Below are 107382 nucleotides of genomic sequence, written 5' to 3' on the forward strand. Positions count from 1 at the left end.
TATATTTAATAATTGTCGGAACGTAGTGACGACTAATACTTGACTTCGTGCATTCCTTGTCGGCAGAATAACTCTGGAACGAGTTGTCCGATCTTGATGAAATTTTCTCGGACGACTCACATCACTAAAAAATGAACTGATTAAAATTTCAACTTTCAAAAATGATCCGTTTTTGTAGAACTGGAGATAGGGGTTTTTCATCAGTATGGCATCATTTTTGAGAGTTGAAATTTTAATAATTTTGTTTTTGAGTGATAATGAGTCGTTCTAGAAAATTTCATCAAGATCGGACAACTCATTCTAAAGTTATAATGTTGACAAGGAATGCATGAAGTCAAGTGTTAGTCGCTTCCTGCACGCACGTGTAGAAACGTCATCTAGTAGTCGGAAAATATGACAAGCATTAAAACAGTAATTTTGAAAGGTAAATGTTATCGCTAACTAGATACACAATAAATATAAAGAATCTTTATAGAATAATAAGTTTAAAAAAAGTTTCTTTTTTTCACTTATTATTCTATAACATGGAGCAGCAGTGATCAATATTGATGGCTTTACGATTCATTCTCTCCTTCGTCTTCCTATCGTTAGTACGAAATTTCGATCTCTAAATGGAGAAGCTGCACAGAGATTCCAGATTGAGATGAAGTCGCTCAATTCATCATCATCGATGAAATGTCAATGAGAGGTGCAAAAATGCTTTACATGATCGAGAGAAGATTGAGGGAGATAAACCCCGAGAAAGATGAGCCGTTTGGTGGATTCTTTATCTATTTGTTTGGTGATTTTCGTCAGCTTCCTCCTGTTAAAGATACTCCTCTCTACTCGAGTGTTTTTTACAATGTAATGTCCCAACAAGGTACGGACCCTGTTGGGACATTACATTACATTCGCATTTGATTCTTTTGAGAAGTTTATTGAACTTAGTAATTCTCATAGACAAAATAGCGCAGATAGTTCCTTCACAGATGTCTTACAACATCTAGCTTCCGGTGATTTCTCTGATACAGAGCTGAACATTCTGACGACAGGAAATCGAACCTATTTATCCAGAGATAAACTTGATTAGTTCCAAACGGCAGTAGAGCTATATCCAACAAACGAGCAAGTTAAACAAAGCAACGAAGACTACTTGCAGTCAACTGGATGCCCTCTTGCTTATATAGCATCTGAAAACACTCCAGATATTGCCCCGCCTTCGTCCAACGATGACTCAGCTCTTGGTCACTCCAAGTATTTGTATCTCTCAGTTAATGCCAGAATCATGCTGAGAGTCAACTTATGGGTGCAAGGAGGTCTCGTCAATGGTTCACTAGGAACTATACACTACATTATATATGCTCCTAATGCTCGCCCTCCAGCTCTTCCTCTGTTTATTTTAGTGGAATTCGATAGCTATCGGAGATCTTTCATCTATGGTAATCTGTTTCCAATAATCCTCATAATACGCTCTTCGAACGATGGCAGTATAGATCGTAGCGATCTCGAAGACAGTTTTTCCTTACCTTAGCATACTCGATGACTATACATAAATCACAGGGATTAACTCTTCCAAAAATCAAAATAGATATAGGGAAAAAAGAGACAGCTATCGGTCTTACCTATGTTACATTGAGTGAGTGAAAAAATAACTGACTCAGTATTTTTAAAGAGTTACAATAAAGATCGCTACGAGTCAATCTGTAAGTCCAAGGCCCGTAGTGATAGACAGAATTTCGTGAAACTTTGGCATAGCAATTAATTAATGGCTTATTCTGACCTTATATTTGTACCTTTAAATGATCCAATAGAAATCAAATATATTGTTGAAAACGAATGATTCTTTGTTTCTTTTTTCCCTCATAATCTAGAAAATAAAGGTGCGAGCAGCTTCGTTCCGACTACACGCCGATACAGCGTTACTTAACTAGTTAAATATATTTATCGATTTTCATTTCCTATTATAAAAAGAATCAGAACCGTCTTATATCGCACAGAGTGCAATTCCGGGTCACGAACAATAACTACATACCGAAAATTTAATTAATAATATGGCAGCTTATTATTGTAAAATGGTTTGGCTAAAGATGATGACATAATTATGCTTATTGTTCGGTAAGTACTACAATATATATAGGTACAGAGAAAGAAATTAGACATTTATAATTCAGTCGTAAATTGGGTATCCTTCGAGATGATAACACCGTTGAGTTTGATGCTTCCTGTAAACATTTTACTATTTACTTCGATATTATTCTATAATTCATGCTATCTGATTTAAGTTGCATTTGTTTTAAAGGCATTGCACACGTAAGGAACTGTCTGTAAAAATTGTGGTAAAGTAGGCATCTCGTTAGACGATTCGCGTTATAACGGAAGAGTTGATGCAGTAGCTCATAATTAGCTCATTTGTAAGTGATTTAAACCGTTTCGTTAATTATGGAAACATCCTGAATTTGAGAGGAGAAATTCACTTTCAGACTTGGAAGCATACACGATGGCACGAAGGGCGACAACCCTGACAATCCAGGAGAATCAACGTGCCCTGCAACTGATCATATGTTTATAAATACAGGTATCTCTCGTATAACAGGATAGTCACGTTCCAAAAAAGTGTTGTACTATGCGAATTTTGTGCTAAACGAAAGTAAGAACTATTGCGAAACATGGAGTTAGGTTCCAAATGTTAGCAAAAGTACACAATTCTTTTTCGTTACTAAGAGAAATACGTTATTAAAGCAATCGATAATCTATTTCCGATCAATAATTAACTAACAATCACAATTAAATGTATTGTATGAGGCGTTTTAGTTAAACAAGGGCATTTACTTTTTACGAAGGATCGTCATCTTATGAGGTTTTTTGTCCATCTTGTTCAGAAATATCAGTAATGTCTTCATTCGACTTTCCCGGCTGTTATATATAAGAAGAAAGAGAAAAAGGCACAATGATAGTAATGGCCTCCATAGCGTTTTACATGTTTGAACTGAGGGGACCTTGAAACGTCGAAAATGCAAAATAATTCAGCGGTAATTTCTGTATGAATATTTGTGTGTGTGGCTCCATTTTATTTACCCTCTTTGAAGTTTAATAACTCCCATGCTTTTTGTCGAAAATTTCTGAATTTCTGCAGGGAGGTTTGTGTATTACGGTGATTGATTCTATTAAATTTTGCTTCTTAAAGTTAGAGGGGACGAGAAGATAAAAAACAAAACAAAATATCAAGTGAAAATAAGGATAGTTTGTTTTGACCTTTAATTAAGATCTCCTCTATCTGCTAGTCAGAAACTACACCAATCTAATAAGTCGTAATAATAAACAAGGTCCAAGTGGACAAGGATACACAGCAACATAATAATAATTAAGCAACTATCAACAGCAACTAAATTGTTCAAACATATTAAGGGTAGCAACTTTGATCACATAGATCACTTTCCAAATTTTAATATAGACCAGTATTAGTTAGTAGTCGTTGAGCATCCTCTCTTCCGAGAGGAGATTAACGACTACTTTTGGTCGAATTACTTAAACCCCCTTCCGCAACAATTCCTTCTTTCTATTGGACCAGTAGTATTGTGAAAAGCCGGGAGGGTAGAGCGTCAACTCTAAACCCCTTTGATCCGCGAGATCCGCTCACGTTGTCACTGGATGGTTGAATCAACTAGGAGGGCTAGAAATCGAGAGGGAAGGCGGATTCAGCGTGAATCCGCCGGTAGGGGGACCATTCTCCGAATATAGACAAGTTAACAGGTTAACTAAATAATAAGTTTAATAAAAAAATTAAATAAAGCGTAAGATATAATATACAGTGATACCTCGGTTTCGTTCACTTCGGTTATACACCAGCAAATAAGATGGCAGCCACCATGAGACTGGTAAGGGCTCTATTTTGCGTTAACAATTTTGTGTTTAATTTATTTCTTATTAAATAAACCCTGAATTAATTAATATTCGGTTAGTACGTAAATAGAATATTTGAATACACTGGTATATTTACGTAAGATATCATCTAATATTTTTAGTTGTTAAAGTGTAATCTTAGGATTGATTTAATTATTTAAAACTCCTATGAAATTTCAAAATCTTTATCTCTATTTCTCTTTTCGAAATTTTTATTTTTCATTAAGTTTTTCTAATTAAATAAGTTCAAAAATCATTTAACGTAACGTGGAAGTTCACATCATTCACCATTTTTTTAAATTTTTATTTTGTATTTCTCTGCCGAAATTCCCGGCAGTCAGCTTTGACTTTTCTAGAAAACGCCAGCAGTTGCGTCACTTCCGGCAGCATCTCGCCGAATTGATGCTGAGATTTTGAATACATTGAATTTCATTGCTTTCCTTTCCTTTTTGCTCCATCTTGGGAAATTCTATGTTGGACGTTCATTTATTCTTTACATTACTCCTTTACATTCATTTTATATTAAGTTCTTATAGTTTTTATTCTTAAACACTGTCTATTTTCTGTAAAAATGTGATTTTGGTATGTATTTCTTAACGTCTAGAACAAATTAATTTGATTTACATTGATTCATATGGAAATAATTGCCTCGGTTTTCGTCGGTTTCGGATTTCGCGAATTGTTTTCGGACGGATTATCGACGAAACGCGAGGTATCGTAACTGTACAATCGTAAGATACAATTATAGCGGGATGTGTTCCTAAACCGATATCAAGGGGTCAACGTCCTCTTCTAATTCGACCCAGAGAGAGTTTACATCCATCGGAACATTGTCATACTTCCTTTAGAGTGCTGGCTGCTTTTCGACTGTAGATTATCCGTGGAAGGCCGGAGGAATCAACACTTGCACAAATCACTACAAAAATATAGGTAATTATTTGGGACTATAACTGTGGCGAAAAACGGAATTTGGCATGTATGCTCTTCCGCCCCGATTAATGAGTCTCTGGCCGTTATATTCTCATCTGGTGTGGAAATTTGAACACGTGATCGTTTGTTTAGCAGCGATGACACGTCAACACTGTCATAGCTGGAAAATGAAAATTAAACAAAGTCAATTCAAAGGTTTAGTGTTTCCTTCGATTGTTTTTAGATTTTCCCCGTGGAACTAGTTAAGTGTCAACCTTCTCACACTTTACAATTAATTGTTTTAACATATTTTCGTTATTTTCGCGGGTCGATGTGATAGGGAAAGGAATTGCTGACAGTTAGTTAACCTCTTAACAGTGAGGGACGTAAATAGACGTCCAAGGCGATCGAGTGGCAGTGGTGAGGGACGTCAATAGACGTTAAAAAATTCTTATAAAATACCTGGACCATTTCGTGAAGTCGTAGAATTTTCACGAGTAGTTGGGTTCTCCAACTTTGTTTTGGAATATCCTTTAGTTCTCGAGAAATTACAATAAAAGAAAGAAAATTAAAATAAATATGAAATTTTAGACGGCCATCTATCGACATAAATCGAATTTAAATCTCCCGCCGTCATCTGATTGGTTAAAAAAATTAATATTCCTAATTGGCTCGCGTCAGAAAAAAGTAGGTGTGACTTCTGTAAATGACGCTATCGGGAGTGCACCGATGCAACCGGAAAAAGTAAACAGCCTACGTCATTAGTCTAACGGTCCTTGTCTGACCTACTTTTCGTAGAATCAACATTGGAGTAAGCTGTAGTAAAACGTAGTAGTTTATAGTAAAACGGTCTTCTCTAATATTCATAGTAATTTGTAATGCTCGGATTTCAATTTAATAAGTATTATTTAGTTCAGAAACATTATAAATACATCATTAAGTAGGAGAATAACGAAAAACTTTATTTTTTAGTATAATACAATTTACAAAATCGAAAGTTCGTATATCGTAATATTATAAAAAACTACATCGAAACATACAAAGTCACCTAATTTACTTAAATTCAGTTCATTATACAACTGTAGATACTCTTGCCTTCCTCAGTTTCCTCAAAACAAAATTCGAAAACTTCAATTAATTCTATAAATATTTAAGCGCCATTACTATTCGAATTAACTGTAATTACAAATATAACTGAAAAATATTTTCGACATAAACCCTAGGCAATAATTATCAAAACAAAATTCTTCAAGTATAAATTTTTCTGATCGAGTAATATGTAATAATAGTTTTATCTATTACTCTTGCCATATTCAACTTTCTATGTTCACATCCATTTAGTTTCATCTAATTACACTTTAAATGTAAAAAAATCTACCAACAAATAAGTTTTCTAATAAAGATACTACTTGCTAATTAAAGTTTGTATTCTTCTTTGACGTAGTTCTACGTTTTAGCACTAAATTGGTAGACATGTCTAAATAACACGCTTATAAACACTAAATGCCATAAATGTTTCGAAATTAGAACTAGATAATTATATGCACAAATAAATTTACATGCCTTCATTTACATCCAAACAAAGATCAGTTCTCCCAAATTGTCGAAAAATAAATTATTTTCAACTTTTCTTTCTGAATTTAGAACTAATTCACAGTAAACTTTATGCCTTAAAATATCCATTGCAATCAACGCAAAATGTATGAATCCACGTAATAAAAAATTATCGCAGTGAACTTCGAAAAAACGAGAAACACAGAATTATTAAACCGCACTTTACGAAATCTGGCGCGAACTGTCGTATACAATAAACAAAACGAAAATGCTCTTGTCCAATGTCATCAGGTGACAAAAAGTTTCTAAATAAACGCTAAAAGTTTTAAAGAATTCTTTCACAAAAACCGATGAATTTAATTAATACACAATAACTAAATCTGTTTAATAAAGGTTAATAATTTTCCATTATAATTATGCAAATTAGATATAAAAAAGATCATCGCGCAAATTCTCCCGCGAACCATGGATGACTCTTACGTCATCTGGATTGAAGTTTCCTGCAAAATACTGAAAATTTTTATATAATTATTTTACTAATCCAGTCAAATTTAAATAATATAAAATGTCTAGATCTGTTTAATAAAGATTAGTAATGTACTATCATTAATATGCAAATTAGATATGACAAAGATCACTGTGGGAAAATTCCCGCCAAGATAAAAATAGCTTTCGGTCACGTGATCACCAAGAAATACGAAGAAATATGCCTTAAATTTAATGTTTGTGTACAAATTAATACATTTTAACTAATGTCATCGTTTAAAATTTAATGTTTCTGTAAAAATTAGTAAATTGTAACAAATTTCATCAAAGACAACAGAATAATTTTCAGCTTATAAAAACTCTACAATAAATGATTATTTCTTCGAAAGACGTCGATATGCACGAATAAATAATAAATATGCAATAATGCTTTTATCCATTTTAAGTGGATATTGTAAACATTAAGCTATTTAATTTGTTTGGCTTTTATAATTTAGTTTCCGAATATTTTACTGTGAAATTCCATTTAGTAAACAGAAACAAAGACAAGCTATTAGTTATAAACAGGACAATAGAATAATTTTTACGTAAATTGAGTGAAAATACAGAAAAAAACGAATTATATCAAAGATGGGGACAAACAAGCTTACATCCCTAGAACAGAGCTTATAATTTGTTGTCAATTTCAGCCTGTTCCTACTTTGACTGTTTTATGTTGGTAAAAACTTATTTTTTTAAAATAAAAGTACTTTGTTGTTAGTGAAGAAAGATAAAAGTATCGAAATATAATATTCAGAATTAAAAATATTGATGTATGTCCATATTAGAAATGTATATTTTTTTCCGATATTAGAAATAATATCACGAAAAAAACATTATATAAATGAAATACGGCCATAAACAATTTCTTTCTGTCAAATAAATTACGGATTAAACAGGCTTATCTAGAAAAATTCAATCGCGAATAACTGACTTTAAATATACAGAGGATACAGTATGCTTGTTATGTGATAGTATCTGCGTTTACAAATTAACAGAATTTTCCTTTTTTTTTACACATTATTATGCTATAATCTAGAAAACTATGTTTAATAATAAGACATACTACAGAAAGGGTAAGAAAGGAACGTCAGTCATTGTAACTAATGTATTATTGAAAGTTTCATTCATATAGATAATTAATTTTATCAAGATACATTTCTCCAAAAGAAAATTATCGATATTTATCGTAAATATAAGTAAATTTTATTATAATTTAGATAAAAACTCATTTTTTCCCCACGCATGGCTTCTTTCCCCTCCCTCTTACTCCTATACTTGGAACATTCCATTTCATAATTTGATGTAATAATAACGTTTAAAATGATTCTAAATAAAATATTGACACTTAAAGTAGGTTAATATAGGCCTATATTGTCACGAGTCTCAGGTGTATTCATAAAAATGTAATAATCTATACAATAATACTTTCTCACATGCTCCATGTGTTAAAGTTTGCAGCTGTAATTGAAGGTAATATATAAAGAAACAAAATGTTTATATTATCAATAGTTATAAAAGATATCTTATTTTCACGTAGAAAAACAAAATAAGACAGAAGAAACAGACAATCACACGATATCTCTATCCAGGACATTCTATAATTGATTTCAAATTTCTAATGTCGACATACATGAATATTTTTGTGTGTGTGAATATTATATTTCGATACTTTTATGTTTCTTCACTAAGAACATCTTAAAACATTAACTTTTTACCAACAAAAAACAGTCGAAGTAGAAACAGGCTGAAAATAACAACGAATTATAAGCTCTGTTCTGGGGATGTAAGCTTGTTTGTCCCCATCTTTGATATAATTCGTTTTTTTCTGTATTTTCACTCAATTTACGTAAAAATTATTCTATTGTCCTGTTTATAACTAATAGCTTGTCTTTGTTTCTGTTTACTAAATGGAATTTCACAGTAAAATATTCGGAAACTAAATTATAAAAGCCAAACAAATTAAATAGCTTAATGTTTACAATATCCACTTAAAATGGATAAAAGCATTATTGCATATTTATTATTTATTCGTGCATATCGACGTCTTTCGAAGAAATAATCATTTATTGTAGAGTTTTTATAAGCTGAAAATTATTCTGTTGTCTTTGATGAAATTTGTTACAATTTACTAATTTTTACAGAAACATTAAATTTTAAACGATGACATTAGTTAAAATGTATTAATTTGTACACAAACATTAAATTTAAGGCATATTTCTTCGTATTTCTTGGTGATCACGTGACCGAAAGCTATTTTTATCTTGGCGGGAATTTTTCCACAGTGATCTTTGTCATATCTAATTTGCATATTAATGATAGTACATTACTAATCTTTATTAAACAGATCTAGACATTTTATATTATTTAAATTTGGCTGGATTAGTAAAATAATTATATAAAAATTTTCAGTATTTTGCAGGAAACTTCAATCCAGATGACGTAAGAGTCATCCATGGTTCGCGGGAGAATTTGCGCGATGATCTTTTTTATATCTAATTTGCATAATTATAATGGAAAATTATTAATCTTTATTAAACAGATTTAGTTATTGTGTATTAATTAAATTCATCGGATTTTATGAAAGAATTTTTAAAAACTTTTAGCTTTTATTCAAAAACTTTTCGTCATGTGATGAAATTATTCACAGGTGCATTAAAATATGAATCAGTTCGTGGGAAAATTTTGTACAGTGCAGTCTGGTGTATCTGTGTTTCTGGTTTTTTCGAAGTTCACTGCGATAATTTTTTATTACGTGGATTCGTACATTTTGCGTTGTTTTTAACGGATAAAAGGTGGAAATTTTACTCTGAATATAGAACTTGTTTTTCAGAATATGCTACTTTACAAAAAGAAAAGTTGAAAATAATTTATTTTTCAACAATTTGGGAAAACTGACTTTTGGATATAACATATGGATTTACATGAAAGTATGTATTATTGGGCTACTAATTTATTTATGTTTATGTGTATTGTTGTACTGCTAACTTACTTTGTTTTACTACGTTAGAGAAAGTAGGTCACACATTGGATTTCTGACATAAAACTGTCGGCTTTTTCAGAGTGAAGCGGACCTTCTCAATGAAGTGTGTTTTAGGGAAGTTATGCTTTCTTTTTCTGATGCATGCCAATTGTGAAAATTGTTTTTAAAATTAAATATCGGTCAATGACGATAACATATGTTATAAATGTGAAGATGAATATAAAAATATTTCTACATTTTTTTATTGTTTTGTTGTTTCTTAAAGATTAATTTATTTAAATTTATTATATGTCAAGTAAGTTTATTTACAAAATGCTAATATTTTAATTCGCTTTAATATTTCGGCGTAAATTTGAACAAGGAATTTTAAAATTTTAAATAAACGATATACTGAAATTTTCTTTTATTTACAATGATTACGTCACTTCTACAGAAAGTAGAACACGAGACGACCTTCACCCACATTTCAGTCTGGGGGGAAAGGCCGCCAGTTGTAGTCATAACAACCTTTACGTCTTCTATTGTTGTGGATGAAATTCGTTAACTGTCAATTACATTTTCTTGAATTTGATTCGCAGGTTGGAAAAAATCGTCATTACTTAAATGCCTAAAACTTTAAAAAATTTTATAAAATTGAAAATAAATTCAAAAGTTTTGAAAAAATCGTATCGGATGGAAAATCAAAAAAGAATTTAATATAAATTTGAAAAAAAAATTTTTAGCAAAAAATTACCGCGAAAAAAATTCATATATAAAAAAATTATGTGACAATAAAGAACGATTTTTTCTTTACAAGACGTAACTGTTTAAAAATTTTTTTTCCTAAACGGAAACGAGAAAAACGCGTGGGAAAATTCTTAAAAAAATTCCCACGGTTTATCTCCACAACTAACTGGTAGAGCCGAGTCCGACTGTTCCACTGTTAAGAGGTTAATATTCAAGATTTTTCCGTTTTTAACTCCGTGGGAAACAGACGGTAAAAAAAGTTTTAAACGTATCTTTTCGTTTAAAACAACAGCTGGATTCTCACAGTATAGTGGCAATCAAATAGGAAAATTACATAATACAAAATTTCCGGCGAGTACGAAATAAGTGATTTCGTGATTTTCCAGGGTTTAAGTGATTTTACAGGGTGCCGAGTTTAAGTATTTGGTCCATGTTTCGTGTCATTTGATATGTTGGCAGATTACCATTTGATATTCGGCTGTGAATGGTAGTTTCTTAGAGTTAACATTCAAAAATATGACATCTGAAAATATTTAAGATATATTTCCAATTGGTGTCACTTGATGATAGCGGCATGCATTTATTGCGACAAAATGCAGATGAGGAGGGAGAAGGTGTCAGGAGGGTGTTGATGAATGCTGACATCGGGAAAGGGGAGATCATCTGAGTGTTTTGTACATAAAAAAAATTTATTTATTTTGTAATATTCTGTTGTTAATTAACATTTATTGTACATATGTTTGCGCAAATGGGGAGAGGAGGCAGTGATGTTAAGGAAGGAGGTAGGAGTAAAAATGAAGCAAAATTTGTCGTTGTGATATGTGCACGCCCCCCAATGAAAGTGCGCTATTTCGTACTATCCGAGTATCACAATAAACATGACAACAGTAGGATAAAATAACCAAATTCTTTATATGGTTTTCGTTTTAATGTTTGTTATACTATAGTATCTAATTTGGGTTAATATTACCTATGGTATCGAAGATGGAGACGGGGAAATTTTTTTCCCTAGCGACTCGTCGGCGATGGGGAAATTTCTCCCCTCTCTACTTTCAAGATGGCCGCGTTTCCGGTAATCTCGAATCAGATTCTCGAGTGATAATCTCTACTGGGGGCGTACCCGTACTATCTGTCGCATTATGCAAATTAATACTAATTTTTCGACGAGAGGAAAGTTTCGACGTGCGGTACGTCTATCGAAAACCGAAAATTTATTCGTAAGAGAAGTCTTTTTTTTTTGTGATTTAGGTTTGTATATTTCGAGATAATTCGCATTTTGTGTGATAATATTATTAACGATAGCTTTGTTATTTAATTTGTAGTTTTTTTTTTAACTCAAGATATGAGTGATATAGATATTAATTCCGAAGAATTTTGGGCGGGATGTACTTCCCAGACTTTTTTCCAATTGTTGGAACACGATTATACTGAACTTGGACTTGACTCGCGAATAGACAGAGGGTTTAAATTAGCTGTCAAATTGGGGTTACAGCACACTGTAGACATTTGTTCGAAATGTTCCAAACCGTGCAAAGTAGTATATCGCAACGACAGAAAATCGTGTGCGATGAGATGCCACAAATGTTGGAACTTCAGCTCTGCCTTCGACGGTACGTTTAAAGGTAAATGTGGGAACTTACCGTGGAATTCGATTTTGTCGTTTATATGGCATCACCTTGCGCTCGATTGCTCTACAAATATTTCTGCTAATGCCGCCGGAATATCTAACAAAGCTGCAGTCGATTGGTCGAACCATATCAGATTTGTAATGCTAGTAGCACTACATAATATTCTATCGTTCAAAATAGGAGGACCAAATAAAACTGTCGAAATAGACGAGACCGTTATTTGTAAAAGAAAATACGAAAAAGGTAGAAAGCTTAAACGCACAAAATGGGTCGTCGGAGGCATTTGCCGAGAAGATAAAAGCTGTTTCGTTTGCCAAGTAAACGACAGGTCGGAAAATACTCTCAATTGGATTATATCGAAATTTATTAATTCGGGCACTACTGTATTGACTGACGAATGGAAAGGCTACTACAATATCGACAAATTGGAAGGAATCGAAATATCACACAGGACGGTTAATCACTCTGAAAATTTCGTCGATCCAAAAACGGGAGTCCACACCCAAAATATCGAAAGACTGTGGGGATATTTGAAAAATAAAAAAAAACCTTCCAAAACACTATACAGAAGACCTTTCCGATTCTTACATGTACGCATTTATGTATAGAAAATACCTGAATTGGCCTTCAAAAGAACTAGGAGATCGTTTTTTTACCTTCGTTCGACATTTACGGAATATATATCCCGGACGTGGAAAGGAACCAATATGGAAGGAACCCGCGACAGTCCCAGCAGCCCCTATAGCGGAAAAACGTTCGGAAAAAAAGGAATGCGGGGGGGGCAACTAAGAAGATTGCAGAGAAAAGTACTACTAAAAAGAAACAGAAAAGAACGACGACATCAAGTATTTCCGAGTCTTCAACATCGATTTCAACAAAGCGTCGAAGGACCGCGAAGGACCAACGCTAATGTAAGTTTATTTATACCATCTATATATATATATATGTTTAAAATAGTTTAAAATATCTTTTAACATCTAGTTAAGTATAATTTATTGTCGTCGACGGTCGCCATCTTATTTGCACGTTAGCTTGCGTGCAGACAAGACGGCGACCGGAAACGCGGCCATCTCAAACGTAGGGAAAAAAAATTTCCCCGTCGGCGTCTAGTATCTAGGGGGAAAAATTTCCCCGTCGCCATCTTCGATACCACGGGTAACATTAACCCTAATTTGTATTTTGTAGGTATGCAAATACAAATACATATACAAATCAAAGAATTTTTAAAATGCGTTAGATTGGTCACTTCATATGAAAAACTATTACGCAAGATAACCTTTGTAGTTATATAAATCAAATACTATAATGTAATACAACAGAAGAGTTAGAATTACGAAATACTCTAATAATTTTAATCTTTGTTATTTTTGCACGAGAAATGCCGGGCTCATCTACTAATATAGAATAGTCTATAACATAATAACTACTGAGTATTCGAAACAAATTGATTCACGTTGTGATAATTATATAATTGAAGTTAACGATTAATTAGAGTATTAAAATTCTTCAAGATTGGATTGAATTGATAGAAAAAGGCAACGCAACAAGCGAGTAATCTGCCAAGAAGAGTACCCACCGGCAGGATTTACAAAGGAAAACTGGCTTTCGTTTGGTACATGTACATTTCTGTTACACGCAGACCGGATATTGCGTATAGTGTGTCGTATCTTAATAAATATCTAGACAGACCAACAGATAAGTTTTGGAATAGGAGTAAAAGAATTCTTCGATACTTAACTTGCACGAGATATCTTACACTCTGTTTTAAGAAAGGTTTAGACGGTTTAGTAGGCTCGAGCGATATTGATTGGGGAAGAGATACAAAACTAGGAAAGTGAGCGAAATGATTGGTTTTCATGCTGGAAATACATTGCATGGTACTCCAAAAAACAGAACTGTGTGGCTTTCATCCATGGATGCTGAACGTATTTCAGCTAGCATCGTAGCTCAAGATTTAAAGAATATGAAAGATATTTTATTCGAATTTTATTACTGTAATATTACAATCTTCAAAGTTGACAATATACCTGCGATTTCTAAAATGAAAACGTTTGAGAATTCAAATAATGAAAATATATTGATATAAGGTATTACTACATCAAAGACCTATGCAGAATCAAGGAAATTTCAATTTAACATGTCAGTACAAATAAAAATATTGCTGACATTTCTACGAAAGCTTTGGGAAAACAGAAGTTTGTCAAATTCAGAAGTTCGATGTTATGTGACTGACCGGATATAGCGTAATACGTGTATAAAAGTCCTTACCTATTAAGTACTATTAATGTCTGAAACATAGAACTACATTTCGACATCTCAAGAGACATCGAAATGAGGGGTTGTGTCAAGAAATGTGAAATTCGTACTGTGCTTCGCTCAATTGCCAGAGGTCGTATAATCTTACCACACTCTGCCGCGTTCCGCCACGTTCTGTAGCACAGAGGCTTGTGTTGTTCTGCTGTTCTTTCTGTATTTGTTCGTTTATTAAACGCAGTTTTTAGTTAAAGCAATGTATCAAGACTTTATTAAAAATTTAATATAAAGCACGGCAGCATTAATCATAAAAATTGATATTGCTGCAGCCATACTATATAATATTTAAGCAAGTTTATATGCTATAAGCACAATTTATGTTATAACTAATAGATATTAATTCAAATATGATGAGTATTTTCATTTTCTTTTTTTTTAAAGGTTGCCTAGTGACTGGAATATCATTTTCGTACCAATATTGAGTGAATTTTTTACGATTTCTTTTTAAAAAGTTATTTTTGATATTAGGCATTCGTGTTTTTTAATGCAATTATGAGAATCGAACAAAATAAAAGAAAAGAACCTGAAGACGATCTCATGAGAGGCCGATATATGTCAACTTTCTGACGTGACAGAATGTCAACATCTTTCTGTCGACTTTCATCAAATCTGAAGAATTTGCATCTTTGTCGAAGAACGGCACATTTTATTCTGTCGTCGCTCGTTCTTTCAGTCGTTGAGAATTGTTTGTTCCTTTCTATCCAGTTATGGAATTTGTGTTTGTGTGCTTCATTTGCATTTCTGCTTGAGTGCTTCTAACGTGGGAAATATTTGTAAAGTGTTATTGTAATCCTCAAACCTCTCAAAATGTCGAGTAGTAGGCGTAACCCACTTTGTTCAGTTATTTTCCGAGTGTAATCATATTCGGCGATAAGAAGGCTCTAAGAGACGTAAAAACCTTACAACTGTGTACCAAAAAGGCCGTCCCGGTCGCCACGTAATGCATACTCTTCACTAGAAAAAGCCAGTTAACTATTTTACAATTTTACTGACAAAAAAAAAATCCAGACGACAAATATGACTGCATTTGAATAACTTTATTTGTTTTAAATTATTTTTGAATTAAAAAGAAATTTAATGTAATATTTAATATACACTATTTTCTTTGTCGTTTAAAGCAATATTTCGTTGAAAGTCGAATACATCATTAAATACCAATTAATAAAATCCACAGCTTTCGTATACACAAGTAGCACTGGATAACCTTTAAGAAGAAATTATGTCATTAAAGTATTTATTCCCAAAGTATTCAAATTTAGGTAATTAAAATCATTCTTACGATAATGTATATTTAACGCATTTCTTAGAGCATTCGGAAAATTTAAATTTGTTAACAGCATTCCTTCGATCTCCCATTATATAACCGTCAGTTGATGGGCAATCTGATGCTCCTGGATTTCCAGCAGGCCCTCCCTGACTTTCGCCGTCGTGAAGACTTCCAAGTCTGAAATATTTTTAAATAATTTCTTTCCAAATTTATATTTCAGCATTTGTTGTAATGTTTTAAATCACTTACAGATGAGCTGATTCATGAGCTACTGTATCAACTCTTTCGTTGTACTCTGAATCGTCTTGAGAGATGCCAACTTTGTAACATTGGTAACAAACAGTGCCTACGTATGCAAAGCCTGCAAAAGAAATTTACTTGAAAGTATAGTTTACATAAGGGAATTGTAGAATTAAGAAGTAAATGGAAAAAGGCTTACCCACAGCTGTTGCTTTAAATGTACCATCAGCTTGTAACTCACCCATTTGTCGACTAAATAATATATATTAAAATTAATCAACCTCAATTCTCTACATATCAATATAATAGAATACTTACGTAACAATGAGCATGATTATATCAGCATCTTTAGCTAAACCTGTAGCATTACTACAGTAATATTTTCCCATGTGGGCAAGTAAATCATCAGGATTAAGTTTATTTTCGTGTTTCGGAATTGCACTCTTTACTATATAAGCGGGTTCTGTTTCTTTCTATAGGTGAAAGTAAAGTTAAACGAGCAATTATTTATTATGACATCGTCAAAATGCCGGCTGTAATTTTTATTCATATTTTTTATTTAATTTAAAATATATGCCTCCGGACTCAAATTATTAGTGTCTTGCGTCTGTACATCATACTCTTCCTGGCAACAACAGGTGTCATGCTGGTCATCTTTGAAACTCCGAATAAATTTTTCAATTGAAATCACGTGACTTCCGGCCTTCTCCGGACTTAATCGGGGTTTCCTGTTCTCTAAACTTTTCGTATCTAATCTCCACTTTTATTTACCTCACTCCGTTTTAGAGATTAAGGAAGCAGAGGCAGACAGAAATCAGACGGACAGACAAACTCACAGCAGTGGCAATTTATAGCTCTACAGTTTTTTAAATTGCAGCCCAATACATAAATATAATTAGTGAATTACCGTAAATGCTTCAATCCCAAGCAAACGAACTTGTATTCCCAATTCTAATGTATCAATTAGGTTTTGAACCTAAATTTATAAATGAAAAAATTGCAAAAGTTATAAATTTTCATTCAAAATTAAGCTATTATGAACTATTTTATTCAATTTAAGAACATTTAGAAACTTATGTCCTACCCCAGTGTACATGACAGTTATGTATTCCGTTAGAGCTTTTACAGTTTCGAATCGTTTCGTAAAAGCGCTTTCTGTAACAACCAGACATTCCACAACTATGCACTGATCGTCTCTGGCCATTGTCGCAACTTTTTCCATTTCTTTGTTAACTTCCACATGCGAGACTGAAAACAAATTCAAAACATTATCGATTTTTTTAAAATATCAGCTGCCAACGATTACTAATGTTAAAAGTGTTAAATATATTCACCTCCGTCATTCCCAAAGGACTTTTGGTCGTTTATAACTTCCACAATCTTATGTGGTACTTGCCCATCTTTAACGGTTCTACCCGACTCATACGGTTCGATTCTAAATTTTGAATTTACAATTCCTCGCTAAAAGTATAGAAAAAAGTTTAAGAATCTATGTAATTTTATAGGCTATAAAAGTATGGATTATTATAATAATTACAATTGTGACAGGCCCGTCTTCGTCGATCAAAAGAGCTGCTCCATTAGTGCTGTCTCTGTAAATTCTTCTCTTCAAATCTTCTACGTCGATCTTAAAGCATTTAAATATTTTATATTAACTTACTGTTTTTACCCAAAAAATATAATTCTAATTTTAATAGTTTGTACAGAATATAACCTTAGATAAAATGTGATTAACGCGATTAACACGTTTCATAACTGTTTTAAATGGCTTACTGAGTTTGGTTGTTGATTAACAAGTACGAAGTTTTTCGCCAATATTTCACCAGCAGGCTCTAATTTCAGTTCTATTTCTTCGTTTAGAGCTCGGAATTTGACCGTCTTCACTCCAGATCTGGACGTTTCCACGGATGGAAACACCACGTCTACTCGACCTGTATATCAGAAATTTAAGGAAACGTCTTCAAAGTTTTATTCAAACTGTGTTTTATTTTTGATTTTCATACTAGAAAAACTTACCATTATCTTATTATTAAATTATTAATAATAATATTCTTACCACTTGGAATGGCCGAAGCGATTGCAAAGAGGAAAATGCCTGCAAGATAGATCATGGTTGAATATAGCCATAGCAATAGTCTCGTACTATTTATAAGGATGGAAATCGAGTGTAAAATGCTGATTAGTGTAATTACTCGATTACTCATCCGACGCCGATCGATAGTTCGCACCTGTGTTTAATTTTAACATACTTAATTATCATCTTAGTCATTGAAATGTTATATTTATTTAAATTTATTTACCTTATTTATGAATCTAATTCACAATCTCATAAAATGCATTTCCATTCGCGGCTTATATAAAGAAATTATATAAGATGTAAATGTAATGTCTTCTGCTGAAAGTGACGGAAAAACTTTACACAAAGTCCGAAAGAAGTCTCCACTTTGGTTGCAAGTGTACAGTACTGTACCAATCGTATTGAAGAAAACCAATCTTTCACAATAAAATTCTAAATAAAGTTGAAATTTTTATTCATATTGAGATTTAAAACATGGAATTTTAAATTTTAGTGTTTGAAGTAATTAAAGATTAATATATTAAAATAAAACTTTATTTATATCAATAATAATAGTTGTAATATCCACTATTATATTTTAATCCGAATTGTATTCAATTCCATCAAATCCCGATAAAATAATTTCTATCGTAATCAATGCTTTAAATATCAATTTATTTAAAATATTCTTTTCTTCGTTTCCGCTTTTTTCGGGTAAGAATTAAAACCGGAAACGATAAAATTCCAAATTATTCGTTTTTTGATTGTTTATTACGAAAAATGGACGCAATAAATTTTATAAAATGGTTTATAGTTTTAATTAACTTAATTTCCCTATTTATTAATAAAGTCGTTTATTATTTTACAAATTCAAAACTAAAAAATAATAAAATTGAGAAATTAAAACTCGAAATTCTGCAATTAAATTATCATAAAAGCTTTTAACGTCTTTCGAATTTCGAATCTATAAACTAACTTTATTACTTATGAAAGTAATAATATATTTATTATGAATATAATAAAATAGTTATAACAAATATAATTATATAACGATAAAATTGTGTGAGATTTTAATAAATATACGTATTTATATTGAACATAAACGTACTCAGCAATAAAATACATAAACTCCAATAACCACCACCTTATAAGTTGCCGAGGGAATTTTTAATTAAGAAAACGAACGTTTTCGGTCTATTCAATAGACCATCATCAGGTTAGAACATACGAAAATGGAATACATTACAAATGGAACATCACGTATAAAATTCAAAAATACCAAAAAATCGTTAACATCCGAACCAATCAGAATAAAAATTAAAACGTAAATGGTACATAAGTGTAAAAATAAAATAACATACTACATTGGCTAAACATTAATTAATAACCAATAACATTAATAAAATAATTGATACATTATAAAAGAAACAACAAGTGTAAAATAAGAACTTATTACTCGTACTCATGTACTAAAATTACCTATCCTAACCGGATGGTAACTGTTCCAACTAATTAAAATTAGAATTAAAGGGCAAAAAATACCCAAACGTAAATTAACAAACACATAACAATATTAAACTTATTAGTACACGCTAAAAATCATTTAACAGATAATAAAATATTAAGGATCTCCAAATACGAAACAAATCGCAAATCATGTGCCATTTGTAAGTCTCTTAATTGCAAATTTCCAAGCTGACGGTAATCCCTCAGCGTCCCTGGCGTTAATGCATCTATTCTCGAGTCTACTCTTGTAAATTTCTATTTTTTCCGCCGTCTTTGCTAAAGTTGGAGAATATATTTGTTCGACGATTTCCGCCTCTTCCCATCCAACGACGGATCCTTCGGCCTGGGCCATCTGGGCCAGAACAGTTGCGTTAGAACTTTTCCTTGCATCATATTTATGCTCTTTGATTCTAACACCTAGGTTCCTTGTTGTAACCCCTATATACTCCTGTTTTAGTCCTAATTGCTGATTTTCATAACGGATCCTATAGACCCCAGCTCTATCCTCTTTCTTAATCTTCCCTTTATCAGTTCTCAGAATTTTGTAGAGGTTCGGGGCTCGTTTGAAGATCAATGTTGATTTTTTAATGTCCGCTATCTCCTTCATAATGCCCCGTACATTTTTGTTGAAAGTAAACTTGGTATATCCACTAGGTCTTTGTTTAGAGGTTCTTGTGTCACTCTTTTCAAACTTCCTCACGATACCATTAATTACGCTTCTTCTGTAGCCTAAGCTCTCTGCTATTCGCATGATCCTGTCGATCTCGTTAACCCTGTCCATAACGTTATCGCAATAAGTAAAAGCCCTCCTGACTAAGGTGCGAAAGGCTGCCAATTTATAACGAAATGGATCATTTGACTGTGGCGGGATGTAGAGTGGGCTATGTGTGGGTTTACTATGCGTAACGAAGGACTCAATTTTTACGGATGGGTACATACTCTAGAGTATGTACCCATCCGTAAAAATTGAGTCCTGTTTGAAAGCGCTAATGGAATCTTTATTTAGAAGTAAACCCAGAGTTGTTACACCACAGGGACGATGTCTTGGAGATGGCTAACCTGGTATGCTGTGAATCCTTCTTTGGCTTCGAAGGCCATACTTACAAACAGAATAGGGGAGTTCCTATGGGAAGCCCTATGTCGGGGCTTCTGTGTGAATTAGTGGTTAAGAAAATTGAAGAAAAGGTTCTGCACAACTTCAGAAACAGTATAGTTTACTACAAGAGATATGTTGACGATATCCTTATAATTTGGAGAAGTAATCGAGGAATTAGTACCTTTATAGAAAGAATTAACGATAACGAAGACGGCCTACGTCTGAAACTAGAGCAAAAAAGTTCAGTGGAGGTACACTTCTTAGACATCAATATCACTTTTAAGAGAGGGCATCTATCCACTAAAGTGTATACTAAACCCACACATAGCCCACTCTACATCCCGCCACAGTCAAATGATCCATTTCGTTATAAATTGGCAGCCTTTCGCACCTTAGTCAGGAGGGCTTTTACTTATTGCGATAACGTTATGGACAGGGTTAACGAGATCGACAGGATCATGCGAATAGCAGAGAGCTTGGGCTACAGAAGAAGCGTAATTAATGGTATCGTGAGGAAGTTTGAAAAGAGTGACACAAGAACCTCTAAACAAAGACCTAGTGGATATACCAAGTTTACTTTCAACAAAAATGTACGGGGCATTATGAAGGAGATAGCGGACATTAAAAAATCAACATTGATCTTCAAACGAGCCCCGAACCTCTACAAAATTCTGAGAACTGATAAAGGGAAGATTAAGAAAGAGGATAGAGCTGGGGTCTATAGGATCCCTTATGAAAATCAGCAATTAGGACTAAAACAGGAGTATATAGGGGTTACAACAAGGAACCTAGGTGTTAGAATCAAAGAGCATAAATATGATGTAAGGAAAAGTTCTAACGCAACTGTTCTGGCCCAGATGGCCCAGGCCGAAGGATCCGTCGTTGGATGGGAAGAGGCGGAAATCGTCGAACAAATATATTCTCCAACTTTAGCAAAGACGGCGGAAAAAATAGAAATTTACAAGAGTAGACTCGAGAATAGATGCATTAACGCCAGGGACGCTGAGGGATTACCGTCAGCTTGGAAATTTGCAATTAAGAGACTTACAAATGGCTCATGATTTGCGATGTGTTTCGTATTTGGAGATCCTTAATATTTTATTATCTGTTAAATGATTTTTAGCGTGTACTAATAACTTTAATATTGTTATGTGTTTGTTAATTTACGTTTGGGTATTTTTTGCCCTTTAATTCTAATTTTAATTAGTTGGAACAGTTACCATCCGGTTAGGATAGGTAATTTTAGTACATGAGTACGAGTAATAAGTTCTTATTTTACACTTGTTGTTTCTTTTATAATGTATCAATTATTTTATTAATGTTATTGGTTATTAATTAATGTTTAGCCAATGTAGTATGTTATTTTATTTTTACACTTATGTACCATTTACGTTTTAATTTTTATTCTGATTGGTTCGGATGTTAACGATTTTTTGGTATTTTTGAATTTTATACGTGATGTTCCATTTGTAATGTATTCCATTTTCGTATGTTCTAACCTGATGATGGTCTATTGAATAGACCGAAAACGTTCGTTTTCTTAATTAAAAATTCCCTCGGCAACTTATAAGGTGGTGGTTATTGGAGTTTATACGTATTTATATTTTATTTTCTTTATAAATAATTTATTAATGATAATTTTCAGTTATTTTTGTACAGAATATGTGCCAAATTGTGGTAAACGGAATGAATATATTGTGAATAGGATCCATCTCCACCCTTCGACCTCGAATAGCATCAATCCTCCTAATACAACCCCTTAAGCAAGCCGTATTATATTGCGTTTAAGAAGAAAAACAGGGCAGAAATTCCCTCTACGGTACTTACTGCGGAGGACACTTACACCAAGTCCCTAACAAGTACTATGGAAGAGCTCTTCAACTATCACTTCCCATTTGACGACTCTGATCTTGGTACTGACACCCGGCGAGAATTGCACAGCGACTGCCGTGTGGCATCAAACGAGCAGGACGACAGACCATTCACTTATAATGAAGTATCTCATGGTATTGAACTCATTAAAATTAAAAAGGCTCCAGGCATTGATCGGGTAACTGGAAATGTGATCAGGGAGACGTATGATGTTATTCACACTACATTTGTTACCCTGTACAACCGCTGCCTTTCTCTTGTGTACTTCTCTGCTGACTGGAAGAAAGTGTCTGTTAAATTAGTTCAAAAGAGGTCTAATGATAACCCAAAACACCCGAAAATAAGTTTTATCAGCCTCCTTCCCGTGATGGGGAAAATCCTTAATACGCTGGTGAACAATAAGATTTTAAATTATTTGAGGAAAAATAATATTTTAAGTCTTCATCAGCATAAATTCACTACTGGAAAATCCACTATTACCGCTCTATCAAACATTATCGAGCACATCAATTTTGCCAAAAAAGACGGTAAATACATTCTTCTTTTGTCTATTAACTTTCGTAGAGCGTTCGATAATCTCTGATAGCCGGTGATTCTCTGTTAACTGCGGGCTTATAACTGCCCCGCAACTTACACAATTTGATGAGTAGTTCATAAATGAGAGGCAAGCAGACTGGTACACCAACAACTTTAGATACAGCCATCGTGTTATCAAAGGTTGTCCAAGAGATTCAATTGCCGGCCAGACCCCCTAACAATTCTCAGTGGACCACAAGATCAGCTTTCGTAGGGATATGCAGACAACAAAGTGATTCTTGTTTCGGACAAGAACAGCGGAAAACTGCCTGTCCTCTGAAAAAATTTACTTCAAAATGTTTCCAACTGGAGTAAAAGTGTTAACCTCCCGTTCAACTACGACAAGTGCGGCACGATGTATGTCCCCGGGGCCATAGAGCTTATTCTTTCGTATGCTGCGCTAACCTGGGCAGCGGCCATCCAAACTGTGCACATTTAACGCAAACTCCTAAAGGCGCAAAGAATTGCCGCTCTACGTATTTGTAGAATATACACATACTTTACTCTTGATTGTCATTGCGGGCCTCTTTCCAGTGTATATTATAGCAGGATGGCTATGTTAAACTGGAATATCTGTAACAATATGAACGGCGAAGTTGGAAACTTCGCCATTCATTCCATGTTTTCCTCCTGTTATAAATAACAGAATCGGAAAATTAAATGTGTTTTCTTTATTTTGTGTGAAATTCGTGTTTTCTTTATTTTGTAAATTTATTTATATACTACGTATGTATAAATAATTAATAAATATTCAATTGCATACATTTGTAATATTATCGTTTTCAGTTTTAATGTTTATTACTGAACGAAAATAAAGACGAAAACACTCTGGATGAATTGATATTATGACGTATTAATTACAATAGAAATGATTTTCTCTATAATTAATGAAGCCAGATTTAATTCAAATAGACAAAAATTTGGATTATGTAAAACTGAAATATTTAAACCTGCTAATAAAGAAATAAATATACTCTTATTAAGAAATAATAATAACGAATTGTATTGTACTGTACTGTACGTGGAATAAATTTCTGATGTTTGATTTCGAACCGAATATAAAAAAGAGGCGATGGAGTTTATATTTAATTAAAACAACTATTTTGATTAAAGTTAAATATAAATTTCTGAGAAGAGCTGATAAAATGTCAATAGTTGCTTAATTTACTTGTGCCAACAAAAGGTCTGACACCTGGCGGTATTAGCGTAAATAACATGATGGCTGCTGCTTTAGGTATAAAGTCTGTGGTCGGTACGTGTTCAACATACAATGGTATATAATAAGTATTGCAGTGCATTTGGATGTAAGTCTAAAGGTGCACATTACTCAGTATATATGCACACATTCCCAAAAGATAAATTACTGCGAAAAAGTAGGAACTAAAACTGAGGAAAGCCATCAATGAAATCTATGCACAGTACGTTTGCAGTTTGCATTTTGAGAAAGACGATTACTATTTACTAGGTAATAACAATAGCATTAACTATTATTACATACGATACTTTCGTTTCCATAGGTTTATCATGTGCTTGTGGTTATTTAAAACCTAATTTCTATCCAACTAAAAACAAAGCGGTACGGAAGTTTGATGCAGCTTTAAATATTTTTCGGAACGGAATTTTAAGCTTTCATTTAAGAATTAAGCCTTTAGATAAGGACAACATCGATAAATACGGCAATAGAGCTCATCGTATAATAGAAGTGTTACAAGACCGACGATCTCGTGTAAGGTAAACGTAAATAAACATTATGTAATTTTCAAATACATTTTTTAGTTGACTTTAAATGAAATTCCTCTCGCAGCTGTTACTCCTGACGTAGAGAATAAAACTTACAGTAGAAAATTCGCCAGAATTGCAGAAGATGAATGTGTAGAATTAAATTATATATTCTTAACAGAGAGCCAATTTACAAAAGCTTTCGAAAATGACACTGTAGCATTAGAAGAATATTTGTCAGTTACTTTGATTCAGGTTATTCAGCATTTAAGACATTATTTTACACACGGAAATAATCATTAATTTGCTTTCAGTAAGAAAGTTTTTCATATTTCAGGTTCAAAATTTTATGGATACGCTAGATCTGAGAATTAAAGTCCGTTTAGTTAAGGCAATATTTTTTACTGTAAGTGAATACAGCAACGAGAATTTTTCTGATTTTAATTATTTTTATAAATATTATTTAAATTGGGCTTTAGGAAGAAACTGAGCCGGAATTCATCAAAAATAGTGCTATTAAAGGTCATGAAAACTATCTCAATCCCCATAAATTTGTGAGATCGAGGGAGGTTAGGCAGAAGTCGTACCTCCCTTTCCGGCAACTCACTTGTCAGGATGGCTAAAGTTCGAATTCAGTCCCCCGCGAAGGGACTCTTTTGGTCGGCGAGTGGATAAGAGATGAGATGGTGTCGACGATAAGGCGAAAGCGATATTCGAGGCAAAGTGGACACCATTTAACAATTAAAACAAGATTTATTAGAATTACCAAAGGACACACATACAAAATCTGACTAAATTTCCTAATTCGCGTAGGGTTCGAGAGAGAGCTTACAGGTTTAGTTTATACCTCATTATCAGTTTCTTTTTCTTAGTTAGCACTTGGATATCCACGAAGGGTAGATAAGTATCCGAAAATGGCACAGTTTATAAAGTCGCGACTGAGCACGGAGACGTTAGGACAGTAGGTCCAGAGCAGTGACGACGTGCGATGGCTTTCGTCCGGCAGATGATCAGAGACTTTCCTGAGGGGGGAAAGGAGTGGCTTTTATAGCTTTAGGCTGGGAAAATGAGTCACGTGATCGAGGGTTGATGGCGATCTGGGTCATAGATGTTCCCGGGACTAAAAATGTATGACGAGTTCGGACGTTAACTATAAACTTAGGTTGCAAGACGATCTGAATACAGTTTATGAACAAAGGATTGTTGATAGTTATATGGCTGGGGACGCATATTTTCTTGTCCAGGACCGGTTTTAGACAGGATGTTTATATCCAAAACCGTTTTTAGGCAGGATGTTTTTAATAAGAAAATTCTCAAGTTAATAAAGGGAACGCTTATTAAAAATTGTTACGTTTTTACGAATTTACGTTCAGGGGGATTTTCGGATCTCACAAATTAATTGGAGGTGCACAAGATTACCTTTGCCAGTCGAGAAACTTTACTGATGAAGCTGATATTATTTTCGTTATATCTAAGTAAGTATTGTTGTAAATTATTCGTACAAACCTATATTAATTAATAATTTGTGTTGCAGACGAACATTTGGCGAAATGGTATCTGACGGATCAATTCGTACAGGAATAGCTTGTATGTAAGGTTTTCTCGTTATGATATAAAATCATAAGCATATATTTAGAAAATGTTTTACAGGCATAGCTTATCTAGGAGTAATTTGTGATGACTGTTACAAAACACGAGTTGTGTCAGACGATAGTAATATCTACGAAAGAAGTGACACTATTGCTCACGAAAGTTGTCACTTGTAAGAACATTAACGCTATTATTATTACTGTGTAAGGTGAAAGAGTAGTTAAAATGTACTTTTTTAGATTGGGTAGTCCCCACGACGGAGTAGGACCAGAATCAAGTATTGCTAATAGTCCAGGATGTAAAAACTGTTTTGGTTCTTATGGATATATTATGGATTCTCGTAACGAAGTAAATGGAACGAAGTTTTCTAATTGTACTTGCGATAACATAGCAAATATTCTAAAGTGAGTAATGTTTTATATACGAATTAAACAAACTGAAAACATTTGTATTGTAATGATATGAAATATTCGGTTTTTGCTTTCTTCATTTGATAGGTTTTTTTTTTTAACTCTTTCCGCCCTGTGAGCACTAAGAGGGCCTCTTTTAGTAGGCCCATTATGGGTTCAGCCAGGCCCACAATGGGGCGACCGGGTGGTGAGGGACAGGGCCCGACATATCCAAATGGACCACCCCCCGAAAAATTCCTGGGGATTATTCGACCCGTTCGGATTCGATCCCGGGTCCCCCAGAGCGGTAGGCTGCCACCTTTACCGCTCGGCCATCCTGCCGTCTAATTTGATAGGTTAGGTGGACATGACTGCGTCAAAACAAAGTGTACGGAAGAATAATTTTGTTGATGCACTTTTACCAACACACATTTGTTTAAAAGAAAGAAAGAAAGAAATTTCGAGAGTTAACATGAATTGTAATAGAAATTTTCATATGATGCATTTGTATTCTTAAGAAAAACATTTAAATAAAATGCAAAAATTAATCAATGTTTTCACAGTTCCATAATTAATTACCTCGTGGTGAGCGGCAAATAATGCCATTTCATAAAAACTAAAACAACAGATTGTCAAAGTTTAGTTTTATCCTGCAATGTCTTTAGATTCACAATATTAAATTTTTTTAATATTAAATTAAACCAGAAAATAAAAATTTTGAACTTACCCGAATGAACATAATTCAACGTTTCAAATTAAAAATCAAAATTTATTATAACTTTCTAATGAGATTAGAACAACAATCCATGGTATCTAAGAGAAGAAAGACCAATCCCAATTTCTAAATTGTTGCTTTCTTAAAAAAAAGATCAATTTTCCTTGGAAGAATGTGTGGCTAAAAAGTATCTTTCTTCTTTCAATAACAGTTTTTTTCATTTTCTTATAATGTTTGCATAAATTTTGACGCTTTTTGCTTGACCACAAATTGGTAGATAAACGAGGAGCTTAATTGTTTTATTTGTTCTTGATAAAGAAATGGTCTAAAGAAAACTCCAACGTGATAACTATGCTTTAATTTGCATCTCTTATATATTACAAGATATAAAAATACAATCATTAAAATGTTTTACAGCAAATTAAAGTTTATTCAATTAAAAAAAGTCATTCAGATTAATATTTCAGTCATCGAATCCTTAAAAGAATTGTAATGATTCCGGGTCATCAGTGTCATTATCGGAGTTATCAGCAGGGTTATTAGGAGCTATAGAGATATATAGCCCATATAACTGATGGCTACGCATAAAGTCTTGGATGTAGCTTTTGATAAGAATCTGGTTAGAGTGATCTGCTTTGTAAGTTTCTTTTTTCCTCATAAATTTTCCCACAGCACAGCACGGCAAACGAATAAACTTATACCGCAGGATCAAATAAGTTTATTCGTTTGCCCCTATACTTTTGTCAACCGTTCAAACATTTGAAATTACATATTGTTCCAATATAGTCACGTTCAATTTCGAAAGCTCCTTTACTGTGAACTTCTTTTGTACTTCTGTTCTTTTCTCTTTCAAGTTTTACTTCACTTCCAACTCTGTAGCCCTTCCTTCGATTCTCGGCGCTTCCTCCAGGTGAAACCATGCTCTTTCTTTTCGCCGATATCTTGCACAATAGCCCCTTTCACCGAGTCACTGACTCTACGAAAGAATCTCCTTGAGACTGGGAAACTGAGAAAGGGAATTCCTCTGGAGAGTTGGTCATAAGCCGGAGCAGTCGTAAAACAGGTAGTTCGTTAAGTGAGGAAGGCTCCTCGAATCTTTGCCCATCGTGAAGACTGTCAAGTCTGAACACAATTTTCACAATTTCGTCAGAAACTGAAATATTTCAATGTTTAATTTAATGTTTAAAATCACTTGCATGAACTACTATAAGAAATCAAATAGTCTTGAGCAATGTCAACTTTATCACAATTGTTAAAAACAGTGTCTACGTAAGTAATGCCTGTAAAACAAACTTATTTAAAAGCACATAACAAGATCAAAGGATAAGATAGAAGTAGACATGAAAATATTTATATAGGGAATTGGAAGAAAGAGTATTATCGTCCTATAACACTCCCATTTACTAATACACTGAATATTGAAATTAATTATTGACAGCAGTGGTGGTGTGGGAAACTTTGATCACAAATTTAATTTTCTAATTACAAATTTTTATTAAATTAATTTTATAATTGCGAATTTTAATTAAATTAATTTTATTTTAACAATATTAAAAAGATTTGATAACAAAATTAATTTTTAAACTTTATTTTAACAATATTAAAAAGATTGATAACAAAATTAATTTTTAAACTTTATTTTAATATTATTATAAAATTAAGTTGCACTTATAATTTAATTAAAATTTGTCGAATAAATTAAATTAAAATTACAAATAATTTTTTAAAATAAAAAGTTGTTGAATAAAAACTTGACGAATGGAATTATTTCAACTCACAGAATTTATTTTTCGAGTAAGATTACAAATTATTATTTAATTTAATTAATAAATTTTTACAATTTAAGTACATTTCGAGTTAGTTAAAATCACAAATAATTTTTCAAAATATAATTAATTTTTTAATAAAATTATTTTCAGTTCAAAAATTTGGCAAGTATATTAAGATTACGAATAATTTGTCAAGTAAAAGTTTTATTATCAATACTAAAATTAATTTTCTTGATTTATTTTGGAATACACAAAATAATATAACACTGAAATTATTTTAAAAAGGTTTTTAAATTACAGTTTATTCAAGATTTTTACTGTTTTATTCAGTTTATCTAAAGTAGGTATAGTTCTGCAAATTTTTCTGTTCATTTTTTTAGTTTTCTTATTTGGAAAACTTTTTAGTTCATTTCTTCAGTTTTCTTATTTGGAAAACTTTTTAGTTCATTTTTCAGTTTTCTTATTTGGAAAACTTTGTAGTTCATTTCTTCAGTTTTCTTATTTGGAAAACTTTTTAGTTCATTTTTCAGTTTTTTATTTGGAAAACTTTTTAGTTCATTTATTCAGTTTTCTTATTTGGAAAACTTTTTAGTTCATTTATTCAGTTTTCTTATTTGGAAAACTTTTTAGTTCATTTATTCAGTTTTCTTATTTGGAAAACTTTGTAGTTCATTTCTTCAGTTTTCTTATTTGAAAAATTTTTCAGTTCATTCTTTCAGTTCTTTTATTTGGAAAACTTTTTAGTTCATTTATTCAGTTTTCTTATTTGGAAAACTTTTTAGTTCATTTATTCAGTTTTCTTATTTGGAAAACTTTTTAGTTTATTTATTCAGTTTTCTTATTTGAAAAACTTTGTAGTTCATTTCTTCAGTTTTCTTATTTGAAAAATTTTTCAGTTCATTCTTTCAGTTCTTTTATTTGGAAAACTTTTTAGTTCATTTATTCAGTTTTCTTATTTGGAAAACTTTTTAGTTCATTTATTCAGTTTTCTTATTTGGAAAACTTTTTAGTTCATTTATTCAGTTTTCTTATTTGGAAAACTTTTTAGTTCATTTATTCAGTTTTCTTATTTGGAAAACTTTTTAGTTCATTTATTCAGTTTTCTTATTTGGAAAACTTTTTAGTTCATTTATTCAGTTTTCTTATTTGGAAAACTTTGTAGTTCATTTCTTCAGTTTTCTTATTTGAAAAATTTTTCAGTTCATTCTTTCAGTTCTTTTATTTGGAAAACTTTTTAGTTCATTTATTCAGTTTTCTTATTTGGAAAACTTTTTAGTTCATTTATTCAGTTTTCTTATTTGGAAAACTTTTTAGTTTATTTATTCAGTTTTCTTATTTGAAAAACTTTGTAGTTCATTTCTTCAGTTTTCTTATTTGAAAAATTTTTCAGTTCATTCTTTCAGTTCTTTTATTTGGAAAACTTTTTAGTTCATTTATTCAGTTTTCTTATTTGGAAAACTTTTTAGTTCATTTATTCAGTTTTCTTATTTGGAAAACTTTTTAGTTTATTTATTCAGTTTTCTTATTTGAAAAACTTTGTAGTTCATTTCTTCAGTTTTCTTATTTGAAAAATTTTTCAGTTCATTCTTTCAGTTCTTTTATTTGGAAAACTTTTTAGTTCATTTATTCAGTTTTCTTATTTGGAAAACTTTTTAGTTCATTTATTCAGTTTTCTTATTTGGAAAACTTTTTAGTTCATTTATTCAGTTTTCTTATTTGGAAAACTTTTTAGTTCATTTCTTCAGTTTTCTTATTTGGAAAACTTTTTCAGTTCATTCTTTCAGTTTTCTTATTTGGAAAACTTTTTAGTTCATTTATTCAGTTTTCTTATTTGGAAAACTTTTTAGTTCATTTATTCAGTTTTCTTATTTGGAAAACTTTTTAGTTCATTTATTCAGTTTTCTTATTTGGAAAACTTTTTAGTTCATTTTTCAGTTTTCTTATTTGGAAAACTTTTTAGTTTATTTATTCAGTTTTCTTATTTGGAAAACTTTGTAGTTCATTTCTTCAGTTTTCTTATTTGAAAAATTTTTCAGTTCATTCTTTCAGTTTTTTATTTGGAAAACTTTTTAGTTCATTTATTCAGTTTTCTTATTTGGAAAACTTTTTAGTTCATTTATTCAGTTTTCTTATTTGGAAAACTTTTTAGTTCATTTATTCAGTTTTCTTATTTGGAAAACTTTTTAGTTTATTTATTCAGTTTTCTTATTTGGAAAACTTTGTAGTTCATTTCTTCAGTTTTCTTATTTGAAAAATTTTTCAGTTCATTCTTTCAGTTCTTTTATTTGGAAAACTTTTTAGTTCATTTATTCAGTTTTCTTATTTGGAAAACTTTTTAGTTCATTTATTCAGTTTTCTTATTTGGAAAACTTTTTAGTTTATTTATTCAGTTTTCTTATTTGAAAAACTTTGTAGTTCATTTCTTCAGTTTTCTTATTTGAAAAATTTTTCAGTTCATTCTTTCAGTTCTTTTATTTGGAAAACTTTTTAGTTCATTTATTCAGTTTTCTTATTTGGAAAACTTTTTAGTTCATTTATTCAGTTTTCTTATTTGGAAAACTTTTTAGTTCATTTATTCAGTTTTCTTATTTGGAAAACTTTTTAGTTCATTTATTCAGTTTTCTTATTTGGAAAACTTTTAGTTCATTTTTCAGTTTTCTTATTTGAAAACTTTTTCAGTTCATTTTTCAGTTTTCTTATTTGGAAAACTTTTTAGTTCATTTATTCAGTTTTCTTATTTGGAAAACTTTGTAGTTCATTTCTTCAGTTTTCTTATTTGAAAAATTTTTCAGTTCATTCTTTCAGTTTTTTATTTGGAAAACTTTTTAGTTCATTTATTCAGTTTTCTTATTTGGAAAACTTTTTAGTTCATTTTTCAGTTTTCTTATTTGGAAAACTTTTTCAGTTCATTCTTTCAGTTCTTTTATTTGGAAAACTTTTTAGTTCATTTATTCAGTTTTCTTATTTGGAAAACTTTTTAGTTCATTTATTCAGTTTTCTTATTTGGAAAACTTTTTAGTTCATTTATTCAGTTTTCTTATTTGAAAAACTTTGTAGTTCATTTCTTCAGTTTTCTTATTTGAAAAATTTTTCAGTTCATTCTTTCAGTTTTTTATTTGGAAAACTTTTTAGTTCATTTATTCAGTTTTCTTATTTGGAAAACTTTTTAGTTCATTTATTCAGTTTTCTTATTTGGAAAACTTTTTAGTTCATTTTTCAGTTTTCTTATTTGGAAAACTTTTCAGTTCATTTTTCAGTTTTCTTATTTGGAAAACTTTTTAGTTCATTTATTCAGTTTTCTTATTTGGAAAACTTTTTAGTTCATTTTTCAGTTTTCTTATTTGGAAAACTTTTTAGTTTATTTATTCAGTTTTCTTATTTGAAAAACTTTGTAGTTCATTTCTTCAGTTTTCTTATTTGAAAAATTTTTCAGTTCATTCTTTCAGTTCTTTTATTTGGAAAACTTTTTAGTTCATTTATTCAGTTTTCTTATTTGGAAAACTTTTTAGTTCATTTATTCAGTTTTCTTATTTGGAAAACTTTTTAGTTCATTTATTCAGTTTTCTTATTTGAAAAACTTTGTAGTTCATTTCTTCAGTTTTCTTATTTGAAAAATTTTTCAGTTCATTCTTTCAGTTTTCTTATTTGGAAAACTTTTTAGTTCATTTATTCAGTTTTCTTATTTGGAAAACTTTTTGTTCCTTTTTTCAGTTTTTTATTTGGAAAACTTTTCAGTTTATTCTTTCAGTTTTCTTATTTGAAAAACTTTGTAGTTCATTTCTTCAGTTTTCTTATTTGAAAAATTTTTCAGTTCATTCTTTCAGTTCTTTTATTTGGAAAACTTTTTAGTTCATTTATTCAGTTTTCTTATTTGGAAAACTTTTTAGTTCATTTATTCAGTTTTCTTATTTGGAAAACTTTTTAGTTTATTTTTCAGTTTTCTTATTTGAAAAACTTTGTAGTTCATTTCTTCAGTTTTCTTATTTGAAAAATTTTTCAGTTCATTCTTTCAGTTCTTTTATTTGGAAAACTTTTTAGTTCATTTATTCAGTTTTCTTATTTGGAAAACTTTTTAGTTCATTTCTTCAGTTTTCTTATTTGGAAAACTTTTTCAGTTCATTCTTTCAGTTTTCTTATTTGGAAAACTTTTTAGTTCATTTATTCAGTTTTCTTATTTGGAAAACTTTTTAGTTCCTTTTTTCAGTTTTTTATTTGGAAAACTTTTCAGTTTATTCTTTCAGTTTTCTTATTTGAAAAACTTTGTAGTTCATTTCTTCAGTTTTCTTATTTGAAAAATTTTTCAGTTCATTCTTTCAGTTCTTTTATTTGGAAAACTTTTTAGTTCATTTATTCAGTTTTCTTATTTGGAAAACTTTTTAGTTCATTTATTCAGTTTTCTTATTTGGAAAACTTTTTAGTTTATTTATTCAGTTTTCTTATTTGAAAAACTTTGTAGTTCATTTCTTCAGTTTTCTTATTTGAAAAATTTTTCAGTTCATTCTTTCAGTTTTTTATTTGGAAAACTTTTTAGTTCATTTATTCAGTTTTCTTATTTGGAAAACTTTTTAGTTCATTTATTCAGTTTTCTTATTTGGAAAACTTTTTAGTTCATTTATTCAGTTTTCTTATTTGGAAAACTTTGTAGTTCATTTCTTCAGTTTTCTTATTTGGAAAACTTTTCAGTTCATTCTTTCAGTTTTTTATTTGGAAAACTTTTTAGTTCATTTATTCAGTTTTCTTATTTGGAAAACTTTTTAGTTCATTTTTTCAGTTTTCTTATTTGGAAAACTTTTCAGTTCATTTTTCAGTTTTCTTATTTGGAAAACTTTTAGTTCATTTATTCAGTTTTCTTATTTGGAAAACTTTTTCAGTTCATTTTTTCAGTTTTCTTATTTGGAAAACTTTTTCAGTTCATTTATTCAGTTTTCTTATTTGGAAAACTTTTTAGTTCATTTATTCAGTTTTCTTATTTGGAAAACTTTTCAGTTCATTCTTTCAGTTTTTTATTTGGAAAACTTTTTAGTTCATTTCTTTCAGTTTTCTTATTTGGAAAACTTTTTAGTTCATTTTTCAGTTTTCTTATTTGGAAAACTTTGTAGTTCATTTATTCAGTTTTCTTATTTGGAAAACTTTTCAGTTCATTTTTCAGTTTTCTTATTTGGAAAACTTTTTAGTTCATTTTTCAGTTTTCTTATTTGGAAAACTTTTTAGTTCATTTTTCAGTTTTCTTATTTGGAAAACTTTTTAGTTCATTTATTCAGTTTTCTTATTTGGAAAACTTTTTAGTTCATTTATTCAGTTTTTTTATTTGGAAAACTTTTTCAGTTCATTTTTCAGTTTTCTTATTTGAAAACTTTGTCAGTTCATTTATTCAGTTTTTTTATTTGGAAAACTTTTCAGTTCATTCTTTCAGTTTTCTTATTTGGAAAACTTTTTAGTTCATTTTTCAGTTTTCTTATTTGGAAAACTTTTAGTTCATTTTTCAGTTTTCTTATTTGGAAAACTTTTCAGTTCATTCTTTCAGTTTTTTATTTGGAAAACTTTTAGTTCATTTTTCAGTTTTCTTATTTGGAAAACTTTTCAGTTCATTTTTCAGTTTTCTTATTTGGAAAACTTTTTAGTTCATTTATTAAGGTTTTTTATTTGGAATACTTTTCAGTTTATTTTCTGTAACAGTGTAACAGTTAGGCAAAGTTTAATATATTTCTTTAATTCTTAAGTTTGTTGTTATAAAATTATTTTACATTAATAATTCTTACAATTTGTTTTTATATAAAGGATAAATTAAAACACAACAACTTAAAATAACATATTAACAATAGGACAATGTAAAATACAGAAATAGTTCAATATAATAATTATCTAAATTATATTTCTTACTTGTTTAATTAAGAATTGTTCGTAAAATAGAATATCCCAAAAAGAACATTTCTTTTTAAAATATTTGTGGTAATAACAATTTTTTAAATATTATCCATTTTTAGACATTAAAGACGTTTAATTTCTTAATAATTGTAGTTACACTAAACAAATAAGAATCATTATCTGTCCATTATTTACTAATATTTAGGTACTTCCAACTTATTAATGTCAAATGATGGAATTTTTTTATGTTATATATTGTTTTGGTTAAGTTTAAAAAATTAAATTCAATTTGTTTTTTCTTGTAATAAATTATGTCGTACTTTTTATATAAATTAAATAAAATTTTATATGACATTCTTAACTTCCAAAATTATGTTTTTTATATGATAAATACAGCTGATGTAAAAAATTTTCTAAATTTAACAGATTTTTTATCTCATGTTGATAAATTATCAAAAGTAATGAATTGATTAGCAGTAGGAAAATTCCCTGTTTTTGAGGTTAAGTACATTTTTACATTAGTAGAATACAATTTATTAATAAATTTAACAGAACAATGGTTGTAATGGTTGTTTTATAATCAATTACATTTTAGTTTTACTTTGATGTATTTAACAATAAGTTAAATTAAAAGTCACTTTTTATATTAAAATTATAGTAATACAAGGTATATATAATACGCATTAATTTTTCTAATTCAATTTGATAAAGAAATGTAATGAATTTATTATAAAAATTTATCTTCTCAAAATTGTTTGCATGTCTTGCTACAAACCCAATTTGTCTACATAAGATGTTGAATGGAAGATTTTCGTCTCGAATCATGAAAACTTCGAAGTCAAGGATAACTCGTATATCACTGTTTCATGTTTTCATGGCCAACAGTCAATAAGTTGAAATGCTTCAAAATCTATGAGCATGGCATTCTGTAATTTTATATAAATAAAAATTACGATTAATATTATTTTATATTTAATAAGAAAATAACAAAAGAGTTCATATATAAATATTTTTTACTGACTATATAAAATGCTCATTGATATACCAAATTGTTAATGTAAAATCTATAAAAATATAATTTTTAAAATTTATATTGTAATTGAATTGAAATGAAACATGCCTTTTTTTTAAAAAAAAATATATAGTTACTAAAATGAAATAAAAGTAAAAAATATATTATAAGAATCTAACTCAAATTGTACAGTAGCAATAATAATAATAAATATTAAATCTTCAAATCGAATTTATACTGTGTTATTAAACCTACTGATAAAAATTTGAATTACTATATGGATTATAAAGCAGATACTAGCTCAGCCAATAATTAGTCTAATTCACAAAACAACACCTTTACTTATAGCTGAGATAATTTTATTGAGAAAACTAACGTTTTCGGCTTACTCAATAAGCCATCTTCAGGTTTTAACTTTGTGAGATCTGGATTTTACCAGATCCACTTTTTATAATAATTCGTTTTAGGAATTTTTCCCTTCATATAAACATCCTGTCTAGTAACGTCCCGGACGAGCAAATATGCGTCCCCGGCCGTTTAACTATAAACTAGGGCTGCAAGATGAGCTGGCTCTAGTTGAGAACAAAGGATTGTTGACAGTTAGCGTCCGAATTCGTCATGTATTATGAATCCCGGGAACACCTCTGACACAAATCGTCATCCGCTTATGATCACGTGACCGATTTCCCAGGCAAAAACTTATAAAAGCCACTCCTTCCACCCCCTCGAGGGGAGTCTCTGATCATCTGCCGGACAACCGTCGTCGCTCGTCGTTACCGACTCGGACCTTCTCCGAACGTCTCCGCGTTCAGTCGCGATATTATAAAACTGTGCCTATTTCGGATACTGATCGAGGATATCAAAGTGATAACTATATCAGGAGCTAATAATGAGGTATGAACCGAAACTGTAAGCTCTTTCTCTCGACCCCTACGCGACTTAGGGAACGTAGTCAGATTTCGTATTGGTGTCTTTGTTAACTATTAATAAATCTTGTTGTTATTGTTAAATGGTCTCCTCTGTGTCTCGAATATCGCTTCGCCTTATCGTCGACCCCATCCGTCTCCCCTCCTATCCACTCGCGTAACGCGTAACGCGTAACGCTATAAGACGAAACAGTCATCCTTGACAAGTGAACCGGAACGGGAGATACGACTTTCTCCTTACCTCCCCCGTTCTCACATATTGGTGTCGATCGAGAGGGGTTTCGACTTATTCGGCACCCCCGATTTCACAACTTTCGAAAAAAGGAACATTATCGTTCCATTAAAAGAATACAATTGTTTGAAATAATTCAAACCATTAGTAACGGACAAAATAAAAAATAAAAACAAAAAGGAAGAACATGGTAATATAAATAAATAAATATACAATAAAATTGTTATAGTGGGAATAAGAAGTAAAAAAGTTAAAATAAAAATGATTCCACTGGTGATACTTTTTTTTAAAAAAAAAAGTGGCGGATTATCGAGGAATGGTGCCAAAACAAGCTAAGACAAGCCTACGAGTTCGTGATACATTTCTTGACTACGAATTTCCAAGCTATTGGTAGGCTGTCAGCGTCCCTCGCATTTTTGCATGCCTCTTCCAACTTGCTTTTGTAAATTTCAATTTTTTCTGCGGTACTTGCTAACGTTAGAGAGCTCAAGGGTTTTACAATATCCGCTTCCTCCCATTTAATTATTGAGCCTTGGGTCTGCGCGTATTGCGAAAGTACTGTTGCGTTGGAGCCTTTCCTGACGTCATACTTGTGTTCCTTAAGTCTTATCCCTAAACTTCTTGTTGTGACTCCAATGTAGTCTTTTTCGATACCTAGTTCCGTGTTCTCGTACGGGATTTTGTACACTCCTGCTTTTTCTTCCTTTTTAATGTGATCTTTATCATTTCTTAAGATTGTGTATAGGTTCGGAGCCCTTTTTAGAACCATTCTGGTCTCCTTGCGGTTTGCAATTTCTTTCATAATGCCTTTTGAATTCTTGTTGTAAGTAAACTTTGTGATTTTACTGGGAACGTATTTGAATCTCTTGTTGTGCCCATCTCATACTTTTTAACTAATCCTGCTATTGTGCCTTTTTTATATCCTAGAGATTCGGCTACTTGCGTGATTCTGTCGATTTAATTATTTCTATCAACAACGTTGTCACAATAGATAAAGGCCCTTCTGATAAGAGCTCGGAATGCTTCAGCTTGTAATGGTATGGGTCGTTAGAATGCGATGGAATATAAAGTGGGCTGTGTGTTGGTTTTATGTACACGTTGGTGGAAAAATGCCCTTCTTTGAACACAATATTAATGTCTAGAAAATGGATAGCGAAGGAACTCTTTTGCTCCATTTTCAATTTTAGGCCGTCATTGTTGCTGTTTACTCTTTCTACGAATTTACCTATCATACAATTATTCCTCCATACAATAAGAACATCGTCCACGTATCTCTTGAAATATAATACATCCTTTCTAAAATCATACAGGACTTTTTTCCTCCAGTTTTCTAATGACCAACTCGCACAATATTCCTGAGACCGGACTTCCCATTGGTACTCCCCGTTTTTGCCTGTACGCTTGGCCGTTGAAACTAAAGCAGGATTCATAACATATTAGATTGACCATTTCTGATATCTCTTCGTTGTAACGTGCTAATTCCGGGTTTACATCGAATAAGAACTTTAAAAGGGCTTCCTTGCAAGACTCGATTTTTACGGAAAGGTTACATGTTTTCATAATCAAATACCGTTGCCACTTCCTCTTCCATTAATGATAAGTTTTGTATTTCCTCGACCACAATCGCAGGATCTTGTGCTACTAGTGCGCTGTTATCAAGCTGAGAGGATATAAATCTGTGTAATCGCTTTTCTAAGATAAAAGTCGGTCCCTTGCGTTTTTCTACTATTGGCCTTATTTCTTTCCCTTCTTTGTGAGTCTTGGCGAATGCAAACAATCTTGGCATCCCCGGTCTTGCGTTACTGCATTTCTTAAGAAAGGGTAAAATAGTGTTAAGTTTTGTTCCCGCTAGCTTCTTGACCCTCTGTTAGTGCTATCGATGATTTTGTATTCGACTTTTTCACATTCTGTTTTTGTTATGTAATCCTCCAACGCTTTGTTGTACGTTTGTCTTTTCATAATTACCAAAAGCTTACTTTTGTCCGCTCTTGTAGCTATTAAATCGTTTACCCTCAACTATCTTCTAGTAAACCGGATGTAACTGTTCTTGCTTCCTCCTTTCTTCCAATTTGCTTGGTTCTTAATGACCGTCTTTCCATCTGAAATAATCCTTTTCTAAGGAATCTAGCCCTACAATTCCTCTTTCAATTTCTTGAATCGAGGTTTCCCAGTCTTCTGAATTCATTGGGACAAAGTGGGGGCCTTTCTCTAGAACTTCTTTTACCTTCGCTGGAACTTCTATCTGGTCCCACATGGTAAATGTTGGAAAGTTCCTCCTAGTTATTTTTATTGTTTGTTTAGTGATGATCCATTTCATTTTTCTGACAAAGTTTTTCGTTTTATTCTTATAAACCTTATTCGTTAGTTGAATTACTCCTTTGTTAATTTCCACTAACATTTCCGGATCTTCATCATGTATCTTATTTTCAAGGTCAATAAGCTCATGCAAGACTCCGTTTTTCTTGTTTATAGCTATCCTGATCTTGAATTTAGCTATCTTAAAATTCATTTATTTTATTTATTTAACTGATAAACTCCAGAAAATGAATCTCTGATTATACTTATTGGATGGTAGTTTTATTTTATTCATAATATGGTATTAATTTGCTACTTACAGATTATTAATATCATCAAAATTTATTAAAATGAGTATGACCTCGTGGTAATGCAGCCACACTTGTCAAATGTTTCTTTGACATAAGTCTCCGGCTTCTTCCTGGACTCCATGTCCACCCTCTTTTTAATATGCCATCATCAGACTCTATCCAAGAAACCTGGAGTATTACGTTGTCGGATAAAGCTGGGTTATTGGAGCCATCAGCTCCTATCCCGTATTCTTCGTAGAATCGGCGACGCATTTTTTCGCTGAAATCCTTCAGCCATTTTTCTACAGATGAAAAGAAGGAATTATAAGTTATTTGAACAGTTTGTAAATAAATTTTATTTTAACAATAAGTTTAATATATTGTGTTTAGCTATCAAATTTATTCTAATGTCAAAGTAAATTAAAACATGACAACTTCAGATAATATGACACCGAAATTTCTTTAGCTATACTAACATGAATCTTAAATACATTAATTTTATTTTAACAATAAGACAAATTTTAATATATTTAGTTTAAGTATAAAATTAAATTGCTACGTTTTAAAAATTATTGTTATTATTGCAAATCAACACATTTTTTTGAAATTCCTCCCCACGGGGAGAGGGACAGGGTTAAAGCATCTATATACATTATCGAGAAGTGCTTAAACGGTTATGAGTTGAAAGTTGAAATTTGGTACACAGTTAGGGTCCGTCACAAGAACGCACACTAAGAAGGAATTTCTCGAAATTCCTCCCCACGGGGGAGAGGAACAAAATTAAATCTTAACACTTCCATCAACAATGGAAGTGTGAAGTAACAATGGAAGTGTTAAGAATGGAAGTGTTAACAATGGAAGTGTTACGTAACAATGGAAATGTTAACAGCCCAAACGGTTAAGAATTGAAAGTTGAAATTTGGTACATAGTTAGGATACGTCACGAGAACGCACACTATGAAAGGCATTTTTGAAATTCCTCCCCATGGGGAGAGGGACAGGATTAAGGCTTAACACTTCCATCAACAATGAAAGTGTTACGTAACAATAAAAGTGTTAAGAGAAAGCTACGTGCAAGACGCAGATGGAGAAGAAACGGGCGCTGAGGAAAAAAAAAGAAATGAAGTAATATGTTAGAGCATATTCGATTTTCAAATTTAAACAGATTAGTTCGGTTTTTCTCGACTTTTCTTCTTTAGAACATTCGATGAAAATTGAACAATATAATCAGAAAACGTCGTGAAAATCGAACAATATTAGAACATTCGATTTTCAAATTCGATCTTTCTTTAGAAATACTTAGTTCGTTGATGAAGTTACTCTCTTTCTTTTGTGACTATAACGTAATAATCTTAATCTTCGCTGTCGTTACTTTTGCCCGAGCAACGCCGGGCCTACCTGCTAGTATTTTATAAACTCATCAATATAGTCTAAAATTCTACCACTTTCATAAATTGATGTTAAACTTGTGAATTTGACTTTTGTGTTAAACTTGAACTTCGAAAGATTTACTTTTATCTGGAAAAATGTCTAAGCCAAACTTTTGGTCTAAGGCAAATTTTTGCTTTTTCAACTCGTGATTTTCTATATTTCTAGGTTTGGCCATTTTTTTTTACCGAAAATTGTAAACTAAGATAATGTCTATATAAAAAACTATATTATAATACCTTGTATTAATTTTAATAAAAAATTATTTTAATACTTACTACAGGAGAATTTTATGGTACCAGAATCTATTTTGCATGTCAACTGTTAAATTTTAAAAAAATAATAGATTCATTATAAAAAAACGATTTTTGGTGAACTTTTCAGTTTATCTAAAACATATTTCTGCAAGTAAGTGAAGTAATAAATTTTTCCTAACTAGGTAAATTATTTGTAATTCAGAAATAAATTATATAGAACTTTGTAAACTCTATCACTTTGCACTCTCTAAAATTTTCTCATATGATAGATATAAACCATGCAAATAATCGTAAAAACTCACCGATTTTTTATGTCTAACTGTTAAATTTAAAAAAAATAATAATAGACTGCTTATAAAAATCAGTTTTCCCAAACTCTAGAATATCTTGTTACAAACCTAAACTCCCAGAACTATGTGTTTACAAAGATTTTCATTGTGAACCGCAAATGCCTCAAAAACAATAATCTCACACATTAAATAATAATAATAGTAATAATTCTTACCTTCAAAATTTATTAAAACAGAATTCTATATCACATGAAACTAATTCAGTGATACTTCAAAATAAAAAGTTATAGGAAAAAGGTATGTATATATTAAAATAACAAGTAAATCAGCCTTATGAAATTTCTAAAAGACACATTTTAAACATTTACACAGTTGTCTAAATGGTCGTTCATTTCATCAAATTTTACATTCTTGAATTCTTTGACGATCTTGAATTGAATTCTTTGAAGATCTACAAATATCTAGAGTTAGGTCTAAGTCAAAGGCAAACTTTTAAATAAAAATACTTACTTTCTGAAGAATATGATCTTCTATCAGAGGTTCTTGCAAAAGAAGTTCTCGGCGAGGTATCGAACCAGTCTTTTGTACGCAGTATTTATACCATTTCTTAACACAAAAACAGAGGAAAAGGATATTTCAAAGTTGCTAATTTTGCCTTTAACCACCATTTTCTAAAGCGATAAATTCTACATTTGCTAGGTTAGGTTGTCCTGTCTTTCTCAACGCAATATTCAGTTATTATTATTATGTTTTTTGTACTTAATCTGATAGTGAAGTGATAAGTGATTAGTAAAATTAAAAAGTTTTTAAAAAATATTAGTGGCGTTTAAAAATTATCTCTTTCTTTTACTTAAATTTAAAATTTTATTTTGTTATATGTATATTATTTACAAACTTAAAAAGAGCCGCAATTATGCATTAAAAGAACCTCAGGTTGCCACCATTTTCATAAGAAAAAAATTTGACCTTTCTACAGAGAACTTAGGCTAGTGTTTGTTATGTTTACAGTTAATGTTGTTTTAAGTTGTAGTTCTGTGTGCATTCAAACGAATATGTCAGTAATAAAATCTTTATGTATTGAATGCTTTCACTGTGTGTTTTATATTCAATTGTGTTGCTTATACTGAAAGTTTTCTGCTATTGTGTTTTTTTTTTCTTTTCAGTCTTTGATTTGTGAGTGTTTTATTTTTATCTAGGCAAAACTATGTTTCTTATCCTAATACAAAAAATTACAAATATTATTCACAGTTTATTAATTCATGATAATGAAAAATTATTCGAAGTTATACAAGTTAAATGAAGCTTGTTTTAATAAGTTTATTATAACGTTAAATATCAAATACAGTTTAGCATTTACTCTACATTGCGTTACATTCCGCAAAAATTCGGTAGCCCGGATTCACGAAAGAGTCGTTCGTAACGTCGTATTTTCGCGACGTAGTTAAATACGAGAAATTTAAGACAAATCGTATCTGCAATTGACGAAGCTTGTCGTAACCGGATTGTCTATTTACGACAAAACATCAGTGATCCGATTTGAAGAGTACACAGTTTCGTCCTATAGGAACATAATTAGAAAACTTTCAAATGAACTGTATAACTCGTCGATCGAGAAAGATAATAGATGCCCATCGGCCAATTTGAACTGTCTTGACTTACGACAACCCATTCCATGTCGTAATATAACGACGCCTATTTGCGACATTTTCGGTTACGACAAATTTTCGGAATACCAAATTTGGGCGACGACGCTTTGGTGAATCCATTCCTATAATTTTAGTTACCTGAATTAGACGAAATGACCAGACAGGAAAAAATCAGCAAATATATGCATTCGTATTGATAATTCAGAATAAAAGGTAAGATTAACATCGAATATTTAGCATTGGTTATTGACGATAAGTTGGGTAAGACACTTATCGAGTACACATACAATTAAATATAAATATATAATTCTAATTTACTTTACAAAACTGAATTGTGGTACTTGGCTTCAAAAATACATAAGAACTGTGAAGATAAGACAGAATCGACGAGGTTAAATAAGCCATTCGATGCATCAGCTAATGCCTACTACTGTATATCTTACAAATATAAGCGAAAACATTAACTTTAAAATCTTTAAAGTGAAACTAAACAAAATATACGATTTGTGTATTTTATTCCCACAAATTCCTATGGGATTGTATAATTATAATTGTTAACGTTTGATTGTTAATTGTATCATTTTATGTACGACTAAAGACATTTTTTGTATTATTTGCAAGATTTTTGTTTTACTCTTTTTCAGTTTTTTTCTTTTTCCGGGAATTGTAAAAATTCTCATTACCGTCTTATCAGTTGATCTAACACTAATGTAGTTTGTTTAATATCGTATCATATTAATGTACAATAAGTGCTAAGTTGAGTAAATTGAGTCGTAAATTGTAAGCTTGGTTAGGTTTTCACGTAAACGTCGTGTATTATTTTATGCTTCTCATTCCTCTTAAGACGAGCTCTTGACTGTACTTTTTACTTCGATAAAATAATTTATCGATAATATATGAAACTGCTTTTAACATTTATTTCAAATGCATTTCACTATATATTATTTTTTTTAATTTTAAATTATATTTTTTCATTTTTTACAATTTTTAATCAGACACAAATTTCAATTTTTGATGATGGGAACTTTTATTTTATCAATGTAATGTGTGAGGCCCGGAAATAGTCAAACAGAAGAAGAAATGTAAAATTTTTTAAGGTAAACCAACGGGAAAACTATAATATAAGTGTCGAGTCGGCGGCACCGGACTTTGACATCGTCCCTCAAAAAGAACAGAAAAAAAACAAAATTTTAGAATAAAAAAAATTAAAAGGGAAAATATTTAAGAATTAAGATGCAAGAGGCAAAAAATTCAAATTGTAATAGAATGCGCGTAGGTGTTTAGTCATCAATAAAACGCGATCAGAATCGAAAGGATGCTGTCGAATCGTGGGCAGACCTTTCTCGTGACCTAAACTGGTCTCCATTTTTACCTAGAGGCAGGTGAGAGACCAATAGATGAAAAGGGAACGTAAAGCTTGACCAATCAGGAATAATTTGATCCGGAAGGAAATTATAAAACCTCCACCGTCAAGGACAAAGAAGCTTTACCTCGAGTACACCTGTTGGGATCGTCGCCCTCTTCTCTCTGTGCTTCCGCTTGCCGCTAACCTGGGTTACTTCTCTACAACGAATCTTAATTCGTCGCCATCCCGGGGTTCCGCCATCAATGGACAAAAGAAGACATCTGAAGACACCGAAAGGCCTGGACTGTGACTCTTAAGACATCGTCAAATATAAGTAAAAATGGTTTCCATCAAATAAACTGTTTCTTTGTAAAACGCTTGTCTTTTTCTGTCTCCGAAAACCACCACCCGCATACGGGAAGGCCTTAGACTATCCCAACAAAAGGGACTATCTCCCTAATCGGCGAGCTTACAAATGCATACAATTCTTATTAAGAAGGTAAAAAGCAATGAATGATATTAATGTCTGATCAGGAAAAGAAAAACACAGACGACAAAATTTCACAATATAGTAATTATTTTATTCGGTTCAAATTATTTCTGGATTAAAAATTCATCAAATAATATATAGGAAATCCAATTCACATTTTATTTTATCATTTAAAATAATATTTATTAACTATAAAATATACCACCATATACGAATTAATAAGATTTGCAATCTTCTTCGATTACACAAGATGATTTCCTTAAAAAAATTGCGTTATTAACGTATTTATTTCTAAAATATTTAAATATATAATTAAAGTTATGCTTACGATAATGTATATTTGACGCATTCTTTCGAACATTTGGAAAATTTATTCTCGTTACCATTTCTTCGACCTCCCATAATGTATCCGTCTGATGATGAACAATCTAATGCTCCAGAGATTCCTGGAAATCCGAGTTCTTTGGCATCTTCTCCGTCGTGCACACTTCCAAGTCTGAAATTTCGTCTCAAGTTTAGAATATTTCTACATTTAATGTAATGTTTTAAATCACTTACAAATGTGCTGATTCGTGTGCTACTATATTAGCTCTGTGATAATTGTGTGGATCGATACTGACGATGCCAACTTTATAACATTTCTTGCAAACACCGGTTGTGTACGCAACGCCTATAAAACAATTTATTTAAAAGTACATAGAAACAATTTTAGGTTAACGTAGAAGTAAGCAAAAAATATTTACCTAGTACATTCAATTTAACTGTATTATCATCATTCAGCCGGCCCATTTTACGACTAACAATAAATATTGAAATTAATCCACCTGTTATCTATAAATATCAATAATATAATACTTACTTGACAATTAGCATGATAATATCAGCATCTACAGCCAAACCAGTAGAATGTTTACAGTAATATTTTCCCATATTATGAAGTAACTCTGAAGCATGAAGATATCGTTCGTATCCCGAAATTGCACTGTCTTGTATATAAGATGGATCCGTTTCTTTCTGTAATTGAAAACGAAATTAAATAAATAAATCTAATTGACGGATAAATTACTTGTTTTCCTCAATTACCGTATAGGATGTAATTCCGAGCACGGAAAGTTTTATTGCTAATTCTAAGGTATCAATCATGTTTTGTACCTGAATAATAAATAAAAACACCACAAAAGTATAAATTGTAATTTAAACTTAAATACTATTATATTACTTTTAAATACATGTAACAAATAATATCCTACCTCAATAAACAGGCGAGATATGTATTTTACTAGATTTTCCTCTTTTTTGAAATATTTGGTAAAGTTACTTTCTGCTAAGATCAGATATTCCACCACAATGCATTGATCGTCTTTGGCCATTATCTCCATTTTCTCTATTGTTTCTTTAACACTCATAGGCATGACTGGTAAACAAAGTTAATATGTTACCAAAACCTAAGCTGCGTAGTGTTAAAAATAAAAAATGTTTCTGTGTATAAGCCTAGATACCTCCGTCATGTCCAAAAGAGTTTTTCTCACTTATAACCTCATCAATTTGATGAGGTATTCTTCCATCTTCATTCGTTTTTCCCGATTCGTACGGTTCGATTCTCAAGTTTGAGTTCACAATTCCATGCTAAAAATATGCATAAAAGTACTATAATCTTCTCAATAATACGTATAATTATTAACAACAGTAATAATTACAATTGTGACTGGTTTAGGTTATTCTTCATCGATCAACAAAGCTGCTCCGTTAGTGCTGTTTCTATACATTTGTCTTTTCAAGTCTTGCACTTCGATCTTAAAACATTTAAGTATTTATGTAAACTTGCTATTTTCATCAAAACATATAATCCTAATACTAATATACAGCGTGTGAATTTAGTAACTTGTGATTAACGAATGTAATAATAACAATCCGAATTGTTTGTGAAAATGAAATCTATTACTTTTTTTAATATAAGACAATTAGTTGCCTTTCGAACACGTGATAATTCTTTTCTCGACATCATATTTTTGTCTGAACAACAGATAATTCTATCACGAAATTTAAGTCTGACCGTTTTTGAATTGCCCGTATCCAATTTGGTATAAATTTAATTGAAAGAAAGTATCTAAAAAGTTGTGTTTGACAGATTTGCCTTTTTTGATAAATCCTTTTATCTCTTTACAATAGAAATACAATTTAATTAACTTAGTCTTATCCTGATAGTTACAAAGTTTTAAAATACGAGCAAATACATTGTTGTCGCAAGAATTCAATTTAGGTCACACTATGCAAACTCAGAAATTCTACGCGACGTCAATGGAACAAACGGAAGAACACTAGCCATTAAAGTTTTTACGAAGTACCAACGGAGTATTCGATTATCTACACATTTTGTCAGTAATTACGCTTTTGAATACCCCACGAAGTTTTACCAAAGTAAAATATTCGAAATATCCAGAGATCAGCTATGGATTTTCGGCATAGCTGACTTTTGGAAAATCAACTATGCCAAAACTTTCATGTTTTTAAGAAATACTCTATAATCATTATCGCGAAAATTTGATTTGATATATTTTTAGTTGTGCTATCAATTGTAATGCTATATATGTTTTTGACTTTTTAGAAGACTGATGGTAATAAAGGCCTCGGACCACATTTCGAAAACGGACTCCTGGTGCCACTATCTATAACTTTTTTTCGTGACACAGCGTAATATACATAAAACTGTAATGTGATAAAATTTATTCAATTTAAAAATAGTAAAATGCATTAGTACACAATAAGCCTACTTGCTTTGTGGTAAGCATTGACAGGATAAAAGTGTTTCGTTCTAGACTTAATTGCAACAAATATATTCAGTTTGGTCAAGTTCAATTTTCCTCATTTTAAATTTTCGATACTTCCACTTGGCCTGTTTTCGTTCATTGAACTCCCGAAATACTTCTTTATAATTTCGGTTATTTCGATTATTGCGGCTAATGTGAGAAGCCGAGTACGCACGTTACTTTGTACCATTGTGATGTTGCACACAGCACAAATGGTAACTAGCCCAATATTGTAAGAACCCTAGTTAAATGTCGTAAATAACGCTACTGTATAACCTGATGGATAATAATAATAATTTAGAAAATAACTTATCGAGTGAAGTATTCGATTGTTCTTATCAAGCAGTGCGAAGTTTTTGCCAAGATTTCTCCAGCAGGTTCTAATTTCACTTCTATTTCTTCGTTAAGAGCTCGGAATTTGATAGTCTTCACTCCAGATCTCGATGTTTTTACCGACAGAAACACCAGCAGGTCAACTCGACCTATTTATTCATTAATATCAGCAATTTAAGAAAATCCCTTCAAAACTGTGCATTAAATACTCTTGAATATTATTAATATTTTAATAAAAATATTGCATTACCATTTAAAATGGCCGAAACGACTACAAATGGAAAAATAATTGCAAAATAGATCATGTCTAGTTATAGCAATAGCAATGATTCCGCCCTATTTATGGTCGTTTAAATGGTGTGGAAAATGCTGATTAGTATAATTAATTGTTTACTTATCTTCCGCAAATTGATATTTCGCATCTGTTTGAAATTTTCAAAATGTTATTAATCGTTGAATAATCATTAATTTTTTATTATTATTTTTAATATATATATTTTGGCCGTGTAAAAATAATTCAAAGTGTCATAAAATATATTTAGTGTTTCTTCACATAAAATAATATAAGTGCACAATTTTTTACTTTACAATAGTTAGTAAGATGCGTGGATATCCAGCGACACAGCCATGAGTGAAAAACAAAGAAAATTTTTGATTAATGTAAAACATTTTGAATAAGTTAAAAATTTTCGCATTTTAATTTCTAATATTATTTGAACCTGTAACGTCGTTTTACCGAAGTAACATACACAAATCGTATATTTTTTTTAGTTTAAAGATTTTCAAGTTAATGCTTTCGCTTATATTTCCTATTAATCGGTTTTGATAATTGGCAAATTTTGCATTTTAATATTTTCGGTAAAAAAAAACACTCGACTTCGACTCCCCGACTCCGTCAAAATTAAATTCCAAGTCATTTTATGCGAGGAAGAGGCGCCTGTTCTTAACTCTAAAAGGAGCTTCGAGCAGAATTACCAAATATTTACCCAAAAATCTTATCAATATAATTGATATTTTCAATATTTAACTTACATTAATATTTATTTGTTTATACAATTAATTTTTAAAAAATATTTAATAAATGGAAAGAGCGGGAGCGATAAAATTTTACATCTACATACCCTTATTCTACATCTTTCGCACTTCAACTTCACTTTTCCAAAATAGTTAGTCCCACTAAAAAGAGTACTTCAGCAGCCCCTTGTTCAGAAAAGAAATATATACACTCTGATCAATTAGTTTGGGTCATTCAGAAAAATAAAGTACTTATTTAGAGCGGGTATAATAAATGAATGAATTAAAAATATTCAAATTCAATTAGATCAAAATAATTTAACTACTAAACACAAATACTACAAAGGAAACTATTGATACATATTTAATAAATTAAATTGTTGCATTTTGTATTTAAAATGAATAAATTATATCAAAATATAAAAACATTTTAAAAAGTTATTAATCTAAAATAAATTTTCTTTCATTTAAATAAAAAAAAAAAAAACTAAATTATATTTAAAATGCTGGAGTCGGAGTTCACACATTTTCTCCGACTCCGACTCCACAGCCCTGCTTTAAACGTATAAAAATTTAATATTCAAAGTGTAAAACCCTTAAATTGTAATGGAAAAACATGAGAATTTCATTATTTTTAAGGCATAGCCTATTTCTTGCAGGCTTATAAAGGTCATCTCCAGTACTGAAAATTCTTTCACTTTTAATGGAAGATGCTGGAGCACAGATATTTCATATCTATTTTGCTGAAATTAGGAAAAAGTTCTTTCGAACTTTACCACAAAAATGGGTCACTATATCTTTTTATAAGAGATAAATGTAAATATTTATCTAATTTCGTGATCGAAACGTTTGTTCGTTTGTTTCGTTTATTCTTTCTACTTAAAAGAATGCTCTTCTTCATTGGTTCGTTTAACAGAAACTAAGTCATCAAAAAAATTAGAAAAACTTAGAGATTCTCTTTCATCTTGATTATCTCCAGAAGTAGAAGCTTCAGAATTTAATTCTTTTTGAGATTTTGATTTATCAATATCGTCTAAGCTATCAATTGTCTATCTTATTATTTCCTCTACAGTATGCCTTTTTGAAATTTTATTTTGAATCTTCGATCTAATATAGATGACAAGAATAAAGACTTGTTATCTATATATGTTTAAAATTTTTTATTATTGAATTTTCTAATTTTTCTATTATGATATTAATGTCACTAAAGGAACTACTGCTCTTTGCTTTTGATAAAAATAATTTCAGAGTCTCTACTGAGGGAATTATTTCTCGTTTCCTGGCTTCCATAGTAATTTCTTTGAAAATTGTTTTAAAAATATAACAATTTTTTCAACGAGACCACTGATATGTGCTCAACGTAGGAATTTTATTACCTATAGCATATGTGATATGTGTGAATTTCAGCGAGAAGAAACATCTTGAATTAATATGTGTTTCTGCAAACCTCACTTGTCTTGCAAATCTTCCAATTTGCCCACAGCTACGGCAGAACGATTAAAATGTATGACAATATTTCTATTAACTGTGATTACAGTTTTCTCATCTTGTTGAGAAATTATGCATTCGTTTAGTGTCAGCTGCGGTGTATGTATAAAGCATGATAATGCCACTACGTTGCAATTCCTGATTTCAGCTATCATATTTGCTCCAGAATCTCTCAGTACTAAGAATATCTTATCACTGTGTAGGAACCTTCAAAGAGAACAATTCGCAAAACAGCTCTTTCTTGCTGAAATGCCAGGGATGATATTTTCAGAAATATATTTACTGCTGGAAATATTGTAATTAGGAACTATTATTTTTAAAATAATCTTACTGTATATTTGACTTATCATTTCTCCAATCAATTATCATGTTTTTGGTGGTAACAGTTTTAGCATTTTTTCCACCTCTCGATATAGACGACTGGCACAAATTGTACTTGGAAAACTTCTCGTTTTCATCTTTCTTAAAGAATTTCCACTTGAAGCCATGAGAGGTTTGGATTTGGCTATTAATTAAAATTAAAAAGTGTTTCAAAATTATAATTTACTATTTTAATTTAATAAATAAATTTGAAAAATCAAAAATAGCTTCAAATTGAAAATTATTTTTATAATAAATTGTTATAAAGTTGTTTTTATCGTATGAAATTTTACATTTTTTTATTAAGAGTACGTAATTTCATGCAATAATAATCATAATATTATTTAACTAATAACACAATGAATTATTAAAACAAATCGGACATTTTTATGTTGAGATTTCTTATGAATTTTTGAAGCCGAGTCCCATAATTCAGTTCCGTAAAGTAAATTAGAATTGTATTCATATATATAATTGTATCTTCACTCGATAAGTGTCTTATCCAACTGATCGTCAATAACCAACTCTAAATACTTAACTGTTCTTATGAATTATCAATATGAATGCGATACTATCTGCGTGTGTTGTATCGCGATCTTCATCCTCAGTAATTTCATTATTTTTGATAAACACAGAAGCTATAACATCATCATTGGTCAAAAGATCCCTACTAATAACGATGTGATCAAGCCTGACATATTCTTCAAAATCGTAGTCAGAAAAGGCATTCGGTAACTGCAGAAGGAGAACAGCTTGAACATCTTTTGTTTCATCATTCGTAAGTTTACTTTTCAAAAGTTCGTTGATCGGAATGTCGTCAACTGAATCGAACTCTTCTCCATTAGTTTGTAGAAAGCCAGCGTGTCGAAAATTTGCTATTGTTTGCACTGATACATTTTCCCATGCCATATGGATAAAGTTTATTGTATCAAGATTTACAGAAAAAGATCTATAGAAGTTACTATTTTCGAAAGGAGAATTCGCCGAAAACTGCACTTTAAGCTGTGTATAACCTCTTGATCTAAAGGCTGTAAATCTGAACTTGTATTGAGCGGCATAAACACGAATTTAATGCAACGTAATTATTTGATGTCGAGATTCCCCCGCAATTGTCAAGCAATAATAAAATTTTTTCTTTCTTCTCAGTTCTTCATCCCTGTTAAGAAGGTTTAACAAATAGAGACAAAGTGATTCAGGTTTCCACTCTACGGAACTTGTTTTCCGAAGGAAGGGTCAGTTAATGTGAATCATCCTGGATAATTTGAGTCAATATTGCTACGAAGTAACTTCCCAAGGCGCTATACCAGTACTTTTGTGATAAATGTCATTGTACCTTTTTCAATATATTTCTAGTAAAAAAGTGTAAACTAAATTGAAAATTATAATTTTATAAGAATTACGATAAGTAATCTGTCAATTTTATTTTTCACCTTCTTGTTTAAATATTTAAACCTAGTCATACACCAATGATAAGACTTTCAAATTGCTAAATATATTAGACTAAAGCTTCAAGATATAATATTAAGAAACAAAATAAATAAATGAAATAACATTAAAGTATAAAAATATAAAAGTAGCATAGGACGAATAAATAAGTTTTTGAATGATAATAAATTAAAATTGATTAATTTAAAGAAATGCATCTGACATCACGAATTGTATGGCTTTCCTTACTTCTGGTGACTGCTTTAGTTATTATATTAAAATAAAGAAAGAAACAAACCTTTATTTCGTATTTCTTGTCTTTTGTGGGCACTAATAGAAGTTCGCTTAGCAAGCTGTTTTGAGGTGATTGTATCAAACTTTCGTACCGGTTTGTTTTTAGTGGATAGGAATTAGGTTTAAAATAATGACGAGCACATCATAAACCTATGGAAACCTAAGTATCGTATGCGATAATAGTTAACACATACGTATAAAAACTATTGTTAGTACCTAGTAAATAGTAATCGTCTTTCTCATAATGCAAACTGCAAACGTACTGTGGATAGATTTCATTGATGGCTTTCCTCAGTTTTATTTCCTACTTTTTCGCAGTAATTTTTCTTTTGGGGATGTGTGCACATATACTGAGTGATATGCACCTTTAGACTTACATCCAAATGCGCTGCAATACTTATTATTTACCATTGTATGTTGAACACGTACCGACCACAGACTTTATACCTAAAGCAACAGCCATTATGTAATTTGCGCTAATACCGCCAGGTGTCAGACCCTTTGTTGGCACAAGTAAATTAAGCAACTATTGACATTTCAACAGCTCTTCTCAGAAATTTATATTTAACTTTAATCAAAATAGTTGTTTTCATTAAATATAAAGTCCATCGCCTTTTTTTTATATTCGGTTCGAAATCAAACATCAGAAATTTATTCCACGTACAGTACAGTACAATACAATTTGTTATTATTATTTCTTAATAAGAGTATACTTATTTCTTTATTAGCAGGTTTAAATATTTCAGTTTTACATAATACAAATTTTTGTCTATTTGAATTAAATCTGGCTTCATTAATTATAGAGAAAATCATTTCTACCGCAATTAATACGTCATAATATCAGTTTGTGCTTTAAGGAGTTTGCGTTGAATGTGCACAGTTTGGATGGCCGCTGCCCAGATTGGCGCAGCATACGAAAGAATAGGCTCTATGGCCCCGGGTATATATATCGTGCCGCACTTGTCGTAGTTGAATGGGAGGTTAACACTTTTACTCCAGTTGGAAACATTTTGAATTAAATTATTACAGAGGATAGGCAGTTTTCCGCTGTTCTTGTCCGAAACAAAAATAACTTTGTCGTCTGCATATCCCTACAAAAGCTGATCTTTTAATCCACTGAGAATTGTTAGGAGGTTGTTATGAACAATTGTCCACTAGCCATGGCCGGCAATTGAATCTCTTGGACAACCTTTGATAACACGATGGCTGTATCTAAAGTTGTTGGTGTACCAGTCTGCTTGCCTCTCATTTATAAACTACTCATCAAATTGTGTAAGTAGCGGGGCAGTTATAAGCCCGCAGTTGACAGAGAATCGCCGGCTATCAGAGATTATCGAACGCTCTACGAAAGTTAATAGACAAAAGGAGAGTGTATTTACCGTCTTTTTTGGCAAAGTTGATGTACTCGATAATGTTTGATAGAGCGGTAATAGTGGATTTTCCAGTAGTGAATTTATGCTGATGAAGACTTAAAATATTATTTTTCCTCAAATAATTTAAAATCTTATTGTTCACCAGCCTATTAAGGATTTTCCCCATCACGGGAAGGAGGCTGATAAAACTGATTTTCGGGTGTTTTGGGTTATTATTAGGCCTCTTTTGAATTAATTTAACAGACACTTTCTTCCAGTCAGCAGAGAAGTACAAAAGAGAAAGGCAGCGGTTGTACAGGGTAACAAATGTAGTGGGAATAACATCATACGTCTCCCTGATCACATTTCCAGTTACCCGATCAACGCCTGTAGCCTTTTTAATGTTAATGAGTTCAATTCCATAAGATACTTCATTATACGTGAATGGTCTGTCGTCCTGCTCGTTTGATGCCACACGGCAGTCGCTGCGCAATTCTCGCTGGGTGTCTATACCAAGATCAGAGTCGTCAAATGGGAAGTGATAGTTGAAAAGCTCTTCCATAGTACTTGTTAGGGAGTTGGTATAACTGCCCTCTGCAGTAAGTACGGTAAGGAGAATTCTGCCTTGTTTTTCCTCTTAAACGCAATATAATACGGCTTGCTGCAGGGGATTGTATTACGAGGATTGATGCTATTCGAGGTCGAAGGGTGGGGATGGATCCTATTCATAATGTATTCATTCCGTTTACCACAATTTGGCACATATTCTGTACAAAAATAACTGAAAATTATCATTAATAAATTATTTGTAAAGAAAATTAAATATAAATACGTATATTTATTAAAATCTCACACAATTTTATCGTTATATAATTATATTTGTAATAACTATTTTATTATATTCATAATAAATATATTATTACTTTAATAAGTAATAAAGTTAGTTTATAGATTCGAAATTCGAAAGACGTTAAAAGCTTTTATGATAATTTAATTGCAGAATTTCGAGTTTTAATTTCTCAATTTTATTATTTTTTAAAGTTTTGAATTTGTAAAATAATAAACGACTTTATTAATAAATAGGGAAATTAAGTTAATTAAAACTATAAACCATTTTATAAAATTTATTGCGTCCATTTTTAGTATTAAAGAATCAAGAAACGAATAATTTGAAATTTTATCGTTTCCGGTTTTAATTTTTACCCGAAAAAGCGGAAACGAAAACGAGAATATTTTAAATAAATTGATATTTAAAGCATTGATTACGATAGAAATTATTTTATCGGGATTTGATGGAATTTAAAACAATTCGGATTAAAATATAATAGTGGTTGTTACAACTATTATTATTGATATAAATAAAGATTTATTTTAATATATTAATCTTTAATTACCTCAAACACTAAAATTTAAAATTCCATGTTTTAAATCTTAATATGAATAAAAGTTTTAACTTTATTTAAAATTTTATTGTAAAAGATTGGTTTTCTTCAATACGATTGGTACTGTACTGTACACTTGTAACCAAAGTGGAGATTTCTTTCGGACTTTGTGTAAAGTTTTTCCGTCACTTTCAGCAGAAGACATTACATTTACATCTTATATAATTTCTTTATATAAGCCGCGAATGGAAATGCATTTTATGAGATTGTGAATTAGATTCATAAATAAGGTAAATAAATTTAAATAAATATAACATTTCAGTGACTAAGATGATAATTAAGTATGTTAAAATTAAACACAGGTGCGAACTATCGATCGGCGTCGGATGAGTAATCGAGTAATTACACTAATCAGCATTTTACACTCGATTTCCATCCTTATAAATAGTACGAGACTATTGCTATGGCTATATTCAACCATGATCTATCTTGCAGGCATTTTCCTCTTTGCAATCGCTTCGGCCATTCCAAGTGGTAAGAATATTATTATTAATAATTTAATAATAAGATAATGGTAAGTTTTTCTAGTATGAAAATCAAAAATAAAACACAGTTTGAATAAAACTTTGAAGACGTTTCCTTAAATTTCTGATATACAGGTCGAGTAGACGTGGTGTTTCCATCCGTGGAAACGTCCAGATCTGGAGTGAAGACGGTCAAATTCCGAGCTCTAAACGAAGAAATAGAACTGAAATTAGAGCCTGCTGGTGAAATATTGGCGAAAAACTTCGTACTTGTTAATCAACAACCAAACTCAGTAAGCCATTTAAAACAGTTATGAAACGTGTTAATCGCGTTAATCAGATTTTGTCTAAGGTCATATTCTGTACAAACTATTAAAATTAGAATTATATTTTTTGGGTAAAAACAGTAAGTTAATATAAATTATTTAAATGCTTTAAGATCGACGTAGAAGATTTGAAGAGAAGAATTTACAGAGACAGCACTAATGGAGCAGCTCTTTTGATCGACGAAGACGGGCCTGTCACAATTGTAATTATTATAATAATCCATACTTTTATAGCCTATAAAATTACATAGATTCTTAAACTTTTTTCTATACTTTTAGCGAGGAATTGTAAATTCAAAATTTAGAATCGAACCGTATGAGTCAGGTAGAACCGTTAAAGATGGGCAAGTACCACATAAGATTGTGGAAGTTATAAACGACCAAAAGTCCTTTGGGAATGATGGAGGTGAATATATTTAACACTTTTAACATTAGTAATCGTTGTCAGGTGATATTTTAAAAAAATCGATAATGTCTTGAATTTGTTTTCAGTCTCGCATATGGAAGTTAACGAAGAAATGGAAAAGGTTGCGACAATGGCCAGAGACGATCAGTGCATAGTTGTGGAATGTCTGGTTGTTACAGAAAGCGCTTTTACGAAACGATTCGAAACTGTAAAAGCTCTAACGGAATACATAACTGTCATGTACACTGGGGTAGGACATAAATTTCTAAATGTTCTTAAATTGAATAAAATAGTTCATAAAAGCTTAATTTTGAATGAAAATTTATAACATTTGCAATTTTTTCATTTATAAATTTAGGTTCAAAACCTAATTGATACATTAGAATTGGGAATACAAGTTCGTTTGCTTGGGATTGAAGCATTTACGGTAATCCACTAATTATATTTATTTATTGGGCTGCAATTTAAAAAACTGTAGAGCTATAAATTGCCACTGCTGTGAGTTTTACTGTCCGTTTGTTTTCTGCCTCACTGATTTTTTAATCTCAAGAACGAGGTTAGATAAATGAAAGTGGGCAGTAGATACGAAAAGTTTAGGGAACAGGAAACCGCGATTAAGTCCGGTGAAAACCGGAAGTCACGTGATTTCATTTGAAAAATTTATTCGGAGTTCCAAAGATGATCGGCATGACACCTGTTGTTGCCAGGAAGAGTATGATGTATAGACGCAAGACACTAATAATTTGAGTCCGGGGGCATATATTTTAAATTAAATAAATAAAAAATATGAATAAAAATTACTGCCTGGCATTTTAACGATGTCATAATAAATAATTGATCGTTTAACTTTATTTTCACCTATAGAAAGAAACAGAACCCGCTTATATAGTAAAGAGTGCAATTCCGAAACACGAAAATAAACTTAATCCTGATGATTTACTTGACCACATGGGAGAATATTACTGTAGTAATGCTACAGGTTTAGCTAAAGATGCTGATATGATCATGCTCATTGTTACGTAAGTATTCTATTATATTGGTATGTACAGATTTGAGGTTGATTAATTTTAATATATATTATTTAGTCGACAAATGGGCAAGTTACGAGCTGATGGTACATTTAAAGTAACAGTTGTGGGTAAGCCTTTTGCCATTTACTTCTTAATCCTACAATTTCCTTATGTAAAGTATACTTTCAAGTAAATTTCTTTTGCAGGCATTGCATACTTAGGCTCTGTTTGTAGCAAATGTTACAAAGTTGGCATCTGTCAAGACGATTCAGAGTACAACGAAAGAGTTGATACAGTAGCTCATGAATCAGCTCATCTGTAAGTGATTTAAAACATTACATCAAATGCTGAAATATTATGAATTTGAGAAAAAATTATTTAATAATATTTCAGACTTGGAAGTCTTCACGACGGCGAAAAATCCAGCTCTGCTGCAAATCCAGGAGCATCAGATTGCCCACCATCTGACGGTTATATAATGGGAAATCGAAGGAATGCTATTAACAAATTTAAATTTTCCGAATGCTCTAAGAAATGCGTTAAATATACATTATCGTAAGAATAATTTTAATTACCTAAATTTGGATACTTTAGAAATAAATACTTTAATGACATAATTTGTTCTTAAAGATTATCCGGTGCTACTTGTGTATACGAAAGCTGTGGATTCTATTAATTGGTATTTAATGATGTATTCGACTTTCAACGAAATATTGCTTTAAACGACAAAGAAAATAGTGGATATTAAATATTACATTAAATTTCTTTTTAATTCAAAAATAATTTAAAACAAATAAAGTTATTCAAATGCAGTCATATTTGTCGTCTGGATTTTTTTTTGTCAGTAAAATTGTAAAATAGTTAACTGGCTTTTTCTAGTGAAGAGTATGCATTACGTGGCGACCGGGACGGCCTTTTTGGCAGACAGTTGTAAGGTTTTTACGTCCCTAAGAGCCTTCTTATCGCCGAATATGATTACACTCGGAAAATAACTGAACAAAGTGGGTTACGCCTACTACTCGACATTTTGAGAGGTTTGAGGATTACAATAACACTTTACAAATATTTCCCACGTTAGAAGCACTCAAGCAGAAATGCAAATGAAGCACACAAACACAAATTCCATAACTGGATAGAAAGGAACAAACAATTCTCAACGACTGAAAGAACGAGCGACGACAGAATAAAATGTGCCGTTCTTCGACAAAGATGCAAATTTTCCAGATTTGATGAAAGTCGACAGAAAGATGTTGACATTCTGTCACGTCAGAAAGTTGACATATATCGGCTTCTCATGAGATCATCAACAAATTGTTTTCCTTTATCTTGTTCGATTCTGACAATTACATTAAAAACACGAATTCCTAATATCAAGAATAATTTTTCTAAATAGAAATCGTGAAAAACTCACTCAATATTGATACGAAAATGATATTCCAGTCACTAGGCCACCTTTAAAAAAAAGAAAATGAAAATACGCGTCATAGTTGAATTAATATCTAATAGTTATAACATAAATTGTGCTTATAGCATATTAACTTGCTTAAATATTATATGGTATGGCAGCAGCAATATCAATTTTTATGATTAATGCTGCCGTGCTTTATATTAAATTTTTAATAAAGTCTTGATACATTGCTTTAACTAAAAACTGCGTTTAATAAACGAACAAATACAGAAAGAACAGCAGAACAACACAAGCCTCTGTGCTACAGAACGTGGCGGAACGCGGCAGAGTGTGGTAAGATTATACGACCTCTGGCAATTGAGCGAAGCACAGTACGAATTTCACATTTCTTGACACAACCCCTTATTTCGATGTCTCTTGAGATGTCGAAATGTAGTTCTATGTTTCAGACATTAATAGTACTTAATAGGTAAGGACTTTTATACACGTATTACGCTATATCTGGTCAGTCACATAACATCGAACTTCTGAATTTGACAAACTTCTGTTTTCCCAAAGCTTTCGTAAAAATGTCGGCAATATTTTTATTTGTACTGACATGTTAAATTGAAATTTCCTTGATTCTGCATAGGTCTTTGATGTAGTAATACCTTATATCAATATATTTTCATTCTTTGCATTCTCAAACGTTTTCATTTTAGAAATCGCAGGTATATTGTCAACTTTGAAGATTGTAATACAGTAGAGCGTCGATAAGTGGAACCAATTGGGGACTGGGGTCCTTCCAGTTAATGATTTGTTCCAGTTTCCGACTTTGTACGAAAAAATACATTAACCTGTCCGATGTTCAAATTTTTCTCCGTTGCGTGTCGCTTCGTGTTGAATTTTCGTCGATTTTAAACCCAACGAAAATTTTTATAATAATCATCGAGGCTATCCTATCGTTAAAAATTATTTCTGCATTTTGTACAAACAAAATAAATATATTAAAGAATATAAAAAACATGAAAATTATACTTTAGAAGTAAATTTAGTATCAAAAACATTCGATTCAGCACGACACAGTCCGACTGAAAATCGTTCCACTTTCCGGCCATTCCACTTACCGACGCTCTACTGTATTACACTAATAAAATTCGAATAAAATGTCTTACAAATTCTTTAAATCTTCAGCTACGATGCTAGCTGAAATATATTCAGCATCCATGGATGAAAGCCACACAGTTCTTTTTCCTGGAGTACCATGCAACGTATTTCCAGCATGAAAACCAATCATTCCGGTCACTTTCCTAGTTTTGTATCTCTTCCCCAATCAGTATCGCTCGTGCCTACTAGACCGTCTAAACCTTTCCTAAAACGGAGTGTAAGATATCTCGTGCAAGTTAAGTATCGAAGAATTCTTTTACCTGTTTTCCACAACTTATCTGTTGGTTTGTCTAGATATTTATTAAGATACGACACACTATACGCAATATCCGGTCTGCGTGTAACAGAAATGTACAGGTACCAAACAGAAACCAACCAGTGTTCCGTTGAAAGTCTTTCCGGTGGGTACTCTTCTTGGCAGATTACTCGCTTGTTGGGTTGCCTTTTTCTATCAATTCAATCCATTCTTGAAGAATTTTAATACTCTATTTAATCGTTAACTTCAATTATATAATTATGACAATGTTAATCAATTTGTTTCGAATACTCGGTAGTTGTTATGTTATTGACTATTCTATATTAGTAGATGAGCCCGGCATTTCTCGTGCAAAAATAACAAAGATTAAGATTATAGCTTATTTCGTAATTCTAACTCTTCTGTCGTATTTCATCATAGTGTTCGATTTATATAACTACATAGCTTATCTTACGTAATGGTTTATCATATCAAGTGACCAATCTAACGCATTTTAAAAATTCTTTGATTATTATAACTACAAAATTTCTAATTTTTGTAGTTATACAAATCAAATAATATAGTATAACAAACATTAAAACGAAACCCAAATAAAGAATTTGGTTATTTCATCCTACTGTTGTCATGTTTATTGTGATACTCGAATAGTACGAAATGGCGCACTTTCATTGGGTGGCGTGCACATATTGCAACGACAAATTTTGCTTCATTTTTACTCCTACTTCCTTCCTTAACACCACTTCTTCCTCTCCCCATTTGCGCAAACATATGTACAATAAATGTCAATTAACAACAGAATATTACAAAATAAATAAATTATTTTTTATGTACAAACACTTAGATGATCTCCCCTTTCTCTATGTCAGCATTCATCAACACCCTCCTGACACCTTCTCCCTCTTTATCTGCATTTTGTCGCAATAAATGCATGCCGTCTTCATCAAGTGACACCAATTGAAAATAAGACATCAATTGAAAATATATCTTAAATATTTCAGATGTCATATTTTTAAATGTTAACTCTAAGAAACTACCATTTACAGCCGAATATCAAATGATAATCTGCCAGCAAATCAAATGACACGAAAAATAGACCTAATACTTAAACTCGGCATCCCTGGAAAATCACTTAAATCATATTTTGTACTCGCCGGAAATTTTGTATTATGTAATTTTCCTATTTGAATGCCACTACACTGTGAGAATCCAGGGGTTGTTTTAAACGAAAAAATACGTTTAAAACTTCTTTTACCGTCTGTTTCCCACAGAGTTAAAAACGGAAGAATCTTGAATATTAACTAACTGTCAGCAATTCCTTTGCCCCTCGTATCGACCCGCGAAAATAACGAAAATATGTTAAAACAATCAATTGTAAAGTGTGAGAAGGTTGACACTTAACTAACTCCACGGGGAAAATCTAAAAACAATCGAAGGAAACACTAATCCTTCGAATCGACTTTTTTTAATTTTCATTTTCCAGCTATGACACTGTTGACGTGTCATCGCTGCCGAACAAACGATCACGTGCCCAAATTTCCACACCAGATCAGAATATAACGGCCAGGGACTCATTAATCGGGGCGGAAGAGCATACATGCCAAATTCCGTTTTTCGCCACAGTTATAGTCCCAAATAATTACCTATATTTTTGTAGTGATTTGTGCAAGTGTTGATTCCTCCGGCCTTCCACGGATAATCTACAGTCGAAAAGCAGCCAGCACTCTAAAGGAAGTATGACAATGTTCCGATGGATGTAAACTCTCTCTGGGTCGAATTAGAAGAGGACGTTGACCTCTTGATATCGGTTTAGGAACACATACCGCTATAATTGTATCTTACGATTGTACAGTTACGATACCTCGCGTTTCGTCGATAATCCGTCCGAAAACAATTCGCGAAATCCGAAACCGACGAAAACCGAGGCAATTATTTCCATATGAATCAATGTAAATCCAACTAATTCGTTTTAGACGCTCCGAAATACATACCTAAAACACATTTTCACAGAAAATAGATAGTGTTTAAGAATAAAAACTATAAGAACTTAATATAAAATGAATGTAAAGGAGTAATGTGAAGAATAAATGAACGTCCAACATAGAATTTCCCAAGATGGAGCAAAAAGGAAAGGAAAGCAATGAAATTCAATGTATTCAAGATCTCAGCATCAATCCGGCCAGATGCTGCCGGAAGTGACGTAACTGCTGGCATTTTCTAGAGAACACAAACGCTGACTGCCGGGAATTTCGGCAAAGAAATACAAAATAAAAATAAAAAAATGGTGAATGATGTGAACTTCCATGTTATGTTAAATGATTTTTGAACTTATTTAATTAGAAAAGCTTAATGAAAAATAAAAATTTCGAAAAGAGAAATAGAGATAAAGATTTTTTTAAATTTTCATAGGAGTTTTAAATAATTAAATCAATCCTAAGATTATACTTTAACAACTAAAAAAATTATGTGATGTCTTACGTAAATATACCAGTGTATTAAAATATTTTATTTACGTACTAACCGAATATTAATTAATTCAGGGTTTATTCATTAAGAAATAAATTAAACACAAAATTGTTAACGCAAAATAGAGCTCTTACCAGCCTCGTGGTGGCTGCCATCTTATTTGCTGGTGTATAACCGAAGTGAACGAAACCGAGGTATTACTGTATATTATATCTTACGCTTTATTTAATTTTTTTTATTAAACTTATTATTTAGTTAACCTGTCAACTTGTCTTTATTCGGAGAATGGTCTCCTATCGGCGGATTCACGCTGAATCCGCTTTCCCTTTCGATTTCTAGCCCTCCTAGTTGATTCAACCATCCAGTGACAACGTGAGCGGATCTCGCGGATCAAAGAAGTTTAGAGTTAACGCTCTACCCTCCCGGCTTTTCACAATACTACTGGTCCAATAGAAAGAAGGAATTGTTGCGGAAGGGGGTTTAAGTAATTCGACCAAAAGTAGTCGTCGACCTCCTCTCGGAAGAGAGGATGCTCAACGACTACTAACTAATACTGGTCTATATTAAAATTTGAAAAGTGACCTATGTGATCGAAGTTGCGAACCTTAATATGTTTGAACAATTTAGTTGCTATTGATAGTTGCTTAAATATTGTTATGTTGCTGTGTATTCTTGTCTACTTGGACCTTGTTTATTATTAGGACTTATTAGATTGGTGTAGTTTCTGACTAGCAAATAGAGGAGATCTTAATCAAAGGTCAGAAGAAACTATCCTTATTTTCACTTGATATTTTGTTTTGTTTTTTATCTTCTCATCCTCTCTACCTTTAAGAAAAATTTAATGGAATCAATCACCGTAATACATAATCCTCCCTGCAAAAATTCAGAAATTTTCGACAAAAAGCATGGGAGTTATTAAATTTCAAAGAGGGGAAACAAAATCGAGCCACACACATTAATATTCATAGTAAAATTACCCCCGAATTATTTTGTATTTTCGACGTTTCAAGGTCTTCTCAGTCCAAACATGTATAAAACTATGGAGGCCATTACTATCGCTGTACTCTTATATATAACAGCCGAGAAAGTCGAATGAAGACGTTGCTGATATTTCTGAACAAAATGGACAAAAAAAACCTCATAAGATGACGACCCTTCGTAAAAAGAAAATGCCCTTATTCAACTAAAATTAATATTAACGCGTCATACAATACTCTTAATTGTGATTGTTAGTTAATTATTGACCAGAAATAAATTATCGATTGCTTTAATAAACGTATTTTTCTTAGTAACAAAAAAGAATTGTATACCTTTGCTAACGTTTGGAACCTAACTCCATGTTTTGCAATAGTTCTTACTTTCGTTTAGCAGAGATTCGCATAGTACAACACTTTTTCCGAACGTGACTATCCTGTTATACGAGAGATACCTGTATTTATAAACATATGACCAAGTGGATAAAACCAATGAACACCGGTAATTAATTGATCGCGGGTTCGCACCTCGCCAACGGGTTGGCGACACGGAGATTCCGAACTTTCTTCACATTTGTAAGACTTAAGTAAGGGCCAATTTCCCTTAGAAAATCCTTTAGGCAGGCATCCTTCCTCGGTAGATCGCCCACGTGTTTAGTTGCCGTAAGCAATAAACTAAACCAAGATGTAAATTAAGTAAATATTGTATTTATAGTCTAATTTATACTTCATTTAACTTTTAAAACAAGTGAAACGACAAAGCCGTATTTGGGACAAGACTATGTCTCGGAAACTCACTACTAAGCGGGATCACTTGCGGGTCTCGTTCCCATTCTCCAATCATCTTTGGTATCGCTGGTTTTGAGCGCGATCATCCAAACTTCGCGGGCCACAGCCACGACCACGACGTCATCCACGATGCATTTTCTGCGAAATTAACCTATCGAATGTTGAAATTTCTTTCCGTTGCATGACGCCCAGGTTGAATTTTTGTCAATGCAAAACTTTCCCATTTTTGAAAAAAAATAATAGTGGCTATTATATCGTTTGCAATTATTTTTTTTACACAAACGAAATATATGTATATTAATAAATGTAAAAAGAAAAACTAATTATATTTCGGAAGTTAGAATTTTAATATAAAATAATAACGACGCCCGCCATCTAGTTTCAAAAAGTTCTCATGATGAAACGAGATATCTCCCGTCAATCGGTGAAGGTTAGCACGTGAATATAGAGAGGGGGTTGAGGTGTGAGGAGTGAGCGGAAAGCGAAACGAATTGTCTTGGTGATACTTGGAGAGGCTAGTTAGTTATAAGATGGGAGAGAGAGAAATTGGTGAGCTATCTCAACGTTTTAAGGCGAAGACGGCGGTGGTATGGACAGCAGTTGTCGAGTCCCTGCTGCGGCACTTGTCCGACTGACGAGGCAATTACTCAAGTGGAAGAGATTTCGGCAAGAGAATGTCTCATGTCGTTTGCAAATGCGGAGGCTCAGTAGGTGGTTTTCGACACCGAGTGTCAGTTTGGTGCAGAATACTTTGACATAAGTTATGTAAAAGGGAACATGAAACGGATATTTTTACGTAGAGTACCGTATGAAATCACGACAGAAGAGATTGAGCAGAAACTAGGTGAATATGGACAAGTTAAGAAAGTTGAAATAGAGTATTATATGCCGAAATTGAAAATATTGAACGGGACCAGGATAGTGTCATTGGTAATGCCAAAGAAGGTGTCCTAATTTTATTGACATTAGGGGATGCAGAATAAGAGCAGACTACAAAGGAGTACGATGGTTATGCGGCAACTGCCTGGGGAGAGGGCATAAACTGAAAGAGTGCCCCAGTATAAAATGTTTCTTGTGTGGAGAAATCGGACATAGACGTCGAAAGTGCGTGAAGGAGACTGAGAAAGGAAATAGACCAAGAGAAAAAGAGGAAGAAAACGAGCACGGAGACAGCGGGCTGACTGGTGATAGAGGTACCGAAGACAGGAAAGAGTTAGAGGAGGAAAGCACGAAAAAGAGAGTCAGGGAAAGCTCAGGAAGTGAGGAACAGAAAGTGAAAGTTAGCGACGAAAGAAAACGAGAGCGGCGACACGGAAAGACAGCGAGTAGGCAAAAATCGAGGACGGTTTAAAGTAGCTGCGGAAATGCAGAAGAAGTGGAGGGAATCGAGACAGGAGTCGTGGCCGAAAGTATTTGACCTGAAGTTTGGGGGACAGACTTACAGGAAATCTTTAGCTGAGTTGCAGGAGGAGGGATGGACGGCTGTGGACTTTGAGGATTTTGGGGAGAAAGACGTTTGCGGCAAAAGTGTCGAAAAGTGGACAATCAAGACTTGGTCCGAGTTGGACTACAACCCACGAATAGACGTTAGGATGATCGTTGGAAGTAGTTAAAAGTGTATTGAGGACATGAACTGGGTCAGTATAAGGGGTACTGAAGGACATGAGTAGGCGTTATTTTGAGTTTACGTATTAGTGGAAATGAGAGGCGCCAGCACGCGTCTTCCGATTTTAAAAACCCCCGCCAGCCCGAGTTGAAGCTGGAAACCCGCGACAAGCGCAGAGGGAATTGTCATCGCCAAGACGCAACGGTCTGTCGGAGAAAGAGCCTGACAGAGCTAACATCTCCATATGAAATAGAAGGAAGAAGAAGGTTAGCACGTGAGGACCAGAAATATGTGCGGAATAACACGAGACAGGTAAATGGGGGGTTTTTTTGAGATTCGTTTGTCATATTGGATTTAGCAACATTCGCTTTTCGAACTTCACAACGCATGTGTTTGTCAAAACTGGTATTTCCAACTTACCAACGAGCAACGCATGCGCAAATCTCATACTACTGCCTGTTTGTACAGAGTGACGCCATTATGTATTTTATTTTATCTCGGTTCTCGGTCCCCTGACTACCTACAAGTCTGGTTTTTTATGCGCTCATAATTTGGATACCTAATACTCTGTGCCAAATTTTAACTCCTGACATGTACTCCTTCATACCTCTAAGCTGGTAAGACATCAGACAGTACGATTTTATAAACAAGACATAGTCTTGTCAATAATATTCCGTTAAATGTGAAATACATTATTATTATGTATCAATAAGATTTGCAGTCCTTAAATACACAAGCTTGGCGTGACCTTTAAAAAAATATTGCTATTAAAGTTCTTTTGTTTCTAACATGCTGAAACACAGTTAAATGAAATTATGCTTATATTAATGTATTAAGAATTTTATTCGTAGAGCAGCTAGAAAATTTTAATTCGTTGACTTCATTACTTCGATCTCCCATAATATAACCGTCAATTGCAGGGCACGTTGATCCTCCTGGATTGTCAGGGTTGTCGCCCTTCGTGCCATCGTGTATGCTTCCGAGTCTGAAAGTGAATTTCTCCTCTCAAATTCAGGATGTTTCCATAATTAACGAAAACGGTTTAAATCACTTACAAATGAGCTACTGCATCAACTCTTCCGTTATAACGCGAATCGTCTAACGAGATGCCTACTTTACCACAATTTTTACAGACAGTTCTTACGTGTGCAATGCCTTTAAAACAAATGCAACTTAAATCAGATAGCATGAATTATAGAATAATATCCAAGTAAATAGTAAAATGTTTACAGGAAGCATCAAACTCAACGGTGTTATCATCTCGAAGGATACCCAATTTACGACTGAATTATAAATGTCTAATTTCTTTCTCTGTACCTATATGTAATTTAGTACTTACCGAACAATAAGCATAATTATGTCATCATCTTTAGCCAAATTATTTTTACAATAATAAGCTGCCATATTATCAATTAAATTTTCGGTATGTAGTAATTGTTAGTGACCCGGAATTGCACTCTGTGCGATATAAGACTGTTCCGATTATTTCTATAATAGGAAGTGAAAATCGATAAATATATTTAATTATTAGATATAATGGGAGCCTCCTACCGTAAATGCTGTAATTCCCTGCAAACGATCTTTCATTCCTAATCCCAAAATATCAGTTTCAATTCTATATCTTGATCTAGAGCTCAGAATTTGACCGTTTTCACTCCAGATCTGGATACTTCTACGAAGGGAAATACCACGTCTACTCGACCTGTATTTGCGAATTTTAAAGAAAGTTTATCAAAATTTTATTCAGACAGTGGTTTATTTCTAAACATTTTACTATAAATACTTAACAGTATTATTAAAATATTAATAATAATATCCTTACCACTTGGAATGGCCGAAACAACTGCAAGAAAATGAATACCTGCAAGATATAAGATCATGGTTCGTTATAACAACAGCAGTGGTTTGTTCTTATCTGTAGTGAAAGAAATCGAATAAAAAGTGCAAAATAATATAATTACTTGATATATATATATAACGATAAAATTGTTCGTGATTTTAATAAATATTTGTATTCTATTTCCTTTATAAATAACTTACAACTATACATATATTAAGATATACAGATTCGTAAATATGTACTGTACATATTTATAATTCAACAAATTATATAATCGTTTGACTGTAATTAGAAAAAATTGTAGATATATAAATTCATACTGTCGTCTCTCTGGTGTCTGTCCTTTCGCTATAAATAACCTTAAACTTCTGTCTCGTCAGTATTTTTCTCTTTGCAAATGATTCAGCCGTTCCAAATGGTAAGAGTATTGTTATTAATAGTTTAATAATAAGCTTATTATTAAGTTCTAATAAAATAATAATTATATGTGTATATATACTGTATATATATATTATAGAGATTTTCAAACTTTTTTTTATACTGTTATTAAGGAAGTGTAAATTCAAAATTGAGAATCTCGTGCCGTATGAGTCGTAATTGAAGGTACAAAGATCTATCAAAATATATAATTATCGGGTATACTGGGATACGATGTACAGATTATTATTACTTTTGTGATTGGCTATTCTATCTAAGGTTTGTCGCGACGGTTGACTTCATATTTAAACTGATAATTTATTGTAAAGTAATCAAATGTCGGATAAACAATTGTAAAATCGACTGAAGTGGGACTAAAAGACCGAAACATATTTCAACTTAAATAAAGGATCTTCATTACATGAAGTAAGACTTGTCTTCTGTCTCAACCGTTGTGACAAATGTAGTGAAAATTGAATAGAATAGCCAATCACAAAAATGATAATGAATTCTAGTAGATACGAACTAATATAGATTCCTATATGTTTTAAATTTAATATTATTCTATAAGATCGTAAAAATTTAAGTTCGAACTACAAGTTATATATTTTTTCTACTTTTCTCGTTTAAAAATAAGGTACAAAATATATTGAATAGATTAGGAATGAGAATAAACGTGTGCTCGGAATTATAACATTTACGATAGTATAAAAGCATAATTTATCTAGAAATTAAACTTTACTCACTTCATTTTCTATTATAGAAAGATTTGGAACCAGCTTACATAAAACATAGTGCAATTCTGGAGCACGATGAGTATCTCAATTCTTCTGATTTAACTTATAATATGAGAATTTATCATTGTACTCATGCTACCTGTTTGACTAAAGATCATACTTATTGCTACGTGAGTATTATATTATCGGGATGTACAGATTAAATAACAACATACACACCTTTTAGCATCATAAAAGATCCTGTAAGTGCTTGTAGATACGTGTGCACTTTGAGGATCTGGCAAACTGGAGTCGGTAGATGTATAAAAAGCCTTACCACTTCCCCTCTGCTTATATTATATCTGTATTCTTGTGTATTCAGGCTATTAAAACACCTTACTGTGCCCAGATTTTTCGGATTGACAGAGTTCACGCAAATCTATAAGCAAATCTCGAATACTTGTATTAATGCTAAGGAATTTTTTTTCATTTGCAACGCGTAAAAATGTGCGTTTAAAGTATAAAATTTAATTTATATGTATCATATTTTAAGATATTTTTATGATTTTTGAAATTCTGTTTTCATTACTTTATTGCGGTTGCATTCGTTATTTGGTTGCATGAAAATGGTGATTTAAAAAAACCGGGAACGTTGGCAATAATAATCAATGCGAATGTTAATTGTTTAGATATTAAACAAATTTTTATATATTTTGTAATGCTGAACGGTTTTCTTATTGTTTTGTTTATATTTATACAGCAATTTAGGACAATTTAAAGTAAGAAATATTAGACAAGGATTAATTTCAATATTCTGTGAATTAGTAAACAGAAGTGTTACAGGACGATAATACTCTTTCTTTTAATTCTCTTGGTATATATTTTCATGTTTACTTCTATCTTATCATTAAATCTTGTTATGTGCTTTTAAACTTATTTAAAAATAATTTAAAAATAAATAAAACAAACTGATTTAAAAATAAGTTCGTTTTACAGGCATTGCATACGTAGACACTGTTTTTAACAATTGTTATAAAGTTGACATGGCTCAAGACGATTCGATTTCTTATAGTAGTTCATGCAAGTGATTTTAAACATTAAATTAAACTTCTAAAAACTTTAAATTAAAATCCGAGTAAAAAGCTACTCTTTAAAATCCGACTTCGAGTGAGTTAAGAAGAAAAAAAAAAGGACGAAAAAGATGCTATACTTTCATAATTTTATTAATTTCATTTCCCCAAATGCATTTCGCCATGCCTCATCAGTGGGTAGTTGAGTTTTGGTAACCTCCGTTCCTTTTATGCTGGATGATGTTTTCCCAGCATGCATCTATCTGCATACCGTCATTCAGATTGATTAAATTTGCATATTCTTTTATACAAAAATGTTCTATTATTCTACGTTTTAAACAATCTTCTTCTTTATAAAGTATTTTTATATTATTTCTGTCTATGTTACAAAAATTATTTTTATAATGTAGGTACCACGGCGATTCTTCTCTTTTTAATCTTATTGCTGCCTCGTGCTCTTTTAAACGTACTTCTAACTTCCTTCCGGTTTCTCCGACGTAAGACTTCGTTTGTGGACAAGTACAAGATAATTTATAAATTACACCTGCAACATCAAGTTTGTTTAACACATTGGCATCATCTTTGTTTATGACATTAACTATATTCAACAATTTGTTCTTTTGTTTTGCCACGATACATATAGAATACTGTTTAAAAATTAATTTATATCTCTCATAAAGTTTATGTACATACGGAAATTTAACATATATAATATTATCAATATGATTCTTTACATTATATCTGTAATTTACAAATTGATTGTACCACTTACATAATAAATTCTTTGGATAATCATTCAATAAATATTTTTTAAAAAGTTGTTTTATTTCTTTATCTATGTCTTCTTGTAAGGATGTCCTATTCACTATTTTTTTGAGGTCCATAGTAAAGACGTTTTTCTTGGTTTCTACGGGACAATATGATTTGTAATTAATAGTCTTTTTTGTATTACATAATTTTTCGTACTTACGGAATAGCAATCGGTTTTCCTTTCTCAATATAGTAATATCCAAATAATTTAATTCCTGATTTTGTTCTTCTTCACTGGTGAACTTTAAGTTGTTACTCAAACTGTTTGCATAGCTTTCAATATCTTGGGATGAAGTTATTTGTGAGTCATATATAATTAATATATCATCAACGTAACGTGCGTAGTACTCTATACCTGAAGCCTGTGATATATTTTCATCAATCGGTATCATGCAGATATCAGCCAGTTTTGGTCCGACGACCGATCCCATAGAGATTCCATTCTTTTGTCGGTAAAAGTCTGTGTAAATTTTAAAATAATTATTTTTAAATATAAATTCAATAAAAATTAAAATGTGCTCAGGTATATTATATCCATTTATGGTTTCTTTAATCATTTCTAGTGTTATCGATGGATACATGGATTTGATATCTAAACTCATAAGACAATGACTTTTTTTAATTTTACCTTTTAGTAGTCCATTAATTAATTCATCTGTGTTTTTTATGCTGTAGAGTGATCTATCGATTTTCTGCAAGTAGATTTTCAAGTAATATTCAAGATTATATAAAGATTTTAAAAAGAAGAAAAAAAAAACAGTTTTATATAATCTTGAATATTACTTGAAAATCTACTTGCAGAAAATCGATAGATCACTCTACAGCATAAAAAACACAGATGAATTAATTAATGGACTACTAAAAGGTAAAATTAAAAAAAGTCATTGTCTTATGAGTTTAGATATCAAATCCATGTATCCATCGATAACACTAGAAATGATTAAAGAAACCATAAATGGATATAATATACCTGAGCACATTTTAATTTTTATTGAATTTATATTTAAAAATAATTATTTTAAAATTTACACAGACTTTTACCGACAAAAGAATGGAATCTCTATGGGATCGGTCGTCGGACCAAAACTGGCTGATATCTGCATGATACCGATTGATGAAAATATATCACAGGCTCCAGGTATAGAGTACTACGCACGTTACGTTGATGATATATTAATTATATATGACTCACAAATAACTTCATCCCAAGATATTGAAAGCTATGCAAACAGTTTGAGTAACAACTTAAAGTTCACTAGTGAAGAAGAACAAAACCAGGAATTAAATTATTTGGATATTACTATATTGAGAAAGGAAAACCGATTGCTATTCCGTAAGTACGAAAAATTATGTAATACAAAAAAGACTATTAATTACAAATCATATTGTCCCGTAGAAACCAAGAAAAACGTCTTTACTATGGACCTCAAAAAAATAGTGAATAGGACATCCTTACAAGAAGACATAGATAAAGAAATAAAACAACTTTTTAAAAAATATTTATTGAATGATTATCCAAAGAATTTATTATGTAAGTGGTACAATCAATTTGTAAATTACAGATATAATGTAAAGAACCATATTGATAATATTATATATGTTAAATTTCCGTATGTACATAAACTTTATGAGAGATATAAATTAATTTTTAAACAGTATTCTATATGTATCGTGGCAAAACAAAAGAACAAATTGTTGAATATAGTTAATGTCATAAACAAAGATGATGCCAATGTGTTAAACAAACTTGATGTTGCAGGTGTAATTTATAAATTATCTTGTACTTGTCCACAAACGAAGTCTTACGTCGGAGAAACCGGAAGGAAGTTAGAAGTACGTTTAAAAGAGCACGAGGCAGCAATAAGATTAAAAAGAGAAGAATCGCCGTGGTACCTACATTATAAAAATAATTTTTGTAACATAGACAGAAATAATATAAAAATACTTTATAAAGAAGAAGATTGTTTAAAACGTAGAATAATAGAACATTTTTGTATAAAAGAATATGCAAATTTAATCAATCTGAATGACGGTATGCAGATAGATGCATGCTGGGAAAACATCATCCAGCATAAAAGGAACGGAGGTTACCAAAACTCAACTACCCACTGATGAGGCATGGCGAAATGCATTTGGGGAAATGAAATTAATAAAATTATGAAAGTATAGCATCTTTTTCGTCCTTTTTTTTCTTCTTAACTCACTCGAAGTCGGATGTTAAAGAGTAGCTTTTTACTCGGATTTTAATTTAAAGTTTTTAGAATTGAAATTTTTACCGATTCCATTGGTTTTTAAATTTTTTGATTAAATTAAACATTGAAATATTTCAGTTTCAGACGAAATTGTGAAAATTGTGTTCAGACTTGACAGTTGTCATGATGGGCAAGGATTTGAGGAGCCTTCCTCACTTAACGAACTACCTGTTTTACGACTGCTCAGGCTTATGACCAACTCTCCAGAGGAATTCCCTTTCTCAGTTTCCCAGTCTCGAGGAGATTCTTTCGTAGTGTCAGTGACTCGGCGAAAGGGGCTATCGTGCAAGATATCGGCGAAAAGAAAGAGCATGGTTTCACCTGGAGGAAGCGCCGAGAATCGAAGGAAGGGCTACAGAGTTGGAAGTGAAGTAAAACTTGAAAGAGAAAAGAACAGAAGTACAAAAGAAGTTCACAGTAAAGGAGCTTTCGAAATTGAACGTGACTATATTGGAACAATATGTAATTTCAAATGTTTGAACGGTTGACAAAAGTATAGGGGCAAACGAATAAACTTATTTGATCCTGCGGTAAAATTTATGTGGAAAAAAGGAACTTACAAAGCAGATCACTCTAACCAGATTCTTATCAAAAGCTACATCCAAGACTTTATGCGTAGCCATCAGTTATATGGGCTATATATCTCTATAGCTCCTAATAACCCTGCTGATAACTCCGATGACTCATGACCTGGAATCATTACAATTCCTTTAAGCATTCGATGACTAAAATATTAATCTGAATGACTTTTTTTAATTGAATAAACTTTAATATTTTGTAAAACATTTTAATGATTGTATTTTTATGTCTTGTAATATGTAAGAGATGCAAATTAAAGCAAAGTTATCATGTTGGAGTTTTCTTTAGATCATTTCTTTATCAAGAATAAATAAAACAATTAAGCTCCTCGTTTATCTACCAATTTGTGGTCAAGCAGAAAGCGTGAAAATTTTTGCAAAATTTATAAGAAAATGGGTAAATTGTATTGTGAATTGGTCTCTAGACTAGTGTTTTGGTAATATCTTTAATATCGTGTATATCATATAATTAAGTATATTTGAAATAAGATATTAAAGATATATATATATATATATGTTCCGTGCAAGTATAACTATAACGAAAACAATAATTTTGACAAAAGATGGATTTAATATCGGTATTCTGTGGATAAGATCCAATGGGCTGATATTGTCCAACCAACTTAGCTAAGCCATCGACGCAACTAGACGTATTTATATAATAGAATAGCGCTTTTCATGGTACAGAGGGGAAGTTTACGTGTAGAAAAACTGTTATTGAAAGAAGAAAGATACTTTTTATCCCCAGTTTCTTCCAAGGAAAATTGATCTTTTCTTTTAACAAGGCAACAATTTAGGAATTAAGATTGGTCTTTCTTCTCTTAGACACCATGGATTGTTCTTCTCTGATTACAAAATTATAATAAATTTTAACTTTTAATTTAAAACGTTGAATTGTGTTAATTCGGGTAAATTCAAAATTTTTACTTTCTGGCTCAATTTAATATTGGAAAAATTTAATATTGTGAATCTGAAGACATTGCAAAATAAAACTAAACTTTGACAATCTGTTGTTTTAGTTTTTATGAAATGGCTTTATTTGCCGCTCACCACGAGGTAATTAATTATGGAACTGTGAAAACATTGATTAATTTTTGCATTTTATTTAAATGTTTTTCTTAAGAATACAAATGCATCATATGAAAATTTCTATTACAATTCATGTTAACTCTCGAAATTTTTTTCTTTCTTTCTTTTAAACAAATGTGTGTTGGTAAAAGTGCATCAACAAAATTATTCTTCCGTACACTTTGTTTTGACGCAGTCATGTCCACCTAACCTATCAAATGAAGAAAACAAAAAACGAATATTTCATATCATTACAATATAAATGTTTTCAGTTTGTTTAAATTTTTATAAAAAACATTACTCACTTTAGAATATTTGCTATGTTATCGCGAGTACAAGGAGAAAACTTCGTTCCATTTACTTCGTTACGAGAACCCATAATATATCCATAAGAACCAGGACAGTTTTCAGATCCTGGACTGTTAGCAATACTTGATACTGGTCCTACTCCGTCGTGGGGACTACCCAATCTAAAAAAGTACATTTAACTACTTTTCCACCATACACAGTTAATAATAATAATAGCGTTAAAGTTCTTACAAGTGACAACTTTCGTGAGCAATAGTGTCACTTCTTTCGTATATATTACTGTCGTCTGACACAACTCCTGTTTTGTAACAGTCATCACAAATTACTCCTAGATAAGCTATGCCTGTAAAACATTTTCTAAATATATGCTTATGATTTTATATCATAATGAGAAAACTTATACTATATACCAAGCGATTCCTGTACTAATTGATCCGTCAGCTACCATTTCGCCAAATCTTCGTCTGCAACACAAATTATTAATTAATAGAGGTTTTGTACGAATAATTTACAACGATACTTACTTAGATATAACGAAAATAATATCAGCTTCATCAGTAAAGTTTCTCGACTGGCAAAGGTAATCTTGTGCACCTCCAATTAATTTATGGGGATTGAGATAGTTTTCGTGGCCTTTAATAGCACTATTTTTGATGAATTCCGGCTCAGTTTCTTCCTAAAGCCCAATTTAAATAATATTTATAAAAATAATAAAAATCAGAAAAATTCTCATTGTTGTATTCACTTACAGTAAAAGATATTGCCTTAACTAAACGGACTTTAATTCTCAGATCTAGCGTATCCATAAAATTTTGAACCTGAAATATGAAAAACTTTCTTACTGAAAGCGAATTAATGATTATTTCCGTGTGTAAAATAATGTCTTAAATGCTGAATAACCTGAATCAAAGTAACTGACAAATATTCTTCTAATGCTACGGTGTCATTTTCGAAAGCTTTTGTAAATTGGCTTTCTGTTAAGAATATATAATTTAATTCTACACATTCATCTTCTGCAATTCTGGCGAATTTTCTACCGTAAGTTTTATTCTCTACGTCAGGAGTAACAGCTGCGAGAGGAATTTCATTTAAAGTCAACTAGAAAATGTATTTGAAAATTACATAATGTTTATATACGTTTACCTTTAACACGAGATCGTCGGTCTTGTAACACTTCTATTATACGATGAGCTCTATTGCCGTATTTATCGATGTTGTCCTTATCTAAAGGCTTAATTCTTAAATCAAAGCTTAAAATTCCATTCTGAAAAATATTTAAAGCTGCATCATTTGTGTAAATAAATCAGTGCTAACGAATAACTTACAATTGATAAAGGCCCTTCTTCGTTAATATGCAAAGCTGCGCCTTTTTCTTTATTTCTATAGAGATTTCTCTTTAAGAGCTGAATATTGATCTTCCGAAAGGCAGGTAAAGAAATAATAATACTTAATAATTGAAAATCGAGCAAATTATTAAATATTAAATTTGAATTTAGATACCTGTTTTTGTTTTTGATCATCGCTTAGTACAGCGAAGTCATCAGATATTACTTCACCCGCTGGTTCCAATTTCAGTTCTATATCTCTATCGAAGGTTCGAAATTTTATCATTTTCATTCCAGATCTGAATACTTCTATAGACGGATACACTACATCAATTCGGCCTGTATTTTTCAAATATAAAGAAACGGGTTAAAGCCGCATTTATTATAAGTCAATAATATAATATAGCTCTATTTACCACTTGGAATAGCCGAAATGACCACCACACAGAGAGAAAGACTTAGCAGGTAGATTAACATGGTTGCTCTGTACGAATGTTTCGGTTCTTTATATATATTAGATGATAAGTGCCCGGAGTAAAAATTAGCACTTGTTATATCTCGCAGATGTTATTTTTAAGTCATAAAATCGGTTCTAGAATATGTCATTTAATCTCCGTCCTGTGATAAAATGTGTAATATTTCGACTTTATGGGCTATTTTTATCTTATAAAATATTTTTAATTCTGTTCCGTATTTTACGATTTTAATATTTGCTCTAACAACTCCGTAAAATATCGAAAAAAGTAAAGCTTTCAGTTCAAATAATATGCAAAATGGTAATTACCGTATTTGATAATTGATTTTAATTAATTAAGATTTCATCTAGTGAAATATCTTTGGAAAAAATAAGCCGAAATTTGCAGATTAAATTCTAAAATATAATTCGTTAAACATAATATAAATCAGTACTGTAAATTAACTTGAATATTAATGAAAATAAAATGGATGTTTTGTCATATACCTATTTATTTACTATATAAAAATTTTATAATATAATGATATAAAATTTTTATTTACACATAGACAAGAATAAAAATTTGTTTTAAGAGAATAGCATCATACTAAATTTAGTTGGTTGGTTTGATTTTATGGGACACAGCAAAGCAACACAGAAGTAATCTGCCAAGATGAGATGCCTTCTAGCACTTTCTATGAGAAACTGATCTTTATTTAGGTGTTAGACACGTGAAGAAAACCCTATAGCGCTGATATGACGTGCCACAGATGAAACATTCCTACTGTTTCGTGACTTTTCTGATTTTTCTGTGACTTCTCTGGCAGTTCTTAAAAACATTACAGTACACAAGTATGTACTGTACACATCTTGTGAAATTCATTTTCAGTTATATGTAGCAAAATTAAGCAAAATTCCTTCCAATATTAATATATTTTTTTTAATTGTACGTTTTATCCATATAAATGTCAAGTTGTTTATCTTAGAAACATACACCGTATTTTACGACTATAAGACGCATTTTTTTCTTCGAAAAATTGCCTCCAAAATTCAGGTGCGTCTTATACTCCGTAGCGTCTTATAGGTATTTTTTTTTAAAAAAAATTGCTTAAAAATTAAGGTGCGTCTTATAGTCTGTAGCGTCTTATAGTCCGTAAAATACGGTATATACAGTAGAGCATCGATTATCCGACCCCTGATCAACCGTCACATCGGTTAACCGACCCGCGTTCTAGTCGGCAAATTCAAATGTCGGCTAGTGATGTGGTGTTACAATATTTAGTTATGTCTTGGCTACTTTAATATTATTTTTGTTAAATTTTTGCGTGTTTTAGCTGGTAACACTGGCTCGACTATGAAAGGGAGGCTAGTATTTATTTTGTGCAAAATAAAGAAATAATTTTCAACGATACAACAGCGCCGATTATTATTTTTAAAAAAAAATTGTTAGGCATACCATTGATGATAATTCAACGCGAAGTAGGTTAAAAGCTATTTACTAATATACTAATATATTATTCTAATAATATATTTGTTCATACTTTTCGGTTATCCGTTTTTTCAGTTATCCGACCAACTCCATTCCCCAATTGAGTCGGATAATCGATGCTCTACTGTACTTGAATAAAGTGGCAGCGTGGATTTAAATGCAAGCTTTAGCAAAAATATGTGTTTTTTGTAAAATTTGCATTAGCTAGCACCTACTGTACGTATTATTGCCTTAAAACAGATTTGATTTTATGACATTTAATTCGATTGCTTTGTATGGTATGTTTAAACCGTTACGTAATAACTATAGATGAGAAAATACCACCCGAATACTAGAAATTGTTCGAGTATTAGAGATTTTGAATATAACGCTGAAAATAATAAATTCAAATACTACGAAACCCTACAATGTCGCGTCATAAGTACAGACAGCGCCTTTACAGCAATCTACGTCGTAAAGGTGTTCGAATGCTTCTTTTCTTAAATGAAACTTCTCAGTTGGTGAAAATGAGAACAATTTAGGATTCATCTGTTGTAGTTGAGATAACACTACTTAAAAAGTAGATATTGTGTAACTCAGTCAAAATAAAAAGTCTGACGTTTTTAGAATTTAAAAAATAGTTTTTATTTTTTAGTTTTTCTTGTACTTTATTAATTTATTAATGTGTAGTTTGGTATAACATCAAGTTACATAAAAACATTAAATAAACGAGCAATTTTTTAAATTTATTTAACATAAATAATTATAACGAAATACTTTTAACGCCATTAAGAGAAAAATTTATCATTGTATCGAAAATTAAATATCTCGAAAGAAAATTAACCGTAGATTATGCAGTGTTTAATTGCTCTATGAAACTTTCTTCTGTCTCTCCTCTTCGGTGTTCCTAAATGCTCCTAAAAAATAAACGAGAAAACTTCTATCAGCGAATGATAAACTTAGGCTAATGGAAGATCCGAATAAAAAACGAATACTTACAACAGTCCTGTCGATAAAACATCTGTGAACCTGAATTAAAAGAAAATTGACATTAATTTTTATGACAAACAATAGATTTGTTTTAAACTAAAATTATGTATCAACATTAATTAAACGCTTGTATAGCCGAACCTCCAATGTCGACCGCCTATAAATGGCGACCATTTTTCGAAAACGTTTCTTTTCAAAATACATACAAAATAACCTGCAAACAGCCACCACGGTCAATTGTTGTATGTTCTGTCAGCGGCCGTTCTTCGGAAGTTTATTAATTGTATTAAAAATAAACGAATTCTTTGATGTTAGAGAAATTAAATTAAACCTATTCCTATCGATTTGCCTGTAGAAAAAAATAATAATACGTACTCTTACGTCCTTGCCGGATTCGTAACACATAAACTGGAAAATGAAATCTAATTTCCCTCTATTTCCGTAATATTGATTAAAACATTCGTATAAAACATCGCTTGCCTATAAATATAATTTAAACATTTAATTGTCTTATTTGATAATTTATTGATAAAATACAATTAAAAGTCTGAAATTCCGACATACCTTTTGATAGAATTCCGAGCTTCGAGCAATGGTACAGTTCACGAATCTTAACAAATATGTGTAATTTATGGCTGTAAATAATATACGGAATCTTTTGTATTTGGGAGAGAAAGATAATTGTATAAAAAGAATACTCTTACCACAAAATATCTCTACTTTTTCCAAATGGCTAAATGCTCGGGTATAGCAGCACATACATAATATTGAAATTAAGGCAAATATTATATTCATCTTATCCTTTCGATGCTAATTCGTAAACTGGTCGAGTGTAAAATGAATGAAATAAAACGTGTTGTTTGTGTATTATAGCTTAGACGTAATTAGCTTGCGTAAAAGAGTACGTCTGATCGTAAACTGGAAAAAGTTAACAGTTTTCTCCTTTTAATTTGATGTGATAAAAATTAATAAATATTTTTTATACATTTTATCTTTCCAGTTGTTATATAGCAGACACGGGCAAATGCGGTTCTTTTTGAGTTACGTGCGGCTCTTGCTGAAAGTGTTAATTTCTGTTTTTTATATTTATTTTTACAATTTTATTTTTATAATTTTGTGAAAATATGTTTATTAAAAAAATTCAATATTTGTTTTATATTATATTTACATTATATAATAAAATAGCGCGCCTTACCATACTATCCGCCACGACGGTACAGAACTGCGGCTCCCATGCATTTTGCAAAACCTACATTTTGGTCTCACTGAACTCTTGCTTACCCACCCCTGTTATATAGGCTGAAATATTTATTATATTTTATGATTCTTTAAGTAATATATATATTTTTTCATATTTGTATTATAATAATCTAATGGGAGTGAAATTGAAAGTCGCTCGGCCTTGTCTATGAGATTCGTTAAAACGATGTTATTCACCCACTTGCTCTTCTAATTAAGCCGTTTATTTATATCATCATATGAAGTTACACCGAATTTTATTATGTTTATAATGACGCCATATTTAATACCAATAAGAACTGAGTTTATAAGAAAACATTTCGGAAAAATTCTAAATCCTTTTAATATAAAAAGGATTTAGAATTTTTCCGAAATGTTTTAAATTATTATAAAATGGTATAAAGCTTAATTTTATAGGTAAAAATGAATTTTGTAAAAAATTTTAAATGTTAATAAGAAATATTTTAGTCCCATCCCACTCGAGATACACGTGATCTCCTCTATCTCCCCACTTCCTCGACCTTTAACCAGCAAAATTTAATAGCACCGATGACTCTAATATATACATCTCCCTGCCAAATTTCAGAAATTTTCGACAAAAGGCACAAGAGTTATGAATTTTGACCCCAATTTAATTATTTAAATAACGACATTCGAATGTAAAATGCCAAAAATTAATTTGCTCCTTACGAAAGAGTGACGTCAATTTTTTCTGCTGTCGCATAAGAAAAAGTAATTGTATTGCAGTAAATCCACGATTTAACCAACTAATTCGGTCGATGGGTTTACCCTTAAAGCCGAAACTTATACGTAAAACCTGCGTAAACCGGAATCGCGCGGTACTGAATATTTTTCCGCTTTGGCAGGTTTTACTGTACAACAAATAAATAAAATACACTTAATTTTTATTTTTTTTCATTATTTCTTATCATTCTTAATTAGGAATAATGTATTTAATTATTATAACTATTTTTTTCTTTTTTTTAAAAAAATTAAAATCTTACCGTATCATACGCGTTAAATAATTTTTCCAGTAATTACCTATGGCATACAAAATCTATAGGCACGATTTATATTTTTATTGTCTTATTTAAAAAAAATTTTACCTTTAACATTCCGAATTAACGAATTATGTTTTAAAATTATTACTTTAAGTTTAAAACAACCCTTAAATACACGTTAAGCGTAATTAATTTACAAAAACAATAATTTAATGCTTCATAATCAATTTAATTCTTTAACTGCTCGGATACAAAAGGTACAGTACAATTGCACAAATGTTAGACATTGTAATCACACGAGAGTAATTCCGATATATGATTTATGCCCGAAACACACAATATAGGACAGCTTCTTCCATTGTTGACGCATCTTGTCGATCTGGGTTGCCTAGATCCTAATTGAAATATGAATAATTATGTATAAACTAGTTATAGTAAAAATTAAAATATATAAAAGTAACACGCATAATATATTACCTTGCCTTTTTCCCGCAAACATTCATCAATCTAACGGAACAAAATTCATTTTAGATTTTGAATTAAAGTCGAATTGACTTTAAAAGATCTAATGTATTTTCTATCGTAAATTTTCTATAAATTAACAAGAATTGCTACGAAATCTTAATTTGCACTTAATATTAAGAATATATCTGTCTGCAAAATACAAAGTAAGTGCTTACAAGCTTGTCTCTGAGTACATTATTGTCACAGGCATACGTTAAAAGGGCATCCAATTTGCCATCGACTTCATAAAATGTATCTACGCATTCAAATAAGGTATCGGCTGACTTATAAAGAAAAACAATCGTATAAAAATTCGTAAATTAATCTAAACCAAATCAGAATTGAAAATAGGAAAATTAGCATACCTTTTGAATGATTTTTGGGGCACGACTAATAGTGCAATTTACGAATCTGAGTAGATACTTGTCGGGTATAGCTGAAAAAAAAACAAATGTAAATCAAAGTAAATTATAAACTTAGCTCTTATCGCAGTAAAAAAGAAAGAGAAAAGAAAAATGTGGCATTACAGCACACAGCATCTTGGAATTCATCCGGAGTAAATGACTGTACAACTCCAAATACAGCCAGGAATGAAAATGCTGCAATTAAGTACACTTTCATCTTTCGTCTTCTATTCGAATTCGACAAAATGTTAAAAGATCGAACAATTACAAACCGAGTTTAACTTCGATTTGTGTGAGTACTTCTTAGGAAAGGCAATTTATTGTGTTAAAAGGGGGGAAAATCGGATGTGGCTGCATTTAACAATATCCTGTTTCTGCCAGGAAACGATTATATATATTGTTAATCTGAAATGAATTTTTTTTTAGTTATCGGACTAATTAATTAATAAAAAATTAGATTTATCTTTGCTACTTTTACATATTTAATAGTAATAATTACTTCGTAAGATATTTTACAGGTAACTGGAGTATCACTAGGAGAGGGTCTCTGAAAATTCAGACTCTCTCCTTATGAGACTACTTGATATTGTGTGATATGCAATATATGGTCGACGTCAGGTAAATTCTGTACGTGTTTTCTGTCGTATCGTCGACTATTTGAATGAAGATTTGTATTTTACTTCAAGTTGTATATCCCCTGTCTGTGGATGGATTTTAAAAAAATAATAATAAAAAAATTTAAAGGATTTCACCCAAACTATTACTGTGGGCTTTATTGTTTAAATATGTAAATAATCCTGAGACAAATATAATTAAATACATATTAGATTTATGCATAGCAGCATATACATAATATTGAATTTATGGCAAATATTTTATTTTTCTTATTCTTTTGTTACTAATTTATAAACTAGGCGAGTGTAAAATGAATGAAATAAAACGTGGTGTCGTTTGTGTATTGTAGATTATACGTAATTATCTTGCGTAAAAGACGTCATCGTAAACTGTAAATAGTCAACAGTTTCCTCCCTCTAATTTAATATGATAAAAATTAACAAATATTCTTTAGACATTGTTTCTTTCCAGTTGTTATATAATTATATCAATATAAGCTACAATAATTAATATATATTATAATTTTTCAAATAATATATATATACTAGCTGACTCGGCCACACGTTGTTGTGGCTCAAAATGTATCTATTATAAATGTATAACACTTCCCCCGTGGGGGGAATTTCAAAAAATCCCTTCTTAGTTAATGTACATTCTCTTGACGTACCCTATTAAAACGCAATCAAAAACGCATCTAAAATAGTATAATAAAAGCCGAGTTCTTCACAGTAAGCCTTAATCCCGTCACTTTTCCCGCTGGGGAATATCGAAAAATCCCTTTTTAGTGTATATTCTATTGACGTAACCTATTAAAACGCAATTAAAAATGCAAAAAACCGCATGTAAAATAGTATAATAGAAGCCGAGTTCTTCACGGTAAGCCTTAAACCCGTCCATCTCCCCCCACTGGGGGGAATTTCGACATGTATATTATATAAAAACACGTGCGTATTCGAATGCAACGTTGTGTCAAAATTTCAAAGGAATCGGTAGGAACAAACGAACGTTATATTTTATTTATATAGATAGATAGAAAATGATCTGCTTCAGTCCATTCTCACAGAAAAGCAAACTTAGGTCGTCGGAAGTTAGCGCCATCTGTTGGACATAAATGCCTTAATTTATATATAAATATATTTTTGAAAGGGGGGAAATGGTGTAGGGGTATGAAAAATAGATAGTAGCCGATTCTCAGACCTACTGAATATGCATATAAAATTTGGTAGAAATCGGTAAAGCCGTTTCGGAGGAGTAAGGTAACTAACATTGTGACACGAGAATTTTATATATAAGATTTTTATATTTGTATTATAATTAATGCAAAAGTAGTGAGATTGAAGGTCGCTAGACGTTGTCTATCAGATTTGCTAAAATTATGTCACTTACTCTTACTTAATACTCCTAATTACTCTCTTCTATTAAGCTATCATACTTACGTATATTATATGACGTTATACATAATCTCATCATGTTTACAACAACGTCATATTTAAATAGTTATATATTAAATAATTTAATTTATTGACTTTAAAAATTTACTTAAATATTATCCTTAATCTCTTTTGGTTATTATATGTTGTTACTAATTCAGAAAAGAATTAACATTTGAACGTATGTATACAATAAATCATACACGTATGATAGTAGAGCCTTTGTTTTCTTTAAACGTAAACACTGGGCATTAAACTATTGTTTCTCAAATGACAATAAAGAAATATTTATCTTAGCCATTCCACATCGTAAAGCCGAAGTTAGCAAAGTCGTCAATAGTTTATTATAATGTCTGCTAAAATAACGATATGATCCCGAGAAAAGTTCCTCCGCAAATCTTCATTTTAGCTTACAATGCATCATAAAGATCTATTCTCAATTAAACAAGAATAATTATCAAGCTATAATTAATTGAACAGAAGTTTTCCTACAATTAAATCTAATTACTAGCGGATCGTTGGAGTTAAACAATTCCAAAACAACCTAATTTATGGGAAACTGCAAGAATAAGACCGCCATACGTATGATTGGGATCAATTGGATTTTTAGAACAGAAAAATTATCTATATATAGAGCTCTAAAAGTCAAAAATTCTATAACTTCTTCCGGAAATTTTGCAAGTATGTTTGTTTATTAGGAGATTAATGCTATTAAATTTTGGTGGTTAAAGATGGGTGGAATTGGGATATCGAGAGAGGTAGTGTGTCATATCTCGAGTGAAATCAAACTTAATACACATTTTATTCGTAATTGTGCTGCAATTTTCAGATCGATAACCTATAAATTTTCACTGTCGTACGTCTAGTGTCTGTCCTTCCGTAATTTCGAGTATGCAGTTAGGAAGATAAGCTTAAGGACAAAAGGCACCGATTTTTTTTAACTTCCGATCGTCCATAAAACTAAGACAAGTGTAAATCCCCTCTGTATAGAATGTTGTCGCCAGTGACTCGAGATGGAACTTAATGTTGTTTTGAAGTTCGTCATTAGTCTCGAACCTCTGCCCTCGTAGCCACGTTTTTAGTTAAAAAAGAGGTGAAAGTCGCTTGACGCGAAATCGGGGCTATACACTCAGTGTTTGAAAAGTTCCAAGCTGGGTGGAAGTCTGAAAGCTGGAAGTCTACAAACCTTTAATGTGTGAAGTCTTCCACCTCTTTCTTGAACTGAAAACGTGGCAACAAGTTCAGAGAGTCGAGACTAATGACGATTTCAAAAACAACATTAAGGCCCATCTCGAGTCACAGGCGGCAACATTTCACGAAAAAGACATTGCAAAGCTCGTCCACAGATATGACAAATTCCCCAATCTTCACGGCGATTCTCTTGAAAAGTAACCATGTTTTACCTAACTTTTGGTAATAAATTCGTTTTGTTATTTACGCTTGTCTTTGGGACTATCGGAGGTTGAAAAACACCGCCCCCGTATATACGAACTTTCGGTTTGAACGGGAAATTACGTTATTTCAATTAAATAAATTAAAAATATGATAAAAATTGCAACCCGGCATTGTGACGATGTCACAATAAATAATTTCTCTTTATTCTAATAAACTTTTTAGAGTTGAATATAAAATATAAAAATATTTTATTTATTAATAAAACAGTTTTAATTTTTGGATAAAATTAATATAACTGATTGAAAGGCGTTTTACCAAAACGTGAATGTTAGGGGTTTTGATTCATCGAATTAAATAAATATCAATTTATATAATTGATTGGAAGAAAAAATCAAATTGCCTTTTTTTTGAGTGAACTTAAACCTACTTATTTTATTACAAAAATAAGGAAAAAATATATTTTAAAACTGTAATTCATTATCATATATCCTGTTAACAATAGAGTCATGCTGCTTATCAGTACTTTCTACATGAAGACAGAAATCGTGATTTGTGTATGATTTCAACACGAGTTTGGAAAATTCTTGCCAAATGCTGATGGCGTTGATAATCTCTTAATTCTTACTTCGTTATAAATTTAATTTGTCTTCTATTCTATGGAAGAAAGTGAAAATAACATTCAGAATGTTGTATTACATGCTTTGTTACTGATTACAAACTGCATTAAAAAAAGTTTTACTTCGTAATAAACACAGAACTATTTCCTTCGTATAAGTAGACTAATGAACATTGGCACTATTCTCATTCTAGGAAAAAACATAATTAAAAGTGAGGAAAATGTATATCTCAGCCTAAGAATAATTTTATTTTAGAGAAATGTTTGATTTTCGGGGGGTCAAAATTTTGAATGCATTACAAAGTAGTGTGAAATTTGGCTAAAAAATTATGGAATCGCTGAAAACATTATTGAGTTAATATTCGCCAAAAACCAGCTCCGGGGTCATTTTATGTCTAGGTGGAAGTCATAAAATGATTAAACCACATCGATGAGGTAGATAATAGATTTCCCTTGAATTATTTGCTGAACCATTCCAGTTACTTACTATTTCCATGTGATTTATAGCGAGATATGCTTTTTAAAACTCGTTGTATTATTTTTCTTTAAAAAATGGGGCTTTTTCGTTAATATTTTGCTCTAAATGCTTAAATATTTTATTTAATTCATGGAAGAAATCTGCAAGTTTGGCAGCATCTGTTTTATGAGCATGCTTTAATATTATATATATATATATATATCTTTTGGATTTATCGCGAAATACTGTTAACAAGAATCTTTTTACACGTTTCGCTTTTCTTTTGTTACTTTTTCCACCTCCCTAAATTTATGTATTGTGTCATTTGAGCACAATTAAGTGTTAAAAACCACCGTAATGTTCAGAATCATTTTCATTTGTGTGAATTTCTCCAGCTTTTATCCATTTATAAAAAGTGTTTCATGCGAAAGGCAGCGCCGGTCAAAGTTTATTTGATCTTCACATAATGATTAGTATTGTAAATGTGATTTTTGCCATCACAGAAGTGATTCTTTACTGCGATTGTCTAACATCGACGATTTGGCCGGATGGCCGAGCGGTCAAGGTGGCAGCCTACCGCTCTGGGGGACCCGGGATCGAATCCGAACGGGTCGAATAATCCCCAGGAATTTTTCGGGGGGTGGTCCGTTCGGATATGTCGGGCCCCGTCCCTCACCACCCGGTCGCCCCATTGTGGGCCTGGCCGAACCCATAATGGGCCTTCTAAAAGAGGCCCTCTTAGTGCCCACAGGGCAGAAAGAGTTAAAAAAAAAAAACATCGACGATTAAATTAGAGATAGTAAAATTTTTAAAATATTATTTTTAAAAATTTAATTTAGATAATGATAGGTTTAAAATATTTTACGTTGTAAAATTGATTTGCCAGATTAAAGTGATTGCCTAACTAAAAATTGTCTTGTTAAAAATAAACAATTGTTGGATCAAAAAGCAATACATTATGTTATTCTGTGCAAGTCTGATTTATTACCTGCAATTATATGCGATACCTGTACAACTAATCCAGGTGCAATGTAGACGTAGTGTATGCAATAACCGCGAGTTTAGTTGTTGTAAAATGGTTCTCTTATCTATGTATGTTAACATGTCGTTTTCTGTTATCTATTATCTATTATCTATTATCTATGTATGTACACGTGTCATAGAATGACTGAATTTACGAGACATGAATAATTATTATCTGCATTTCATGAGGTATCTACGACATCTTTTTCTTATTCTGTGAAAATATTGTGTTCTAGAACAGAATATTTTCACAGAAAAATAAAAGACAATTCATAATATACTACGAAAGTAAAAGGCTGTCGTAGTACATGCTGTTATGTTTTGTTTCTGATGAGTAAACTTAGTATTTTGTACAGTGTAACGAACCAGTGAAAAGACCAGGGAGTGTAGCATTCTTCCTACTTAATCCACGATTCACAGTGTGTTTCGTCGCGCACGAGGTTCGCTGCCAATAGACACGTGGTGTACGGTTGTTGTCATTTTTAGAGGGCGCTAAATTTATTGGCTGGATCTCACGGATACGACTTTTCCTGTTATAATTTAAAAACAGAATAAAATGAAGGCAGTTGTCTGTATTCGTTATTCAAAGAACCATTATAATATAATTTGAAATATATGCTTTCCACCTCAAATTAGTAGTGGCTTGCCCCTGTACATCATACTTTTCCATTAATAACAGAGTCGTGCTGGTCATCTATCTAACACCTTTCAGGGAAAATTTTTGAATTGAAATAACGTGACTTTCTGTTTGCATCTAAAGCTCATATAGAGTTAATTGGTGCCTCCAGTCTTAAGGTTTTCATATTTGGTCTCGTTTTACAGCTATTCTAGCTAACTTTGTTCTCGAGATGAAGGAAAGATAGACAAAGTTTACTTTTATTTCTTTGTTAAATAGATTTAACTGTAATTCATTCAATTTTATTTGGTTTAAAATATATAGTTAAGTTTATAAAATATATTTTTTCTTTAATGATTTGTAATTTGTAAATAAAGTAATTAAATTTCTTTTGTCTAAATTGCAAGTACTGTACATGTACTCTGTTGGAAAAAATCAACTCACTTTAAGACCAGTTCACACCTCAATGTATTTAGTAACTAGGACTATCCGGGTAAACATCTTCAAATATAACACGCTGTCAGGTAAAATGGTTGTTTACATATATAAAAATAAAAACAATTATAAATAATTACGAAAAACTTGTTTTTTGTTTTTCAACTGTTTTCCCCCTGTGGGTAGTAAGAGGATCTTTTTATGAAGACTATTACAACTTTAATCAAGCGCACAATGGGACGGCCGTGTGGTGCACGAGGGGCCAGACATACAGTACCCGGGACTGACTGCCAGGAAACATTTTTTGGGGTTTTACGACTCGTCCAGATTTGATTTCAGTTCCACAGAGGGCTATGCTGTCGCCATAACTTTCGGTCATCCAGCCTTGAAAAACATGTAAAGAAAGTCAACTTTTGCTTAACAAAATTTCTATTCTTCAACAATAAATAGTATTTGAACAATATTTATTTATCTTTTTAATAGGGAAAATTAGAAGATAAGTATTCGCTGTGTTCAGGTTCGAAAGAATGTTAAAAGCACAAATAACTTCTAAGCAAGGTAAATAATCCAATTACACAAAATAATAATAATAATAATCTCCGTTTTTCGAACCGCCGCCATGGAATCTGCATAAAAATTAATGTGACTCCGCCGATTCTAAGCATCAGTTTGTTGGAGATGATTGAACTTTTTGCCCAAGAATTGTTTTGATGACAGATATGTCCAATAAGTCAAGTGCTGCGTAAACTGTAATTCTTTTCCGTTTCAGACGAATGACGCGAGATAACGCATTCAAATAGGAAAATTACGTAATACAAAATTACCGGCGAGTACAAAATATGATTTAAGTAATTTTCCAGGATGCCGAGTTTAAGTATTTGGTCCATTTTTCGCGAAATTTGATTTGTTGGCAGATTAGCATTTAATATTCGGCTGTGAATGGTAGTTTCTTAGAGATAACATTCAAAAAAATATGACATCTGAAAATATTTAAGATATATTTTCAATTGGTGACTACTTGAACAAGGCGGCGTGCATTTATTGCGACGACATCGAGATGGGGAGGGAGAGGGTGTCAGGAGGGTGTTGATGAATACTGACATCGGGAAAGGAGAGACCATCTGAGTGTTTGTACATAAAAAATAATTTATTTAATAATATTCTGTGGTTAATTGACATTTATTGTACTGTACATATGTTTCCGCAAATGGGGAGAGGGGGCAGTGGTGTTAAAAAATTGTATACACGAGGGAGTGGGAGTAACAATAAAGCAAAATTTGTCGTTGCAATATGTGCACGCCACTCAATGAAAGTGCGCCATTTCGTAACATCCAAGTATCACAATACACATGACAACAGTAGGATGAAATAACCAAATTCTTTATATGGTTTTTGTTTTAATGTTTGTTATACTATAGTATTTGATTTGTATTTTGTAGGTATACAAATCAGAGAATTTTTAAAATGCGTTAGATTGGTCACTTCATATGAAAAACTATTACGCAAGATAACCTTTGTAGTTATATAAATTACGAAATACTCTAATAATCTTAATCTTTGTTATTTTTGCACGAGAAATGCCGGGCTCATCTACTAATATAGAATAGTCAATAACTTAACAACTACCGAGTATTCGAAACAAATTGATTAAGGTTGTGATAATTATATAATTGAAGTTAACGATTAATTGGAGTATTAAAATTCTTCAAGAATGGATTGAATTGATAGAAAAAGGCAACGCAACAAGCGAGTATTCTGCCAAGAAGAGTACCCACCGGAAGGACTTTCAACAGAACACTGGTTTTCGTTTGGTATCTGTACATTTCTGTTACACGCAGACCGGATATTGCGTATAGTGTGTCGTATCTTAATAAATATCTAGACAGACCAACAGATAAGTTGTGGAAAACATGTAAAAGAATTCTTCGATACTTAACTTGCACGAGATATCTTACACTCCGTTTTAGGAAAGGTTTAGACGGTCTAGTAGACACTAGTGATACTGATTGGGGAAGAGATACAAAACTAGGAAAGTGAGCGGAATGATTGGTTTTCATGCTGAAAATACATTGCATGGTACTCCAGAAAAAGAACTGTGTGGCTTTCATCCATGGATGCTGAATATATTTCAGCTAGCATCGTAGCTCAAGATTTAAAGAACTTGTAAGACATTTTATACGAATTTTATTAGTGTAATATTACAATCTTCAATGTTGACAATATACCTGCGATTTCTAAAATGAAAACGTTTGAGAATTCTGAGAGTGAAAGTATATTGATATAAGGTATTACTACATCAAAGACCTATGCAGAATCAAGGAAATTTCAATTTAACATGTCAGTACAAATGAAAATATTGCTGACATTTCTACGAAAGCTTTGGGAAAACAGAAGTTTGTCCAATTCAGAAGTTCGATGTTATGTGACTGACCGGATATAGCGTAATACGTGTATAAAAGTCTTTACCTATTAAGTACTATTAATGTCTGAAACATAGAACTACATTTCGACATCTCAAGAGACATCGAAATGAGGGGTTGTGTCAAGGAATGTGAAATTCGTACTGTGCTTCGCTCAATTGCCAGAGCACGTATAATCTTACCACACTCTGCCGCGTTCTGCCACGTTCTGTAGAACAGAGGCTTGTGTTGTTCTGCTGTTCTTTCTGTATTTGTTCGTTTATTAAACGCAGTTTTTAGTTAAAGCAATGTATCAAGACTTTATTAAAAATTTAATATAAAGTACGGCGGCATTAATCAGAAAAATTGATATTGCTGCTGCCATACCTTATAATATTTAAGCAAGTTAGTATGCTATAGTCCAATTTATATTATAATTAATGCAGTAGATATTAATTCGATCAGAATGCTTATGTTCATTCCCTTTCTCTTAAATGCTAGTCCCATGACTGAAATATTACATAACGATGAAACGCCACTTTCCTACCAATATTAAGTAAGATTTTTCACGATTTCTATTTAGAAAAATTATTCTTGATATTAGGAATTCGTGTTTTTTAATGTAATTGTCAGAATCGAACAAGATAAAGGAAAACAATTTGTTGATGATCTCATGAGAAGCCGATATATGTCAACTTTCTGACGTGACAGAATGTCAACATCTTTCTCTCGACTTTCATCAAATCTGAAGAATTTGCATCTTTGTCGAAGAACGGCACATTTACTCTGTCGTCGTTTGTTCTTCCAGTCGTTGAGAATTGTGTGTTCCTTTCTATCCAGTTATGGAATTTGTGTTTGGGTGCTTCATTTGCATTTCTGTTTGAGTGCTTCTAACGTGGGAAATATTTGTGAGATTCGTAAAGTGTTATTGTCATCCTCAAACCCCTCAAAATAGCGAGTAGTAGGCGTAACCCACTTTGTCCAATTATTTTCCGAGTGTAATCATATTCGGCGATAAGAGCTCTAAGGGACATAAAAACCTTACAACTGTGTGCCAAAAAGGCTGTCCCGGTCGCCACATAATGCATACTCTTCACTAGAAGAAGCTATTTAACTATTTTACAATTTTATTAACAAAAAAATTTAGACGTCAAATATCACTGCATTTGAATAACTTTATTTGTTTTAAATTATTTTTGAATTAAAAAGAAATTTAATGTAATATTTAATATACACTATTTTCTTTGTAGTTTAAAGCATGTTTCGTTGAAAGTCGTTGAAAGTCGTAAAGTTTCGTTAAAAGTCGAATATATCATTAAATACCAATTAATAGAATCCACAGCTTTTGTATACACAAGAAGCACTGGGTAACCTTTAACAAGAAATTGTCATTAAAGTATTTATTTCCAAAGTATTCAAATTTAGGTAATTAAAATCATTCTTACGATAATGCATATTTAACGCATTTCTTAGAGCATTCGGAAAATTTAAATTTGTTAACAGCATCACTTCGATCTCCCATTATATAACCGTCAGTTTCTGGACAATCTAATGCTCCTGGATTTCCGGCAGGTCCTCCATCTTCGGTTCTTTCCCCATCGTGAAGACTTCCAAGTCTGAAATATTTTTTAATAATTTCTTTTCAAATTCATAATATTTCAGCATTTCATTTAATATTTAAATCACCACTTACATATGATTTGATTCATGAGCTACTGTATCAACTCTTTCGTTGTACTCTGAATCGTCTAGAGAGATGCCAACTTTGTAACATTTGTTACAAACAGTGCCTACGTATGCAATACCTGCAAGAGAAATTTACTTGAAAGTATACTGTACTTAAAGGAATTGTAGGATTAAATGGGTAGAAGTAAATGGGAAAATGTTTACCCGCTAGTGTAAACGCAACTGTACCATCATCTTGTAGCTCGCCCAATTTTCGACTGAATAATGTATATTAAAATTAGTCAACCTCAAATCTGTACATATTAATATAATAGAATACTTACGTAACAAGGAGCATAATCATATCAGCATCTTTAGCCAAACCTGTAGCATAACTACAGTAATATTTTCCCATATGTTCAACTAAATCATAAGGATTAAGATTTTGTTCGTGTCCTGGAATTGCACTTTCTTCTATATAAGGTGGTTCTGTTTCTTTCTATAGGTGAAAATGAAGTTAAACGAGCGATTATTTATTATGATATCGTCAAAATGCCGGGCTGTAATTTTTATTTATTTAATTTAAAATATATGCCTCCGGACTCAAATTATTAGTGTCTTGCTTCTGTGCATCATACTCTTCCTGACAACAAGAGGTGTCATGCCGGTCATCTTTGAAACTCCGAATAAATTTTTCAATTGAAATCACGTGACGTCCGGCCTTCACCGGACGTTCGTATACACTTAATCGAGGTTTCCTGTTTCCTAAACTTTTCGTATCTAATCTCTACTTTTATTTATCTCACTCCGTTCTCGAGATTAAGGAAGCAGAGGCAGACAGAAAACAGACGGACAGACAAACTCACAGCAGTGGCAATTTATAGCTCTACAGTTTTTTAAATCGCAGTTCAATAAATAAATATAATTAGTGGATTACCGTAAATGCTTCAATCCCAAGCAAACGAACTTGTATTCCCAATTCTAATGTATCAATTAGGTTTTGAACCTAAATTTATAAAAGAAAAAAATTGCAAAAAGTTATAAATTTTCATTCAAAATTAAGCTTTTATGAACTATTTTATTCAATTTAAGAACATTTAGAAATTTATGTCCTACCCCAGTGTACATGACAGTTATGTATTCTGTTAGAGCTTTTACAGTTTCGAATCGTTTCGTAAAAGCGCTTTCTGTAACAACCAGACATTCCACAACTATGCACTGGTCGTCTCTGGCCATTGTCGCAACCTTTTCCATTTCTTCGTTAACTTCCATATGCGTGACTGAAAACAAATTCAAAACATTATCGATTTTTAAAAGTATCAGCTGCCAACGATTACTAATGTTAAAAGTGTTAAATATATTCACCTCCGTCATTCCCAAAGGACTTTTGGTCGTTTATAACTTCCACAATCTTATGTGGTACTTGCCCATCTTTAACGGTTCTACCCGACTCATACGGTTCGATTCTAAATTTTGAATTTACAATTCCTCGCTAAAAGTATAGAAAAAAGTTTAAGAATCTATGTAATTTTATAGGCTATAAAAGTATGGATTATTATAATAATTACAATTGTGACAGGCCCGTCTTCGTCGATCAAAAGAGCTGCTCCATTAGTGCTATCTCTGTAAATTCTTTTCTTCAAATCTTCTACGTCGATCTGAAAGCATTTAAATAATTTATATTAACTTACTGTTTTCACCCAAAAAATATAATTCTAATTTTAATAGTTTGTACAGAATATAACCTTAGACAAAATGTGATTAACGTGGTTAACGCGTTACATAACTGTTTTAAATGGCTTACTGAGTTTGGTTGTTGATTAACAAGTACGAAGTTTTTTGCCAATATTTCACCAGCAGGCTCTAATTTCAGTTCTATTTCTTCGTTTAGAGCTCGGAATTTGACCGTCTTCACTCCAGATCTGGACGTTTCCACGGATGGAAACACCACGTCTACTCGACCTGTATATTAATATTATAAATTTAAGAATTTAGTAAAATAAGACAAAATTTTTTAATTATTATTACAGATGTATATAAATACTGTCACGATAACAGATATTGCAACAGTTGTAGCTATTCCTACCGTATAGAAATACATTGGAACGTGTGAAGAACAAAGTGTTGTAATAAATACATATTAAAAGCGAACAATACTACAAAAACAGAACGAAAATAAAAACTTGGAAACAATGTATGCATTATTGAATAAAACTGTGTAGGGAAATAAACGTTTTTCTCTTCATTGAGTTCAACATTGTACAGTCAATCGTCAATATGTAAAAATGCTAAATATAAACGTTTTACGTACGGAAACGTTTGAAACTAATATCTAAATAATCGATCGGCCAACGCATTGTGAATGAACTCAAACGTACACAGATTACGAACACATATATGTATAATAGCTTTTGATTTTGTTTATCTCTTTCAAACAGACAGGAACGTCAGTACGTGTATAATAGTCATTATGAATAAACATTAGTGTGTTTCGTTGTATCAAAGGTGTCTACGTCAATTTAGAACTATTTTAAAGTATTTTACTAAACGTTCTCCGAATTTAAAACTCTGGCAAGGACTTTTTGCTTGACTTTTCTGGCACTGAAATAGGGGGTTAAGAAGATTATGAGAAAGTCCGATAATGTTCAATTATGCTACGATATAAAATTTTAGTAATAAAGAAAGCCTAAACGGAGTGATTATGTTGGAATTATGATTAAAATTCCCATTTATAAAGTATTTAAGTTTTAAAAACACCATGACACTAGATCAAAGTAAAAAAAAAATTGTGTTGCGATCTGTTACGATATGTTATTAAAAATAACTTTTATATTATCCATTATCAAAGGCAAAATAAGGATTAATTCTGAGAGTAGAGATGACTTTTTAAAAATATTATAAATGCCAATAATGAGTAAATAAGTCTGATCCCCTCCAGTTCCATACTCCAAAATTAAATAGTAACAACGCCCGTTATAGAAAAGTTACAATGGCTAATTTCGTTTGTTAATCTTTACTATATCGTTAAATATTAAACGAAATAGACTCCAATACACACACGACTCTAGAATTTTTCCCAGATTTTGATTTTATTTTCAAAAGCTTCGAGATTTACCCGACGAATGTAATTTGATACAATTTCAATACTTTCATGTGTTATAAGAGCCGGGAAAGTAGAAGTTTACGCTATTACTTGATAACTTATTATTTCCGCAATCCTTCCCTTAATAGTGAAAAATAGTGTAATATCTGATATTACACATAAGAAAATCTGTTCTAAATTTCATAAAAGTAGGCATGCATGTTTGTTCTTAAGTTTAATAGCATTATTAAAACATTAATAATCGTAGTCTTACCACTTGGGACTGCCGAAACGACTGCAGAGAGAAAAATACTTGCAAGATAGAAAATCATGGTTGGTTTTAGCAATAGCAATGGTTTCTTCCTATTTATAAAAATTCAAATGGAATAAAAAATACTAATTGGTATAATTACCTGAGTACTCATCTGATACTAACTGTTAATTTCCATCTGTCTCGAATTTTAGAAAGTTAATTAATTCAAGAAGTGATAAATTTATTATTTTTTAATTATATTTTTAGTTCTATAAAGTAATTTAAAATCTCATAAAACTTATTTATAATTACTTCATATAAAACCATATATTTTTATAGTAGCCTTAGTTTGTAAGAAGTTTAATTTTCATACGATCAGAACACATTAAAATAAACTAAAAATTAAGTTTCGAATATTATTTAAGTTTATAATCTATTTACCAATCTATGTATTATGATAAAATTTAAAACATTCATAATTCGATTTTATTAAATATGTAAAGCAATCTATCAAATACTTCGTGTCACAAAAGTTTCCATACATACAAAGGTGAAATGTGACTTTATTCACAGAACATTAAAATGTCAGCATTAAGATTTGTGTCGGTGGATTGACAGAGTAAGGCAACGAAACAAACACATGGGTGATCTACCAATGGGGTAACTTCTAGCAGGACTTCCTATCTGGAAACTGGAATCTGTTTAGATGTTAAACACACGAAGAAAACTCAGAACAGTGCACGGTGGCCAGTCCATTGGTCAGGCACAAACCAATGACCAACTACCAGTGTTCAATAGTTTTATTTATTTGGCCATTGATTGGCTAGATTTGTATCAACGTATAGAGCTTTTTGAGACACCCCATAGAATATTCATATAACCCACACATTATTTTAACGTTTTTTTTTTTTTTTTTAATTCGAAGATGTGTCACATTTTCACTGTCTTAAGCTGAAATATCTTGAGAAACTTATTATTAAATTATCTCAATTGTCGTATTTGCCATCAGTTAAATTTCTCTACTAATATAGAGAAACTGAGAAAACGACATCAGTCCATCTAAACACAATAGCATATTAATGTGAAAATTATCTGAGAAAATGTCTAGATATTTCGAATAGATCCATTCAGAATGATAATTAAATAATTATTTTTCTACTTTTTTCGTCAAACCTTACTTTTATTGAAGTTTTTAAAAAGAATAAGTAAAATAACTATTTCAATAAAACAAACTCGTTATAAACAATATCTAAGTATTTCTGATCAATTTTATTAATTATTATTAAGTTTTACTTTTATTAACGCGATATTTAAATAACTTTAATATATATATATATATATTATATTATATATATATATTATATATATATATATTAAAATTGTATTAAAAATTGAGGAAATTAATTATTTTCGGTTTGCCGTTGACTCGTTTTATGTCTTTGTAATTAGAATAATCCGTCACTAACTTTTCTCTTTTTATGACTTTTTTCAACTTTATGAGATTTTATGTTATCGATAATTGTGTTATATTTGCAATTATTTTTCTATTTTTCTTGTACATTTTTATTTTTATTGGCAATAACAAAACGTAGAAATAATTACCACAGCTGGTTACATACCGAAAAGGAAATACCTAGATTAATTGCATTTATTTCGTATGAGAAACGTCTCTGTAAAGTTTTATTGTTTTATTGCATTTTTTATTCATTAATTGTACTTTTCCACGTAAATAAACTTCACTTTTTAAAAGACTTATATGATTTTTAAACACATAATTTATGTGAATTATCGAATACGTAAAACATTGAACCTGCAATTCCACCCGATATACATAAACTTACCTTTTCCTTTATTTTAAAAGTAAGTAAACGTTTTATTTATGTAACTGATTAAAGTGATATTCTGTAAATTATGAATAATTTTCATCAATATACGATTATCTCTTGCTCTTTCATTACCGAATTCGAAAGATTCAAGTATGTGGTTGTGGGTTGTATATGAATACTGGACACGTCTCGGGAAATTCGTCCATTAATCACGAAATTAAACATTGGAGAGAGAATCGTATGAAATAAAAGAACGCTTTATGTTTTAATAACACGATAACGTTGTCTTTCCTAAAATAAATTCTGTTTATTATTAATAACGACAAAATAACCATCAATTCGAAGAGTTAAGAGCATTACAAATGTCCATTATTAATTGATTAATTTTCGAAGTTATAGTCATTTATACACCAATGGAATCGTGTCAAATTTGACCCTCCGAGTTTTCTGCAAATCTTCACGTTTTGAGACCTACCGAATTCAAAAAATACAAAAAACGGCAAAAAATTTCTTGATTATGCATATATGTATCAATGTGTGTATGTGTTGGCGCCTATTTCGTTTAATATATCAGGATGGGGTAAAGATTAAGAATCGAAAGTGGCACGGCAGCTTGAGTATAAGGGGCATTGATGCTATTAAATTTTAGTCGTGGTCGGCCAAGGGATGATGAGATAGAGATGGTTATGTGTTATGTTTGGGGTGGGGTAGGACTTAATAAAGATGTAATTCTTTATTAACATTTATAATTTTTTATGAAACTGATCACTACTCTTAAAATAACTATTCCAATATTTTGTATTTCGCTATTTGATAATAATTAAAAATATAAAGTTTTTAAAAATAAAATATCATTAAAAATGGCGCCACCAACATTTTAAATGTTGCTAGGAAAGTTAAGCAACTTTTAGCTGGATTTTTCTCATTGTTTTGCTGTCGACTGATTTTAAGACCAAATTATACTATAGAATAAATAGTTATAAATAATTCGCAATCAGTATAAATACAGTGAAAAAATTAATTAATAAACAAAACTGATTGTCAAGGAAAACATTTGAGATGTAAAAAAATATTGCTCCAAGTAAAAATTACGGCACCCGAAATGAAAGCCAAATTTTTTCTTGTGTGTTTTTCTTTGGTTTTTTTCATAAAAGTCATCCGGAAAGATTTTTATGGAAAATTGGTCTCTATTTAGGTATTAAAATCGTAAAGAAAACAAGGAAAACTATACGTGGCTAACCCGTTGACGAGGTGCAAACCCAACACCAACTACAAGTTAGTGTTCGATGGTTTTCTCCACTCGGCCTATGGTGTGCTTTGATTGGGTAATAGCAAAGACATACCGAGCCCAGCGTACGTTATATAAAGGGTTCGGTTCTCTAGACTCGTGGTTCTCAATTTTTTTGAAGTCGAGGAACACTAAACCTTGACGTTTTTTTCCGCGGAACACTGACATCAGGTTTAAAGCAGGTGTTGCAAACATTTTTGAAATCAACAACACGCTCTGTCTAGGATATGCCGTCATTGGCGTTTGTGAAAATTCGTAGACGTTACTTTCATTTTCAAACAAGACGGCAGACTCACACTGCTCAGCTAATTTCTTAGTTTATTTTTAACTAGCAGACCAGGCCACTCGTTGTTGTGGCTCAAAATGTATCTATTATAAATGTATAACACTTCCCCCGTGGGGGGAATTTCAAAAAATCCCTTCTTAGTGTACATTTTCTTGACGTACCCCATTAAAATGCAATCAAACACGCATCTAAAATAGCATAATAAAAGTCGAGTTCTTCACAGTAACCTTAATCTTGTCCCTCTCCCCCCGCAAGGGATATCGAAAAATCCCTGTTTAGTGTATATTCTGTTGACGTAACCTATTAAAACGCAATTAAAAACGCAAAAAACCGCGTGTAAAATAGTATAATAGAAGCCGAGTTCTTCACGGTAAGACTTAATCCTGTCCATCTCCCCTCAGTGGGGGAATTTCGACACGTATATTATATAAAAACACGTGCGTATTCGAATGCAACGTTGTGTCAAAATTTCAAAGGAATCGGTAGGAACAAACAAACGTTATATTTTATTTATATAGATAGATAGAAAAGGATCTGCTTTAGTCCATTCTCATAGAAAAGCATAATGCCTCACAGAAAAGCAAACTTAGGTCGTCAGAGTTAGCGCCATCTGTTGGACATAAAAGCCTTAATCCATATATAAATATATTTTTGAAAGGAGGAAATGGTGGTCTTCACGTATGCCACAAACCTTCGCGGGAGTGTATTAAACAACTTCCCAAAGTTTCATGGCAATCGTATAAATGGTGTGGTAATGCATGAAGGACAAACAGACAGACAACAGACATACATTCGTTTTTATATATATAGATAAAAATTTATGTTCGAAAATGCCTGTTCGTAAAAATATATCAATCCGAAAAGCGACGTAAGTTCAAATGCATAATTATCAGGCAAACTGTTCTAAGTATCAAAAACAATTTGATCTTGCCTTTTAAGATTATCCAAAAATTATTACTTCTTAATTTTTAAATCTGCTTGTTTTAGATAAAAAATTGCTTGATCAATACAGTAGAGCATCGATTATCCGATCCCCATCAACCGACACATCGGTTAACCGACCGCGTTCTAGTCGGCAAATTCAAATGTCCGCTAGTGATGTGGCGCTACAATATTTGGCTATGTCTTGGCTACTTTAATATTATTTTTGTTAAATTTTTGCGTGTTTGAGCTGGCAACACTGGCTCGACCACGAAATGGAGGGCAGTATTTAATGACACTATCTAATTGTTGTTTTTAAAACGTGTGCGAGATTTAGCTGCAAAAAAACGAGTTTCAGCTGTGAAGCAAAAGAAAATTTTGGACTTCTTTTTCTAATGTATAGGCCTACTTTATGTAAAATATGTAATCCGAATATATTTTTCAATATACAGTACAGTAGTGTATTTATTTTGTGCATAATAAAGAAATAATTTTGAACGATACAATAGTGACGATTATTATTTTAAAAAAAATTTTGTTAGGCTTAACATCGATGAAAATTCAACGCGAAGTAGGTTAATAGCGATATACTAATATACTAATTACATGGGATATACTAATATACTATACTAATAATGTATTTTTTCATACTTTTCGGTTATCCGTTTTTTCAGCTATCCGACCAACCCGTCCCCAATGAGTCGGATAATCGATGCTCTACTGTATTACTAAAAGGTGAAATATTGAATCGGTAGATTTCCAGTAGTCTCAATAAAAACGATAAGGTTATTTTTTCCTTTCTAAACTCTTTAAATTTCTCATCAAATTCCGATTTCATATTAACCACTATTTGCAGGAAATATGTTAAATCTATTGAAACATGATCCTGTTGATATTTCTTCAACATAGGAAAATGTAGCAATGTACAGCACCTTTCTCCAAGTCTGCAGTAAACAAACATAATTTTTGTTCAAAAGCAAGTACTTTTTCTAAAAGCAAAATACCTATATTTTCCTTTCCTTGCAGTTTCATGTTTAATGTGTTTAAAAATAATTGTATATGTTCAATGCAAGCAGAAAATTCCATTGACACTGCTCCTCTTGGAAACCGCTTTACTTTGTTGTGTATAAGATCAGAATATTGGCTATCGATTTCGCTTAAAAGTTCACAAAATTGCCAATGATATAGTAGTCTTGCTATTATTTTGTTTACAGTTTGTACAACCAGGTCCATAAGTACTGTTATTTCCTTTGGAAAGGTTTGCGAACAAAGTGCCTCTTGATAGATTATGCAGTGAAAAGAAAAAATGTCATGCAAAAATTTATTTTTTAAACATAGAAACAAAACCTTTCTTTTCATCTTTCATACTTGGTGCTCCATCGGTTGCAATTGGTACTACAGCATTATATTAATATCAATATTTTTACTTGTCAAATAATTGGTAACAGCAGATTCTATATTCTCACCTCGAGTTTGTGCTGTAAGTGGCAATATATCAAGTAGCTCTTCCTGAAATCCGTCAGAGTTAACATAGCTACAACCTGTTAAGTACAACTAGTCAATATCATTTACGTCGAAAGATTCATTACCAGGAATAGAAAAGCCTAGTGTTGAATTTATATCTGTAACCTGCTGACTAGTTACATCTTCTGCGATAAGAACAGTTTTGTCTCTAACAGTCTTAGCGTAAAATGGCATGACTTTTATTTTAGCAATTATGTCTGTTTTATTTTTAAAATAGCAAAACATACTCAGACATTTTAATAAAACAATTTCTTACAAAATCGCCATTTCTAAATGGCTTTTCCCCGTTTAACTATTTCTAGAGCGGCAACAAAACTAGCAGTAGTTGTATTATTGTACAATTAATAAACAAAAGCATTTAAGATGTAAAAACATTATACCGAGTAAAAACTTATGACAATTTAGACGACAGTCAAATTGTCTTTTGGAGTTTCCCATTGGTAAATGTAAGCTCGGCGCTTCGAGTTTTACCTGTATTATTCTTTCCTACAATTTCCTTCTAAGCCCAAACTTATCTTTACCAAATTAAAACTTGTAAAATCAATTTGACTGTAGTCTAAATTGTCATAAGCTTCTACTTGCCGCAATTTTTTTACATGTCGGATGTTTTTCTTTGTTTTTCACTCAGGGCTGTGTCGCTGGATATCCAAGTGCAAAAACAATGTCGTTGTTCTTTTTAATTTAATAATATTTAATTAAAAATTTCATATGAATTGTTTACTTTTATATCTTTTCTCTTTGTCTACAAGCTTAATAATCATTAAATAAGTCTTGATTATTATTTTCATTAGGCAAAACTTTACATAATCTACGCCAAGCTGTCATATTGGTGTGAAAATTATTTGTGACAATGCCCGGATAAATCTGATAGAGCCATTTAGAATGAAAATCAGATAAGTATTTTGTATTTTAATTAATTTTCTTTTTTTTTCGTGCGTATTTAAAACGGTAGACGTATACATCCGGTAAAACGAACTCGTAATAATCGATATTTATTTATTCATTTCAGATCAATTTTAGATAATTCATATGAAATTAACTTTTATTTAAAAAATATTCAAATCGTTTTATTATTATTTAGCTTTTATTATTTTTAATATTTCTCGAAAACTTGTTAAAATGGTTTATGTACTGTTGTCGTTAATTCGTTTCATGTAATGTTATCTGTAATTAGCACAACTCGTAACTAGATTTTCCTTTTAATAACTTTTTTAACTTTATGGGTTTTTAAGTTATCGACAATTGTTTTATATTTGAAGTAATTTTTCTATTTTCCTTGTACGTTTTTATTTTTATTGATTATAATAAAATGTAGAAACAATTATTGCAGCTGGCTACATACTGCAAAGTGAATTATGAAGATTAATTGCATCTATTTCGTGTGAGAAATATCTTTATACAGTTTTAAATCTACTTTTATCGTTTACGATAACCGTATTTGTTGATTGTAACTCTTTCGTCTAATTACAGTTTATAAATTTAAAAAACTTTTGTGTTTATAAATATCGTATAGGACCTTTCTACAATATAATTTATAACGTGACTTATGAATTATTTTAATAACAGAGCAAAATTAATATTAAATATTTAAATCATTATCTCGGATAATTTAAATGTTTAATAGTAATTAATCTTTGCTTTGTATTCATTTTTGTGTATTTTATTTACGCAAGAAGGCAGCAAAGTGCTGAAAGTGTTATGGTGAGTGTGCATTTCTGTCCTATCGACCCAGACGTATCGCTAGCACCTCACTAATAACGACAAACTCTTAAATTTAAAATTTTATATTTCTAGATCCAGCAGATTTTTCTTTACGAGGTTTAGCAGTGCTGGGTGAATAAAAACGAGAAAAAAATACAGCTTTTTGATGACTTTTACACTTTTCAATTGCCAGTGGCGTGCCGTGACATTTGATGATAGGAAAGCTGTGTTTCTGTAAGAAGCCGACTTACAGGGGCAATCAATTAATTGCGCGTCAAGGCCCGTTCGTATTCGTTTGTTCAATAAGCCAGTAAAAACCGTATACTTCTTTAAATGTATTTTTAATAGATTATCTGATGTACTTAATAAATAAGAAAGTTCAATATAATTACCTCCGTTAATAGATTCAATAAATTCCCTACGCCCTCTAAATGCCAATTCTTGCTTTGAGGAAAAACGTATAACATCTATTAATTTAGATATATCTATTAATCGTAATTATCTTGTTATAATTTTCAATATTTATTTTATATTGTCTACCAATGTTAAATTCCATTCCGCTTTGATTTCCAAATTGCTTAATTTTTACGAAAGAATCGTCATTCGTCATAAATTTTATCGTCAAAATGTCGAAATTTTTTTGTTGACGTATTTATATTTAATTTAGGCATTGTCTTTCTCTTTTAATAATGTTTTCTTTTTCATTATACGGTCTCGAGCCAAAACTTTTTTAAAATAAATTTTTAAATCACTAGCCATGATATAAGGGCTAAAATTAAAATTATAAAAAAAGCTTACTTGATAAAACAAAATGTGTGATGAATATACATACCTAGTACAAAAAATTCTTCAATTGTATGAATATACTTTTAAAGAAACTTATAATTAAATATAACTTTGTGAAGAAACGTACATAAAAATAACAAAATATTCTTTACTTTTTAAATCTTAAAACAATCCACTTAGTGAAATAGCTCCCTACGAGTGGCTAATGAATGGAATCAGAGACGTCCTGGTAGGTGTGCGGCGCGTGCAGCACGCAGGCTGCCAAATCCCGAGGGTGCCGATACCGGTCAATGTCAAATGCCTCTTTTGTCGCATCACTAGTATACCTCGACGCCACAGGGCTGTTGTAAATTTTAAACGTTTCTCACCATAGATGTAAATATGTTAAACTTAATAGTCATTTGTTTTCTAACTACTGTAATTTGTTTTAGTACCAGGTGTACACGGAAATCAGTTCCCCACTGTACTAAGCTAGTAATTAGTTCAAAAAAAAGGTTTTTCAAAATGTCTAATTTTTACCTTTTCAATCTGATACAAGTCAATAATTGAATTTAGACAAATTGAAGTTTTTGTGTAACTGATAATTTTTCTTAAGGAATTCAACTCAGTAAATATTGTTATTGAGTAAATGTTCTGTTTTATATTTAGCCTATATATTAAAATAATAAATTTAAAAAGAATTTGACTTTCTTGTTTATCTGGATTCAAACTTGAATAGGATTTTTTATGATTTTTAATGTGGTGAATAGTCTTAATCTAAACCCTATTTCTTATTTATGATTAATCTGATGAAAGATAAAGTTCACTTGCAATAAGCAAAAATTGAGATCAGTGGCCTGTAATCATTCAGAGACAAGAGCAATAAATAAAATCCAATTTATTTGTATATTAAATTTTTTATTATATGAAGAATAGATATTTGTTTTTCCTTAATATAACTTCTGTATAAAAAATTTATTATTTCAAATTAACTAATTGTTATTTAAATGTTTTAGTGAGTTTAAGCAATTAAAAGTATATAGTAGTAATTTATATTAATATTATAATTATTTTAAAATTAACAAGAAAATTTTCTTGTGTGTTTTGAATTATTAAATAAATACAACACAAAAATATGAAAAATAATTACTTATAGGTTTTATTTTTATTTAGAAAATGACAAGAGCGGAGATTAAAACAAAGTCGCCCGAGAAAAAAGTAAAAAAGAAAACAACAAAAGGTCCTCGTCTCAGTGGATCAAGGCACACAGAACTATAGTTTAAATAAACAAAGCAGAACTGTATTGTAAATATGTATTTTACAAATTGTTTCACATTAGATCACATATCTTAAAATGTAGTTTTTATATACAGATATAAATAAATATTTATCAATTGATTACTAATTATTATCAATTTTTTATTATAGTAATGAATATAATCTGGAATTTCATTTTTTCCAGTATCTTAGATATTCACATTTATATATTAAAACAAGTTTCAATTTTTGAACTCTTCATATTTATTTTATATTTAGATTAATCAAAATCATAACTTTTATCTACTTAATTATGCTTACAAATGCAGAATATATTAAACTAACAGAAAAATATCTTTTTAAGCAATGAACTTAAACAGATTTTGACCATATGAAACTCAATTTAATTCAAATAAAAACGTTTTTGTCTAATCTACAATTTAAAGTATTATTAGTCACACATACAGCTGAAAAATGAAACATAAAATAAATTCAAAATTTGGATTATTTATAAAAAGAAATATAACATAATATTTACAAAACAAATTAAATTTTTATATACAATTAAATATAATAATTTTGAAGATAAATACAGTGGTGCCTCGAATAACAGGCACTGAGAACAACGGACT

The 107382-nt window shown here is 31.3% G+C and overlaps 7 protein-coding genes and 3 long non-coding RNA genes across 10 annotated transcripts in view; 5 read left to right on the forward strand and 5 right to left on the reverse strand.

The window, feature by feature from the left end:
• Window positions 1-1913: 1913 nt before the first annotated feature.
• On the forward strand, window positions 1914-2528 carry LOC136987729 (uncharacterized). Its single transcript, XR_010882656.1, has 3 exons — window positions 1914-2094; window positions 2151-2203; window positions 2279-2528. It is a non-coding gene; the product is annotated as an uncharacterized lncRNA (long non-coding RNA).
• Window positions 2529-11918: 9390 nt separating this feature from the next.
• On the forward strand, window positions 11919-12812 carry LOC136987665 (uncharacterized). The gene has a single exon (XM_067285417.1). The coding sequence runs from the start codon at window positions 11919-11921 to the stop codon at window positions 12810-12812; it is 894 nt and encodes a 297-aa protein (XP_067141518.1).
• A 2727-nt stretch (window positions 12813-15539) lies between these two features.
• LOC136987666 (uncharacterized) lies at window positions 15540-77661 on the reverse strand. The gene is made up of 32 exons (XM_067285418.1): window positions 77553-77661; window positions 77312-77475; window positions 77137-77226; window positions 76949-77075; window positions 76712-76881; window positions 76561-76629; window positions 76336-76487; window positions 76222-76275; window positions 76131-76154; window positions 75808-75972; window positions 51362-51535; window positions 51078-51237; window positions 46888-47014; window positions 46639-46802; window positions 46472-46540; window positions 46248-46402; window positions 46132-46184; window positions 45947-46058; window positions 45717-45884; window positions 19781-20482; window positions 18325-18337; window positions 18081-18252; window positions 17798-17955; window positions 17562-17651; window positions 17359-17485; window positions 17109-17272; window positions 16932-17000; window positions 16343-16497; window positions 16224-16276; window positions 16034-16145; window positions 15797-15961; window positions 15540-15721 (listed from the first exon to the last, which is right to left on the reverse strand). Exons 1-32 carry the CDS (start codon window positions 77611-77613, stop codon window positions 15676-15678), a joined length of 4284 nt encoding a protein of 1427 aa, XP_067141519.1. The 5' UTR covers window positions 77614-77661; the 3' UTR covers window positions 15540-15675.
• LOC136987727 (uncharacterized) lies at window positions 24906-25402 on the forward strand. Its single transcript, XR_010882654.1, has 3 exons — window positions 24906-25104; window positions 25187-25255; window positions 25329-25402. It is a non-coding gene; the product is annotated as an uncharacterized lncRNA (long non-coding RNA).
• On the forward strand, window positions 56233-58921 carry LOC136987716 (venom metalloproteinase antarease-like TtrivMP_A). Its single transcript, XM_067285484.1, has 11 exons — window positions 56233-56377; window positions 56503-56660; window positions 56807-56896; window positions 56973-57099; window positions 57186-57349; window positions 57458-57526; window positions 57964-58118; window positions 58185-58237; window positions 58316-58427; window positions 58503-58664; window positions 58740-58921. Exons 1-11 carry the CDS (start codon window positions 56323-56325, stop codon window positions 58783-58785), a joined length of 1191 nt encoding a protein of 396 aa, XP_067141585.1. The 5' UTR covers window positions 56233-56322; the 3' UTR covers window positions 58786-58921.
• Window positions 67843-68356, reverse strand: LOC136987728 (uncharacterized). Its single transcript, XR_010882655.1, has 4 exons — window positions 68303-68356; window positions 68091-68239; window positions 67982-68034; window positions 67843-67906 (listed from the first exon to the last, which is right to left on the reverse strand). It is a non-coding gene; the product is annotated as an uncharacterized lncRNA (long non-coding RNA).
• Window positions 77662-79851: 2190 nt separating the features above from the next.
• Window positions 79852-80894, reverse strand: LOC136987658 (venom protein 29-like). Its single transcript, XM_067285410.1, has 5 exons — window positions 80753-80894; window positions 80613-80683; window positions 80424-80528; window positions 80058-80087; window positions 79852-79975 (listed from the first exon to the last, which is right to left on the reverse strand). The coding sequence occupies exons 1-5, from the start codon at window positions 80841-80843 to the stop codon at window positions 79898-79900; spliced, it is 375 nt and encodes a 124-aa protein (XP_067141511.1). The 5' UTR covers window positions 80844-80894; the 3' UTR covers window positions 79852-79897.
• Window positions 80895-82496: 1602 nt separating this feature from the next.
• LOC136987724 (venom protein 29-like) lies at window positions 82497-83516 on the reverse strand. The gene is made up of 5 exons (XM_067285495.1): window positions 83320-83516; window positions 83158-83228; window positions 82969-83076; window positions 82766-82795; window positions 82497-82683 (listed from the first exon to the last, which is right to left on the reverse strand). Exons 1-5 carry the CDS (start codon window positions 83411-83413, stop codon window positions 82609-82611), a joined length of 378 nt encoding a protein of 125 aa, XP_067141596.1. The 5' UTR covers window positions 83414-83516; the 3' UTR covers window positions 82497-82608.
• A 9821-nt stretch (window positions 83517-93337) lies between these two features.
• On the reverse strand, window positions 93338-97318 carry LOC136987713 (venom metalloproteinase antarease TserMP_A-like). The gene is made up of 11 exons (XM_067285482.1): window positions 97204-97318; window positions 95652-95809; window positions 95416-95505; window positions 95213-95339; window positions 94964-95127; window positions 94785-94853; window positions 94192-94346; window positions 94073-94125; window positions 93876-93987; window positions 93628-93798; window positions 93338-93554 (listed from the first exon to the last, which is right to left on the reverse strand). The coding sequence occupies exons 1-11, from the start codon at window positions 97259-97261 to the stop codon at window positions 93509-93511; spliced, it is 1203 nt and encodes a 400-aa protein (XP_067141583.1). The 5' UTR covers window positions 97262-97318; the 3' UTR covers window positions 93338-93508.
• Window positions 97319-105719: 8401 nt separating this feature from the next.
• LOC136987667 (tigger transposable element-derived protein 1-like) overlaps window positions 105720-107382 on the forward strand; it is a 2802-nt gene continuing 1139 nt past the window's right edge. The window contains exon 1 of the mRNA XM_067285419.1: window positions 105720-105743. Within this exon, the coding sequence (XP_067141520.1) occupies window positions 105720-105743 (24 nt within the window). The remainder of the gene's footprint in view (window positions 105744-107382) is intronic.

This window comes from Centruroides vittatus, unplaced genomic scaffold, assembly GCF_030686945.1.
Source record: "Centruroides vittatus isolate TY-2023 unplaced genomic scaffold, ASM3068694v2 scaffold_2569, whole genome shotgun sequence".
Taxonomy (NCBI): domain Eukaryota; kingdom Metazoa; phylum Arthropoda; class Arachnida; order Scorpiones; family Buthidae; genus Centruroides; species Centruroides vittatus.

Coding starts and splice junctions, on each gene's coding strand:
- LOC136987665 (XM_067285417.1), top strand. CDS start 11,919: ATGAGTGATATAGATATTAATTCCGAAGAATTTTGGGCGGGATGTACT.
- LOC136987716 (XM_067285484.1), top strand. CDS start 56,323: ATGATCTATCTTGCAGGCATTTTCCTCTTTGCAATCGCTTCGGCCATT. Junction 57,350..57,457: donor TAACTGTCATGTACACTGGG/GTAGGACATAAA, acceptor TTATAAATTTAG/GTTCAAAACCTAATTGATAC. Junction 57,527..57,963: donor TTGGGATTGAAGCATTTACG/GTAATCCACTAA, acceptor TTTCACCTATAG/AAAGAAACAGAACCCGCTTA.
- LOC136987666 (XM_067285418.1), bottom strand. CDS start 77,613: ATGTTAATCTACCTGCTAAGTCTTTCTCTCTGTGTGGTGGTCATTTCG. Junction 76,882..76,948: donor ATCTCGTGTTAAAGGTAAAC/GTATATAAACAT, acceptor TTCCTCTCGCAG/CTGTTACTCCTGACGTAGAG. Junction 76,630..76,711: donor TGTCAGTTACTTTGATTCAG/GTTATTCAGCAT, acceptor TTCATATTTCAG/GTTCAAAATTTTATGGATAC.
- LOC136987658 (XM_067285410.1), bottom strand. CDS start 80,843: ATGAATATAATATTTGCCTTAATTTCAATATTATGTATGTGCTGCTAT. Junction 80,088..80,423: donor AATCCGGCAAGGACGTAAGA/GTACGTATTATT, acceptor CTTTTAATTCAG/GTTCACAGATGTTTTATCGA. Junction 79,976..80,057: donor GTTTTATCGACAGGACTGTT/GTAAGTATTCGT, acceptor TTTATTTTTTAG/GAGCATTTAGGAACACCGAA.
- LOC136987724 (XM_067285495.1), bottom strand. CDS start 83,413: ATGAAAGTGTACTTAATTGCAGCATTTTCATTCCTGGCTGTATTTGGA. Junction 83,229..83,319: donor ATTCCAAGATGCTGTGTGCT/GTAATGCCACAT, acceptor TTTTTTTTTCAG/CTATACCCGACAAGTATCTA. Junction 83,077..83,157: donor CCCCAAAAATCATTCAAAAG/GTATGCTAATTT, acceptor TTTCTTTATAAG/TCAGCCGATACCTTATTTGA.
- LOC136987713 (XM_067285482.1), bottom strand. CDS start 97,261: ATGATTTTCTATCTTGCAAGTATTTTTCTCTCTGCAGTCGTTTCGGCA. Junction 95,810..97,203: donor CGTTTCGGCAGTCCCAAGTG/GTAAGACTACGA, acceptor ATTAATATACAG/GTCGAGTAGACGTGGTGTTT. Junction 95,506..95,651: donor TTAATCAACAACCAAACTCA/GTAAGCCATTTA, acceptor AAATGCTTTCAG/ATCGACGTAGAAGATTTGAA.